Source organism: Centruroides vittatus, unplaced genomic scaffold, assembly GCF_030686945.1.
Source record: "Centruroides vittatus isolate TY-2023 unplaced genomic scaffold, ASM3068694v2 contig_345, whole genome shotgun sequence".
Classification (NCBI taxonomy): Eukaryota; Metazoa; Arthropoda; class Arachnida; order Scorpiones; family Buthidae; genus Centruroides; species Centruroides vittatus.
The window spans coordinates 1,703,459-1,840,885 of record NW_027122170.1 but is presented as its reverse complement, the minus strand read 5'-3'; the positions used below and the strand labels follow the sequence as shown (position 1 = coordinate 1,840,885).

At 30.0% G+C, this 137,427-nt stretch overlaps 1 protein-coding gene across 1 annotated transcript; it reads right to left on the bottom strand.

Annotated features, from left to right (window-relative positions):
• Positions 1–15,909: 15,909 nt before the first annotated feature.
• Positions 15,910–117,411, bottom strand: Smr (Smrter). Its single transcript, XM_067269039.1, is given in 22 exon segments — positions 15,910–20,779; positions 20,781–22,717; positions 24,987–25,134; positions 25,213–25,403; positions 29,375–29,458; positions 29,552–29,667; positions 34,016–34,187; positions 35,664–35,755; positions 37,479–37,771; positions 38,934–39,068; positions 41,765–41,998; positions 43,008–43,161; positions 43,380–43,465; positions 48,142–48,208; positions 50,821–50,873; positions 50,966–51,022; positions 51,111–51,227; positions 51,438–51,614; positions 56,582–56,825; positions 67,822–67,958; positions 92,153–92,336; positions 116,456–117,411. Coding segments are annotated over 22 exon segments (8,613 nt in total). The 5' UTR covers positions 116,521–117,411; the 3' UTR covers positions 15,910–16,909.
• Positions 117,412–137,427: the final 20,016 nt, after the last annotated feature.

Sequence of the window (137,427 nt, the reverse complement as noted above, 5' to 3'; positions counted from 1 at the left end):
GAAGGGAAGCCGATTTCTGACCCGAAAAATGACCAGGACTTATCGATTTTAAAGACCCAAATTGGATTCTCACTTTGGTCCTAACGATCTTTCGTGGATTCAGTTTTCTTCTCTTTCAAAGAGATTCTCTAATGATTTGGAACAGCATCCGCTCGTCGTTAGAATATTCCCTTATAAGTCAGAACGATCATCCAATTCTCTATAGTTAACGGTACGTGAAATAATTAGTATGCGTTTCCTCACAGGTATCGTCACCAATAACATAAGCACTATTTTTATGACGTCAACGTTTATTACTATTGGTATTATTATATAATTACTATAAGACAGCGGCGTCAAATTAATAACACTGTGAGTACCGTATTCTTTATTTCGCTTTTAAAAATGCAATTATACTAATTAATTTATGCTATACGAGTATAAGGACGTATAAATGTAATATAATATTCACAATTTATTCGTCCAAAGCATAAAAATGTTTTAAAATTCGAAAGAAATCAACGTATAAAAATTCAAATCATCTTTTAGTATACGAAAAAAGATTTTTATATACAAATTTAGGGTCTGTCGACGGTCGAGAGGTCTAACGTAGAGATTGACGGGCGCTCGGAGCCTCTCGAATTGTTTTATTATATTACTAGCAAGTAGGCCCGGCGTTGCTCGGGCGAAAGTAACGATAGCGAAGATTTAGAATATTACGTTATAGCCAACCTTACCCGTTTTCGCAGAATGCGACAATTGGGTCTCCCCGTTTCCAGACTAATCACAGAATTTTTAGGTGGGTCTAAAAATATTTCGATTAAAAATTAAATTTGTATCTTAATACAACAGAATAAATCAATTATAACAAATGTTTTTGAGGTCTTAGTAAATGGAAGACAAGACGAATGGCTCGTTGACCCTCCCGTGATAGGACCTACGTAAATCTTATAATTAAGGACTTATATATATATATATATATATATATAAGGATTTATAAGGATATATAAGAATATATAAATCCTTAAGTCCACCAATGGGGTCGAGTGGATAAAACCACCGAACACCGGTAATTATTCGTGGGTTTACTCTCGAACAACGGGCAGGCCACGTGTAGTTTTCTGGGATTTTCTTTAGGTGTAGGAGCCGTTTTCCAACAGAAAGACCTTTCGAGGGGCGTCCCCTCGGTAGATCGTCCGTGCGTTATCGTGTCGCCGCATTCCAAAAACCACAAACCCTTAAAAATCGTTTACAAATCCGTATACGTAGTATAATTATAAGGATCTTTTTACTTTTTTCGCCTCGTGGGCGCTAAAAGGGCCTTTTTAATCGTACCCGTTACGGTTAAGCCAGGCCCGCAACGAGGCGGCCGAACGGCGAGGGAAGGAGCCCTATTTATCGAGAAAGAATGCCGGTGGAAGAATTTTGAGTGGTCGCTCACCCAGCTTCGAGCCCGGGCCGTGTTCGTTAACGCAGAATTCTTGCTAATTCTGCGATGTCGAACGCGTTTCTAACCGCCGCTCGACTCTTTGTCTATCGTTAGCTGCGCCCACTAAGCCACTCGGAATCGTAACCGAGCCGTTAAAAGAAGTGTCTTACCGGGGAAGACCGTCTTATCCGTCACGCTTTCTTTTTAAATAAAATATTTTATTTACACTTTTTAAATTAAAAATAATTTTGATATTTTAATAGGTACGGGCTTAAAATAATAATTTCTTCATACATTATTAAATTTACGTAAATTAACTCGACCGTAAAATAAGCGATTTAATTAAAAAAGCATTTGTACAAATAGTGAAAAGGAACAGGGTTACGCCATATCCCGTTTGGTTTTTCCGTTTTAATCGTTTACTCGGAAAATAATTTAAGAAGATTAACGTTTATATTCTTTAGGCGAAAATGTAAACAACCGGCATCCTTTAACGCTTCCGGGCACTCATTTTCTTCATTTTTCACAGATTAGATTAAAAAGATACCTCGAAAACAGGTAATACGACATTTTTCATTATTTACTTTGGGCATTCCTCCCGATAAGTGTATAAGTGTAACTTATACGATCCGCACAACATTACGGGGCACAATACGGGCCGATAAAACTAGGGTTTCGAAAATATTTATTACAAGTTACGGAGACGTCGGGGTCCGAAAGAAGTAAGTGTCTTTCTTGGTACGCGACCTCTTTTAACGTCCCGGCTCGTTCCGATCTAATCGCTGCTCCGGCCCGTTTCTAACACGAAGAAAGCCCGTTTTATCCACTCGGCCACGGGTGGACCTTATTCGGTGGATTCGTCGTTACGTAAGGCGAGGAAAAAAAATAACGTTCGTTGCGAACTTTGACCCCGACGACGTCGGGAATCTACAAAATAAAATCATTCGCTGGTGCGGGGTCGAATCCGCGGCCTCGGCGTTATTAGCGCGACGCTCTAACCCGGGGACGGGCAATCTTTTTCTACGTAAGGGCCGCGTGTCGAAACTTTCGAATCGACGCGGGCCGCGTGCGAGAGGAAAGAGGAAAAAATGTCGGTAAATCACAATTCTTCGTTCGTATATAATTACAAATTAGCGTAGGTATACTTAATTTAGCTTCCGGAACCGATGTAAACGTAATATATCGGAAATATTCGGTTAAATATTAGTCGCTGCTAGTTTTAAATTAGTGTGTCGACGCGTCTGTTAGCCGGTTTCCCGTTTTAATTTTTACTAAATTCGTGGCGGAAAAACTATTGGCATACGTAAGTTGCAAAAAATAACGTTTGAATTTTTGCCGCACACTTTTTTAAGCTGGGAAATCGATATATGTATTGACATTTTACGCGAGGCGGGCCGCGGCTCGCCCATCCCCGCTCCAACCGCCAACGTAGAGAATCTTCGAGAATATATTAGAGATCGGACGGACGCAAGATGCATCCAACCATCCAGTCGCACTTTGCGTCCTCCGGTAAACCCTTACGCGGTCAATCGTCAAAATAAGTTCGTCTCGAAGAATATTCAAATATTTGTCGGTCGAAAATCGCTTCGACGCGAAAGTTCTTCCGGATTTGCAAAACACCCCGACCCGTTCTTTGCGCGGCCTCACAACAAAAAGCAAAATTGGCGAGATTTGCAAATACCGCCGAATTTTACGTACGGTGAATGGCACGTGGCGTGTAGTCCAGAAGTCGGGATACCCGGCTCCGATCCGGCTCTAACCCGAGTAGCACGGGTTCGTTTTTCCCCACCGATCGCTGCCGGTTGGCGTTGCCCATTATTATTTTACTCGCATTCGAATATGCAAATCCGTCCGCAAACGTCGTCCACAAAAATTTCGACGACGCTAACGCGATGGTGTGAAAAATCGCTTCGACCGGATGGGATAAAACGCCGGTAACGTGGACGAAAGAAAAAACCGAGGGAACGAAACCCGTGGGGTTTTTTTTTCTCGCCCAGTGGGCACTAAGAGGGCCTCTTATAGCAAGCCCATTATGGGTTCGGCCAGGCCCACAACGGGGCGGCCGGGTGGGGAGGGACGGGGACCGACATATCCGGACGGACCATCCCCCGGAAAAATTCCTGGAGATTTTTCGACCCGTCCGGATTCGATCCCGGGTCCCCCGGGGCGGCAGGCTGCTAACCTCGACCGCTCGGCCATCCGGCCGCTAAACCCGGGGGGTGAAAGCCGGGTATTCTAGCCACTAGACTAGGCGGGGGTCGTCGTTATATCCACCAATTCCGCCGTAATTGCCCCTCGAGCGTGAATTAAGCCGGAAGACGAAAGCGGAATGAATTGGAACCGAGTTGAAAATTAAGCGATAACTGTGCGATGATTTAGAAATCGAGTGCCGATCATTTTTTTACCATAATTTAGGCGAATTTATGGTAATTCGGCCAAGTTCGTTTACGGCATTTAGAAAAACAAAACAGCTAATTGACTCGCTATGCGATTTCATTCGATAATTGCTCTCCAAAGAAGTTATTTCTTTTATTAAAATGCAAAAAATTGCAGCGATATTTTATAATTAATATATTATAATACATTTAAAATAGATTTTTCGATTAAATTCGAGACTTTTAGCTATTTAGTCGGTATTTACGGTAGGTTTTTCGATAAAACGAGCAATTATTTATTGTGACGCGGTGACGATGCCGGGCTGCGACTTTTAATCGTATTTTTTAAATTTATTTAATTTAAAAGATACGCTCTCCGCCTCCAACTACTTTCTCCCGTTAGCGAGCCCGGCAAGCGCTGCGGGCCTAGCCGTTTGCTAAAAAGCCCGTCTTAGTGCCCAGACGAGAGAAAGTTTTTAAAAAAAGAGAGCTACTTAAAGGGATTTCGCGTAGTTTTCAATCCGGAACACAATATACTTTTATTTATAAAAATCATAATTTTGATTTATAACAAAACATTTAACAGTTTTCTTTTTGATACAGATGGACCCGGCCGACTTCCATCACCACAGTTTTTATCGGAGAAGAAGCGAAAACTCGCGGTACCCTCTCGGATACCGATCGCTGTTTGGCACCTCTTTACTTCTAACTGTTATCGCATCCTTCTTTCTGTTATCGAGATTATACTCGGATAGACCTATATTTTTATTACCGGGCTCGATTATTCTCGGATTTGCAGTTATTATAACGCTGATGGCGATAATATGGTATTGCTCGGAGAAACTTAATCGTTACGTCTATAAGAGGAGACGAGTCCGGAGGAATTTTGTTCGGTCTCTTCCACCGCATTCGAGTAATTTTCGACCCGCTCTACCCTCGTCTAATTTCGACTATATTCCGTCTGTGCCTAGACTCGTCGATCGATCGCATTCCGACATTAACGACGACCTACCACCCTCTTACGATAGTATTATGCCAAGCCACGCGCCTCCGGTTGTACATTACGCTAAAGAGGAACAATCTGTCACATTTCCTCCCCCCTCTAATATATAATCTACCAATAGCGCGGAAGTTAATTCCGCTTCTAGCATACCCTTATAAATCATACTAAATCGGTTAATAAATTAACATTTCTTTTATTAACAATCGGATTGTGTTTGTTAATATAAAATTTTAACCCCGATGGGAAATTGTCGGTATTTATCGGGTACGAAGAAGTTCTTCGAGTCTATTTTTACGAGGCAGCCTTAATGGCGTCCGGACGGCCGACGAGGTCGAGGGTCGACCTATCGCTCTCGGGGATCCGGGACGGAATCCGAAAGAGAACCAAATTAGTTTTCGTAGGTGGCTTCTCTCGGGCCCCGTTCCCGTATCGGCACGAATCCAAAACGGACACGAAAAAAGCCTTTACTTTTAGTGCCGCAGAGCGAAGAGTCGAGAAGAGCACCTAAACGCATTATATTTTTGAGATCGTTGTAATTACTGTATCGCTTCGTCGGCGTATCGAATCCGGATTCGATACGTTGGCAGAATAACTTTACCCGGGCGAAAGAGTATTTTCGCCTTTCGTGCCGACTATAGAGCGGCGAAAGCGTAGACACGAATCGGCCCGAGCCGAAGGGCCTATGTCGGCGGCGTACCCAGGATTTGAACTAGTTTCGAGGAAGCGGAGGGGGAGAGTGACGGACGGCTCTAGTCTAGTCACAACGTACATTATTCAGACCGACACTAAATCGATGCGCCTATGCCGCGTGTCAATCGCTATACTTTACTTTTTCTTCTAAGGAGGGGCGGCCGCCTCTCCCCGAGTCTACGTCGAATGAAAAAGACGGAACGAGATCGAAATCGGGTTCTTCCCGAGCCCGACAGCGTTTTCTCACTTTAAACAGCCTTAAAAATCTGTAAAGAGAGAGAGAGAATTCGGTCATTTAGTAGTTCACAAAATAACAATTGATTATAGTTAAAATATAAAATCTTTTAACCTTTCTATTTTAAGTAATTAAAGAATAAAGGAGTCGACTATTCGTCACGCGACGTCTGTAAAGCACGAAATATTTCTAATTTTTAATTTAAATGAAGTTTTCTTACTCTGAACTGTGAATTTCTAAAATCTATTGTAGAAAGAAGTAATGACGTAAAAAGGAATAATGAAAATTAAATGGTCGAATCGATCGTTTCCTTTGTTTTCGCCGTTAACACGAAGCTCGTAGCGCCGAGGAAGTGTTAATATATTTTTAATTTTGTGCCAGAAAAAGTTCTCGCCTTTTCCAGCGCAAAACGTTCTCGAACTCCCGATCTGGACTAAACGGGTGCGCCGGTTAATAGCCGTCGCTGCCATTCGTGGGCATTTACCGGGTCCGTATAGATAAGTCGAGACGCGATCCCGCGATTCCTCGCGGCAACGGCCATTTCCGGGCTTATCGACGGAGTTCGCTCCACACGTGGTTCCCGCTCGAGACGACTATATTATAATAAATAAATACAGTCAAACCTGTTTTTATGCGCTCTTTTTATGTGCGATTTTTTTAATGCGAATTTTTAATTCGTGCGGTTTTTTTTGTGCGATTTTTTATTTGTGCGGTATAGTTGGCGACTAGTCTCGTGCGATTCGTCATGTCTCACGTTGACTTATTATAGCTAAATAAACTTATTATAGCATAAATGCACTTATTATAGTAATATTATTGCATGAATATGCGAAAAATGAAATAATTTACTTTTTAAGTCAACAAAACACCACCTGGACAAAAATATGTAAAACAGAGGATAGACCAGACGATGCAGTCAAGTGCTGACATCTGTTGTCAATAAATTCTATTTCGTACGGTTTTGAGTTATTTTCTATGTGAGACTTTTTTTTTATGCGGTCCCTGTTGACCGCATTAAAAAATTATTTTTTAAATTGTGTTGCGAAAACTATTATTTACAACCATTCGTGAAGTTTCGTGAGATTTTTTTTAATGCGTTTTTTTTAATGCGGTCCCTATCCCCCGCATAAAAACAGGTTTGACTGTAATTTATTATATTAATTCCTTTTAAAAAAAATTTTTTTTAAAGGAAAATTTCTTAGAATTGAGTAATTTTAACGACTATATTATATATAAGTTCTCGGAACGTTAAAGAATGGGTTATCGTGTGGCACCAAATCGTAAGAGGAAATCTACAAATGTTCGATCGTTTAGATTTCCCGCTTATCCGCAGGAAATCTAAATAATCGAACATCCGCAACGAAAGCAAAATGGGCGCGGAATGGCCGACGGGATAAGTGGCAGTCGACCGAACATCGTAAACCGCGCGAGGTTAGTGTATATCGCGTATTTTTCTATAGGTCTATGTTTGGGATGTATACTGGAGCCGGGCGAGCTTACATTAAATTGCCGGTCGTTCGGTTTCGTTTCGAAGAATCTCGATTTGAACCGAGAAGAACCGCGGAAGCTGCTAAAGTGGAACGCGCCCGATCCTCCTAAATCTATTACCGGCAGAAGGAAATATTAGGGAAAAGAAAACTTCCCGAAGAAACAAAAGCCGACGGCGAGATTGTTGCCGAACTTGTTATTTTTCATCCGAAACAAAGATTTCTGTTTCGTTTAAGTTTTCTCGGTGTTTTATGAATTGGCTGTTATCGAAAATCTTGCGTGTTCGATGCCGTCCGTTTTTGCCGGGAACGTTTTACGGCCCGAAAAAATAATTATTTTAACGTGTTTTGACTTATAATGTACTTTTTTTTATGTAGTTCTAGTAGAGTCTTCCGCGACAGAAGAAACGATCGAAGAAAACGACGATAATACTTTAGATAAATAAAAAACTTCCGAACAAGATACCACAATTGCGGGTAAATATTTTATTTACATTTAAAACAATTTTAGACCCACTTTTATTTCGCGACGTCTTACGTCACGAATCCGAATTCTGACGTTCAAGTGCAAAACCGACTCTACTTTTAAGCAATAAAAACAACGTTGCCGTTATCTTATATACGTTCGACATTAGCCGTATACGATTTCGAACATACTGCATATATAATTTTTTTTTTTTTTTTAAAGTTTAGACACAAAAGCGGGAAGCGACGGAAAACGAATCGAATTTATTTCGGAAGGCGGGTCAAATCCAGTGCCGGCAGCGAGCATCCGTAACCGAGCCGTATACTCGGACGAATCGATCCGATAAGCTCTGATAAAAATACCTTTAAATGGCGTTTAATATTACGCTTTTTGACGAATTTCGCGTAATTTGGAAAATATGACATTTAAGCCTTTGTAAAGCCAAAATGTTTATTAATTAAGCGCTAGTCCGGTATTTTTCTTTTTAATGCGTTAATATTGTAATCGTATCGGTAAATGCTTTAAAATACAATTTCGGATAACTTCGTCGTCTGTTCTTTTATTATACTCGAAATTTTCTTCGACGATATACGTAATTGCGCCAGTTTTAGTTTCGATCGCCGCGGCAAACGATACGGGTGATTGTTTCTCGTAACTTTTTGATCAAAAAGTTACGTAAAATTGGGTCGCGTAATCGTCCGAAGTTATTATTATATTTTTCGACTGGAAATCACCGCTTTTACGCAATTTTAGTTTAACGTGGCGTAAAACTGACTGCCGGAAAAGTTAAAAGAAGGATCCCGACTGTAAAATTTAACCGCAAAATGGATTGTCTTCCCGACAGAGCGTTCGAAGTACCGCGAAATAACTCGAATGCCGGCGGCTGCCGTTCCAAAAAGCTTCCAGACGATACTCACGCGGCCGCGTGACCTAACGTGCGCCTTCGCAACTTATAAATTTTCATTGGAAAATCGTAAAAACTACGTAACGAGGACCGAAACGAAACCGTCCGAGCCCGCGTCGCTTTCCGTCGTAAACTACCGCTACGAGCGGCCGAAATATAGGAATTTTTTAACGGAGTTCCTCGGAGGAACGAAAGGACTCACCCGGTGAGATCGTGCCTATATTTTGTTTTTCGTGTTCCACGTGTCATCCGGTTCAGGGGCTCGATGGCGGGTCGACCGCGCTTTCGCTTTCCCACGAGCTTTGTCGGCAAGTATCGCGAAACTCGCTTTATTAAGAATTTGTGTGGCGTTAGTATCGTTTCGTTAAATTTTCACCGAAATTAAATATATTTTTAAAACAATCGTCCGACTCATTTTGCGACGTAACGATTTTGAATTAATGCCGTGTACGGTAACGCGCGAGGAAGGGGTATTTCTAATCGTTCCGAGCAACTTTTATCGTGGATTCGTACGGCCGAACTGGTAACGGGCTGGCTACGAGAGGCCCTCTCGGTGCCCGCGGGCCGGAAAGAGTTTAAAAAACCGCGCGATACAATAAAAAATTTGGAGTCGACTGCCGATATCTTAAACACACTAAATACGTTTTACCTAAATATTCCGCACTAAAACGGAAATGTCTTGTATACGGTACTTATTTCTTACGAAGAAGTTAAATTAATTTCTTCCCTTTATTAATCGTCGGAAGGAAATATTTTAATGCATTTAAAACTCGTGTCTTAACGAAATTTCTTGGCGGAAAGATTTCGCAAAATATTTTGCATTTCGTCCGAGTTAATTAAAAAGAACGAGACGGGCGTTGGCGCGATCCGATCCGAGAGTGGAACCGAGAGCGAATTCGGGAGGACCACTCGACCGCGAAGCTTTATAAATTTTGAAATTACTCTACAGGAAAATAAAAATAGAAATAGTCGCATTCAAATTCTTATAAATAATCCTCTTCGGAATACCGCGATTAAAGCGTAAAACGTCTAACGAGGGCCGTGCGCGAGATTACAACCGATGGCCACGTCGAAAATTAAGTTTTAGTTTCGGTTTTCGATGTCGAAACGATCCACTCGAATGCGGCGGTGGCTAATTTCGCTTAATAGCGGGCCTTTGCGAACAGCAAATACCAATAGAGCGACGATAATGTCAAAGAAAAGTATTGTAAATCTATTACGAAAACCAGACAAAAGTTCCATTCATTGCGTAAGTAGTAATTTAAAATTATGGATATAAATTCGAAAGTACGAATTCCAACGTTAACCAGCTACAATTCTAAATGAAACGTATTTGAGCTATTACCGCCATTTTTCGTTTTTTAAATTTAGTTATTAAGCTGTAAATTTTTCTTAAGTAATTTTTAAAAGTAAGCGTAAAATATATCACAAACGTAACTACGTAGTGTGGGTTTGGTAAAGTGGACCTTAAATCGAATCTCGCCGCGTCCCTAAAATCGGAGTCGGAACGTTTGTCGTATTCCTTTCGGAAGTATTGCTTAACGCGGGCATTTTGCCTTTGACCTACACTCGAGTAGATTTAGAACACCGACGTCGTCCTTTGCCATTTCCTTTCCTTAAAGTTTTGTTTGAAACCTCGACGACAAGCAGGCGCGCGAGTAAATTCCTACTCGTTGGACTTTACGAACGTACCCTAAATAAAACATTCTTAGTTGAATTTGACTCGCTCGTCAATCATTTCTTAATCGCTATGGAGTAACGTCCAATTTTTATGTATTACCCATTACGTACTGTACACGCGGGGACCGAGACGAGGTGGTTATTTTATACAGATTTCGAGATCCGGAATCTTTATCGTTGGTAGATTTTCTTGCCTTTTCTGATTGAAATGTGTAGTTTTCGTATTGGCCTACCTGTGATAAACAAACGTAAGTGGTATATAAATGTAGTACTGCCGTCGGTCGGTCGCTTGACACCACTAAAAACATATATATTTGAAACAGTTACATAAAAGTTGAAAATTTCCCACGAGACGAGAGGAAGGAGTTGAACGTAACCGCTGACATTTCCTTTAAATCGGTACAGGCCCGGGCAAGCAGTTACAGCAGAGGCTAGAGTACTCTGATATCTAGGTACTGTACTCTAGCAGAGGCGATCGAAGAACTAGGTAACGTGGCGCCATCTAGTGGGCACGAGGGACATAAATCTTGTGCCTTTTTATTTGAACTCGGATAAATTTTCCGCAGTTCAACCGAAATTAACCAAATTCTGCAAAAATACGAAGCAACCGTCTGGCTTTATAATCCAAAAAACATCACCCGAAATGTCGAAGTACTTTTTTGTTATTAAGCGAAAGTCGGCACTCTCGTTTTTTAAATATATCTTTCCCGCGTTAATTATGTTTAACAGGAAATAATTTATGCGCATGCCATGGTTCTACTGAGTATTTCGACATCACAATCGTCAAAATCTAACGTGGGAACTTTTTTTAAAAAATCGGACAGCGAGTGCAAAAGTTACCCCAGAAGTCGGAGCTTGGCCCAGACAAACATGACGGAATATTCAACAAATTACGTAATGTTTTAAAATTAATTTTAAGGTCTTAAAAGTAGAGACTCGAAAGGAAATCAAAAACCGGATAAAGTGGATTTACAATTTCATTATTATTTTAAAATAATGAATAATTTTCATTTTCGCTAGGCAGGTATTTATTCGAAGTTAAGATTTATGCAATATGTTTACTAAAATTAATAAGCAAATAAGGAAAAAAAAAACAGAATTTTCTGTTCGTGGCTAAATGGGCAACGATTTCATAAGTTCATAGTTCTTTGCAGCTTATGTCGGCATTTAATAAATCACAGAGGTTAACAAAAGCATCGGGAAGGATGGAAAATTTCGGTAAAAATGTTATTAATTTACAAATGTTTTTTGAATTTCATGTCAATGAACGTAAGGATCGAATTTCGTTTTTTCATTCGCGTATGTATTGTTTTATGTTGTCAAAAATATTTAATTATATACAAATTTTGTATAAATAATTTAAAATTAAATACATTTTGTATGAAGAAATTATTTTTATAGAAATTTTGGATAATATATCTCTCTTAAGACCAAGAAGAAATGGAATTCAACGAAATAAGACAAAGAAAAAAAATCCAGCAGCAAATTATGTAATTTTTTCGGGTGTTAGGAGATTTTATTTAAAAAATAACTTTTATATTATTAATCATAAATAAGATTTCCGGGTTTTCTCCACGTCTGTGACGCCTGAATAGGGGCCCGTTACCCTTAAAATGACCTCCGGAAGGCATTTCCCAGGCAGATCACGCCAAGTATCGCGATGCCATAACTCGACAATCATAAACAAACAAATTTGTCTGTGGCGCCATCTATTATTAGATTTCGTTATAAAAACTTTATATATTATTATTATAAAATAACAAAACTTTTAATTTTGAGGGTAGATACGAGTTTTATAAAAAGATTTTAAATACGATACGTGACCCACCTCCATCAATCCAACCCTCGATGTTTAACCGCCAAAATTTAAAGGTCCACGGAGTGAGAAGATAAAAGGGTGTCATATCTCGAGTGGGGACAGACTTAATGAAGATTACTTGTTAGCATTTATTTTATTATAAAAGGCATCTCTACCTTCAAAATTATGCGTTTTGTCATTTTATAATAATTAAAAATATAGAGATTTTATAATAAAATATAAAAACAGATGGCGCCACAGACAATATTACTGATTATTAATAACGTTGCAACGAATAGTATATTCGGCCTCAGCCGAATACCGAATATTCGGCTCGATTAACGCACGTACGAAAACTTCCCACAAATGCGGAAAAGTTGATTTTTCTGCACCGTAACCTACCACTTATTAATAACTTCAGTTATGATAACTTTTTGTTTCGTTGTACAAAATTATTTAATTTAATTTTCAAGTTTATAATAAGGGACGGTTTCGTAAAAACGCTTTACGGATCGTTAATTATTATTTTTTCACATTTTACGACCCAAGTTTCCATCTAATGCGCCCAGGCAGTAAAAGTTTTCTTACAAATTTTTTACCCTTCCCCCCCTTTAGGGTCGAATTTCGTAAAATCTTTTCTTAGCGCGCCTAAACTTTACAAAAGGAACACACCCTCAAATTTTTAAGTTTCTAGCACCGGTAGTTTCGGCTCGGCGTTAATTATCCTCTCGGGACTCGTTCTTTTATATACGAGTATATACTGTAGACGACTAAACTACATAATAAGTAGGCAGTTTTCATTTGATTCGTTACCTTTCTTTGACCTCCTAAAAAATAACTTAGTTATATTACGTTTCCTTTGATCTTTTAGATAAATAAGCAAAAAATCGCGCTTTCTCCAACTCGAAATGTACAGTACGTTCGGCATTAATAAAAGTTACCGCGTTTTTGTTATTTCTTACTCCTGTTTTTAGGTACTCGGCCGAATACCGAATATTCGTTGCATAACTAATTATTATTAATAAAATTTTTAAATAAAATCTCGTAACAGACGGGAAAGTGGATTGTTTTTAGCTTTTATGCCAGCTGTTTTTTCGAAATTGCAAGTTGAGAGCTCCAATATTCATCAAGTTATTATTTTTTGAATATAGCTATTTTATTTTCTATTGTCTTTGGTTCAATTGTTCAATAAAAATTCTAATGTAAATTTATAGATGACTGTCCGTATTTTCTTTTAACCTAACATCAGAATGATGCTCCTTAAGGTAGTGACGTCGTGACAATAAATAATTGTTCGTTTACGAATTAATTCACACTACTAATTGTGTTACACATTTAAAAAATCTAAAATCACGAAGGATCAGAACTCATATCGTGCAGCACCAGTATCTAGGCAGAACCGGCACCAGTATCAATCCAGAGGCCCTGGGCACAAATTCGGTGGGCCCCCCCTTTAAGAGTAGGCAAATTTGATGATTTAGAAAATTTACACAAAATACTGTACTTTCAATTAGATTTCAACTAGGAAGTTGTAAATTTCATTTTAAAATAAGATTATTGTAAACATAGATATATTTTATTGTGTAAAAGTAATTATTTTAATTTAATTGAAAAATACCTATGTAAAATTTTTTCCTGAAATTTTCCGATGTTTCGTAGGTTTATTCCCGCATTTGGTTTTCTTTGCCTGTGGCCCTCGTAATTAGGCCACACTAGACTGTCGTAGTAATAGGAAAAAAAAATGTTTAAACAGTTTTGCGGGGGCCCTGGGCACCGGCCCCAAATGTCCTTATGTAAATCCGGCCCTGTATCTAGGAATTTCATAGCCCAGTGTATCTACTGGGCTACTGAAATTTCTAGGATAGACGAACTTCCAGAGTTACAACACTCAATTTTCAGAGGCCCGTTTTTCGGAAACGCTTGAGACGTGGGTCCTATTATTCGGGCAATGAACTGTTTGCGTCTAGGGCCATGTGCTCGCCAAGTTTCATTCGAATCGAAAACCCGAACGTCTGGCCTTCGCCGGAATCAATTTTCGATCGGAAAATCGACCGATGCAATTATCCGATCTTCACCGCTTCTATTGTCTCGCGATATCTAATAATCGATTTCCGTGTGTATCTCGAAACAACTAAAATTGATTCTTTTAATTTCGATTGTGATCGATATCGTTCCTTAACTTCGCACTTGGATAACGAATAAGAAACTTCTCGATATGATAACACAATTCAAGTAGAATTTGGCATTTCTTTATGGTAATTCGAAACCGATGTTTTTTTGGGAATTTACAATAGATTATTCTTCACAAAACAGAAATTGAGAGATCGGCAACGCCATTATTTCTGTTATCGCTTATTACAGCTAAATTTCACTTCAATGAATGAAATGTGGAGGTTCTACAGAAGTAAAAGAAAAAAAAAAAAAAAAAAAATCTCAATTTTAGAACGTGTCCAAAAGTATAATGAAGGCGTATACGTGATTTTTTTCTATTTTGTTACATGTTATGCTACATCAATAGCTTGTAGGGTCGCCTTTCTTTTCCAGGCACTCGGCTAAGTTTCGGTGTGCTTCCAACTGGTTTTGAAAGGTACTGTGACGTAACCACCGCATCTTGGAGATCATTAAAGAATGAAAACCGCCTGCCTTTATTATATACTGCCCGAACCATTTCGGGCAGTACATAATAAAGTCATACTAGAATCATTGTCTCTAGTCGTTTTCTATGATGTTATGATCTAATCTTACAGACCACTTCGATCATTGAATGTTTCTTTCTGCCATCCATTCTTTGGTCAACCGAGTTATGTGACAGGCTGCGTTAACCTGTTGAAAAATAGTTACCTCCACCTAGAAGCCATTTGTAAGCACATAAATGTGCTTACAAATGGCTTCTAGGTGGAGGTAACTATCGACACTACAAATGAAGCACATCAGTGAATTCGTTGCAGAAACTACTAAATCGGCCTTTCCTCTTGACACTGTACCTTGCACCTTAATGTTCGGTTCTTTCCTTAAATTATCCCGGTGGTAATGCGTGTCGAGTCATCCAAATTGACTCTGTTAGAGAATAATACATTATCCCATCGAATAGTACATTCAAACCACTCGAGAATGGCGTCGTTTTTAATGCAATGAAGTTAGGGCAGGTTTACTCTTCAATTTTGCGTATGCAGATTGATGGAGAACACGGGAAACGGGTGTTGGCATTTCAGCAGAAAGGCTAATCTAAATAGCTGTATAAAGCAATTACCAGTTAACTTCCTCTAACAAGTACATTTTCAATTGTTGATTTCTTCAGCAATAGTGAAAATTGTTTCCACATATTTCGAACTTTCCTTTTGCCAACCATTTGCTGAGGCATTTTTCTCGTTCTAGCTCCACACGACTATCTTCAATACATGTAAATTAGTTAGGAGAAGTATGTAAATATTGTCCCCAGCTGAGAAAATCTCGTTGTATGTGCCATCCCTAAACTTTCGATCGTCTTAAAATTAATTTGTTATTTTTTATGTTCTGTTGCATTCATACTTTTGTAGAAACCTCACATTCACACGAGTGCAGTTTAGCTGTAATCAGAAACACAAAAATGACGTTGTCGTTATAATTACGGGCAGGAATGTTTACAAAGTAGAGCTTAATAAATTTAAACACGCGATCACTTGTTACATTAAGATGCTCCCGAGTTGTGTTCATCAAAATCATTTACACATTTCTAGGTTTTTTTTCGGATTTTTCTATATTTTATTTACACGTTATTTAATAGTAACTTAGTCATGTAAACTAATTGTTAAACAATTAATAACACGAATTTTTCTATTATATTCTAATAATATATATATATAAAACTAAACTTTACTAAAATCTTACTCGCATGTAGGCACTTTTATTAATAAAAAATTTTAAAATGATATCGGCAGAATCCAAGGAAACACAATCATTACACCAGATTGTTTGTGACAACGTTTAATTTGCCAACAAAAGTAACAAGTTTTGAACACTACAGTCTGTTTTAGTCACAAACAGCCAGCACAGATATGATATACAATCTGTGAAGAACAGCCCTAAGATGTTCAGCAGGTAAAGTAAGGAGGTCCATAAAAATATGTACACCAGTAATTTATACCTCCATATTATTTCGAATCTTTACATCCTGCTGTCAAAGCTGTACCAAAAAAAAACAAAAAAAAAAAAAGGAAGGGCAATCATAAGAATTAAAATGTGGAAATATTTTCTTTGCAAGAAACAGTGTACTTTTGCCACATGTACAAAATGAAAGAAGTTCAAACAACCAGGAACCTTTTTTTTGTTATCTTAACATTTACAAATACTAATGTATATTCATGAACCCTTCAACTTTGCAAACACACAAAGAAGTAATGCATGTCTGCTGGCTTTACATTTTACAGTGGTGCAACATACTGGAGTCTGTAGGATTCCTATAGTACCCTGCACATGAAACCAAGGCACAAAGCACCTGCTAATAAGGAAATCACTCTGAGTCCCGCTCGCACGAGATAATTCCCTGTGAGATGGCAGTGTCAGCAGACGGACATTATGAGGAAACACTTTCTCCTTTATTTCTGAGATGTAGCTATCTTGTGCACACGTTTTCCTTAGTTGTATTTTATCGAACGAAATCACAGTCGAACACAGTTTCTGAAGGTGGGTTGTGAGCAGAATCTGATGGTTTTTTTTGTCCTTCTTAATGCTCCACAGGCCTTTAAAAACAAGAAACCATGAATGTGACCACTTTCAGGCACCGTGAAGCATAATTAGCTGCACTAATTTGTAATATGGAATGCACAATATTGTACAACAGATTAGTCTCTTTAATCACACAAAATTTCCCTTTGGGAATGAATTTCAGTCTTCGTCCGACAGAGGTTCGTACTGAGAAGAAAGAATTGGTGCCGGTTGATTTTCTCTAGATAAAGAAGAGGGAGAATTACTGGAGGAACTACTTCCGCTTACTGCAGATGACTGGATGTGTGATGATGCACAAGAAAGGCTAGAATTTGGATTTTGTGTCGAAGACGGACTTCCACACTGATGAGCCGAAGCGGCTAACGACCTGACCGAAAGCGCAGAATAAGCGTAAGGATACGGGGTATTTCTAGAAAAATTTGAATATGGAATGTGCTGGCTGGAAGATACAGATGGCGTCATTGAACTAGAGGAATATATTGGACTACTGCTGCTTATGCTAGTGCTAGAAACTGATGAACTATATGGAGAATAGCATCCTGGACCAACTACTCCACTCGACAGAGGGGTATTGGCCCTGCTATTCTGTCCCTGGGTGGATGTAACAGGACCACTCTGACTAGGATCAGAGATAGAGAGACTTCCATTTGTACTGCCAACCTGTGCATTTCCGGTACTACTACTACTACCAACTTGATCTCGAGTTTCTATATTTCCAGAAGTGGAAATTGTTTCTTGTGTAGGAGGAGAAACGGGTTCAATTTGAGATGAAGATGCACTATTAATATTTGATGATTCATCAATTACCATTTCGCCAGATGCAGGACTGTCTACTATATGCGAGATACAATCAGTTGTAGTTCTATCATCTCCAACACCAGAAGTAACTTCCCATTGGTTTTCTCCTTTTGCTTCACAGTATGTAGAGCTTTCTACTGTTGACCTCTCCCCTTCTCTTCGACTGGACTGAGAAGAATGTAATTCAGATGGAGAGGCACTTCTAGATAAATCATTGCCGTTAGAACTAATAGGGGGTGAAGGATGACTTTCAGAAATATAATTGTTATTTTCATTCTGTTCTCCAAAACTGGTTAATTGTGGAGGTTCCAAATGTCCCGACGTAGTACTACTATGTGCATTTTCTGAACTTTCCGGAAGGGGTAAATTATTTTTTTCTGTAGAACTTTCAGGTATATAGTGACTTTCTAAACGAGATTTCTTCCTTGATGTTTCTTCTAATTCTTTTGTTGTTATTTCCGTACTACTAGGAGAAGCTGACCTGGGTCTAATTCTAGATGTTCGAACATCTTTCCAATCAGAATTGTGTGGAACACATTCTAAATTATGTTTATAGAGATGTGAACTGTCTGCCATTACACTAATTCTACCAGGATTAGAATCGACAGCAGATGATGGGCGAGGAGGAGTAGGAATAAAAGAAACTGGAGTAACTGCAGGACTATACCTTTGAGAAGATTGAGGGGTCATGGTTTCTCTAATATTTTCTGAAGGACATTCATTATCATAGTTATTTAATGAATTATATCTAATATTTTGTGATTGATCTTTCTCTTCTTTTTGCACACTTTGAGAAGAAGAAGGAATACCTTTCCTCACAGATTCATGAATTTCATTATTTTCATCAGTAGCAGTTCTCATAACCTCGACAATTCTATTTTTTACATAATCTAATGGAGAAAGTCCAATTTGTTGTTGATGAGGTGGTCTGTTTGAAATCGAGGGACCCAAGTTTCCTATACAAGTGGGAATGTTAGAACTATGAACAACGGAACTAGATACAGAAACAGAAGATTCTGAGGACTCGTGCTGATACAAGCGGCGAGTTGTCAGCAAGCCAGTTATACCCGGATTTGTTACCCAAGCAGATGTCCTATTTGAAGGATGTTGCCCTGGAAATGAATTGTTGTCCCCAGATGTTGTTGACGATGCTGAAATTACACGAGAGTTATTACTAATAATGTTATCTGATGAAGGTTGATTTGGAGGTGAAATAGGTTCGACAGCATATGGTGTAACCGGAGATGTACGTGATGATCTTGAAGAATGTGATGATTGAATGCACGGAGAACCCGATTGAGCAACTCTAATAATTTGACGTTCGTCTTGATTCATAACATTACCAGCAACTTGAGTTGGCTGATGAGAAATACTGGAAGTATCGGCACAACCCGGAGACTGATGTTCTCTATCACGATCCTGTTGTAAAGCTCTTCGTAATTTCCAACTATGAGAACTACAAGCCGAACCAGAACAATTCTGAAGACTGTGATCTGGTTCGCTCATCGGAGAACTTTGAGTACCAGAGAGACCTTCAGCAGGAAGAGATGCAGCTATACCTTCTAATGGCCTATTATGATGATGAGAATCAAGTACATGACACACATCAGATTGATAACTTGCTCTATTTGAGGATGCAGGTGACATAGAACTTCCGACAGCAATACGATTATGACTATAAGAGGGCTGGGCAGAATGTATATCATTAGAGGAGCTAAAGTCTTTAGATATAATAGCAGCAATCCTCTCACCTAATGTAATGTTTTTCTCTGTCATACAAGCAAAAGAATCTTGTGCTATAGGAGAGTTATGATTATGACTACTAGGTCGTTCCCTGTTATATCGTTCTCTGTTTATAGGAGGTTCGTCGTCTATCGTTACAACTTCTTGCCTACCATTATTATGATTTACTCTTAAACTTTCATGTTGTCTAGCATCACTTTCAGATTGTTGTCTCTGAAACAAATTATCTATCGCAGCATTTTTGTTGTTGCCAGGATTTTCGGCAGTCTGATTAATCTGGTGAGTGATAATAGCATCAATAAGATTAGCAGCTGTAAAACCATGTTGAGTAGAAGTTGGTTTTTGATGGTCCTTTTGAAATGATTGAGAAAATATTCTAGAAGCTTCATTATCTAATTCATTTTGATGAGTATAAGGAGTTGAAGTTGTAGGTCTTTCTACCATATCCATTCTAATATATTTTGGACGATTTTCGTCGTCTTTTCTGTTCTGAGATAAACCTCTTTCACGACTTGATCTTGACATGCCATAATTAGGTTGTCTCATTTGTTTTTCAAATTGCTCTCTGGTGAATGGTTCTCTTGCATTGGACAACCGTAAACTAGAAGTTGATTCTGTAATTCCTATTTTAGGTCTTTCCAAATCTACAGTTAAACGTTCTAAATTATTATGATCATAATCGGTATTTGGGCCTGTTTCAACGAGATAGTGTTGTTCTTCTCGGATATTAGAGTGACCAATAATAATCCTTTCTCTTTCTCCATCTACAGGTAAGCCTTCCACGCTAGCTCTACCATGCTCTCTCTCATTTCGATATTTCTCACGAGAATTATTTGCAATTATTGATTGTCCTGACTCGGAATAAGATCTCGGTCTCTTATGCATATCTAGAAGTGATTTTTCCAATCCTTCCACAGTTGATCTTTCCCTTGGGGAGCGAGTGATCTCTGAATGCATATGCATATTTGGACTTGAGACAATTGGAGAGCGTTTTTCTTCTTTTGGTACAACTAAGCTTGGTTGAGCTGCAGCTGCATTAACTAAAGTATTAAATGCATCGTGAGAAGAAGGATTTATAGAATACGTCCCTGGTGGAGGATGTCGAGGAGAAGGCGCTCCTTTCCTTATTGGTGGCACGGGACTTATTGGTTCTGTCCTCATGTCTAGCGAACGAGGCGAAGCTGACGTCGGAGTCTGAATTACCGATGGTTTAGCAGTTCCCCATGTAATACTACGCTGAATAACATTCTGACGAGGTGTGACATGACCTTGCTGAAGTCCTGGGCTATGAACAGAAGATTGTTTAGACACAGGTGATGGCCATGAGGTATTTGGAGAAATTTGAGCTTCATTTCCAGGACTGTGTGTCCTATCTATTTGCACAATTGGTGAACTACTATGATGATGAAATCTAGAATCACCAACTGGAAAGTAAACAGATCCTTGACCTGGAAAAGGAACACCACTTGTATTTGAAGGATAAGGAACATTTGTATAAACTGAAAAATATACGAGGATCTGGAGTAGAAGAACCACTTAACGGTGGATGTGGATTGTTTTCATGTGCTCTAGGAGATATTCTAGCTTCTTTTTCAGAATTGCTTCCCCTTCTCATTTGCATTTGTTTTGATGTGTTGAAATCTATCATAATTTGTTTTGAACTAAGCTGAGATTCACTATGATAAGCCGATCTTGAAGTTTGTTGTGATGAAGAATAAGCAGTAAATGATGGCGAATATGAGTATGGTCCAGTAGGTGACATGCGCCTATAGTAATTTTCTATAGCATTTGGATCATACATGACTCTCAATCCTGGCCTAGGAAGACCTTCTGATGCTGTTACTGGATTTCTGCTGTTGCCATCAAAAGTGGGAGTAGGTGCAACAGAGCCTTCTAAACGTCCACCGCCCGACATTCCTCTTTTTGAAGCAGAATCGTGAGATAATGGGGTTCCTAATGTAATTGATCCAGATTCTTTAGGCATATGTGCTGTAGGATGCCCCAAAAAATTGTCATGTCTTGACACTGATTGTGAATGATTAATATTATTAGAAGCAGAAGAGAGATGCTGATTGACTGGAGTGCCTTGTGTTATTGAACCAGGAGGAGGATGTGACATTAATTTCTCCTTATATGATAGTTTTGGTGATAAAGGCGTAGATTTAACTGATGATGTTATAAGTGGGGGAGGAGGTGGTACATTACATTTAGCAGATTTTGGTAAAATTCGTGAAGGCGGTGGTGTAGCAGGAGTAACTGGCGTTGGTGGTTGGGCAATTAATTGTGGAGGTTGCGAATGCAACTGCTCGGGAACATTATATGATGTCTTTCCATGACTCTCATTAGAACGGGGATAGTATACTTCTCGAGGTTCTGTAGTATATTGAGGAGACAAGTCAGGTGGAGGAAGAAGTCTATTTGTTCTACTATAATTAGAATGAGCTGGTGGCGGAGGAATACCGCCGTACGGTGAAAATTGACTATGTGAGGTGGAATAACCCAGTTCGGAAGGTGGCCGAACATTAGTTACAATTCTCTCTCTTTTTAGAGATCCATATTCTCTTGGAGGACTGTAATTTTTATCTCTAGGTTTGTCTTTCCTACTCAGATCTTGCACTTCATAATCTAATATCTCCATATCTGGTTCCCTATTCATGTGATGTGCATACTGAGCCATCAGTCCTTCGGGTCTTGTTACTGAATAATGAGGACGCGAAGCTTTATGAGCTGCTGGAGGTGTATTACTTAAATTTGCATGTTCACCAATTTCATCCTTTATTTCCTGAGAAGCTTCTCGAGAAAACATGTCCTTTTCTCTCTCTCTGTTAACAATTGACTGTAATGTTGATGATGAAGTGATGGGTGTTGTACTCTTTCCTGGTTTTACAGGTGATTGTAAGCTCATTTCTATAGCTTGATAAATGAGGTCTCTAACACAAGTTGGCTCATCTTTTTGAGATTTACCATCCTGAGGTGACGGATGATAAGCCTGAGTCCGAGAATGATGAGAAGCTATGATTTCATGTGGTATTGTCCCAATAACGGGATCTTGTAATAATGTTTTTACTAGTGGAATGTTATATGACGATTCATGTATTCCAGATCCATCTAGTCTATCCTTAGGTTGCACTGAAAATGAAATACAAGAATTTCCACTACCAGGAATCTGGTTGGCATTTTCATTTCCATTTCCACTTTGTGGTCTACTAGTTTCTGAACTCGCTAGCTGTGTTGAAGTTGTACTTCCATCGTTTTCATTTAAGCCCTGACCTTCGTCGGCACTAACTGTTGCACTGCTGTCGTAATCAGGAACATTTCTTGGACTGTGACAAGTTTCAAGTCTTGGACCATCATTAGTGTCACATACTTGTTCTTTATGAATTAAAGTTGGAATAAGATTTGGTCTAGAACAGTCTTTTTCAGAAACTGAAAAGAGTTAAATGATTAAAATTAAATATCATATCTAATCATATCACATGCAATATATTTACAACAACAACTTTTTAAATATAAATAATTCATGGTTCCATACTCAATATAAATTTCACATTTTTGTATTTGATTTGTATGCCAAGCTTCATGGCTGACTATTTCACTTGATCTTTAACTGAGTTCAAAGAATTCCATGTTGCTATCAAATTAAACTTATCAAATTTATATTGAATAAACATTTAGAGGAATTAATAAAAATTTTTTGTTGCTTGTTTATTAGACATATCACTTATTAAATATCATCAGAATTAGCCCGTCCCAAAATATATAAGTTAAAAAAAATAATAAATTTTCAAGTAATATAGTTACTATTATTATCAATGTTGTTATTAATTATATTTTTTATAATTGTTTAACATGATCTTTTAATATCAGAGTCAACAGAAGCAGAATTTACACTAATTGTAAGTTTATTTATGTAACTTGCTTAATGTTCGGTCAGTTATCATCAACAATACAAGCAAATTACAACATTCACATTCCACTGTATCGCTTTCTCTTTATTTATTAAAAATAATAATCTTTATGCTTGCAACACTGCAATATTTTCACAGAATTTATTGATAATTCAAACTTATAAATAAAATTTATTTATGTAGTAGTATGTCAATGAATAGGATTAAATATGCTCAGTAACATCAGTTATTTGGTTTTTTTTAATCACACTGATCTACTGAATTACCAGATTATTTAAGCCATAACAAAGCTGATCATTAATTATTTAGCATAATTTAAAGATGATTAAAATTAATGATCAGCCTTGTTATGGCTTAAATAATCTGGTAATTCAGTAGATCAGTGTGATAAAAAAAGCCAAATAACTGATGTTATTGAGCGTAGTTAATCCTATTCATTGACATACTAATACATAAATAAATTTTATTTATAAGTTTGATTAAATTATTTAATTACTAGTATTTATATGTGATGGGAGCCTAACTGCCTACCTACAGGCTAAATTACACTACATTAAAAATAATTAGCAGCTTCATTACAGCTCAAAGCATGTTATAATTTGATAGACCATCATAGTATTGTTTTAGACAGTGGAACCTCGATATACGACCTTAATCAGTTCTTGATATTTGGACTTATACCGAATAGGACTTATACCAAACCAACCTTTCCCATAAGAAGTAATGTAAAAATGATTAATCCGTTCTCATGTAAAAAAAAACCTCATCTTGATATGGTATATTAATGGGGTTGTAAAATAATTGAAACAGTATTTGAGCACATTAATAAAAAAAATAAATTTTATTATAGATTTTTAAAGTTATTACAGTAATGATCGCAAATAATTGCTTCTGCCAGCACACTGTTTTTCAGTTATCCAAAGCAAAAGCAATTTCTCAACATGATCTAATGTCTTCGATCTCTGTTTAGAAATTGATTTAACCCCTTTTGCAATGTTAGCAGATTTAATAATTTTATTTTTCACAACTGTCGATATCGTCCTTCTCGGAATACAGTATGCAACAGTTAAATCTCGAACACGCATGCCACCTTCATATTTCTCAACAATCTCTTTTTTCAGTTCCATTGTGATTCTAGTCATTTTTTTTTAGTTTTCTGTTGCTTTTCACTTGCCTTTTTGCAATTTATGATTAATAAAAAGTTTTACTTACAAATTAAAATCAGAAGAAATTTAACAAAGTTATAGATCGTGGCACCACGAATGTCTAGTCTGGTCTAGTACACTGATAGTGCTACTTGTTCGTAGATGGTGCACATAATTGAATTAAGTCGTATATCGAGCAAAATTTGTTTCGTCCAAACAGGACATATTCCGAATTGGACATATTCTAAAGCAGACGTATACCGAGGTACCACTATATTGTGTTTTGATTTTTATGTATTTCTTTTATATAATACTGAAAATAAAACTGATACATACCAAGTAACTTAATGACAGCTTAATATTTTAAACAAACCATTACATTTTTTATTTTACTTTATTTAAATTATAAAAATTCTTAAAACAATTTATTTCTTAAAATATATTAAGTTTATAAATTTTTCAAACTGCATTCTGAAAGCTTTAAGCATTAATACAACAATAATTTAATTATATTAATCACAACAAGCTTATAAAAAATTATTTCTACTTGCTGAACACTGATAAATGTCAATTGAACTTAATTAATGGTTTGTTTAATAAATGATGTTTTTTTGAGAGTAAAGTTTTTATACTTCTACTTACTTTCATCCAACATTTTGTTATCTGGACTGGGGGCACTGGCAGTGTCGCTAGTACAGTTATCTACACAATTCTCTTCTTCACAACTAGAGGTAGTTTCACCACTTTCTTCATCAGTTACTGTTGAAAGTGAATTATCTTTCCCATGCACCTAATTAAAATATACAAACTTAAAAATAATTCCCAACAAACAAAAAATCTCATTAAAACTTAATAAAGGAAAACTTACTTCTCTGTATTCTCTAATGATATCTTCTAAACCAAGTTTACGCTTATAATTAAAATAAAAATTTTTACATTGCTCTTTTGTTTTAGATTGAACCATATCAGATATACTTTTCCAATCTGTACCGTATTCTCGCAATCCCCGCTTTGCTATTTCCATTTCTTCTTCCGTCCATCGAGACGTCTCGGTACTTTCTGCAAGGTGGAAAAATTATTATTAAAACCAAATGAAACTTCTAAAATAGCCACTCAAAAATCTATTTTGCTTTCAAAATACAACCAATTTAACGAAAATAATTATTTAACTTTCAACAATATCATAACTCAGATTATTCATTTTCATTTTTCTCATTAACTTTAAACATTTCTGGTGGAACCACTACCAATAAATATGAATGCAAATTATATTCAATGAATAAATGTAAAATACAGAGCATTCACAAAGGATAAAACCTTTGTCGTTGCCTTTTCCTTTCCATCGTTGCACACCATCAGTAATCCATCGAAATTTAGAAAAAAATTCATTGACTTTTTGTCAAAAATTCTGTGTTTAAATATTTGTTTCAATGCTATTATGCTCAGTACATCAATGATGATATATTGAAATATCTTTGGATATTTATCATAGCAACAACAACATTAGAACTAAATATTCTGTTTCTTAGGTTCATTAATAATATGAATCTATAAAAACTGAATTTGCAATATAACAACAAATCTACTGTATAATCAGCAGTAATGTTTAGAAAAAATTCTTCAAACAGGTTATTTCTTAGTAAATTAAAGTTGGTTCAATTTCTGGGCCAATGTCAAAATATGAAAATGTTCCTCTGCAAAATTGCTTGCTATATCACTAACACATTAAACCACAAAGCCCCCAAGAACATTACTGCTAAATTACACTTTTATATGAATTTAATTAAATCTCTATAATAATGATAAAAACTCTCCTCATTCAAAATATACAGGGTGTTCATTTTAATATTAATCTATGCACTAAAGGTCTTTCCAGCACTGCTTGAAAATATGCATAGCCTATGATGCATTAATTTCACTACAATGTTTATGGTGAAATACATTAATTAATTCAAAAAGAAACATATAAATTGTGCAAATGTTCTGCAGTAAAATGCATATTAAAAATGTAATTTCACAAATCACATGGCAACAACAGTTGCCAGATTTCTATAACTGGATTAAAGAACACTTAAGATTGATTATAATGCTATCACTCAACTTTTACTCCATTCTGTCCCAACCAAAAGAAGTAAAACTAAATGATATTTTAGTTAATAACTAAATGTTTTGCTTATAACAATGCATCAACCATCAACTTTCTCAGTACAGTCCATGCTGTGACATGGGATACATCTAACTGTTGTAGCACTGCACGTGCACTACTGGAATCTGCAACATTATTCAAAAACCATCCAACAACCACCACAGTAGTGTCTTCAGCAATTCATAAAGTGACAGATTTATGTCCTTGACCAGGATGATCTCCCAGACCTTCAGTTTCTTTAACACTTACCGCGCTAGTAACGTAATATTACATTTTCCACATTCCTTCGCAAAAAACGAAAAATGTAATATTACGTTTCTTGATATATCCTGTAGTTTCTAGCTTCAAAACATAACAATACGTTTTCAGCAATGAAAATATGATTTCTTTGTGTATTTTAGTGTGTCTGTTAATAAATAGTGTGCACTATTTATTCAGAAATTTGAAATCTAAGCGATTTTGTTCAATCACGATCATCGTCTGATTTGGAGTTTGGTCACCAAATTTTGGAACAGAATATTGAGGAGTTTTATTTTTTTTAATATATAAGTTAAGTTTAGATATGGTGCATTAACGTACTAACTAATAATTGTTCGAATTCATTAATAAAAAAAATCAACAAATATAGTTGCCGATTATATTGATTTATCTGATAAAAATGTCGCAATTATGATTTAGGCCTAACTGTGATAAAAAAAAAATACAAATAAGTCACGTAACTTCGTTATTATTTTAAACCTGTATAGTTTATATTATATTACATAATTTGTATACTTTTTACATATTATCAATACAAAAGTCGAATTCCTATATTTCTGATAGTGCTAATGCCATCTTATGTACATTTGCCGAATAGACTCAATTACAAAAAACAGCCAGTCATAAAAATGTCTACTAATAATATTGATACAGTACATCGTTATTATGAATAAATTCATCAATGTACTATATATTCATACGTAAAAATACAAATTTTAAAGCTATATTGTAGTTTTTAATTTTTTTCATTGTATCTTTATCTCTAAAACAAGTCCAAATAACATTAAAGCCTAATATGTAAAAATAAAGCTCACACACATAAAAATTGAATATTGTACAGATAAATATTTCCAATATCAGAAACTGTTTTTACTTTTTACCTAGCTTTAGTCAATCGTTTTTATTTTCAGTAGAAATTACTGTAAAATTGCTTTAATCAGTCAGCACACAGGTAAGGAACTACTGTCAACTGAACCAGTATGGTAAGTGTTACATCAAGCAGTCACTCTCCCAAGAACTCTTGAAATCAATGGTCTTTGGTGTAAATTCTTATAATGGCAAAATTCCCATTATTTTCATAAAACAACTGCATAAAAAATGCACATCCTGACAAGGCAATGACCATTGCGGCTAGCAAGAATGATATTTAACAACTGCGGCCATTTTCATATGCAAATACTTGGCTGAAAATTAGGTGCAAACGTTTTCGTCGCCCCTTCCGGGCAACGAAAACGTTTGCACCTAAGAAAAAACAATTTACTCCAGTTATTTGGTTCAAGTAAGAAGTTTTTATATATACAACCCGACGTATTCGGTAGTTGAATACTATCATTTGGTATTAGTCTGTTTATTATAAATTTATTTTAAAATTATATTTTGATTAGTTAGCTAGAATTTCAAAGACCTGTAAGTGCTTGTAAATATTTTAAGTCATTAAAATTTTATCTAGTGTTTGGACAATATATTTTTAAAAATTCTACATCTAATATTCAAGTAAGATTTAATTTTGTAGTTTTTAGTTGCATTTTACAATTAAAATAGAAAACTGCAAAGTTATATTTTAATATAACTTCATCAAAATATTTTACTTTAATATTAGAAATATACATAAGATAATAAATAGGTTACTAAGGCAACGGCATATGTTCACATTTATAACTGCAAAAAGAAAGCAAACAAGTTCATTTGATAATGAATTTTTAGACATTAAATTAAAGACCCAAACATTTCCAGATTTTCTTCTGGGTTACTTTTAAGCTGGAATTTAATTACTTTGGTGTTTAATAATGTTTACAAGATGGGCTATCTGCAAGAATCAAGTTGAATACTAAATTAATTTCCAGCATAGAAATAAACTGGAAAAAAATCTGAAAATATTTAATTCCTTAATTTTGTTATAAATTCCAGATTTATTTTTTACTCTTTCTGCCCTGTGGGCACAGAGATCTTTTTAATCAAACCCACTGTGGGTTCACCTAGGCTCACAATGGAGCATCCAGATGGCAAAGGATGGGGTCAGAAGAGTCAGACCACACTCAAAAAATTCATTTTTTTTTTTACCTGCTCAGATTCGTTCCAAGGTTCCCAGAATAGCTGAGTGACATCTTCACAGCTTGGCCATCCGGCCATCAGATTTATTTTTAAAAATAATTTACTATCAGTTACAGAATATAAATCTTCCAATGACAAAAAATGTAAAAAAGTTTTTAATAACTTTTTTACATTTTAATAAAATTTAGTGCTTTTATCTTGATTAACCTGAATACACAGTGTTAGTATGAAGTTTATCTCAAATTTCAAAAATTTTTACTTTTTAAAATTTTTTTGGGGGGATGAAATTTTTCTATTCAGTTTTCTGAATTTTACATTGAAGTTATGGGATTTATTAATTTTATACTAACGTGTAGTATTACTATGCATCTTACATTTCGCAAGATAATTTATCTTTTATATTCATTCACAAATAGCTAGTTATAATCATTTTATTAATGATGCATTTATGTTTAAAGCAGGTTTGTCTTCCAAAGTGAATTACGTTCCGAAGACCCCGATATGCACAAAATGCATCATCACATTAAGTGAAAAATTCTTAACTATCTTTAAACAAATTGCAATTACTTCGTACCGTCAGGAATAGAATGCGTTCCCAATTTTCTAGCGATTCGATTAAAGCAAGCCGAACAGCATTTGTTTACTTCTGCGGGGATTTCTGAAATTTAGAAATTTAAAGTAAGTACATATTTTAAAATTATATAATTTAATTTATAAGATAAAAAAAATAAAATAAAATAATAATACTAACGAAGTTCAGCAATAATTGGTTCCCTGACTTCTGCAGATACTTCCAACCACTTACTCGGCAGAGGTCGTAATCTTTTCACTTTCCTTTTAGGCGTCTTACATGTTGGAATAGGGCATCTAAAGAACAAATTTACATAAATTTAAAATCAAATTCTTTGAATAAAATAGGAATACATCAATTAATAGAATCAAAATCCAATTATTAAAGCAAAAGTCACAAATTCAGAGAAACATTAAATTAGTGTAAAAGTGCTTTCAGGGATGAAAGACAATTTTACTCTAGATTAGTGTTTTTTCTGAACATACAGAATTTTAATTATTGTCATCCAAGTGTTTTACTAAGTATCAGGCATACACCAGAGAAGACATTTTTGGGTCATTCGTTGTGGTGGAGGGCTATTCCTTTCTGCATTTTTGCCATGTACATTTGTGCGTGTCGCTTTAATTATGGACACGAATATAGTATATATATACACAGTTTCTTATCTGCTATCAAAATATGGTGGTAACTCAATACTTTAACTTAATTTGTTTGAATACCAAACAAATTATTCCCATAAAGAATAACTTAAATTAATTGTTTCAGAACCCCAAAAATACACTTATAAAGCACTTTAAGTAGAATTTAACACAAGTTTAACAAGAAGTTTGTAAGCCTAGCATGCATAAATCATAAAAACCAAAAATATCCATGCAGAGTGAAAAAATATGCCTATTAATTTTATTAAGTCCAGAGAAAAATCTTTTTTAGTAGCAGTCCTTAGGTAAGATGAATGTATGATGTAATTATAAAAGTTGAGAAATTTAACACACTATTGCTAATTCACAATTGTATTCTTTGTTTACAAGCTTATTTTAATCTCCCATTTCCCATTTTGTTTGAGTAAAATCAAGTCAAAATGTCTGCAGATAAGATGCATATCAGACATATTTATGTTTAGAGTTTGGAAAAAACATAACACCATACAAACCATAAAAAATATTTGTAATGTGTACAGGAAAAATGCTCCTAAACTTCAAATGTGATTTAAAAACTTCCATTCTGGAAACTTTGAACTAAAGGATGTATAGCAGAAGGAGATTCAAAATCTGTGGATGAAAAAAAATTGCAGGAAGAAACTGCTAAAAATCAACAAATAAGAACTTGTGAACTCAAAAGAAATATTAATGTGTCACAGACACACATTTCTAAACACTTCATCAACTTGTAATGATTGCAAAACATGATTATTGGTTCTGCACACATTATAAGTGGGGGAGAAAAATTGGATTGGGATATAGATTGTTCTAGTTACAACATTAAAAATGTTGATGAAGTTATAAATAGAATACAGAAAAGTGTTTTCTTTCTGTATTAAGAAAACACCGATAAATTAAGTCTTGATCCAAAAAATATGTATCCAAATATAAAATGGAAATTAATAGAAGAAAGTCTAATTAAACTAAATGTAGATAAAACTTTAACTAACCCAATACAATTTACATATAATAATAACTATTTTGAAGTTAACGAAGATTTCCATAGACAGGTTGACGACATCAGTATGGGATCAAAATTAGCAGAATTAGTTATGAGAAACATAGATGAAAAAATAAATAATATCCCTGGTATAAAACTAGTAATGAGGTATGCCGATGATTATTTACTAATATACAATAATAATATAACAAATGTAATATTATTCTTAACAGTGTAAACAACATTAATAAAGATATTCAATTTGATATAGGAAAAAAAAAAATGAAAAATTTAATTACTTAGATATAACAATAATGAATAACCTTAATAAATTTACTTTTATGACATACAAAAAACCCTGTCATGTTAATAAAACTATCAACTACTGTTCATATATCCTGGAAAATATGAAAAAGAATACTTATATAATGGATTTAAAAAACATATACACAAGAATATCAGATAATAAATACCAAGAAATTAAACTAAAGAAGTTACAAACTTAATTTATACGTAATGACTATCTTAAATTGAAATTAAATACATGGCATAAACGATACTGGAAAAACAGATATAATACAAAATACAAACTAGGCAAAAAATATAAAACCTTCCCGTATATAAAAAAACATTTTTCGAGAGCTGTAATAAGATCCTTAAAAAAGATAATATCAGTTTGGCACCATGTTTGACCAACAAAATATCACATAACATTTATAACAACATTAATAAACAACATAACAATAAAAACAATCGTAAAAATGTAGGAACAGTTTATAGCATGGAATGTAACTGTTATAATTCAAAAACTTATATTAACGAAATAGGTCATTTATTAGAAACAAGAATAAAAGAACACGAGGCTGCTATTCGACTTAGACATAACACTTCCCTGTGGTATAATCACATAATAAATAATAATTGTCAAATCAATAGAAACAATATAAAATTTTACATTTAGAAAAAGACCCTTAAAAAGAAAATTTAAAGAGCATATAGAAATAAAAAAAAACCCAAAAGAAAATTTAGTTAATATTTCAGAAAGTGTGTTAATTTATCCTCAACGGTATAAATTAATAGAGGGCGCCTCCACGCATTGAATATTGTAATAAAAACGAAGTCTAATTGTTGTACGAGATTGTTTATATTAAACACTTACACGGTATTCTGTTTGAATACACTGATACCATCCACTCGAAATGTAAAAAATCAAATATAATATATAATTACTGGATAAATGTAAGTTTTTTGGAATATCTCAAATGAATGTGTTTTATACTGTTAAAATGTATAAAGTTATTATGAAATGTTTTAAACCACAATAATTTATATTTTTATAATATAGTGGATTGTTATATATACCTATAGAAGATAAAGATAAAAATATAGAAATAGAATTTTTAATGTGCGCTCTTATGTAAGTGTTCGTAATGTAGAAATCTTTTTACATGAAATTTAAATAATGTTGTGTCCTTAATTACAATTTGTATATAAAATTTTTTTGAACAGCACTGAAGAGGGGTTGGAAACTTAAATCAATCTGAAATGCATTTGTAGTTCAATTTCTGAAATAAAGCCATAGTTTTCTGACCAGAAAGCTGTGAGATTGTCTATCAAGAAAATTTTTTTCATGCGTAGAAATTGAATAAACAGCTACCATACTGTATTAAAGATTGGGTATAATTTTGTCTGACAAAGATAAGCAACTGTAGTGTTTTGCTTTATTCTTAAATCAGTTATTCATTTTTATCACAGAAAATTTTTTTATGGATGATAAAATTAAAGTTAAACTAAAAATATTTGTTATTAATCAAAAACTTATTCTAAAGTCATGTTTGCTCAGTTGAGTACCAAGCAATTTTTTCCCAGACACATGTTGAAGTTCTGAGCAGTTACAGTATCAAGGTACCACCATATCACACTTTACTTGCTTTTTTAGCTTGATTATATATTTTACAGTATATCAAAAATTTGTATGGATAAATTCTGGAGTCTTTTGAAAATAACTGTTTGATTTCTAAAACTGTACTCAAAGTAATGAGATAAATTATATATCTTTAGAGACAGTATCATGTGCAAACACATTTCCTACCAAACTGTAATGATCCATTGTACATAAGTGCTAAACAATTTAAAATAAGACTGACTGATATAATTTGAATTTCTTTTTAGTATTAAGATTAACCAAATCTGATTTTCCTTTCAGATATTCAATATTTTTTCTCTATTCTCAATCCTTGTATTTCTAATTTCTGATCTAGTTTTCTTAATATGTTGTATAGCAGATTTGTTGGCACAAACTATAACTAATCTTGACTGTTCCTAACAATCATTATAACACCCTCAGCTTTAAAAGTTATAATTTCTCTCTTTATGAAATTTTCTTAGAAAAACATTTTATATGTTCACTTAGTATATCAAAAATGTAATCACTTTAAAATGACTGAATTAGCATACAAATAACTTTAGACAAATTTAAAACGTTTGATATTTGTAATGTCTGATACACTAAACTCTGATGTCTGTTTGATACATTAATGCAAGAAATAATTCCTGTATCTCTCTGAATGAGAAAATATTTAAAATAAACATGTATAATATATGTATGTATGATTCTGTAACTATTAATCTCATATATCAAATGTAACATCAATATTTATATTATAATATTGTATAGATGCCAACAACCTTGAACAAAGATTGTTGGCATCTACACAATACACTACTACTACTACTTTTATTGCCCTGTTCAGTTCCAGTGAGACAATAACTTTGAAATATTGTGAATGTAAATTTATGGAAGTTCATTAATCATTAAAAACTATTTAAAAGTAATGAAAAATTAAAAAATGTGATCGACATAATATAAAAATATTAATGCAGTTTAATAAAAATGAAACTACTTTAAACGAAAACTTATCGTGAAAGGCGGCATTTCTAAAATATAAAATCTCGACAATCATCCGTCACTTAAAACAATTTTGGTATTATACATACTGTTTATACCTTCTGCGAACCGATTTAAATCGGCAAGAAGAACAAACGCGAGTCTCCATCGTCAACTCATTTTCTTTTATTCCATACTGATCGCAGTTGGACTTCGTCAATGGCCGAGACTGTCCAAAGTTTTCGAGTTCGATCTTGCAGACCGCACAAGGATGTACACCGCCAGTTTCGGCTAAAAATAAACTTTAATTTATAAAGCAAACTTTTTGGTTTAAAAAAATTTACATTAACTCACTCAACATGCAAATTTATTCAAAAAAAATTGTATTCTTCTTCTATACACCATCTATATCATTATAATCAACAAATACATGACTAGTTCATCAAATAATTAGTATTTTATCATATTTCAATGTTAGGACACTTTCAATATATATTTTAAAACATAACATAATAGTTTTGTCCAATAAATTTATTTATAATATAGGAATTGGTTGTGTTGACATATAACCAATTCCTACATTATAAATAAATTTTGTAAATTAATATAATCAGTTATAAAAAAACTATTTTAACAGCTGAATTAAAAACTGAAAATTAATATTGAAAATTTAATTTTAGGCTCAACTCTTGCAATATGTATTATACAATAAAACTATGATCACATCTCCAGATATAGTTCAAAGTGAAATTTCTACTTATCTAAAACCACTCTCTTTTTTCTATTTCTATATATTTATATATATATATATATATTTTTATTACTACAGGTATCATTCATACAATGCAGTTTTGTTCTAACACAGTTCAAGAATTTAGGAAATCCTACATACAAAATTTTGTAATTTTAAGTGCAAATTCCTTTATTCAATATTTTTTTTTATTTAATGTGCATTATATCAAATTTGCCCATGGATTTTAGAATACTGAAATTTTCGATATATTTTGTGCTTTTCATCAGGTTTAATGAAAACTGATAGTGCAATTTTTTCTTCCTTGACTTAGCTCTCCTGTCAATCAGGTATTGCTGTCTTTGCTTTCAGACTTTAGCCTTTAAGACTGTCACTGTGTTTTGTTTTTATAGATTTAATCTTTGTATTTAGTAAAGTTTAAATAAACATTTTTAGGTAAGTGTTATTAACACTTTTTAACAAATTAAAAAAATTCCTATTATCATATCAAAATACCTATTTTTTAGTAGTGAAATGCACTATTTTTTCATAACTTCAAACAGAAATAATAAATACTTTATTGAGTGACAAGCAGTAGATAATAAAATAAGACAAAAGATTCAGTTAAAAGGTAGTTGCTATGCATGCCAAAACTCTGTAAAGAAGGAAAAACATCAGTTATTTGTTACTGATAACTAAATAAATATCACAAGTATGAAATATTAGTTAACATAACTCTGTTGTTGATGTATGAATTAACTTTTCAACTAAGATCATCTAAGATATAAAAATATGAAATAAGCTATTTACCTAAAAATATTGCATATCTATTACAAAATTCAAAGAACCACAATAAACTTAAGGAAATTTCTTTGGCTTTTACTAGAAATCATCTGTTCTTGCCTTCATCTAATGATATTTTTTTTCTAGTACAATGTAGTGGTTGTCAAATAATGAAATTTTAACAATTCAAACATGGGTAATTTGAGACTGTGCAAACTCGATGTTTTGCAAATGTAAAAATAAGGAATACGTACCACCGATTTCATTTGGAAGTTCATTATCGTCACTTAATTCATCACCGCCTTCATCTCCTTTGTCTTTTTCTTGTTCAAGAGTTTTCTTTTTACTAATAACGGAATGAAATTAAAACAATTACAAAAAAAATTTAATTTTTCACTCAAAATTTTAGTTCTCTTATAAAAAATTAGAAAATTTTCTAATTTTCTGTAAGATTTTGATGAAAATTCCAACATAAATGTATCAATTCACTATCTATAATGAATATATTAAAATCATAGAACAACATACAATTTTTAATATTTTACAGAAAAAAATTCTTTTAAAAATTTCATATTCAGTAAGACCCCACTTAATGCTGCCCCGATTAACGCCGATTTGATAAAACGCAATCTGCTCGAAGCCTTAAAAAAGCTCAAGATTTACACTGATTCAAATTATTGTGGCATTTCATTGATTCATATGTAATACGATTATTCCCGAACACAAACCAATCGGCAAAAGGAAGCAATTCGTCATAGCACTGCACTTTCCTGAAATCTATGTTTGTTTTGTGCAATTTTGGAAAATACAAGTAATATCATGGATGCCATAGGCAATATCGACTTTGCTTGGCAAGAATTAACTGATAAATGCATGAATGGAATGTGAAAGAAGTTATGGCTGAAGGTATCCAAGAATTCTCAATGAGAAGAGCCTATCGATATATCGTTAAGTTGACCAAATTGTCAACCTAATTGATACAGCAGGACTAGAAGATAGACGAGCAGGATATTGAGGAGTTACTGCAGGTTTCTGGTGACAATATTCAAGAACTGGCAGAACATATAGGAATGGAAAATAGAGGTTCTGAAAATGAAGAACCCAAAAAATCTTGCTACAGATTTCCTTAATAAAAGTTTGGTAATGATAACTGAAATTGTTGATCAAATCGTAGCGAATGATCCAGATTTTGAAAAAAGTGCAAAAGCAAGACGAGGCATTTTGGATGTGATCTTCCGCTACCGACATTTGCTTAAGGAAAGAAAAAAAAGCCACAAATGAAACTATGCAACTTTATCGCAAAAAACAAGAATTTCAGAAGCTTCATCACAAAAATGAACTTTACATTTCTGTGTGTGTATGTTTGTGTTATTTAACATATTTCATTATGCAAATTAATATAACAACAACTTAAAATTAAAGAAAAATCTGTTTATTTTTGGTCCCGTGTTCCCCTTTCCCTATGTACTCTATGTTAAAATGACCTCGTTTAACACTTTCGTTTAGCACTTTGTCGTCTATGAACATATCCCACGTTAAGTGGGGTCTTACTGTATAATGCAATATTAACATTTTTCTAAACATATGAGGTTTTGGCAAATTGCTATTTCTCTTATGATGATAAATAATAAATATGATATCAATCTAAAACAATTCAATTTCATGTTCAAATCAGAAATAAATAAAAATGGGATGGTGGGGTGGCAAGAGACAGAGTTCCAACGTGCCCGAAGCAGACCATCCTAAAAAAATTCCGGAATTCTTCTACCTGCCCAAAACAAACATCCCTAAAAAATTCCCAGAATCCTTTAACCAGTCCAAAATCAACTGCATGTTCCCTAAAGCAATAGGCCGACATCATAACCATCTCGGTTATCTAGCCAGCTACATTCAAACATTAGAACAGTTTGTATTTATAACAGCATTAGTCTTAGTGCTTTCAGTTAAAAAATAAATATATTTAACTATATAAATTTGGATGTCGTAAGTTAAATTTATTTTCATAACTCAATATTTTGCATTTTATTGTTAATTTAATTTTTATTGTAAATTATCAACTTTTATTTTACCTTGTGTCTGCTCCAGTTTCACCATTTTCAATATTGTTTCTTACTTCAGATTTGGAATTAGCATTGTCGTCATTCTGGTTTTTTGTACTGTCAGAATTTATATTTCCATTTGTAGTTATACAGGTAATCGACGATGACAAATTAGTAACATTGACGTTGCTAGTAGTGGTACTGACAGATTCGACAGTTGACATCGTCGACGCAGATGTGGTGGTTACTGTAACACTAGTTGTTGTAGTTATAATAGTAGATATAGGTTTTGCTTCTTCTTGTTGTCTAGTTGTTATACCAGTCTATTATTTTCATAAAAAAAGAGGAAAAAATAAATAAGAGGTTATGCATACTTATAGAAAATATGTTTATGTACAGCAGTAATACACTACTAAACATGTAAACAACTCAGATAAGTAGACCATCTTTAACACTTACCGTGCTATAAACATAATATTACGTTTTCCGCATTCCTTTGCAAAAAACGAAAAATGTATTATTACATTTCTTGACATATCCTGTAATTTCTAGCTTTAAAACGTAACAAAATGTTTTCAGCAATGAAAATACGATTTTTTTTGTGTATTTTAGTGTGTCTGTTAATAAATAGTGTGCACTATTTATTCAGAAATTTGAAATATAAATGATTTTGTTCAACCACAATCATCGTCTGATTTGGAGTTTCCTTTCCATATTTTGCAAGTGAATATTGAGTCATTTTATGTTTTATATATGAGTTAAGTTTAGATATGGTGCATTAACGTACTAACTAATAATTATTCGAATTCATTAATAAAAAATCAACAAATATAGTGCCGATTATATTGATTTATCTGACAAAAATGTCGCAATTATGATTTAGGCCTAACTGTGATAAAAAAAATACAAAAAAGCCACGTAACTTCATTATTATTTTAAACCTGTATAGTTTATATGATATTACATAATTTGTATACTTTTTACATATTATCAATACAAAAGTCGAATTCCTATATTTCTGATAGTGCTAATGCCATCTTATGTACATTTGCCGAATAGACTCAATTACAAAAAACAGCCAGTCATAAAAATGTCTACTAATAATATTGATACAGTACATCGTTATTATGAATAAATTCATCGATTCATACATAAAAATATGAATTTTAAAGCTATATTGCAGTTTTAAATTTTTTTCATTGTATCTTTATCTCTAAAACAGGTCCAAATAACATTAAAGCCTAATATGTAAAAATAAAGCTCACACACATAAAAATTGAGTATTGTACAGATAAATATTTCCATTATCAGAAACTGTTTTTACTTTTTACCTAGCTTTAGTCAATCAATTTTATTTTCAGTAGAAATTACTGTAAAATCGTTTAAATCAGTCAGCATATAGGTAAAGTCAACTGGACCAGCACAGTAAGTGTTAAAACTGAGTTTTTATATATATTTTATTGTTCACTTAAAAAATTTAAATACCTGATTATGATGTGCTTGAGACTGTGGTTTTACTAATGTTCTGGTCCTTTTCCTTACATTATGCTTCCTTAGCATCTGTTTGTAATTTTCACTCTTTTTTGTTAAATAGTAGTACTGAACACAATCAGCCACACTCTGAAAATAATATTTCTGTATCAAAATCCATAAATACTAACTTTAGTTTTTAAATAAATTTAAATAAAAATATCAAAAAATTATATCATATAGAAATGTGTAATAAAGAAATAAAAATGTAAAGATGATTAAATAAATGTATAAAATTTTAAATACTAAATTATCTAAAGTTACATATTTGGTTGTACTTTAATTCTATATGAAACTGAAATGTTGTCATTATCTAGAAATGATTTTATATTTACAATAAATTCAAAAAATTATTCATTATTACATTTTCTATCCAAAATTTAAACATTTGTCATCAGAAACATAATTTGACTTTCAAAAATATTCAGTTTCTCGAAAGTAAATTTATTGAAACTAACGATTCAATACATAACAACTGTGAAGATTGGGATCTTTATATTGTGGACTTTAACATCTTTATATAATTTTAATCAAAATATTTAACTACATTTATACAAAAACGGAACGAAGGAGACCGAAAAGGGATAGTTTAACGGGAAATCAACTGGTAAAACTTTCTGATAAGATCGGTTTAAACTCGATTCCCATGAGTTCAGTTCTTTGTTAAGACGAGTAAAATTTCTGTGTCACGACTACGTCACCCATCACTTAATTGGTCCAAGGAGATCGTCTCTTCTGACGAAATCAAGGAAGGGCTTGCAAAACCCCTCTCCATATAAAAAGGACATACGATGAGTAAGGATGTAGAAGTTGTCGCTTGATGTGTGTATGTGTGTTCCCGTGCAGATCTACCTATCGTTGTTGAGCTCCTCATCCGTTCCCTCCTCCTATTGTCAAAATCTACAATTGGACCGATCCATCTATAACGATTCGAGATACTATATCATCTATTAGTTCATTGACGTTCGCCAATAGGATCATCATATATCTTAAGGTATTTATCCTACCTGCAATAATCTGTAAGCTCTCTCTCTCTAATCTGTGTAGAATTGACGATCGCGACTCTTCGAAATAGAAATAGTTATCATTCTAATGAATGAGTCATGTATCCTATAAATCTCTAAGTAAAGTAATTGTACTGTACCTAACCAGAACATGGCTAAATAAACGGGTATTATTTATTTATAAAAATTTCTCCGAGTGCATTTCTTCCGCCATTCTCTCCGTTCACTCCATTCTGGGTCTAACCCATACGTAACCGCTTGCGCGAATTTACGATCTCTGTATCGGTCTAAGGATACGGTGGTGTCATCCCGACACGGTATCGAAGAGATACCGGCCCTACGGTCACACAACTATTTACTATTTGCATAGGCAATACGAAAATAAATGATTTAAGAATAATAATTTTAAAATTATTTCAAAAAGATATCAATAATAAATCATTGCTGTTATAACCAAAGTTACACTCCATAATAGCAATGCAATTATACTAATGTATGTTTCTAATGAAGTAGACATCGTAAAAATACAGACCAGTGCTTTCGAACAAGTTAAAGCAATTTTAAGTATTCAAGAGAATGAAAACATTTCAGAAGTAGAACAACTCAGATTATTATTAATCACTGAGATACAGATATTTTGTTATATGCTTGGAAATGGTTAACAAGAAAAAAGAATAAAAATTTTTGATTCCTTATATTTAATATTTTGTTGTCTAGATTTAATATAAAATTTAAGAGATACATAGAAAGCACTACTGCAGATCTTGACTGCCTATTATCAAATTTTATAGCATATTTTCCATTTTATTTCTACGATTTTTTAAAAAGATTGTATGTTTGCTTGTTGATTTGAAAACTGAAGATGGATGAAAAAGATCCAAAAGTTCATAGTCTGTATTTCTACAATGTTTACTCCATTAAAAGCAGATATTAGTGTAACTGTTTGCTATTATTTTCAAATATATTAAAATTTATTCTATAAGCCACATAATAGAATAATTCAAATAATTTATCAAGTAAATCAGCAGCAGTTTAAGATTAATTTTTTTTTTTTGTAAGTTTATAGAATATGATTCAAGTTAATTACTACTTCATTCTGTCTATGAATGCATTCTAAATACTAAATTTAAATTCATCATTTGTATGTTTTATGACAGTTTTTCAGAATATACTTATTAAGCTGACTATTACACCAAATTCCAAAATAAATTAAAAATTGTGTGAACTTTTTAAGGTACAGTAACTCACTTAGATAATCTATTGTAAAATCTTAGCCAAATATTTCTCTGCACTGCAAGAAAACTGAATAATTTGCAATTAATTAAATAAATTAATAAATATTTTTTTACTTAGAAATTTTATATACCAAATTTTGTAATAAATTAAGACATAAGACTAGAGAAAGAACTACAATAGTAATAAAAATTTAACTATATTCATTGTAACTTTCTTATTAGTGCAAGGTCTACTAAGCTGCTACCTACTTTTAATAACTTATAATTACTGGTATGCAAAACTGCATATGTTCCTTTTTTTAAATGTATAAAATGTGTATGTAGCTTAAAATAATGTTAAATTTAATAAAATAATAACATTCAACATAGAATCCCTAAAAGTACTTTTAAAACATTTGCTTATACATAATATAGATCAATATTTAATATGTACAAGACTGTATAAGTGGAGAGCACTTTGAACTAAAAGGTATATTGCCTGCCATTTTAATATAAAATAATGTATGCTTTTAATAATGTTCAAAAATATATTAATAAATTTCATTACTTTTCTCTCAAGGTAAGTTGCTATCAGACCGAAATTCTTCGAATGTTGTAAATATTTTTCACGGAAAATTTCTTTTTCCTGATCGGTCCATATATTTAGCATCTGTCTTTCTTTATATTCTGCCATTGGATCTTCCACTAGACCATTTCTATTTATAAACTGAAGTCTTTGCTGTTTTGAGTCTAACAGAATAGGTGGAATAACGGCATAACTCCTCATCTTTTTATCTTCCATCTAAAAATTAAAATTTTAAAATACTAAATTAATCATTTTTATACATTATTCTAAACTAATGTCTAGTGTTTGTATATTATGAATTATTTTAGTTTCACTTAATTACAAATTTCTAAAAGTATCACTATTTAAAATTTATCCAAACTTGTATTTTGGATAAATTGTATTTTTATGCAAATGCAATCACCTATATATCAGTATATGAGCAAATAATAACAAAATTAGCTTAAATGCTTAGTATTTTTGATCATCTTTGGGGCAGCGGAAAAAATAATTTTCTTTTCGTCTACCGAAGATGATCCATTAAAGAAACTGGAAATGTTAGGCATTTAAACTACTTTTATATTATTATTATTATTATTTATAAAACACAGGGCCGGATTATCGAATAGGCAAAGTAGACAAATATCTAGGGCCCGGAATTCGGAGGGGCCCGGCTTCATTGCAGAAGATTTCTCTGTTTCAAAACGAGTTAAAAATTATTTAAGAAATTAGATAGGACAGAAAAGGCTGTCTTTAACAATTCCTACTAAGCTCCGCTCGACTAGTCATTATCTAAAAAAAAGAAAAAAAGGTCAACAGCCACCCGTGCGTCAGAAGTAATGTGCGCCACGAGAGCCCATTGTTTAGGAGCAACTTATTTAAATGGGGCCCCAATTTAAATTTTGTCTAGGGCCCGCTAGAGGCTTAATCCGGCGCTGATAAAACATATATATTAATTAAGAAGAAACAATTAAGTAACAGCCTCAAGCCAAGAAAAAGTGAATATAACTTTTTAATATTCTCAAACTAAACTAAATAAAATAATCAGATTATTTACAGTAACATTTCATAAAAATTTAATTAAATACAGCCTATACATAAATATTTTTTAAACATATAACCTTAAACTAAAAAATTAACTAATTAATTCATCTAACGTACACCTTAAGTTTTGTTAAAAGTTAAACCAATAAAAGTTCCATTCTTGTTCGCATCACTAAAAATTTAAATGGACATAAATTCTTACTTCTTGTTCTTGTAATCCATCCATAATTTCTTCTAATTCAGCATCGCTTCTTATTCTTTGACCGACACGAGAAAATCTCTCTTTATCTTCCCTTTGCTTTTTAAGTTCTGGAAATTGTTTTTCAAAAAATTCTCTGACTTTAGCTTCTTTTGCCCTAGAAGAAAATATATTTACATAAAGGTAAAATACAATATTAAGAATTTCATCCTGGAAAAATTATATATATATAATTTAATTTTTTCCCCAGAATATATATATATATATATATAACATATTGTTTATACATGTATATATATTAACAAAAATTATTAATAAAATTAATCAAAACACTATTTTGAAACAAAAATTTCTGAATTTCATTTTCTACAATACCTTCTATTGGCATTATTTTCCTTCTTTTCAATTTTCTTAAGCCATACTTGCATAAATTGACTGTAGGTGTCAGTTAAGTAATTTTCCTAAAAAAAAGTTATATAAATAAATAAATATTCTGTAAGTCTCAAATGTAAAAAAATCAATTATGGTGCAGTTACTTGTAAGCGTAAGAATCTACAATCGAACAAAGTATTGGGAATGCATTTCATAATTCTAGATAAAATCTTTCATTTATATTACGAGGCAGGGGAAAAAAATACAAATAAAAATGTAAAAAATTTATTGAAATATTACTAGTGTTTTAAACATAAATGAATTTAAATGTTTTGAAAACTTAAAAATCACTATTTGATAATAAGTTATTGAACCTCCGTTTACAAAGAATTATCTTAGATTTTTCTTATCTTATTTATAAAATTTTATCTTCATTACCGTAATGGCATCTAAGTTTATAGTAATAATCCAAACAAAAATCTTTTAATAATCTGCTTAGTGAATATTATGAAACAAAATTTTAGAATATTTTCAGATAATTCAGATATTTACATATTTGTACAATTCTCCAAAGATCACATACAAATCTTATTATACAGAAGTTATACAAAACATTAAACATCTGTAAATATAATTAAAGAAATACATAAAGTGGAAACATAATTTGTTAAAATAGCATTAAACATGGTTTAATTTATTGACTTATAAAAGAACAAATTGATAAAAAAGTAAAGTGAAAACACAAATGAAAAAACAATATAAATTATTTTTATTAATTCCTTATTTGTGATAATGGATTAATAATTAATTGAAAAAAGTAATTTAAATAATTAATATAACTGAGAAAGTGTAACAATATTTCTTTCAAACAATACAAATAAAAATTAATAGATATTTACTACAACAGAGTGAACGAAACGATATTAAAACAATTTCAGATAAAAATACCTTGATATAACTCAAGACTATCATGAATAAATCTTTCAATCAACCAGATATAATAAAACCTCAATTTAATAAATTAATATGAAAAAGATCAATTGACCGACGTGACGCGCCAATACCTTACGGGCTACACGGCCAATAGTCGTACGTCCATTATATACGAGTCTGGCCCGTAATTAGTGCCGAACGTCGATTACCCGGATACTCGGATATCCGGGTATCGACTATAAAGCTATTATTAGGAAATCGGGTATGCATACCCACGGATATCTTTTAAAATGTCGTATAGGGAAAAAAAATGAAACAGGCAAAATAATTTTAAAAAATAATTAAATTATAGAAAATGTTTATTAATCTATTTAACTGTTTTTTTTTTATTTTTTTAAATTGAATGTTCCTTCTAAGGAATTGTCATTTTCATATTTTGAAAGATTAAGTTTTGCAAACTAAAATTTTTAGTTGGTACTAAGCGAAACGATCACCGTAATTGTGGTGATTAATTCGCTTAGTATCAATATGTATCAATATTTCGGAATGTTGATACATATACATTTTTAATTGGTTAAAATTATTAATTAGAAAAAGATACCTGTTTAGAAATTCTAAATTATTAAAATTTATTAGAACAGGATAAATTATATCAAAATAATTTATCCTGTTATTAAACACTATCATATAAAACTAAAAATAAATGTTTCTTTTTAATTTATTACTCAAATAAATCCTGTAATCTATTACAAAAGTATAAATTTATAACATTGTCCTTAATAAACTTCATAAATTTTATAAAATATTAATTGAAAATTAACTTTTGTTACACAATCAAAATTATTAAATGAAAATTGAAAATTAATAAATGGCATAGTCTAAATTACAATTATTTATAATTTTATGCAATCTGTTTTAATTTTTTTTACACTAGTTAATTAACACCTGTCCTCAAACTGAGGGCATGAAGAGTAACTGCAAAGTTTGGAGAGAATTAAAAAGTTTAGAATTTTTTTTTATCCATATTAGATTATCGGGACCCTGCTCAAATTGATAATTTTCGACACTAATGCAGCATTTTAAAAATAACAAAATATTTTAAAATTTAAATATGCCAACTGGTATTATACTAGAGACTTGGCTGGATCTTTGAAGCATTTTACAACATGCCTGTTTGTAATAATTCTTTGCATAAGCAATTAATATTGGTTTTAAAATTCTTATTTAGAATATTTTTTAAAAATAAAAATAGAAAATAATACTGAGTAAAAATTTTAGCATTAGTAATAGAATTTTAAAAATTATTTGTCACCATCAATAATAAAGTTAACATATGCAGTAATTGTAACAACATGAAAAAAACAAAATACACAATATAATCACAATTTATCTGGTCTAATTTGGAGCAATTTTGAAATATCATCTTTTAATGAAAAAAAAAACTATCAATAACTCTTATTAAACGTGTGAAAATCAAAAGTAATTATGTATAAGTTTGTGCATGGTTTAAAAAAGCACATTCAAAGTTAAATATTTAGCTGTAGTAAAGAAAAAGAAAAGAGTAAACAGCACAAATTAAAAAAAAAAATTTTTCATGTACTATATATATATGTTATGGACAAAGTGATTAATCGGGCATTATTCATAATGACCAAAAAGGGTGCGTAGTCTGATAAATATTGATTCATTTATCAAATTGACCGGTCATTATGAATACTGCTATCACCTAGTTGGGCAAAGTGATGATAATAAGTTGAGGAGTAATCATCCGACATACGCTAGCCAATCCGCACTCGGTCGCTTGTGTGTATAGTGTTTAGTACCAAATTTTAAATCTGCTTAAAAAAAACTCCACTTATTTCATTTAGAAATATTTATTTTTTGTGAATTATTTCAAAGTACTATTAACTGATATTCTTCTGGTAACTTAGAAGTAACTTCTATTTTAGACTCTCACTTTTTCTATCATTAACAAATATGCTGATTTTGTAAAATTTAATTGTTTTCACCTTTTTCTGCTATTAACTCATTTAACGGTTGTTTGTGTCACTTAATGATACTTCCATAATCGTTACTTATGTCAAAGAAAAAAGATTAACTACTGGTCACGTAAATTTAAAATTTGGTACTAAATGCAATACACATGCGCAACTAAGATGTAAATTCTGATTGGCTAGCGTATGTCGGACGATCACTCCTAGACATATTATCATCACTTTGCCCGACTAGGTGGTAGCAGTATTCATAATGACCGGTCAATTTGATAAATTATTGAAATTTACTACAATGTCCGATTTTGTTGGTCATTATTCATAATGCCCGTATTAATCATTTTGTCCATAACATATATACTACATGAGAATAGTATGTATATGTATATATATATGTCTTTGTTACAAATTTTTTTCACAACGATAAATTAGTTCTTTATACTTGACATAACAAAAAAAAAAAAAAAATTGAGTTGGTTAATATACATTTAAAGACGAATCTTCTGAAATTTTAATATATTTATTCCCAAATGTAACTTCTGGCAAATCATACTCACATATTAAGTCAACATTCAACTAATTTTTATGTACTGTCTATGGTTAACTGACCGATGGGTAATTAATTTTAATATTCTTATCGTCAACTCTTCAGACTTAAAGAATAATATCTGCCTTTGTTTCAATTGGAAAAGAAAACCATTAACTAATAGAAATTTTTGAAAAGTCAAGAAACTGATATGCCTTTGAGTACAAAATGCACCAAGATATGCCTTATCCCAGTTTATCTTCCTGCAAACCTCCTACAGTATAATTCAATTGTTATTACATATATATTTATTTAAAAAATTTTTTTGTTTCAGAAATTCTCATTTATTTTAAATAAACTTGCATTTTTTAATTTAAATTTTGGTGAATGTTTTTAGTAAAGGTCAATATTATGAGAAGAGTTTTGTATTCCACAATATAATACCCTTTCTTCTTCTGTAAACTCAAGGCCCTTCACAAAGACTCCTTGAGTATGCAAACTAGAGGTCAAGAAACACGGCATCATCCGAATTATCTTGGATTCCCAAGCATAAAACAATGGTAATAAATACAACAATTTCTAGCATTCAGCACAACCCACAATGCAGTTGACCAGCATGTGTGAGAAATGGGGAATAACACCCCAATCTGTACTACCAACAATAAATTGCTAGTATCTTTGTACCAGAGTAAAAACGAATCCTCAACACAGTAGGCTAACACCTTATCAAACTAGACAACGTGCAGCAGAAGAGAAAATATTAAAGCTTAATAATTCAAAAGTTTAGAAAAATAGACCAATGTGTATTATTTTTCATTCCATTTGCTAGATAAATAATTATTCATTTCACTTCATATTTGGCAAAAGAAATGCATAAAAAATAAAGCCCATCATACAAAATATATAGGATACATTTTTGCATTAAAAGATGATATCAAAAAGTTAAAATGGGAAATGAAAAATGTTATTTCACCACTTTTCATTCATAATAAATATGATACATAAATATAAAATTAAAATACATTTCATTTTAAAAACAAATTTCTTCATATTGTAATATTTTATTAATTTCATGCATATATATTATTTTTAAATTTCAGTACATTAACTAACTATAATTCCAAAGATTTTGAAAAGTACGGCATTTCTTCCATCAACAATTAACAAAGATACCGAGGAGACTCCAGACAGATTTGCATTTAAAAATACCGTGACATCCATACATGGAAAGTAAACTTTTCTCAAAACTATTTAATTTATTAAAATATATATATATTAAATGTTTGTTAACAAAGATACATAAGAAAACACTTACTCGGATTTGTCTTTCTTGATGTTTTCTTTTAAAATACTGTATTAAGCTCTTTTTGAATGTTGCAAATCTGAAGACAATAAAAAATCTTGTAAATAATAAGTTCATTCATAACTTTATTCTGAGATATTTTTGAAAATATGAGCATTTAACAAATAAAAGCAGTTCTTCGACACTGCTTGTTAAAATCACCAACAGCTTCATTTATGAGAAAAATTTTTGCCTTTATTTATGCCATTTTCAGTTTTACAACCCTTCTTCCGACAAACATTTGAATTTATAAAATTTCAATTAATTTTAAAAAACTTTTAAAAATCAAATTATTTGACGACCCAATGTGACATTGCAAAGATTTTTTACAATATACAATTAACTGTTGTCCTTAATTATTTAGTTAGTGATATTTTTAAAATTGGTGTTATTCATTATTGATTTCTAGTTGTTACTCAGTTCCCTAGCATTGTTAATGTTTTTAATGACACTAGGGAATGCATAAATGTAGATCTGTTCCAACAGCCTTATGAAAATTCCTTTCCTACGCTTCCAATTTTTCTCATTTGACATCAATGTCATGCTGTTGTTCACGTTTTGTTAGCACAGCAAATGCATTCTGCCTACCATTAGCCACAGATTTGTAATGCTCCCTAACTCTTCTCGATACCGACAATATAACAGACATCACATAAAAGCATTCTTCTGGACCTTTAATTAATTTTATAGTATGGATGCCCGATTCTGAGACATTTCCACCTTATCCTTATAGTTACATTGTATATTTATAACTATTAGGTTGCATTTAGCTCCTAGCCTAAGATCCATTTTATTAACATAACGGGATGCCAATACTGCTACACTTTTCTTTTAATGATAGAAGTTACTTTCTTTTTTGCTTTTATTCTTTGTACTCTTGTTCTGTTGATTCATGTGAAAGTCATGATTAAAACTTTTGTGTATAATTTGTTCAATGATTTTGTGTAATTATTATTTATATCTAGATTAAATTACTATAAACCTACTATAAACCAATCATATACAGTAACATTTATAATGCATAATTTGTGTATTTTTGCACTGAAGTTTTATCAAACAACACTTGATAAATTTTTTAGTTGCACCCCTTTGCTAAATTTCTGGCTACACTACTAACATCAGCATTCAATTTAGTACTTTAAAGCAGTCTATATCATATATTTACTTGATGGTACTAAACTGGTGATACAACTATTGTAAAATTAATTCTAATAAGAGATTACTCAAACTTTCTTCAGAAAAATACATAACATTTGTGAAGTAAAGTTAATGTATGAGGCAAAGTCCAAAAGTTTCCATTCTTGGTTGTATACGAGTAAACTTAATGTATTAATTCACATTCTCATATCCCACAGCTATTATTTTGTGACCACTAACTTTTCAGAATGCAATCAGAAATTATTTGATAGCAGTTAAAGAAGTCTGCATTAAACGAAAATATTCAAAACCGACACAGCAAACTGCGATACTTTACAACCAGTCGTTACTGGAAATGAAACTAGGGTCTTATATTAATCTTTGGTCTAAAATTACCTACAAAAGACTTTTTATAAGGGGATTCAGCTGGAAAAGGAATGGTTTTGTTGTCAACTAGTTGATAGCTGTCATTTTGTAACTGTAAGAATGTCCTGATGATTGACTTTAAAGACAGAAATAGTCTTAAACAGCAAATATTGTGTTTCTTTATTAATACACTACAAGATTTCATCACAAAGGGAGAAATGAATTAAAAAATGGCAATGCCCCCAGTTTGTACTACCCACTTTGCAAAGATTTCTTGAATTCTGCTTCATAAAATTAGCCACCTTCCCTAAGCTCAGACTCAACCCCAAATGACTAGCATCTGTTTTCAAAATTGTAATTTTTAACTTCAGAGGGAAGCATTTCCCAGAAACATTATTTTCGGATGCTTTTGGACCTAAGACTACTACTATACCGGTTAGAAGATGCATTTTCAGAAGTGTGAAAAGTGAACCTAGACCATTGCAAAATAATGAAGATTAAGTCATGTATTTTTTTTTATTAACCTATTTCGACTGAAAACTTTTGGCTTTTTCTATATATTTGATTATAAATCTTGTCCAACTTAACTCCACCGAATAACTGAAAAAATTCTTTGAATCCTACTATATTTAAGACAGGAGATGAGTAAATATATTAAAATTTATTACTGCCTATTCTTCAGAACAGACAGTAATAAATTCTCTCTAAAGAAAAAGCTGTCAAAATGAAACAGTCAAATAAAAATCTATAGATGATGTGTATATACAAAGTTTAAAATTTATCCATCTTTGGGTTTTTATAACAAAAGAATATTTCAGTTACAAGTTTTAAAAATTAATAGACTGATTAATATTAAAAAAAAAAACAAATTAAACAGAGAGAGAAGCTTAAGAATTTGAAAATTGAAACTTAGCTGATGATAAATTGTTACATGAAAAATGAAAAACCCAAGAAGAATAAGTAGATGATGATAAATGTTGAATTTTTATCAACTTAAGTAAACTCTAAGTTTACTGTACTTTCATTTTTGTGAAAATTCATTTTTTCAAAATTTTTCAAATGCAACAACTATTAATTTATCAAATAAAGTTTTTGTAGTCAATATATTATATAAATATTTTTAAACTGATTAAATTGTTTACTACTTACTTTTTTTTATTTTCATGGTGTATCTGAGTATCCATTGGTTGATTATACATGGGCTGTTTGAAAAAATATTTTATTTATATGAAACTTTGCAAAAGGTTTTTGTGTTTTTATAAATTTTACAATTATTTAAATACGGCTAACTTACCAAATCAACTTTTGGTCCTAGTTTTTCTAATAAGGCATGTGCTTGCTGAGCTTTTTTCTGAAATAAGTTGTACACATTAGTAACTTCTTTCAATTTTGTACATTATACGGACTGACCTATCTTTAAATAAAGAAAAAGCACTAACTCTATTTTCAGAATATATAATTTGGGCTATGCTCATTTGCTTCGGCTCGCTCGTAGATATTTCTTGTATGACCTGTTTGGTGTCGGGAGGTTTATTTGCTTCGGCTTCTAATTCTTGCTGCAACGAAATTTGGTAACGGCCGGTTTACAACGTTACGATACAATTACAAAAATTCATACAAAATTAGAAAAATACAATTGCAATAAATTTTATTTATAAAACGACAATGATCGAGAGGATTGCCGTAGAAGAGATTCTACGGAAAACAATTTTATTATCTAAGATTAACAGAAAATACTGTCAATTATTTAAACTTTAAGCATTTACCTTCCGCTTTTTCAATTTTGACGTCTGAGTTTCGACTTGATTTATTTCTCGATCTATCCTATTTATAGCCTGTAATAACTCGTCTTTCGAAGATCTATGAGGAGAAAGATCCTGTTGCAATTCATCTGTTGGTAATGTAGGAGAAATTGCCTCAACTTGAGGTGTATATGCTGGTTCCTGAAATTTGTCATTTTTTAATTGAGTATTCATTAAGGAAATAAAAAAATATTTAAAAAAAAATAATTTTTTTACAGAATTGAATTTTGATTTAATTATAAATACTTTTAATAGCATTAATTCAAATTATTTAAAATTCATTTATTCATCTTATGACCAGAAATTTGTATTATATATTTATTACACTGAATAAAATTATATATAATTAGTTAGAACAGAAATGAGATGGTCCAATTTATTGGAATTTATTTATATATTGTACAAATCATTCTTTATAAACTTAACTGAACAGTGGAATATTGGAATGAAAATATTATGTAGTTCAATTCAATAAGACTGACATGGAAATTATAAGTTTATATATAGAAAGGTTGTATAAAAAATAATGCAACATATTTTTTCCCACTCTCAATTTATTTTCTTAACAATTCATGCATTTCATATTATTATGGATTGTTTTTTGATGTAAACTACAAGCCAACCAATGCCGTATGTTATCAGGCTAGATATCGGCTATAATACTAATAAATTATGAAACAATTTGGTATATATATACCAAATTGTTTGCATATATGTATGTGTCCCCCAAGCTGATATGACTTGGTCAAGTCCGATGTCATGCGCAGGTGGGAAAAAAGACAAATCGTTAGAGTTAGAAAAAGAAGTAACGACTCAGCACGAACGATGTGTCTGCAATATAATAATATCCGTTTAATAATTAGTATCAAGATGATTTGTTTAGTGTTCTTCGTTTTGTAATGTTCTCTGTATCATATTAAAATATATGTCATTATATGTCATAAGAAGCTCTTCACATTCTTTCTTAAACTGTGTTCTGCATACACTTCTTAATGCCCAGCCATCTATAGACACCACACACACACACACACACACACACACACACAACATTGTTTGCATCATAATTAAATACCAAAGCATCATTATATATATGCCTTGCTGGGGTTTGCAATGGACAGTTGAGTGCCTTAGGAGAAGTTTCCAGGATGTGAGTGCTGGATGTGTCCCCAGCTGGCACCGTAATAATCATACTGGAAGAGGAGATTGGACCAGAGGTCCAAGTGGCGTAATTAGCAACACATCTGCACAGTAAGCAGGAGTTGCAGGTTTGAGTCCTGCTCTGGGCTGATTCTTTTCTTCCAGTAGTCTAAATTATTTAATTAAAAATTGTAATTATTAAATTTATTGAGAAATGGCACCTAACATCTCCCTCTAGTACTAAATCGTTTCATAATTTATTCGTATTACAGCCAATATCTAGCCCAATAACATATGGCATTGGTTGGCCTAAGGTTCATAATGTATCAGGTTATAATGTTGTTGTTTGTTTGTTTATGTTTTTTGATGTAATCTCCTTTTAAATATGGCCTTATGCCACCAAGATATAAAGTCTGTATGTCTTCAAAGCATTGCAGATCTCTGTCATGACCACTTCTTTACTATGGGAATAATTACCTTATTGTTTTCAAAATTCTTACTATAAATTGCACCTTTCAAAGATGATTGGAAAGCTGATGATTGGCAAAAGAGCCAGAGGTAATAAAGCAGATCAATCCATCCAAGTTTCCTTGAAGAATGCACTACGTCTGTTTCCAAGTTTCATTAAAAACAGACTTAGTTCATCTTCATAACACTGTGATAATTATAATGTGGTTTTTTCACATCTTTGTGCAAACAAATTGTACTGTATATGTAGAATATTGCACAGTTACATGCATAGTACTTTCAGTTTAATTTATTTTAACCAAAATTTCAGCTGATGCAAGGTTGCATATCCTTTATAATCTGCATGCACACTCAAAGCGTTTTGTGTGCACGGCATGCACACAAAACGCTTTTTTCCAATGGCAAGTTTATAAAAATGACGACTGAAGTGTACTCTTTAAACAGGTATTTTTGGCCTGGGCTCATAGTGGAGGTGTACGCAATAGGGAAGTCATTTCCTATCTGAATCAATAGAACTTTTTGGAAATCTCTCATAAAAGAAGTACATTTGTTAGGGAGGTGCATTAACAGATTTTATTGTATATACAGTCAAACCCCATTTTTCTGTTTCTCAGTTGTACATTTTTTACAATTATACATTAAATATTTTCTGTAAGGTTCTTTCTCCACTATAAAACACTACAGTTATACAATTTTGCACATATACACCATGGTTTTTCAGTATCTATAGAACATTTTCTCACTTATGTTTATTCACTTTGAAATAAAAAAAATTTAAAACAATTATTAAAAAAGTTTAAAAACAAATTATATATTCACTTCAAATGTTAGTCCCCACATAAATTGCCAACAAATGCAAGGGGTATATGTAACATGTGACACCATTTCTGGAGAATTTTTCCATTTAGCAAAGTGTTCCAAAGGTCCAACATGTTGAAATTTTCAATTTCATATTGAACCAGTAGTATAAACCAATTTCAGTAAGCAAATAAAAATCACTTTCTGGTTTCTCATTCATTTTCACTGTTTGCTATCACTGTGAGTTAACCTTTAGAATGGCTCTTCATTCTTTCGTTAGTGAAGTTTCTCATGTAATCCTTTCAACTGATGTGACACATTGAACCAATATGTAATAAGCCCATCCAAAGAATAACAAACAAACAAAACTGAATCAATTTTAAGTACATGATGTAATTTCACACTGTTTTACTTTTCTTTTTGTACATTGTTCAAATGTATTGTACATATAGAAAACTGAAAATTCTTTGTTAAGAATTACATGCATAAATTAAGTCATACAATGTTAAGTTGTACTATTGCATTGACTGTATTCACCCTGAAAGAAATTCAAGAATAGTTTCATTTGTACGGTTTTTCTCACTTACACAATATTTACCTGTTCTTTTGAAAAACATATAAACAGGGCTCAGCTCTTTTATACTTTCCCTAATGAGTGTATTTCTTTATATATATAAAAAAAAAATCTAACAACAAGTCGTGTAACTTTCTCGGCTGTTATGAGATTTTATTTAACAGTGTATTCTTAATTATAATAAATAAAATTGTGCGTGGTGCCATATGTTATGAGATTTCATTATTAAAAACTTTTTATATTTTTAATTATAATAAAATGGCAAATAGCTTAATTTTGAGGGTAGTGATGAGTTTCATAAAAAATTGTAAATGCTATTAATAAATGTCATCATCAAGTCCAACCCTGTTGAGATATGACACATGACATCATTCTATTGTCTCACCCTCTCAACCTTTAACCACTAAAATGTAATAACATCAATGCTCTTGTACACAAGCCACTATGACAAATTTCATTTCTTCACCATTACCCCATCTTGAGACAGTAAATGAAATAGATGCCAACACACATACAGAATTTTTTCCTGTTTTCATTTTCTTGACTTTTTTGGTTCAGATGGTCTCAAAAACGTGTAGTTTTGCAAAACACTCAGAGGGTGAAATTTGACACAATTCCAATACTTTCCCTTGTAATGTATATGTTATGGACAAAGTGATTAATATGGGCATTATGAATAATGACCAACAAAATCGGCATTGTAATAAATTTCAATAATTTATCAAATTAACCGGTCATTATGAATACTGCCGTCTTCTAGTCGGGCAAAATGATGATAATACGTTGAGGAGTAATCACCCAAAATACGCTAGCCAATCGGCACTCGTATCTGAGTTGCGCATGTATATTGCATTTAGTACCAAATTTGGCAGCAGTTGTGACTGTTTGTGCTCTCGACGGATTCCTCTCGGAGGGGAGCCGCTGGCAGGCCGCCGATTGTTTAATGTCACCAGTAATTTATTCACAGTAGTTCTTGAACACACGTATCAATAACTAGTATGTATCAATATCTAGTGACATTAAACAATCGGCGGCTCCCCTCCGGGAGGAGTCCGTCGGGAGCACAAACAGTTGCCACCACCGCCATGATGCTGCATGTAGGTAAAATTTTACCATTTATTTAATATAGTTAATAGTACTTAGTTTTAAAAGATTACATGTTCTTTTTAAAATACTTTGAAATAATTCACAAAAAATAAATATTTCTAAATGAAATAAGTGGAGATTTTTAATCAAATTAATTAATGTTGCACAATTTAAAATTCGGTACTAAACGCGATACAATTGGCAACTCGGAGTGCCAATTGGCTAGCGTATGTTAGATGATCACTCTTCAACATATTATCATCACTTTGCCCAACTAGGTGATAGCAGGATTCATAATGACCAGTCCATTTGATAAATTAATCAATATTTATCACACTGTGTGCCCTTTTTGGTCATTATTCATAATGCCTAATTAATCACTTTGTCCATAACATATACATAACCAGGAAAGTAAACGATGCTTTTTTCCAATGGCAAAGCCTTTTTTGGTTTTTAGTTTATAACTATCAGCTCAAACACATATATTAAACAGGAAAATCTTTTTGTTGGTTTTAAAAAATGTTTGATCATAAGCTTAGCATAATGTGTCAATACAGGTTATTTTATTAATTGAATATAGAGTACAACGAAAAATAACATTGTGAGAGAAAGATAAGTCTGTGTAGAAACTAATAATGGTAACAATAGTAGTAATTTTTTTCAATCAAAATAAAATTGTTTTTATTTACAGAAAAAAAATTTACTTCAAAACAATTTTCTATAATTAATTTTCATGAAAACTGCACTTAATGTTGAAGAAATGACCTTTTCAATACATCAACCTGTATATTATTTATAAAATAAAGTAAAAATAGAGTTACATTCAAACGAAAGAATCATAGAAACGTAATGATAAAAGTTACTGTTCATAGTAATATTAGATAATTGCTTAATTCAAATCACTCATATAATGTTTTGAAAAAATGCATGTTGTGAAAATACTTTATTGTTCATAAATAATTTAACATTATAAAATTAATAACAAAGTATTTGTAACAACAAAGTAGTAGTATATATTGGAATTCCTTGAAAAATTAGACTTTACCTTTTTCACTTCTACCATATCTCTGGTATCGATAACTAAAGGTTGATGAAGAGGAGCTTTAGGTTCTACGCATAATCGTGGTCGTTTACTATGATGAAGATGATCCAATTCCATTTGTGTATGAATGGTACCGACATTTGTAGTCCCACTACGGGAAGCCGGATGAATTAAACCCGATGATGAAAGTGCTGTGGCAGGTAGACCCATTTCTCTTTCGTAAGGAAACCTATATGTCTCGATATATCTAAAAAATAAATATTAAACCATTATGTTAATTCTGTAATTATTGCATTAGTGGTAGATTAAATTTTTATTATAGATATAAATAAATTGTTAAATGATATATGCCTTTTCTTTAATATAACTTGCAGGATCAATATTGTAACAAATCACAAACACCTAACGTATGTTGTGGACAACATTAAATCAAGAAAACAACAACATAATGACTGATTATATACTGAGTGATCAAACAAAAAGAGAATTTGCAAGAAGTAGTGCAAGAAGTTTGGATCATATAAGTTCACAATACTGCATGAGATTCATTGTACAATTCTGAGTCTATTAATGGGTATATGGAAAAATTCTCCACCAAAATATCTCCCTCTCTAGTTAACAGCTAATATTTTTTAATTATACTGCATGTGCTATAATTTGAAAAAGTGTGAAATACTGTAGGACATTCTACAATCTTTTTAATGAATTCAAAATGGAAACAAAATAAGATCCTTTATGCCTAAAAATATAAAACTTTTACACATTATACAAAAAATTAGAAAAAAGTTTACTACAAACCATTTTGCAAATGAAGGGATTTCAAAACAGACTATAATATTACCTTCTCCAACATTTTAATAGTGGGTTATCACCACAGAGAAGAATGGGGTCTGACAGAAAAGCAAAAATTTAACAAATGCTAAGTTAGAAGGATTGAAGAAGATGTTTGAAGATAGTAACAAGGTTTCAATTCAATCTGTAGCTTTAAAACTGAAAATTATGCATTTATGGCTTCATAAGACTTTGATAACAAAACAAACACATTGAATATTGATGATAGTAATTCTGGACAGAATACACATGTAAAGGTCACTGGCAAAGATGAAGTGTAAAAGTTCTCTGAAAAGTTCTTCATTTTGGCTGATGAATCTAATTTCACCCTAATACACTAGATCAATAATAACAGTGGATTTTATACTGGTGATATCCCTTATATATCTGTCAACATAAACTTTTCTGGGAAAATAATCTGAGACAAAGTTTTGTTTGGGACTGCAATGGAACCGAAAGGATTGAGCCCTAATCAAAAAATCAAATTTTGCTATCAATGCCCAGTGACATTTAAATGAATGTATAAATGTCACTTGATTCTTTACATTTCAAAACAACTATTCTCAAACAGAATAGGTCTTTGGACCAGATCAATGAAGTTCCCACCATGCCAACACTGTACTGGATTACCTGTAATAAGAAAATACAATGTTTGGCAAAAAAAGAAGAAAACCCAGCAAATGAGGATTTTTAGCAATTCTCAAAGCAGCTGCTTACAAAAAGGAGTGGAAGACAAAAAACACAAATCAACCGATCAATTGCATTTTTTGCCCGAAAAATGCAAACCAAAGTCCCGTACAAAAACTTAACTGAACACTCTAAGTTGAGTTGACTGTGTTTGTTGTTAGACACTTGTAGAATTACAAAAATAAAAAAAATGTATAACTTTCCATCATCTATGACTATTCAAATGACTAGTTCATATAATCTTTTTCAAGGTAAAAACAGCATAAGATTTTTCTGGACACCCATCATTAGCTTGCTATTGTTAACTTAAAAGTGTTGTGAAAATTGTACATTCCTTATACTACAAACAGAGGATTTCCATAGTCAAAAGTTACACACACACACCAAAAAAAAAAAAAAAAAACAAAACAAAACAAAAGTTACTGAAAATTAAGACAATGATTTATGAAAAAATATTCCAAATCATTTGTGCCCACTGGGGGTTTATGTTTCCGAACTTTTTAATAAATGATAGTCCACAAGATAACAGAGTTATCATGAAACAAAAAATTATCTGAGCAAAACCTGGAACGTGCTTAAATGCAAATCCCACCAAATCTTTAAGGTAGTTATTTCAAGAGAGTGTATACAGTTAAGAATCAAATTTCATCCTTATAAAACAGAGGTCATCAATAAACTTTATTTACCCAGTATTATCTACATTCGATTAGAAAGTCAACATAATTCTATCATAAACCTTATATAAGGTTTATGATAGAATTATGTTTACAACCCAGTGTTTATAGGAGTTATTTAGAAAGTCAAGTTTAACCCTGGTCCTTGTAAGGGCTAGGACAAGTTTCCTATATATTTTAGCCAGTTTAGCCATTCCAATAAAATCCATCTTAAAAAACAAAGTGTTGATAAATATATCACACAAACCTTACGAAGCTTTGCAAGGACTGTCGAAGGGTCAATCTACGTAAACCAAGTACAGCCTCCATTTACATCCCTGTTGGGTAATGTGATCCATTTCAGTACAAAACCGCTTCATTTAACACCTTAATCAAGGGAGCATTTTTGCATTCCTCCACTCCGCAAGCTCTAGCCACCGAATTGGCATATATTAAATGCATAGTAACCAATCACAGGTACCCTAATCTGACCCGTAGGTTGATCGATTGTTACCACTGCTCCATGCAGGTGTCCACCATCCACACCTGCAGTGACAACCGACTGTACGATGAAACACGTGTCCCTATCACATTTAATCCATACATTAAATCGTTACATATAGAGATCGCCAACAAACACCGCTTCCGGATCACGTACAGGAGATGTCCGACCATCTTGACATCCTCCACGACGAGAAGGGCGCGTTCCCAATCAGAGCACACTCCTGGGTGTTTACTCCATCCCTCTTAAGGACCACAGGTGTGATAAGCACCTTATTTACATTGGTTCCACCAAATGTTCCTTGGGAGATAGAATACATGAGCACTCAGCAGATGTTCGGCATGGGAGGAACAATATGGCTCTTGCAGTTTATGCGACTGACCCTGACATCGAGGCCACCTTCAACCAAGCGAGGATCATCATCACTTTGCTTCTCCCAAAGCACCTGAGATGGTTGGAGGCTATTTCCATTTATAAAGCTAGCCGCACCACCACCTGCATAAATTACAAAGATGGGCTGAATTTGTCCATTGCCTAGCAGGCCCTCATGGACACCAATCTTTAATCACCAACTACCCAAATGAATGCGCATGTCCAACACAACGTTCTTACACAAGACATGGATTCAGTTCTAATTTTAAATATTCATGTTCTATTTTGTTCTACGTTCTGTCACTTGTTTTTGTATCACCGAAGAACTATTTTTGTTCAAAAATGGTAGTATTATATTTATTTGTCGTATCACCCACACTGGTAACAAGTTCCAGATATGTGATTGATTTCATCCTGGTGTTATTTGAGTGTAGAAGTTAAACTTTATTTATTTACAATTTCAAATTTTATCCTTCAAATCCATAGCAAATAAATCTTTAAGATTTTAATGTTTCTTGCGACATGTAGCAGTAGTGCAACCAGCTTTCAGAATCACAAAACTCCTCGAAAGTCCTCTTTTTGTTCGATCATGCGAGATTAACAGTGCAAAATGCTAAGTAAAAATGTTAAACCGGCTAGGAGGGTGAGACAAAGAATAATTTTGAGCACCTTTGAACAATGACCCAAGTTGGCAAATCATTTAAAATGTTGGAAGGGGTAAAACAATTTTATCATTGGTATAAAAATATATTTGTTTTTATACCAATACACACACACACATGCCTATCTTTCAAATGAGTAGCACTGATGATAACAAAGCATTGAAAAAGATAACATCACTAGTTTTAGCATACAAAAAAGTATATTGACTGAGTTGCTTAAAATTCTATAAGTGGGTGAAGTCGGGAATTTGTCAGAAACGAGTCCGGATCGCAGCATAACTAGATTTAGCAAGAATTCTGCATTACCAAACTCAAAGGTTATTCAAAAAAGTAGATGCATATAGAACAAAACCATTCCTTTATAGTTAAATAAACTTATATTTTGGCCAAAATCTACATATAAATCATAGAACAATGATAATTTAGTAGTTTGAGAAATCAGTGTTCTCATCTTCAGAATCCATGTCTAAATAGGTAGGGGAGAAACTTCAGAAAAGTTATTGAGCAAAAAAATAAAACTAAATGTTCAAAAGAAATTATTCTTCAAGTGATTTACATTTAATGGCTACAATTGATAATTTAATAAGCTTTGCTGATAAAATATTTTATTAGTAACTTTTTTGATTTTTATGACATCTATTTAAAATGACAAGGAAAAATTTATTAAATGTACTTTAAGTATCAATATTTTCTGTCTTAATACAAGCTGAAATGTACAGTTTATTTTACGTATGTAAGGTTTAATCAGAACGTCTAAAGAAATCCCTGACAGAAGAGGATTCCTAAGTACTTCATGGTTGTCTGAGGCTAAGGACTTCCATTTTAAGAAGTAACAAAGTAAGAAATTTAAATACAGTGTAAAGTTAAACTTATCTTATTTGAGATCTATAATAATCATCTATAGCCCAAGTCAATACACCTGTCTGTGTTCATACAATTTCTGTGGTTCAAAACCAACTGTTTCTGCAAATATCATTGCTAGTCTTTTTACTCATGATAGGACTAAATCAAGGGAGTGAATGGTTTTTGCATTATTTTAATTTTTCCATCTCCAAAAACACAACTTTGAGTATTATTATTACAGTAGAGCGCCGAAAAGTGGAACCAATTGGGGACTGGGGTCGTTCCAAGTAGTGATTTTTTCCAATTTCTGATTATGTACGAAAAAATATATTAACCTGTCCGATGTTCAAATTTTTCTTCGTTGCGTGTCGCTTCCTGTTGAATTTTTCTCCGTTGCGTGTCGCTTCGTGTCGAATTTTCGTCGATTTTAAGCCTAACGAAAATTTTTATAATAAAAATCGAGGCTATCGTATCGTTAAAAATTATTTCTTTATTTTGTACAAACAAAATAAATATATTGAAGAATATAAAAAACATGAAAATTATACTTTAGAAGTAAATTTAGTATCAAAAACGTTCGATTCGGCACGACACAGTCCGACTGAAAATCGTTCCAGTTTCCGGCCATTTCAATTACCGACGTTCCACTTTTCGACGCTCTACTGTATTTACAATATCACAAACCTTCATTAAGAAGCTCTAATTTAATTTAATCCAAAAAGTCTGTTATCTTTTATTCCAAGCAAATTCATTCTATCCATTCAGAACTTTCTGAAGCCATAAAACAAAGAAATTTGTAAATTAAATTTAAAAAATACATTTACAATTTCACAATCAAATAAAATTTTACAATATCCAATATCATTTCTGTATATTAAAGTCCTTTTACACTCGGGTATTATTATAAATTCCTCCCCGTTTTTTTTTTATCTTGACATCGACTACTTTTATCCGTATCATTCGCTATAATTTAATAAATCTTCGTTAAATAACATTTGAAATAGGTTATACCTTAAAACCTAACTATATTCCTTCAAATAAGGTTAATTATTGTTTGTGGGATTTCTATATTCTGTTCTTTTTATTCGTAATAAGACTAGGTCAAGGGAGTGGATGACTTTTGCAATAAGTACTTATAATCATTTTTCCTGTATGTTATAGTCCAAATAATTAGTAGTAGTTCTAGAAATACAGAAACTATAGTATATAAGTTAGACCAACTAAAAATGTCCAATTTGTATCTTGATTCAGAAGTTAAAAAATTTAAGTACTTTACTTTCTCTGAATTTCCAGTTGATTAAAAGGGAGATAATCTGCTTATGTGGTGTAAACATATTAAAATGCAAAAAAACACATTTTTTCTACCTTAACTAAGAGTTTGACTTTTGTTACACAAAGAAATACAATATGGATATTTCTAAGGCCATTTCTACATTTACGATGCAATTTTCTTAAATAGTATAATAATAATAATAAAAAATTCATATTAATTTTTATTAATTATTTTTTTTTACCATTATGGACAATGAGTAAATAAATAAATAAAAAAACTTTCTATTACTACTTTTAGATATTGGTAGGCCTTAGCAATAACGTAATGGCAGTTTATTTATTTTGTGGAATTTATTTCGACGATACTGCCATTACATCAAATTCTATTACAGAAAATCCGTGTTTCATAAATATTAAGTGTAAGTGTAATTTAGTAATGACATATTTTGAAAATTAAGTGAAGTTCAGAACTTTAGTCTACATTCTCTGTTTAAATTTCTAAAGTAGATCTGTTGAAATTCTATTACAATAATAAAGACAGTGAGGTCTCTTGCATGATTTTCCTGAGACTCGAATGGAAGTTTAAGAGGACCGGAAAGGAAATCTGATAATTTTCAATTATACTACGATATAAAAATTTAAATAATCAAAGCCCAAAAAGAGTAATTATGTTGAATATGAGAAATTTCTCTATTTAAAAAATAAATATGTTTAAAACTGAATTATAATAGAGAAGGAACAATAAGAGTTTGGCTCAAAGTTAAAATTGTGTATGGTACCATCTGATACAAGATTTTATTTAAAAAGTAATCTTTTTATAATATTAATTATTATAAAAGGTAAAAGCCCTATTTTTGAAAGCAGAAGCAAGTTTTTAAAAAATTGTAAATGCCAATAATGAGTAAATTTTTTATTAAGTCTAGCTCCACTCAGATATGACCCATTCCCCTCCTCATCTTATAATTTCCAAAATGTAATAGCCCCCATAAAAATATAATACTCCTGCTAAATTTCAAAATTTTTGGTTCACCCAATCCAGAGATATAATGCAAAATATATGTGAACAAAAGTTTTGTAAGATTTTTTTTTCTTTTACATTTTTGGATTCCTTGAGAGTCAAAATGTCAAGAAATGCAAAATTATTACCATTTTATCTAGCTTTATTTCTGAATTTATTTTTTCATGATAACTTCAAAATCAAGAAAATATTCAATAATTAATTTATATAAAAAGGGAGCAACTCACAATAACCAATTAACCAGAGTGCAAAAGATCGATATTTGCAAATGTTTTTGAAGCCACTTCTGGGCTCTTCCTCGGGCTTCTTATTTATTTATTCATTCAAACAAGCCGGTCATTAACCTTTGAATATCTATCAAATGGTATTTGATTTGAGATATGATATGCGCACGAGTTCCAATATGTTTAAATAATATTGAACAATACTTTTGATTACACTCCAGTTAATTGGTTATTGTGAGTTGCTCCCTTTTTATATATTCCTCCCGGTATGGTGAGGTTAAACTAATTTATAGTTCGTGTAATAAGTGATATTTTTTAAAGCCAAAATAATGACAAAGTTACAATGCAAACATGGGATATTGCAATACGGTTAGAATCAAATTGTAGTGTTTTGGAATCTGATGCATAAAAGCATTAACTGTAGATAAAAGTTTGAGAATGCAGATCAAAATCACTTATTAATGATTATGATTGATCAATAGTTTTGTAGATAGTCTGACTTGATTAACTAAAATACTGTTTCTCGATATACATGAACTGTAATCTTTTCTCTTCATACAAAACTATTGATAAAGGATGTAAGTTATCATGCACGCAACTTTACCAGCTGTTAATATTTTTATGCATCTGAATATCAGTGAGCAAGTTACAATTTCCAGAAATAAATACTCAGCGAAGTCTTTAAACAAACAATAAAAGCAGCTTGAGAAAGTTTGTATTGTCGTGGAGAAATGCGATTTAACATCCCGAAAATGTAAACAAGCGTAAACATTGTTTATGCCTATCCCAATTTGAATGCATTGTTTATATTCTTTTGATTACATTCCAATTACAAGTTTGTATATCCTTGAACAATAACATTTCATTTGTGGAATTTAAAACATAATATTTATATCAAGAAGACAGTAATAATATAATTTAAAGATTTTTGACATCATTTAGTCATTTTAAATATCTCATTTAGCATACTTTACGAACTGTTAAAAATAAATTAATAAATAAGTAAGTAAAATAAAAAGAGAGTTCAGCTTAATAAAAAATTTATGCTTTTCAATGACTAAATTTCTTTTTTTTTAAATAATTTATATTCTATCAGATAAATTTAAAAATAAAAATTCTTGTTTTAATATTAAAACAGATGATGTTTCTGGCAACTTAACTGCCTACCTCCAGCCAAATTGCTTTGCATGCAATTATTAATTAGCCTTAATATAACCTGTTAATAATTCCAGCAGATCTTTTATAAGTTTTAAAAATTATTTAGGAAATTCCAAACATTAAAACTTTTATTTTCAATCACACTACAATTTAAATATTGAGTTTGAAATTAAAAAACAGAAGTTCAATGCTAAAAAAAAAGAGAAACTGTGTTATTGACACTGGCAACTTTACAGATTAGATTAAGTATAAAAGTATTAATGTATTCTGAAAGAGCTTGACATTAAAAGGAAAAATGCATTTCATAAAAAAAAGCTAAATAAAAACAATTCCTCCTGTTTATTAATAATATAACTGAAGTAATTCAATTTCAGAAGTTAACAAAGCTATATATCGAACATACAATAAAAGTAAACAAATCATTTTGTTATAATTTAGCTATTAAAAGGAATTATTCGCTACTCAGGAACGCCAAGGACAAGCCGGATTTTCTAAGAGCACCGGGGGTGTACAGTATCCCGATAAGAGATCACAGGTCCCAAACGGATTTAATATACATCGGATCTACTAAGAGATCCGTGAAAAAGAGGATCGCGGAACACAGGTATGACGTCAACAAGAAAAGACACACCACCGCCCTCTCGACCTACGCCACCGACCCCGATATAAAGGCAGATTTTGATAAAACCAGCCTAATTAAAACATCATTCGACACGGACCGCATCGGGGCCTTGGAGACCCTTGAGATTTACAAGGCGTCTAAATCAGGGAAATGCATTAATTTCAAAGATGGAAACGTTTTATCATATGCGTGGAGATATGTCTCCGAAGTACACCCGCAATGGTAGCATATCAGAGTAGTGTACTATTCGTGTACGGATGTACGCAGTCATTTTTATGATTATATTATAGGCATTAAAAACAAGTTGGATCATTCGCAATTATGGCACGCGGTGAGAGGTTCGATCGTTTGAACTTTGAAAGAATTCTATTGCATTCTATCTCGAAAACCGTCGAATAAAACCCGACGAAGATCGCGGAGAGGATCGAAAACGTTAGTTAAGTGGTCGTTAATGTTAGTACTTAGTACCGGAAATTCGAAAAAAGGCTTAAGAAGGTATAATGGATATCATATGTACCGGTATGAGGATTGTTTGCTATTAAAAGCATCAGTATTTTCGAATAATGAGGATTATTTGAAAATTCATCTTTAAGAGAATAACTTCATAAATTTCAAAATGCTCCAGAAAAAATAAAATTTTGTTAGTATTGTAACTATTAATAACAAATACAATATTGTAGTCTCCATCCGACACTTTTGGGATCCGGCTAGTGGCGGACCACAGAAGTAACTGACATTTTATAACGAATTACTATGCTTCAAGTGAATGGCTTCATTCAAATATTAATCATCATAAAATGAAATCAAAAATGCTTTCTGGAGAACAAAATTTATAGAAGATAAAATATTTGAATATATTTTTAAAAATTTATCTTTAAGTTTGCAGTGAGGTTTTAATTTTAAAAATATTAGAAGTATTTATTGTATAAATCATAACTTAATAAGAAAAAACCAAGAGAATTACAGCTTTTAAGAGTTAAAAAAAATTTCATATAACATCAGAAACACTTCACTGCACACAAATGAACCAGTGCCTCAGTGCTGCCAAAGAACCACTCTGGCAACTGATCCACAAACAAATAACTGCAGACTGTAAACACACTGAAGTGTAGAAGTTTCAACTGTAGTTAATAAATTTTTTCCTCAAAAACTATTATTTGTGGAATTTTTATGCATCATGTAAAAAGCAGGAATAATAAACTGAATTAATATATCAAAATCATACAAGTGAAGTGTTTACTACATAATTTGTTATATTTGTCTCGTAATACCTTAAAGACAATATTTCAATATTGATCATAAATTATGGAAGTACTGATTTTCAAAATACCATCCTTATAGAAATCCTTTCAAAGAAGTTCTTACATAATTAAAGATTTTTCTGTCATTCTATTATCCTTTGGATCAATCTGTAAATTTTACTATTTTTTGTTTTATACAAATTATTCTATTGTTAATTTATTAATCCATCCACCCACCACTATGCTCGACTAAATGCTAATAGAAAAGTGTAACAAAACAGCTATTTATAATAATTAATTGAAGTAATTTTGACTTTGTTTCAAAAATATATTTAATTCTGAATTCAGTTCTCTAATGAATGTTTGAAGGAAGCTAAAAAAATACTCTGCCATGCTCCTGTTACAAGTTATTAATGCCAAACAAACTGTCAGATTGAGCCACCCGGATCCCGAGCGAGTCTTTGCTTCCAGAGGTATATTAATTTAGATATAACCTTACTTGGTTAAATACAGCACTGGTTGGAAATGACCACGGCCTAAGAACTGCAAGCGCACCGCACGGCAAGAGAAGGTTGCAAACTGTCAGATTATTTATCAGGTCACAATGATGCTAATTTAATTATTAGAGCCTAATTACTTTATGTCAAATCATTAAATTAGCCTTATTATGGCCTGATAAATAACTTTGGCAGTTTGTTTGAAATTAGTAAATGGAGTCGGGTTGACGTATGTGCTGTTACGAATTGTTTGATCTATTAATAAAGTAACTAAGTCAGAATGTAACTTACAGTTAACTTACTTTATGTAACACACACATTTTCGCACATTTCTGTGATGAGTTTAGACCAACAAACAACTTGACTTCCTTGATTTCTAGTTGATAAGGATAACAGTAACTACAGATGACCACAGATATTTACATATAGTATTGAATGTTTCAAATTCCATTCCATACCAATTAATTACTTATAGGTTGCTTATGATGCTATATAATGTCAAACAACATGCAAACTCTTTGAAATTATTAACAGTTTTGTTTTTTAATTCCAGTTCACAGAAAATTCAAACAGAAACAGACTTTAAATATTTCATAATGCAATGAGTATCTGTAACACACATTTTTTCTTTTTATAAAAATATTTAAAAAAACGAAATTACCTTTCCCTATCACTACAATCAGCCGACGTCCCATAATCAGCAACTACCGGTAATAATGACGGTCTTCTCCTCACATGTTGAACTATTTGCTCATTTTCACGAAAACGGTCTAAAGGATAATCAGCTTGTCTCTCGACCTAAAAGAAAGAAAATTACGAAAACAGTATCAGTGGCACATATTTGTTGTTAAATATACCATAGATTATAATATTTTCAATTAAATATCGCTATATTTAACACTTATAAATATAAGTTTGTATTTGTGCAAATCATACATTCTTTATGTACTACATAAAAAATTTTCTTGTAGTATATCATTTCATTGTGAAATCATTTGTAATAACATCTTATTGTTTTCAAACAAAATTATTAATTATGTATCAAATACAACACTTACTGTTTTAGATGAATTTACATTTCTGCTAAACTTTTTTGGTAGCCACACATTAAAATTAGTTTGAACACTGTTTTAGTGCAAATAATAAAATTATTAATTTTATGCACACTACGATAAAAAAAAGTACTTTCAGGCTGTCCTTTGAATATCTAATAATATATCATTCAGAATAGTATAATAAACATTTACTGCTGTAGAGAGAGAGAGAGAAAATGTATTTATTATATTTTAGTATTGCATGAAGTGATGTTACACTGAGCCTTAAAACCAAATAATTTTTCATATTTTCTCAAAAGTTTATAATTTGCTCAAAAAAAAGATCGAATGCCTTATAAACCAAAATCTTACAAACAAAAACAATGTACTATCTTAAAGAATGACACCGAATGACAGTTAATGCATCATTAACTTGTCTTTTTACTTCTGTAAAAACAAAGAAGTATAAATGATTACATTAAAAAACATTGACAACCTTCAAGTCTTTAAATAACCTTCTACAGCATATTGTTCGTTGTAAATCGAATAAACTAATACTGAATTTCCAATTTTCAAAATACTGTAAATAAATATTTAACCATTTATAAACTTTTTATTCATTTCTTTCATGAAAAACAAATTTTTTAAAGTAAACTCATACAAATTATGGTAACTTTACCATACTCTATTATTTATTACATATTCCATTTAAGGAATACACTGATCTTAAATAAAAGTATTATGTAAAAATTATTTACATAAAAATTAAAGTACAACTCTCTTATCACAATTCTTAAATTCACCAAAAGAATTTAATGCTAATTCATTTTTATTATGATATTACATTATTCACCAAATCAAACTTTTATCAGTATAAGGTGTTTACTTTTTTTTTTACTGCCTGTCAAGGAAAACAAGCCGCAAGATTTATTGCTACAGGAAAAATTTAAATAAGTTCGGTAACTGATAAGAACCAGAAATTAGTCACTCGAAAAAAATTAATGATAGCGACAGAGCCAAACTTAGGGTGGGGCAATCACGGATGCAGAAAATAGTGTCTCTCAATCCCGTCTACAAATTACGATATTTTAATTGGTACAAATTGTGCATTTTTCAAAATGCATACAAAGGACAAACCGTCGAGTAAGTCTAAATTATATATACTGTATGTTAGTTAAAGCTAAGAGATTACTACAAAAACTAAAATCATCATCAATAATTTATACATACAAGAAATACTAATCTAGAAATATGAAAGTATTTTCCTTAAAAATAATAAATAAATAAATAATTTTTATTTTCTTAACAATTGAACATTACATTTTCTGGAGGAAACATGCATGTGGAGAATCTTGAAAATAAAACAACATATATACAAAATATCTCACATTACCCTATCTGCACATTCCAAATAGCATATAATTTATATTTCATATCATTTTTCTTCATAAAAGCTTAAAATTTTGAAAAACAATATTTAATTTGTAAATAATATAAAATAATTTTCAATTTCAATCCATCCTACTATCTTTAAAATGTAGTTCTCATTTCTTTATTGTTATTTCTTGATTGTACAGAAAAGCTGTGTGATATTTTATCGCACAACTTTTATGTCTTTGTAAATTTGGATTCAACGTGCATATTTTCATAACTATTTTGAATACTTTATTAAACTTTTTAAATTTGATAAAATATTTAATAATAAATGTTATTAAAAACTAAAAACTATAGCAATAATACTGAATAAATACTTGATTTTTAGTAACAGTTCATAAACACATTCTAAATGTGACACAAAAGTGATAAACATCATAATAATAGATTAAATTTCTACATTGTATTTTGTATTTATTTAAATATAATAATAAATGTAGCAAAAAGCAGTCATAAAATATGTTATTTGAAAATCTGATTATAACTCCTAATATTTCTTTCATTTGTTTTTTTTAAACTCAAAATGGTAAAATGTTTCTACCTTCTGATTTAGATAATTGTAATTTCTTTTAAATTATATCTTGATAAAATAATAATTATTTTAAATTATTCTAAATTTAAGAACAATCATATGAAATAAAATCATTCATGCAATACAAATTACAAGATAATCAATAAGTTAATCTGAAATACTGATAAAATGTGTTTTATTACAAATCTTTAAACAATGAAAAATAGCATTATGAATCATGCTATTGAATTTAATTAATATTAATTTAAGATCAGGACAACACACCTAAATTGTATTCACTAATTAACAACACAGAAAAAAAGCACAGAGCTGGTGCATTAAAAAAATTTATGTTTGCTGGCTCAAAACCAAGAATTTGATACTTTTTGGTGCTCTGGCTTAGTTAGCTGTCAATTTTTTTCGTTACACATCAGTTTGGCCGAATCCGAAGTTAACATTCATTAACTAACAGGTCAAACCAACTATAGCACTATATCAAATGAACGTTTATGACATTAATTTGAAGAAAAAAATGTTTTAACTTCAATAACATAATGCACTGACTATTACATTGTATCTTAGTTCAAATAGATTCTTTTTGGTTACATTTTTTTAAACTAGTAACATTATAGAATTTAATCACTTTTTTACAATTTATATATTATGGATTTGGTCAAATAAAAATTTGATTTTAAGTGGTTGATCACAGTCCAATTTTTTTAAAATTTCATTTTATTAAGATTTTTATTATTAATCATCAGTAAACAAATGTTTACTTTTTTGAATAAAATACAGAATCATAAACCAACATCTATAAATTCAACGTACATATGTAACAAGACAACGACCACCGGATTATATTGGGCTATTATATCACAATTATTTTAATTTAATTACTACATAATTTGTCACTAGAGGAAAAAGTTAGGTGCCAACTCTTATTAGATTTAATAATTATAATAAAATTAAATAATTTAGAAAATTCTGGAAGAAAAGAATTGGCTTAGAGTGGAACCCACAACTGCTACATATCATGTGGATGTGTTGCCAGTTACACTACCTGAACCTCCAGTCTGATCTTCTCTTTCAGATATATTATAATTATTAAATCTAATAACAGTTGGCACCTAACACCTCCCTCTAGTGAAAAATTATTTAGTAATTCATTTAAAGTAATCATGATATAATAGCTTGGTATAATCTGGTTGTTGTTGGCTTGATACCGAATCGTAATCAATAAGAGCTTTTCGGATAAGAAAATTTTATATACTGTACGTACTTCAGACACATCTCAGAACTGCCTTTTCTTCCTTTCATATTTAAAGAATGTTATATCTATAAATGATTGTGTCTTGTTAGTGTCTGTTGTTCTCCAATATTAATAGAAATATTCTACAATTTTCAACAACTTGAAAGGAAAAACTATTTTTATCTACATTAAAGAAATTTTTACCTTCAAACACTTCATCAAACAATAAAAATCAAGAATAATTTTGACACAATATAAATACTAAAAATTCTAGTAAACCCTTTTTCCTTGAAAAATTCTATTACTTAAAATCAATATATAATAAAACACAAACAAGCTTCAAACATAAAATTAAGTAAAGAATTTCTTGATGATTTATCCCTGTATGTTAAGTTTTTTAATTAGTTCATTTAGTTTGCTTCTAGTATGGTTACAAGTAGAATGATCAAATGATCCCAAAAATATTTTATCTATAAAATATAAAATGTAGTGAGTGACCTAATGACTGATGCAGTAATTATATCAATAATAGAATAGTTTATTAAAAAAATAAAAGGCTTCTCTCCATTTAATTGGTTTTTATTAGAAAAGTAAATATTAGCATATATTCAAAACTCTTATCTAAAACTTTTCATTAAAAACAGTTTCAAGTAAGTATAAACCTTTCACAGAAAAAGCTTATCCAAAGTTGATAATTAAAATCGTATCTTTTCACATATTATATTAATGAGAATATTTTTCGACTTAGTTTATCAATAGATTTGTTGTTACTACTTTCAAATCAGATGTAATCACAACAACTGAAAAGAGTCAGAAAACAAACTGTTTATTGATTTGCTGGAATTGTCCATTGTCGTCTGGGACCGTAGATGATGACGAGTAGTTCTAATACCACACACATTTAAATATTTTAACTTTCTAATAGACATGCTTTGTGTGTTTTAATTTTTAATATTCAGTTAAAATCTTATTATAAAGTTAATGTAAAAATAAAAGTGAGTATAATGTGCCTGAATGTGAAACTTGAATATCTAAACATCTTGCTGTTGAGGTCTAACATGCACTTTAAATGTGGATGTCAAAATGATAGATATTTTTGATTTTATTCTTTTGATCCTTCTTCGGGAGTTAGGACAAAGATCCACTTGCAGAACAAAATTTACATCATATACTTCTATAATATGAATTTAAAAGGGTCTGAGCATTGGTTTAAAGTTAAACCAATATAGAAAAAAATTATTGTCAGACGATTTAACCGTGTGTCATTTTCTCAATTTGTTAATTTACAGTAAAGCAGTTCTTTCTACAGCCTTGGAAATAGAATTTGGATTATTTCCTTTACAGTTAATGAAAAGCATGACACTTACTGCTAAAATTATGGAGGAACTAAATTTACTGAGAAAAAATAAATTATTTTTCAAAATAATATAGAAGAAAATAATAAGTTAACTATAATAATAAATAATGAAGGAGAAAAATCATTTTTTCCTGTATTTCACTAATTATAAACCTTTAATTCTGTTTCAATTATTTTAACAGATTTAATAAAATATTTTCAGCTAAAAATGGATGATGATAGTAAAGCATTATTGCTGTTTAAAAAAATTACACTCAGATAACTAAAGTGATATATTACTCAGTCATAAATTATTATTAATTCTTCTAATAAATCTACATTTGATCCTGAATTTGATATAAATATCTCTCTGTACAGATGTTGCAAATTATGTCCAGATGTCAAGTGGCCATAAAACAGTTTTGCATTTGTTTACATAACAGATAAGGCATATACAAATAGAACAAAAAAGAAATTTGCCAAATGTTTTACAGTGTAGTCAACATACTCAAAAATAATCACTATTTTATAAATTATTCTTTATTGCATAATAAGAAACTGATCTTTTGGTAATACAACCATAAAAATTTAATTATAAAATATTTAAAAAAATGATTTGTCACTTCTGTCACAAAACATTAATGATATCAAATATTAAATTTTTGACACTTATAATAAACAACTAAACAAACTGGATGTAAGTGTCAATTCAATGTTAAGTTTGATACTCGCAATTTCTCCGTTTCTTCCGATTAAACTAATTTTTAACGTTGCGTATATTGAAGAATAATTTACATGATACTATGAAGAATATAAATATTGCTTTTCTTCCAAAAGAATTTTTATTTTGTTTTTATTTCATACGTAAAGAACGGGTTTGATGAGATTATATATAATTAAAAAATATATATATTAACATAATAAATTTAATACTGTGTATAAGTATATACTGTATATAGTAATATAATACTATAAAAATATAAATGATCAACAAAAAAAATATAAAAATTTAAGAGCACTGGTAAAAAATATATCATCATTTAGCAGAAGCTTATCTTACTTTAATAAATTCATATTTACTGTATTTTACGGACTATAAGACGCATCCGAATTTTGGAGGCAATTTTTCGAAGAAACAAGTGCATCTTATAGTCCGTAAAATACGGTAATTTTCTATAAAACTTTTTCTGTATAATTCTGTACTTTGTTTCTCTATATAGCAGAATGAGTGGGGGGAAAAAGCACAGTTCACAGTTAAGTGGCAACTCCACAAGCAAAAAACATTAAAACTGAAAACAAAAACCAAAAGCTGAAAAATTTTCCAATTTATGTCCCCCAAAATATGGCTGAAAAGATTAACATGTCAGTGCCACATGATGTTTCTATTTTACAGAAATATTAATTACAGAACCAACAAGTAGACGAAAACCTAATATGTCATTAGGGCCATGCAAAATTATATCAGTTCCAACATTCAGTGGAAATTTAAACTTACAGAAGGTAGTAGAAAGCATGGCAGCAATTTATAGGCATTTGTCAAAGAAGAACAGAAATATTGCTTATACAATACAATGGATCCAAATTTTAAGAATGTTACATTTAAAAACTATCTGGATGACAATTGCAGAAAAATTTTCATTGAAAACTGATAAGTAATAAATTATTTTTGATTCAACTAGCTGAAATAATATTACTACTATTTTAAATAAAAGGATTATTACTATAGCTATTAATACTACAGAGAGATAAGAGGAAGAAAAAAAAAACAAAAAATGGAAAGGAAAAAAGAGATACGAGAGAAGAAAAAAATACATGAAATGTAGCTAGTGGTAGCAGTTAGTTTGGATAACAATTTTCAAACCTATTTTGTTAGAAAAGTTTTGAAAACATTTTTTGGGGATGTGTATTTGTTCTTGAGGTAGGAAACCAAATTTCTAACTATATTCCCTCTGTTTTTTTATACTCTTGACTTTAACCTCCACTTCCATTACCCATTGACATATTGCTTTATCTTTGATTTTGCAATGGATAAGTGAGACAGATGTCTACAAAAAAATTTGAAGCTGTCTTAGATATGAAAGGACAAGAAAAATATTTACAATGATCAAGTCTAGTCAATGTGTATAAAAATTTATTAGAGAATGTTTTTACAATATTTTAAATTTTTCAAATATTTGGTCAAAAGCTCTGAAGTCATTCTCATATGTTAAAAATGAAATTAGTGATGACACAAAAGCAATTTGTAAATCAAATGTTTATTGCATTCTAATCTTTCACATTCGTGGAAATTCTACACAGTACCCAAAGATGACATCTGTTTTTAAGTCATTTTCAACATGATTAAATGCAAAGATGTTTAAATAAAGTTAAGCAATTGCATACATGTCATCCATATTGAATTTTTAATTATTTTTCGGCGCAGTAATTTTTACTTTTGTGTGGTCACATCTGACGGTAGAATACAGAACAGTGAAACTAGATAAAATGCAAAATTGCTGACATTTTGTTCTGTTTTTATGTCTGTGGAATTGCTGTTTATACAAAAAACAACTTTTCATATAGTTTTTTTAAGATCATGTAATATTTCTCCAATTATTTTATCATCATCATTTAATAAAATATAATTCAAAAAAATTATTTTAAAATTTTCAACTTTAATAAGTAATAAAAATTTCATTTTGTAGCTGACAGCAGTCTAATATTCCTGTGTGAATCTTTTTAAAATTTCTTCTATTAAAAAAATCTGTATAAGCTGAAAATTTCAAACAAAATGGAATCACAAAAAATATAAAAGACTAATAATGAAATCAACCAGAAAGTATAGGCTATTTTTATTTTATAAAATAATACATTTATTAAATAAGTAAACTGAATTATAATGGAATTATACAAATATAAACATCTACCAAAACCCGACGCTTAGCAAATAGACACCCACAATTGCCGTAAATAATTGGGCTATATTTTGGAATAAAAATTCTGAATGACAAATAAATTTGGCACTAGAGGGAGGTGTTAGGTGCCATCTCATATTAAATTTAATAATTATAATATTTAATTAATTAATTAAAAATAAACTGGAAGAAAAGAATCGGCCCGAAGTGGGACTCGGACCCGCAACTCCCGTTTACCGTGCGGAGGCACCGCCGGTTACGGTACCCGGACCGAGAGGAGATCGAACCAAAGGTCTGGGTAGTGTAACTGGCAATTGTTTCAAAACATATGCATAGTACTGACAGTTGACTGCTTGACCTTGAGGCAAAAATTCAAAATGCACAACTCCAATTTTCTAAATGTGCATGTCATCAGTTAAGGTCAAAGGTTTTCCTGGTCAAGGGTCATCTTTAACTAACTGACGACCACTTTTAAATCGGGTAAACCATTCGTAACATTGCGTATGACCTAGAGCAGGGGTGGCAAACCTGTGGCACGTAAGAGAAATCATCTGGGACGTAATGTATCATATAATTTCTGTCCTTTTCAATCATCCTTTTTTCAATCAGATTTTTTACATTTATTCGAATTAAAGCATATTCGTTTAATTTCTTTAAATATCATTATTCGAAGTCTAAGACTTTGGCACGCATTATCATCTTTAAAGCTAAGTGTGCTTACAATATGGCACACGGACTCAGAAAGGTTCGCCATCCCCGACCTAGAGCATTGCCTCCATAAGCTTGATTCAAAAGTTGAAATGTTTCTGTAAAAGTTTTCCCCAGTTTCACACAAAACTTTACGTTGCATCAGCGCTCCCATAAACTGACACTGCAAAAATTGCCACAAACACTAAAACACCTTTCACTCAATCTATCTGAATATAATGGAATTATTTTATCGAACAGTTTACTAAAAAATGAAATAAGCTTTATGTTAAAATGTTTGAATGCTTTGAACTTATTATATACTCTTTGTACAATTATTTCAAAAATATTTGGTTTTTTTAAAGTAGCCTGCTTTATTTATGTTCTTATTCCATGATTTAAAGATCAAAAACACATGTTGTAATGACATCAAAAAAGATATATCAAAAAATCAAACTCAACAAAATACCAATCAATATAAATTACAGAAATTAATGTAATTTATGCATGATTACTTCAAAGTTAAAACCAGATTTATTATTTACAATAATCAAATATTTTACTGAATTACAGGACAGATTTATTTTGTCATTAGTAGTTAAAAGCATTTATCATATTAGACTATTAAAAACAGTACCATGCTATCACTGCTCATTATAAAATAAATATATAAATTTTATCTATAAATTATATTTTGTTAACCTTAGTAGAGAATTGCTTTGCATTTGTCAGTAATAATATATACATTTCCAGCTGTGTACACACATGCACAACTACTATTTTCCATATTCAGCAAATAATTCATAGTGTATAAATAATAAAACATGAAAAAATGAAGTAGGCAATTTAAAGCAATTTGAATATCTATGAGTAATTACTCATGGATATTAAATTGCTTTTGGTTTTGTTTCCTTTCTTTTGAAGCATGAAACTTGGTTTTCTATTGGTAGAAAGCAATAAATTATCACTGAAATACAACAAAAAAATTTGTGAGAGCAATACAATAATTAAAAAAAAATAGAAAACCTATTTTCTTGTTTTTGTTGATAATGTCAATAAACAGAAAACTTCATATTTCACTTCACATAAGCAAACTATTAAATATGAATTCATCAAATAATAATAATGTTTTTGCCATTATTTCTTCAAACATTCATACAATAAAAAAGGAATGTGATAATTTGTTATTCATTCAGATATAATTTTTCAACTTGTTTTCTCTATTACATAACAAAATAAATTGTTGTTATGTAAATAGTTAATTTATCAAAACTATTAGTCTACTGTATGTACTACCTATTAACGAATATATATGTACTGTACATAAATGTTTCTGCAAATAATTTCCCTATTTTGCATTGTATTTTACTTAAAATAAATTATGATGATTAACCTACAGATGTGTAATTAAAATAATACATCCGATAATTCTTAGTTTATTACAAATAACTAAATAATAATTTTGTTTATGTTACTTGGTCATTGTTGATGCCAAAAAAAAATGCATTTTCTTTGATGATAGAATTATAAAAATGGTTCAAAAATTAGTGTATCTACTGTTACAGAATTTGTGAATTTTGGAACCCTTATATTTGTCTTTGAAACTGTTGTTATGCAGTCTGATAAATGCCATTATTATTCTGTTAAGTGATTGTTCCTGCTGTTCCTGATTTTCTATGCTTATTTATATATTTATAACTATAGTGATTTGTCATAGTTTATCATCTGTAAGGTATTCATTAATAGATTTAATATGTAAACTTAATAAAATACTTTTTAAAAATATATATATTGACAATACTGTACAAATACAAATAGAAAAATAAATTTAGAAGTATTTTCTGGTATTTACTTAAGTGTCTACTAACTTCTTATGAATCTTTTAAAATATTGGAGAAAGGTGAAAGTATTTATAAATATTCATTTTTATATTTATATAAGCAAATGTTATTGTCAACAAATACGTTTTCAAAGAACTATATATTTTCTGTAAATATCAGCACACAGTTTATCGTGTTGCTTCAATTCTATTAACAATTTATAATACCATTGATAGTTTTAATACTGACTAGTTAGGCTTGAAAGATTGAGCTTGATTAGATCAGTTGATTACTCAGATTTACAAATACAAAAACAGTTTATATTTTTATAAACAATCATTAAAAAGTTTTTTAAAATTATTTTCTGTCAGGCAATACTAAACTAAAGCAAGTGTTGATATCACAAACTGTGTATGAACTGGCAACACCCGTATAAGACTGCTCAAAACAAGAAGAGACCTGTTTTCAGTTGCCCGCCAAGTTATGGATGTGTGAACAAGTTCATGTATAGTCTTAGATTAGAATAAAGTTTAATTCTAAGGACTGCCTCATCATTGTTCTAACAATGGTTATGGACCCAGAAACAGAAAATTAAGTATTGAAGACTAGAATTACAAAAATTAAAAGGAAATAGAATTACGAGGCCTACAAAAGAAAAATGGCCAGACAACTAGCTATACGAATAGAACCACTGTGTAAAGAAAATTTCGATACATGGAAAATACAGACAAAGGCACTTCTGATCAAAAATGATTCCTGGGAATACATCAGTGGAAAAAGAAACCAGAAATTATACTTGGAGATGAAAGTACAACAACGGCAGCAGAAAAATGGGACACAGCAGACTTGAAGGCAATGTGTGATATAATTCTCGCCATAAGCCCAGCAGAATTAAAACAGATAAAAGGTTGTGAAACCTCACATGAAATATGGAATAAACTACATGAAATTTTTGAATCAAAAGGTCCTGCAAGAAAGGCTATGCTACTAAAGAAATTAATTCTCAAGAAAATGAGGGAAGGAGAAAACATGGCAGATCACATAAGAGACTTTTTTGATATAGTATATAAGTTAAAAAAAAATGGAAATCTCCATAAATGAAGGACTATTAACAGTACTACTGCTATATAGCATATTGAACTCATTTGAACAGTTTCAAATTGCTATTGCGAAACACAAGAGAAACTTCTTTCACCAGACACACTCAAAATAAAGCTAATAGAAGAGTATGATGCGCAAAAATGAAATGACGATACCGATGACTCAAAGAATTCGGGTGCGCTGTATATAAGCAAACAACAGACGAAACAATAGAAAAATAAGGGACCATTCAAATTCAAATGCCATAACTGTAACAAAGTAAGCCATAGGGCAAAAGAATGCTGGAACAGAAACAAACAAAAACCACCAAGAGCTACTATAAGCCTAACAACTCAAAAACAGGAGTCATATAATGCTAATATTACAGCAAATGAAGGGAGAGAAAAAAATCATAAATGGTGTCTAGACTCAGGTGCTTCATCACACATATGTAATGATAAAGCAAGATTTGTAATGTTGAAACATCCCACATTAGTGAATTAAACTTGGCCAATTCATCTACAATGGAAATCAAAGGAAGTGGTGATGTAATAATTGAAACAAAAGGAGGATTTCAAGCCAAATTGGAGAACACACTCTTCATACCAAAACTAAGGACCAACCTACTGTCAGCAGGGATGATAACTGATCATGGATTCAGTGTACTATTCCAAAAGAATCAGGCAAATAATTATGGATCCAAAAACTAAAAGCATACACATGCAAGCATTTAAAGAAGGAGGATTATACTATATGAAAGAAAGATGGGAGGAATCTACTCTCTCTCAAACAAATGTTAACAAAATGAAAATGTGGCACAAACATTTAGGTCACTTAAATGAAAGTAACATATGGCACATGGCTAAAGATCAAAGAACTAAATATAGGATGAAAAGAAAAACTTCACTCCTGTGGATCTGCATAAGAGGGAAACAAACCAGATCACCATTTCTGAAACAAAATGAAAAGAGATGCAGAGAAATATTAGAACTGATTCATACAGACATTTGTGGATCAATGAGAACCTCATCATTGAGTGGATCAAAATATTTCATCACATTTATTGATGATCATTCTAGATGGTGTGAAATATATTTCATGAAAAACAAAAGTGAAGCCCCCGAGAAATTCAAAACATACTTAGCCTTTGTAGAAAATAAAACAAGAAGATAAACCAAATAAGAAGTGACAACAGAAGAGAGTAGACTAATAGAGAGAACTTCCTGAAACAAAGGGATTAGGCATGAAAAAACAGCCTGCTACACACCACAACAAAACGGCACTGCAGAGAGAAGAAATAGAACATTAGTGGAAATGGAAAGATGCATGCTTCTCCAAGCAGGATTGAGAGAATGCTTTTGGGCAGAGGCTGTATATACCACATCATATATTAGAAATAGATGTCCATCAGAGAGTCTGGAAGGCAACATAACCTTCAAATTACAGACCAGTAGAATGCCAACAATCAAATATTTTAAAAGATTCAATAAAATGGCATTTGCACTAGAAAAGAAACCAGGAAAAGGAAAATTCCATGAAAAATCCACCAAATGCATATTTATAGGCTACTCTAGCAAAACAAAAGCATATCATCTATAGAACATAAAGACAAAAAGAGTTATAACAAGTAGAGGTGTCAAATTTATCAACAAATTCCCAAACAACTCAAGGGACAATATTGAAATGACTGAAGATGACAGACTCCACAGAAAAGAAAGACTCGATAATAAAGACATGGAATTACATATCCTCAAACCTACTAAGGAACAATTACAACCGAAAGAAAATACCTCATACGAAAATGAAAAAGAAACAAACGAAAGTGAAAATAAGCAAAATAATGAACTGGTAAAAGTGAGTCGGAGGCCACAAATCATTTAAACAGGGCAGGGGAAGGAAACCTAGAAAGAAATACACTCAAACCTGTTTTTGTGCGGTCGATTTTTGTGCGATTTTTTATTTGTGCGGTTTGTTTTGTGTGATTTTTTGTGTGCGGTATATGAATTTCAATCAAATTGGTATACTGCACAAAAATAATTGCACAAAACACATTGCACGTATAAAAAATCGCACAAAAAAAGACCGCACAAAAACAGGTTTGAGTGTATAAAATGAAACCGACAGAAGAATCTGCCACAACTGGTGAAAAGGTAGTCAAAGACAATGTAGAGCCATGCAAATTTACTTGCCTTAACATCCTTAACTTGTATTTTACTCTAAAATTGTCAAAATGGACTTATTGGATTAATAGGACTATTACACTGATGTTTGGCTATTAACATTAGGAGGAGTTCTTAATCAGAAAATAAAAAAATCTTTATTTTTTCACCTGTACTACAACAATACGAACAGAGCACACGATCCTTGGATACTAAGAGCAACACTCCTAATTCACTGTGGATGTATAACTAGTGCAGAGATTACTAAGTGAAGATAGAGTCTCTTCGAGAAGGGGGATTGTTAAGAAATACTAAACTAAAGCAAGTGTCGATATCACAAATTGTGTATGAACTGGAACACCCATGTAAGACCGCTCGAAACAAGAAGAGACCTGTTCAGTTGCCCATCAAGTTATGAATGTGTGAAATGTGAATGTGTAAGTCATGTATAGTCTTAGATTAGAATAAAGTTTAATTCTAAGTTAAAGGATTGTCTCATCATTGATCTAATATTTTCTGAAGAAAAAAGTGTTTTTGTTTAACTGGTATCACATTTAGACTGATGAAAATCTTCACCTGTCTAATAAATATTCAATTACCATACCTTTTATAATTCAAGTAGTCATGTGCCATCTAATACTATGCAAAAACAAAAACAATTTAAAAGTAAACTGTTTTAATATTTGTCAGTAAAAGATTTCCTAAATACTTCAATAAAAAAATTACTGAATGAAATTACTATAAATTTAAATCTGTTTTCAGAATTATTAATATGAAAGAACCAAACCCTTAAAGTTAATAATACAAAACATAATTAAATAAAAAAGTACAATTATTAAACATATTTTTCAATCCTTTTCATTTTTTCAATATAATAAATATTCTAGATATAAATAATAATTACATACATTCATCTAGACCAGGGATGTCCAACCCGCAACCCACGGGCCGCACTGCGGCCTACTGCAGCCTAAAATTTTAAGGTATATTTTCATTTCTCTTGGAAAAGAATATTGTAAAAATTATTCTCATTTCACTGGATACATTTTGATGTCCTAATGACATTATTGGTGCTAAAAAACTGTACTACCCCACATGCATAACACACTGTTGTGACCAATTCTTTTTGCACATGAAAACATCAAAACTGCTGAAAAAAATAGGTTGAGTGATTTCCATTTAACTAACATTCTTAGAATTAAGACAAGTACTATGAAAGCAGATATTGACATTATTATAAAAGGAAGGCAATGTCAAAACTCTCATTGAATTTATTTTCATTTTGTGTGAGTATAACTGTTTTTTGCTGTCAATAATACAGTGTTTTATGTTATTATATATATTCGTTAATAAAATTTGATATTCACGTTTTGAACTTGTTAATTTGTTAAAAGCATATATTTATATAAAGTACTTTTGTGGCCCACTGAATATACGTAAATTTCTAATTTGGCCAATTAGGAAAAAAGGTTGGATAACCCTGATCTAGACTTATTCATATGACATTTACACATTCACAGCTAAATTATTCAAGTGTGATAGTACTTTCTTATACTTCCACTATTTCTAACCAATAGTTAGAAATATATTGTATAATTTTGTTTCTGATATGATAAAATTTTATGATAAAAAAACGTAGCAGGTGTCGTTGGGGAAAAAAAGACTAATAAGAGCATTCCTGAGGCATCTGGTAAAATCTCATTAAGTTAAATAAAAAAAAAAAAAACTGAGTGCACTTTGTTAATATGATTCAGATTAATATTAATTTGATATATCAGAAATATTTGTCATTGTAAGAAGATACTAAAATGGAGAATGGCTTGAAGTTACATAATTTAAAATTACATATCGAATTAGAGGTCATTGCTTCTGTCCTAACTCCATATGGTTAGCAATTAAACATTATATGGCTATGTAATATAACCTATCAGTCAATAAAGTATAAAATAATATTTAACATCAACATTTATTGCAAAAAGTTGAGAGAAAAGTTCATTGCTTTTTCTTATTAAAAAAATTATCAAAATTTATATATTTTATTACCTATGAAACAGTTAAATTATCAGATACTCCGGATTTTCCAACTGCTACGTACTATCCTCAAAATCTTTCTTTATCATAAATTTTTTTAAAAATATTTATAAAAAATAAATAGTTTTACAATTATAACAACAACCTATAATATAGTTGTTTTTTATTTTGTAATATGAAACTTGTTGTTACACATCCAAATTAAAATGATTACTTTCTATTAAAAAGAATAATGTATAAAATTAATATAACATACTCATCTGCATTTACTAAATCAAAATAGGTCTGATAAAATGTATTTGGGTAGCCCCAGATATGTAGGAAATAACAAATTCATTACAAAATTAGATGAATTATTGACCAAATTTAATCCTGAATTTACTATTATTTGATAAATATCTTAACAAGTCAAAATATTTATTTTACTTTGTTCCTAAAATTAAATTATTGTAGCTTTTCTAATGTCTTCTTGATCTGTCTGTAAATTATTAAGTCCTTTAACCTATTTGTAATCTTGCCATATATGTTTTTGTACAGAACAAGATAAAAACTAATTTTTTTAATAACTAGAAAAAGGGAAATTAAACATATCCATTTTATAAAATTTTGTTAAATCTTTCTTCTGATTTGATCAAAATTGAAGAAACTTAATATATATCAAATATAAAATAATTCAATAATTCTAAAGTTCCAATATCTATGAAACCCTTCTCATTACATGTGATTTTTATGAAATCACAAAGTAATTTACATTAAAAAAAATTAAATATATATATTTTAAGATCAATATCAGTCTTTTAACTTCCCCTAAATATATAGTATTATTATGATAACATGAAAACTTATTCCTTCTAGCTGGAACTGCTGTACAAATTGATATTATACTGACCTTGCGCACATTTCCAGCAATGTCAATATATACGTAAGCAAACGTTTTTGGTCTCTTTCAGAAAATGTTTGCTTTACATATATATAAGCAACACATGAAAAGTCAGTATAATACCAATTTGTATGATGAATTAAATTTGTTAAAAAAAATTTCTTAAAAAAATCATAACTTTTTTATATCATCAAAATAACAATTCTATCATCAATTAAATATGCTTATTTATGCACTTAAAATTGTTATATAGGAAACATACTTAATATAATTGAAATATTTGATTACAAAATTTTTATAAGAATCTTTATCAAGATTACTTAATATATCAGCTACTGAAGTCACTTCATTTTTTGAGACCATAAACATTTCACATTATATAACCGGCAACGTCAAAAGTGTGCGTGCATGCATACGTATGTATGTATACACACTACACGCGTTCTATTAGCAATATTTGTGACAATGAAAGCATAAAAGTTAAAAAAAATGATTTCATAAGGAGAATATTTATGATATTTTGATATTTGTAAACATTTGGAACCATCTGTTTAAAAAGTATTATTTAATTCTATAATTATTTTAAGTATCAAACAAAAATGAAATAATTAGAAATATAGTATTAATCAGTAGTTTAATTTTGTTTATACAACTGGAATATTTAACTACAAATGTATAATTCACTTCAATAGCATTTAATTACATTTTAAGACTAGAGAATAATGTTTAATAATGTTAAGAACAAATTTTATTATAAAAGCAATCATTTGGAATTATTCTTAAAATCATGAAATAAAATATATTTATGAATTAAGGACCAATTAATCAGACTAAGCATGAGAGAATTTAACAGTAGACATCACTGTATTATATTATTAATAGTAATGGAAAGCAGACCACTGTTATATGAAAAATCTTTTTAAAATGATGCATATCTAATATGAAATTAATCAGAATAATTAAATTAACTTTTGAAAATAATTTTATACTGTCAATTTTATAATTACTAAAATAATGAAAATTTTGATTTTGTCCTCAAAATTCATTTTCTAATACAAATAAAACAATAAAGTTGTCCAACTTACTTTGAAGAAGTCAATTATTGATCGCCGATCGATGCTTTCAAAGATTCCTTGCTTCTCATTAGATCACTATTTCAAATATTGATTAAAACTTTTGAAAATTCAAAACTGAAAAAATTTTAAAGGAGGAGAAATTTCCATCTACTTTGAAAAAGTTCATGTAGCAGTTTGTCCTAACCATGATTCATTTTGAATTGATGCAGGTAAAAACAGAATGTCTACAATTTGACTCAACTATTTGATGAAAATAAAAAGCCAACAAGCTTTGAAAATTCTTATCAGTAATCAATAATTGATCTCTTCAAAGTAATTATTTTATGAACATAAACTATCAAAGAAATATATCTGTCAGCTTACATAATACAAAGATACATATATCCTTTAAAAACCTACTATATTCACATGCTTTACTTAAAATTATTAAATTTATACATGATAAAATTTAAATCAGATTTACTTAGCTAAAAATAAAATTATATTCTTCTTAAATACAAGCAATACTTCAATTCCAGGATGTCAATAAACCAAAAGTCTCTAGTATAAAGTTGCCCCATTTAGTTAAAAATTCTTTATTACCTTTCCAAACAACTTGGCAAAAATTCAACATTGTCGACATATAATCCATTTTCAGAGTTGGAGAGGACTGAGAAAACATTGAATTAAGTACAGTGAACCATCAGATTATATTCAAATTATTGAAAGATAAGAACATTGTACAAACAAAATTATAACTAGTTTTTATCAGCTTTAAGTGATGGTCTATAGCAAAACACACAATAAAAGTTGTTAGTCTAACTATAAAAACAGCTAAATCTGCTACCAAATTTTCTTTCAGAAAAATATCAATAATCAAATGATGATAAAATAAATTTAAAATAAGAAAATTCCAAAATTAAGTCACAATATGTAATAGGAATATACTATTTGTATACATAGTGAGCAATAAGATTCTGATGTCAAACAAAATTTAATCAATAAACTTAACAGAAAATTTTCCTTTAATTTTAAAACTATTAATATTTTCAGATACAAATGTTTGCTATGATATAAATTAAAAATAAAAAGATATCAAAATAATAGATAAATGAATATTTATTATTTTGATATTCTAATCTAATTATCTAAACTCTGCGTTGACTGCATTGCATTAAAAATATACTCATAAAACCTTTTTTAAACTGCAGCCGTTTTTATTACTATTCAAATGTTTTCGGTCATCTTTAATGACCTTTTTCAAGAAAAACTAAAGCGAATGCTGACAGATTTGTTTTAGAATGCTTTTTAAAAATTTTTCAGTGCACACTCATAAAAATATAGTACAATATAAGTGATAATAAAGTGAATAAAAACATAATAAAATGATTAGATAAACACATACATAAAATACGTGTAGATTAACACAAACTTGAACCCGTAACTGGCTGCCGTATCGCCTTTCCGTAAGTCGTCTCGTTATTTACTGCCACATCGTTTCTTTTGTATATGCTAAATTCTTTCCTAATACAACTTTACATAAGCACTGGCTCTCCATGCTGCCGGTATCTTACTTGCTCTCTAAAGTTGATCGCCTGTCCTAGCAGACCCTCCGGAAGTTAAAGTGGAATGGGAAAAGGCAAATATGATACAAAAAATTCATGACAGAAAGCACCTCAAACATGCAGAGGCTTGACATATATACAAAACCAGCCACGAAGGACAGGCGATCAACTTTAGACAGGCAAGTAAGATACCGGCAGCATGGAGAGCCGTGTTTATATAAAGTTGTATTGGGAAAGAATTTAGCATTATACAAAAGAAACGATGTGGCAGTAAATAACGAGACGACTTACGGAAAGGCGATACGGCAGCCGGTTACGGGTTCAAGTTTGTGTTAATCTACACACGTATTTTATGTATGTGTTTATCTAATCATTTTATTATGTTTTATTCACTTTATTATCACTTATATTGTAATATATTTTTATGAGAATGCGCACCGAAAAATTTTTAAAAAGCATTCTAAAACAAATTTATTGTTGGTACAAATCTGTGAGCATTCGATTTATTTTCTTCTTGAAAAAGGTCATTAAAGATGACCAAAAACGTTTGAATAGTAATAAAAACGGCTGCAGTTTAAAAAAGGTTTTATGAGTAGTTTATTTTTATCTGATTATCTTTTATTTAAAATAAGTAAAGCAACAAACATTTTTCTATTGCTTTGTTGTAGAAAAATGGTATATGTTGTTTCTGATTATGGTTCAATTTCCATTATTATTAGTGTGTATTATACATCCTTAGCAAGTTAATTTAATAAGTTTTGTTTGTTATTCTATTTCATTTAAAATAAGAAGAAATAAGAGTTGTAAATATCTTAATCAAATATATGCAAGTCTATACTAGATAATCTACTTTGTGATCTCAAATTGAAAGCTTTTTTAAGCAATAAACCATTCTCTTTAATTATGTTCCATTAAATAATTTATGTTGTCATCTATTAATTAACACCACTTATATCATTGACAATGAGTTTATAAAATTATTTAGACAACTTTATATCCACAAAAGAATATTTTTAGCTTGTTAAAAAAATTTTTAAATTTTATTTTAAATTCCTTTCAAGATGACCCATACCCAACTATTCTTAGTTGAGATCTCAGTTACACAGTATATATTTTGTTAAGAATCCTTTAAAACTGAAACTGTTAGTTTGAAAATTGACATTTTACAGATTCACTTTTCATTCTTCAACATCATGTAGGTCAAACTAGTCAGAGACATCTTGACTATAAGTCTGACCTAGATATACTGTGTCTTTTAGTTATATAAGTTTGAAATAAAGTAAGTTGGGTAAATGTTGACAGCTTTTCCTAGTACCACATATTCATAGAAATGCAGAAGTGATTTTATTCATTCTGAATAATAAATGTTTAGAATCTGTTACTGATGTAATAAACTCAGTATTTTATCACAAATATTCTGCTAATATTAATAACAATTTTTATAAACATTTGTTTTATCCAAATTCGACAATTTTGTTACTAAGTAAACAAACATTCGTCTAAGCATTAAAAAAACTCACAATGGTCTGTCTTATCGAACATTCTAATTTTTGTTTAAGAATATTTTCATTTCCAACAAAAACTATCTGAAAAATAAATAATCAAGATTCAAGGATACAGATGATCTGGTTTCCTAATCTTTAAATAAATCTCTAATAGAAACTTACAGTGATTATTTAAATGACAATTATTTGCAAGAAAGTGTTTTGGGTTTAAATCATCTTAAACAAAATAATTTTATAAAAATGTAGAATTGAATTTTAAAAATTTTAAATAAATCATACTTTCCTTATATGTAGCATGTTCCAATTTTAACCTTCTACTAAGTACCATAATGTTTTCAAAATTTTCCATATTTAAAACATGATAAAATATAAAAAAATGCAACACTACAATATTAATCTTTTATAACTTCTAAATTTGTTTAAGCAACTTATTATTATTATTCCTAAATATAAATTTATCATTATCTATTTAATATTAACATGGAAACAATTTAATTAATTATTACATTGTAACAGAGTTACACACACAATCATAGTACACACTATGGTATATGAATTTCCTTCAAATTTATTTTACAAGCAAGTAAGTACTCTCCCTATTGCAGTAATTTGAGAATACTGACAAAGTGAATGGTGAAATTGAGAAATCAATCAGGTAAAGCAACATATAAATGATGCTCACATATTATTTTATCATTTAAAAACAAACTAAGTTTTTAATAAAGAATGATTTTGTTGGTAAGATGGATTTTTTTACTAAAAATAAACAAATTCCTTATGGTTATAGAGTATATCATAATTGTTATATAAATAATTGTTTTAAATTAAAATTGGCAATAGAAGTGTATAAATTGTGGATGAAACAAATCAATAAAGTAACTTATATTTATAAAATGGTATTATACCTATGTTAAATTCTGTGTGCATATTAATGCATATGGTAGGAATGAAGTAATTCCACCATCTCAGGACCTTAACTCAAAAAATATGACCAATAAAAGTTTTTAAAAAATATACTAAAATGATTGATCTTTCAAATGTATAGATCAATTTTCAAATACCCACCAAAACCTGTATCAATAGGAATTTTGTAATCGAAAAATCAGTATTAGTGTATTTTGATAGATCTAAACCAAAACAAAGTACAGTTTATATATAAGAAGATGGAAAACATCTGGAAAGGTCAGTGTTTAATTTCATTATTATTATTTAAACACATTTTATTTTCTTCAAATTCAAATTTTTCCAGAGAGAAAACTATATTATTTCATAAAGTACTGTTAATATGAATTTATAAGAATACATGAAAAAATTCATAAAAAAATAATTAAATCTATTCAAGATAATTTATGTCAAATAAATGATGTGAAACTGTGCTCTCCACTCCAGAATTCAATAAATATAACCAAGCATAGAATTTAATTATGTGTGTGTACAGGTACTCCTCACTTTCCGACCGAATTCCGACTACGTCGTTAAGCGAATTGGTCGATAAGCGAGGAGCTTGCGTTGGGAAGACAGGATCGTTGTAAAATTATACAAATTATGCAACAAACTTCAAATTTATTCATAAAAATACTATTATAGTATGCTATTAGCCTATTATAGTACACTTAGTAAGCATGTCACCATTCGCCACTGACCGACACTCAAGTCGAGAAAGGGGATTCCCCGAATTGCAGGTCGAAACTCGATTGGTCGTTAAGCAGATAGGTCGTAAAGTGAGGAGTACCTGTATGTATGTATATATATATATAAATATAAATGGATTGTAGTAATGTATAAAGGTGATGGTGGCGGCAGCCCCAATTCACATATTACCATCCCCCACTCTCAAATATCATGAATAATAAAAGCAGTTTTAAAAATATATTGAAATTATTTTTACATTTTACACACTGAAATTCTAAAGATGAAACAAGACACTCCTGAGCATTATCACTGCCAAATAAATATAAATAAAACTCACAAATCTTATTGTGCTTTGCATTTAGTTGTGAAAACTATTGTCATTAACATTTTCGGTCCACACATAGGACCTTCCTCAGATAGAACTGCCTAAAATATCAAATCTTTCCAATGTTAGTGTTCTATTTTAAAATGTATATAAGACTCCGGTGTATTTGAATTTTGAACATTATATTTTTTGAAAAATTTTTCTTTCATTATCCAATCAGTTTTCATAACTAGATGCAAAGTACAATAAAGTTTGTGAATTTTATTTATAGTGATTAATGCTTTGTTATTTGAAGATTAAAAATGTTTATATTTATTTAGCAGTTTCTATGAGATAAAAATTGTCAGTACTCCCAACACAAACCAATTTGACCTACTAGAGGGACCTTCCCAATAACCATAAAATATTTTATGACCCTTTGTCTTCCAACTAATTCTTTGTTCTGACTGCGATCTGTCGACACATACAAACATTTGTCCCACAGTTATGTAAAGACTTATTTGTACATTAATTCCTTGATTAAATGAAGATACTTTAACCACTACAATGTGTTTCGTCTGTGTCTCTCTCCACTGTTTCTGGATTAACAACAAAAATGAATATTGATTTCTTGCAATAAAGAAGTTAAAACAACAACATAATAATGCAAACATATAAGAGTATTTTAGCATTACTAATAAAAGCAAATAATAATTAATGATAAATAAATGTACTTAATAGATGATGAGATAATTTCTCAAACAATCAGCAATCTACGTGACACACAGCACTGAGTAATGATGTTTTTGCTTTTCTAATGCCATTAGTGCTAATTTTTTATGAAATTGTCTCCATTTTCATACTAAATGTACAAAACAGCTTCTCATTTGTAAAAGTAATTTCATCATGCAAATTTAAAACTAGAAATCAGACTTGGTAATGATTACATTTAACCTAATTTTTTTGCTAACAAACTCTAAATTTACAGTTCTCAAATCTTATAATATAATCAAGATTGGTTGATAATTATAATAATAATAATAAGTGCAGAGCCCAAACGATTAGGAGATGAAAGTTGAAATTTGGTATACAGTTAGGGTACATCACAAGAACGTACTCTAAGAAGGGATTTTTCGAAATCCCCCGCAGGGGAGAGGGACAAGACTAAGGCTTACTGTGAAGAACTCAGCTTCTATTATACCATTTTTTGCATTTATGCGGAAAATCGAACATGTTTTTAGACCCTTCTAAAAATTCTCAATGATATTTAGTGTTCCATCGTATGTAAAGTTGACATGGAGAGTGCATGTGCATAAGTTTGCTTTATCCAAACTCTTCGTCTTAATGTTTGATTTTATGTTCGAATTTATATTTATGAATGATTCTGGAAGATCCAGCTTATTTTTCGAATTTAGTCAACCCGAAGAAGAACCCAGATAGAGTTACGAAAACGTTTATTATTCATCACTTAGTGGTACTATGCATCAGTTAGTGGTTGCAGTGAGTCTTATTTATCGTTATCACAGTGCGGTCAGCAGATATCTAAAAATTTTCTAATTAGTCTTGGAAGAGGGGGACCTAATTCTTGCACTCGGTGAAAACGGGTAAGATCGGCTATAATCTAATAATCTTAATCTCTAATCTTTACTATCGTTACTTTTTGTCCGAGCAACGCCGGGCTCATCTGCTAGTGACGAATAATGTTTAAAAATTTCTCGAGTATAAAATTATATTTAAAAAAATCATAAAAATAATAACACACAGATATATTATATATGTATTTAAGTACTGATTATTTAAATTCAAAACAACTTACTGGATAGTGACTATCACTAAATATTTGTGTATGAGCACCATAAACAGGTATATGGATGGTTGTTGTGTGAGGATAAGCACTTCGAGTTGGGTCCTGAGGATATGGATAGCCACGTGTACCAGCTAACGGTGGACTAAGTGAGCCTGTATGCCTCTTATATGGAGTGTTTCCTTCATGTGAAGGCCTAAAAAAAAAAATATTAAAAAATATGTAGAAAATCACTCTGAAATAATTTTATCATAATCTGTAAATACTCAAGATCATTTAAATTAGCATCAATATTTTGTAAACGTATTAATACAAATCGAATTAAATTTATTACACTTTTAAATTAAAAATTATGTTTATAAAATATATTTATAATTAATCAATCATAAAATTTACTTTAAAAAGTACCTTTTCAAGATATGACTTCATTAATATGATCATAAGAAAAATATGGAAATTTATAATAAGTAGTAACATGTATAAGAATTCAAGACGAAAACATAATAATATAACAAAATATAATCATCATATTAATCTTTGTAGGGTTAAAGCAGCCTTTTAATGTAATAAAACACTCTAATTTTGTACATATTTTGGAAGCAGCACTTTACCTTCAAAATTCTGCAAGTTTATGATGTTCTAAAATTTAAAAAGCAATTTCAAGTTAAGTTAGTTTTTAAATAAATTTTAAAAATTCTGTTTTTTATTCTCTCTAGATTAAGCAATAAAGTTTTAATTCATTTTTTACAGTAACATAAATATAATGTAACATGAAACCAGAGTCCAATTAACTAATAAACTCATTTTATTAATGAAGTAATTTATTAAAAATATATATCAAATCTACTGTAATGTGCAAACTCATTAAAAAATAAATAGAAAGAAAATAATTTGAATCTCTTTTGTTTTTCAAGAGAACAGAAAAATTGTAAGATAAATATATATGATCGAAGCAATTTACCTAGTTTTTTTTTAGTTTTCTTGTTAGAAATTACTGCTTTAACGTAACAAATTGTGAATGTCACATTACATAATCAAACTTGTTTAAAGTTAATGAAAATGGCCTTCAAATGCTCTTAGTTGTCAAGAGTTAAAGAAATCATTTATTTCATGAATGGTAAGCCTTACAGCAACTTGATGTTGACACAAAATTATAATGATACTTCATTAAAAAAAATAATAATAATAAAAGATACATAAAAATAACAGACTATATTTTGACTATACGATTTGTAGTCTGATATAAATACAGTACAAAAAAAAATATATTTTAGTCACATAAGTCACTGCTTCTGTTAAATACTGCAACCCAGAAAGTTTGGTAATTAAAAAGAAAAGAAGTTCATATTAAAATTTCTATGCTTTAATACTAAATTGTTTCTATTTAGATTAATATAATAAATTTAAATGCCAAACAAAGCACAAGATTCTTTATCGGGCTATAAGGCTATAGCCCGTTAAAGACCAGCTCTTTGGTATTTTAAATGACTATTAGGTTATTCGTATTTCCTATACGAAGCCCTCGGGGAGGTGTAGTGCTAACCCTCGGAATCACATTTCCGAGGTGGTCGAATACGAAAATTTTTAAAAATCCTAAAAATTTTATGAATGGATGCATGTTAATATTTTGCTCTCCTAACATTTCCTGTAGATGTGGACGTCATCTCGTCGTTTTGGATTTTTTTGAAACATTCAAACTGAATTACATCATAAAGACCAACAACTGCCGAATTATCGGGCTAGCAAATGGCTAAAGTAATATTAATAATTTAAGTTAATTTGGTACTAGAGTTAGGCGTTAGGCGCCATCTCTTGCTAAATTTAATAATTAGAATTTTAATTAAATAATTTAATTGCTAGCCCGATAATTCGGCAGTTATTGGTCTTTATGTATAACAAGTTAGTTGTTGTTTATTTATATCTGAATTACATCAGAAACGTGATTCTGAGGATTAGCACTATTTGTTCCCGAGGGCTTCATATAAGAAATTTATTTCATTAAAAACAAAATTTGACAGTGTCTTACTTAACTCTAAATTAAAGTATTCATCATTTATTTTAATTAAAGATATTTTCATAATTATTTAAAATTACTAATTTATCACACAAAAATTGAATTTTCTTGTATACTATGATTTTTATGTAAAATCACTACAATTACAAACAACAGTGGAGTAAGATTTATCTATTTCACTAAATGTAATAAAATTTCATATTATTCTGTTTTAATACTGTGATATAAATTTTAAAATCATCACTGTATTTATTTAATGAGCTTTTAAACATTAACATGATATTCTAAATTTAAATGCAATTTATTATGATAGGATGTATCTTGACAATAGCTATAAGTAGAGCTGAAAAAATTTAAAAATAAAATATTGCTGGTTTCTTAAAGGCATTATTGGTTTATGGTATAATTGTCTTGTTAGTAATAAACATTAACTTTCAAACATTCTATTACTTCAATTCTGCTATGTATTTTTTTATATTTTGTCTTTTATATAACAGACATTTTATAAAATGCTTTTGAGCAAAAACTTGTCAAGTTTAGAGCTGCATCAAACTAATGTAGTTACTTTCTAAACATCTTATTCCAGAGACTTAGTTCTGTGAAAATCACTTGTTTACAAGGTTAAAAGTGAATAACTAATGGTTTTTACTTTATTACTGTATTTACCTAATAATTTATTTCAAAATATGAGTCATACATAACATGGTTCTGTATTATCTGTTTTTTTTTTTTTTTAAACATTTTAAACATCTGGCTGTTCCTGCTTAGGCCAGACATTCAAGACTACTGTACAGTGAAATCAGATTTAAAGAAAATTATGTCATTTTTATTTTTATTGCATATTTAATACTAAATGATTTTCGTTTTCTTCCAACTGCACACTTAAATTTATTATTATTATATAATTTCTTCATTTATTCATCAATATAAAATAATAATTAAAATTAACATAACAAATTCTACTCCAATTTCTTTTTGTAAAGATGTAATTAAATCAAATACTGTATTAAACAAAAAATATTTCTGATTACGATAAAATGTTCAATACATTAGTGTAGTTAATCTAGAAACACAGCCAATGTTATTTTGGAGATTTTCAAGACATTTACACACACTATTCTTTATCTTTCTATAATCTTAATTTATACAGGTAATATTAAATATTTTCACATACACAAATTATTATAATAAAAACAGAACTTTATTTCTCCCTAAAAGCTAATTTAGTATATAAAAATTCAAGGAAATGAGGCTTTCTTATATATAATATATATAAAATTATTCCTCTGCAAAAATATGATATTTTTCCTGTAATATTTTCATTATGATTTGATATTAATTAAAATAGATATTAAAAAAATAACTGATTATTGAAGAACAAGTCTCTCGATAGAAAAGTCTCGCTAAAATTGCTATTATTTGCTGAATCAAAAAACCTAATTGTATTCTTTAGTAAATGAAGAAGATTCTTTAGCCCTAGGATGCAGTCATTATTGAATACATGAATTCAAAAGCTGGTTTCATAAGCCCAAACTAGTTTACACTTTTTATTAATAATATATTAGATTTAACAATATTGTTAAATGAGACATTGAAAGTTTTTTTATAAACTTTTGTTCATAAAACTAATTTGTTAACCACAATTATTTAAAAATTTATTACTTATTATAACATAATGGATATACATTTTTTGTCTCATTTTAGTTGGTTTTCTTTGTTCTTGAACCACAAATGATGCTCTAATAAACTCTTTAAAATGTTTTGTGCTTTCTACAATTCCACATCACAATGTAAAATTGCACATCTTTGCATTTGTAGTATTATTATTTGTTTTAGCTAAAACTTTCAAAGTAATTTGCATTGATGAAAAGGCAAACAAAACCAATTTCCAGCACAAAAATTATGGGAAAGCAAGTGTTTTCAATTGTGTTAAACAAACATCTTTAGGTGTCTGTCTATTTAAATTAGTCAAAAGTGGGCATCACTTTTTCATAATTTTTGGGCTGGAAATTGATTTTTGTTTGCCTGTTTTATTAAGTATACCCAGTTTCGTGTTGTTGATTGTAATTTGCATTTGTGTATTACATCTTAATTATAATTTAGGTATTCTTTGGCAAATACAATAAATGCATTCAATGCAACTATATTGATCACATTCATAAACAATGCCAGTGATTAATGCTTGATTTGCTATTTGCTGTGTATGCAGTTACTTTCTGATCTGTTAAACTGATGCTGCTTCATTTTGTTTATAGTGTAGGATTGCCCATGGTGTCCCTTGTTATTGTCATCAATGGCACTGTTATGATGTTTGATAAACAATAAAATAAGCTTCTTTTAGATGAGTAACTATCCAAGATCACATATAAAAAACAAAATATTAAATAATAAACTGAACAATTTTTGGATGGCTTTATTTTTCTGGAATACCTCACTTATTTTGCCTCAGTGTATAGGCTTCAGAAGTCCAGAATATGTAAAAAGAGATTAAAAATAAAAAGCAAAAAAACATGTACAAAATTGTTTTCACTTATATAGAACAAAAAGGAAGTCCATTGACACTTCAAGTACAGGAAAAAATTAAAGTTTTATGCAAATAATGTATGACTTTATAAAAAAATTGAAGTTACAGACTTCTTTCAGCCATTAAATGAAGAAGCAGTTACAGATTTTTAGAGGGCACTTTAGAGCAGTGTTTCTCAAACTTTTTGGTCCGAGACCCCCTTTTGCACTTAAAAATTTCAAAGGACCCCTAAAGAATGAGTATGTGTAGAAAAACATCCCGGAGATAGGGAGGTCAATTTAAATTCAGGAGGAGTTAATTCCTTTTGTTTAATTAATCTATCCCATGTTGAAATTCCTCTCCGTCGCGTGTTGCTTTGCGTTGAATTTTTGTCAATGTTAAAACTAACAAAATTTTTTTTTAATTATTTCTTTATTTTTCATAAACAAAATAAATATATTGAAAAATATAAAAACAAAAAAAAAGTTATATTTCGGAAGTTAATCTAGTTTCAAAACGTTCCGATCTGCACAACACAGTCCTCGGAAAAACAAGCAAAACTTACCACTCACGATGGGAAAAAATTCTCGTTCAAATACTGGCACGTCCTTAAGTACCCTCTCATGGGCCCGCCAGTGCTGCCAGCTAAAAACGCATATTAACTAAAATAATATCGAAGTATCCCAAGACATAGCCAAATATCGCAGTGCCACAGCACTAACGAAAATTCAAATTTGCCGACCGAAATGCTTTCGGATAAACTACGCTCTGTATTTTTTCTATTATTTCTTATGTACTGTATATTTTCTATTATTTCTAAACATGAATCCATAGTAAATTTATAAAATATTTGAAAAAAAGTGATCTGGAATCAATTTTTCATGACCCCCACTTTGAGAATCACTGCTTTAGAGGATTACATAATCAACTAATAAACTTGAGAACAGAAATTACAGACATAAAACAAGAATTTCAAGAATTTAAAAGTAACATGTCTCATAGTAAACTGGAATAGGATGAAATTCTGAGAAATCAGAAGTTAGAACTTCTGCAGTTTCAAATTCATAGAAATGCAAATTATCTTAAAAGAGTGGAAATATTACAGCACAGGAATGTAATTTTATCAACTATTGTGTTATAAGGTGAATTAGTTTAAAAGATTTTAGAAGATTTAAATTTAAAAATTGATAAACATGATTATATGTCAAAAATATAAATATTTTCTTGGCATAACATACCATGCTGGGAAAAAAAACAAAGTCAGCTGAAAGCCATGGAGATTGTGGGTGCTGAAAATTGTTCCCAGCTGGCACTATGAATGACTAGTATGGTTATAGCTAAATTAATTAATTAATAGCTCTAAAAGCAAAGACTGGAAGAAGGTCTGAGAAGTGTAACTGGCAATATATTTGCATAGTAAGCAGCAGTTATGTGTCCCACTTTGGGCCAATCTTTTCTTCCAGAATATTCTAAATTAAAAATTATTTATTTCTAATTATTAAATTTATCATGACATTATGACTTAACCATCAACCTTTAGCCAAATTACTTTGTATCTGATTATTAATTAACCTTACTATAGTCAAATACTAAATCTGGCATATTGTTTAGTACTACCAGTACATTGGATTGTTGTGTGTGTTATGTTTTGAAGATTCTATCTTATATCTAATATTTAAGAAATTAAAGAGTAAAAATAGATGGCAATGAAGTATAAATAAACTTCTTAATAGTATGGTCTTCTCTTATGAAAGATTAATTAGCAGGAAAGAGTTAACAATAAATAATTATGATGTAATAGCAAATTCTGATTTAAATAAACTTTTAAGTTTGGATTACAATAAATTGCAAATAAATAATTTTAATAATTAGTAAAAACAATTAATAATTTTAAATGATAAACCTTTTTCATTAATTAAATTTCGATTATTGAAATTTAATAATCCTGCTCCAATTAAGGCTAAATATTTGCTTCTTATATAATCACATAGTAAACTAAACCCAAATTATATGCTAATAATCAAATTCTAACATTATCAGGCTATAACCTAGCTAATTAAGCAGCTATATATTTAAACTATTGCAGTCTGATTCTCAATTAGTTATTGTACCACATACTGCTCTACTCTGATACACTTCAAAATATATTGTATCCTACATACTGAGCAATATATAGGAAACAATATACTTTGGAGTCGCTAAGCAAAACAGTGTGTGATATGATCACTGTATATCTAATTAATCTATATATCTTATATATAAATATTTAATTTGGCAAAACTGCCACAGAAACCCTCCAGCTATTGAGTAAAAAACTACAGAGATGAGTGCCTGTTGTGCACAGGTCTTTGAATGGTTTTGATGATTCCACAAAACTCATAAAACTCAACTGAAAAAATTAATTGTGAAAGCCTTACTGTCCTTAAATTCTAATATTATTGTTAATTGTCTACTTGGATTTTACTTATTGGCACAGTAATGATAGTTAGTTCAGGAAAGAACAAAATTTCTTTATTATATCACCTGTAGTAATAATTTACTGTGCCAATCTTTAAACACCAGTATAGAGTCCTATTAATAAGTAAAGTCCAAGTAGACAATTAGACAAGTAAAGTCCAAGTAGACAAGTAGATATTAACAATAATATCAACTGAAAAAACATTGACATTGTCAAAACCACATCAACTGTCTTTTTTGATGTTCATGACTTAATTTACAATGACTTTGTACCCTCTGCTATAGGAGTAGCAACACAGTACTAAATTGAATATCTACATTGACTATTAAACCAAATTCTCAAATTAGCCCAAGTTGTACCAAAAGAGAAACTTTCCTGTTACATGACAATGCTTCTGCACATTTGGCTGGAATTGTCAATCAATTTTTGGCTCATAGATATGTTTCAATACTTTTGCCTGTTTCTGAAACCAAAGTTTCCATGAAAGAACATCAATACAATGATTTAAAATGTATTCAAACAAAGGAACTAAAAGTAATTTGTTTAAAAGCTTTGATTGGTTGTATGAACATTGTAAGAAGTGCCCTGCCAATACAAGAGGACTATGTAGGACACCATAACAGATAAAGATTTATAGCTCAATCTGTAAAATTTTTGTGGAACCAGTCCAGTTACTTTTTAGATGTATATGTATTTGTTTGCAGTTGTATAATTAAGAACGCAATAACCAGACATATAAAGATGTTTTTTCAACATTAGTCACCAGCTAACAAGAATTAAATTTTATGAAACAACTGCAAACTAATATGAAGTCAATCCTAGATAGACATTTACTTCAAGAAGCAATCAAAATATGAGAAATATTTGCAATTAAGCTCCCATTTCTCATTGTGAATTATTATTTATGACATTACCTAATATTTATTGTTTCTATAAATAAAACTACATTGTTGAACAACACTCTTTCAATTAGTGCTCTATTTGCAGAAATATATCTTGGGCACTAATCAAAGTAGTATTATAATTTACTTAAGAACTAATGTAAATCTTTATAGAGCAATTTTATTTTCTACTGTGTAATATCTATTAGTGAAAGATAATATTATATAACAATAAAAGAAAAAACAAGACAGTCTTTCTCTACTTGCTAAAAACAATTAAATGAACTATTACAAAAAATAGTTACATTTATAAATTAGATAATTTGATAACTTAATTAATAAAATAATCTTATCAGAGATTAAATTTGTACCATTTAAATAACACACATTTAAAAAGTTCAGAAAGATAAAAAAAATAGTAAAATCAATATAGATTAGATACCGAATCAACTTTAAAATTTTACCAAAAATTGTATTAATTTTCACACTAAACATTTCATTGAAAAATAGACACATTTAAATATTTTACATATGACAAAAACTTCATTACAATATAAAAGATACCTATAACGTTTCCAGCCAAACATTCCTTCCTTTCTTGTGAATAAATGCAAGTTTTATGATTTTATTTTTAGTACAGGTTCCTATTTTAAACATTTGTTTATAAAAAAATTTGCCTAAAAATTCTTATAAGAATATTTGCTAAAATTTAACTAAATATGTAAATAAAACTGTCTGGTGATTACAATATGCTTTATACTTTTTTAAAATTAAAGAAAATCTGTCTACTCTTCAACAATGTAGACAATATGAAAAGAACACAAATTATAAGCAGTTCTTCTTTTTTATACTAACAATACTTATACTGAGTGAATTATAATATACATTAAAGTATATTTATAGTTCTTTATTTCATCATCATTTTCAATACTCAATCTCGCAACATTAGTGACTCATACAACTGGTAATAAAGAAAAAAAAGTTAATAAAAGATACTAAGAATTGAAACACATGATTTAATATAAATATAAAAGGATTTTACTACTACAAAACCATTTTATTTGCAATTAATAAGAAAAATTAATTATAGTTTAGAAAAACTGACAGGTGCACCAATCAATTCACAGATAACAGAAATAAAGTAAAATCTGTTATTGTTTTTGCAAATATTTTAAATGTTTAAACGAATAATTCGTGAGGTAAATCAAATAAAAATTGAAATTCAAGAAGGAAAGAGGTGGCACTTTAATTTTTCTAAATTTTAATCTGATTAACTTGTAGGGCCTATAAAAAGCATTTTATAAGTAAATTGCTAATTTTCTCTCTGGTTTTCTGTCAAATATAATTTTATTGTGACCATAGATTTGTATAAATGACACTATGGGGTCTGATAAAATACAATTTTTCTTCTAATATAGTCATTTAGCTCTTTATATATACTTAGTCGTGCCATTTTATTTTCTTAGAATTAAGCTAAACATTTAACTATTCTGTAGCAAGATTACTTAAGTTGTCTGAATAAATTTCATATATTTATATATAAATATATTTAAGGTTATTTAGAATTATATTTTAATATAATAATTCAACATCAAAAAGAAAAATGTTCTAACCAAACTATCTGCTGGATTTTTATCAGTTGGTTATTCTAATAAATCAGGTTATGGGTGTTACCATATACTGTATATGTTAGGTTCAAAGACCAAAATTGCTCATTGAGCAAAAAAAAATGCGACAATGCAAATTTCGTTTTGTGGTCGTTTCAAATGTTTTTTCACTCAATGAGCGATTTTGGTCCTTGAGCCTAACATATATACAATAAACACCAACTGTACGTGAAGATAAGAATCACACTCAATTCAATATTTCCAGCAGATAAATTCAATCTTCTGACATTTTTGGCCACTACTTTATCAGCACTCGTCAGGAACTGTAAAATGGAAAAACCGTTCTATAAATAGGATGCCATCACGTTCTAAGTTTAAAAGTTTTAAATACGCTTGAATACAGGCAGTGACGTATCTTATATGATGTATAGTTTATGAGTCTAGATAGTATTTCCATGCCTTTGGTACACGAATGGCATCCATGTTGATGCAGGCTCCACTCCTGTTTGTCCTGTAGATCTCTACAGCTTCCAACGTTCTAATGTTTTGCTGGTCGAAGACGCCGTGCATTAGGGTAGCTTGGTCTCAACGGGGGAAAATCCCCAGATCGCTGACGTAATGTGCCAGAACTGTATTAATATTTCCTTTTTGTACATCATATTTGTGATCTTTTAGCCTGGCTTGCAGTGATCTGTATGTGGATCCTACATACGTTACTGTTCTGTGGAACCTATAGTCCTGTAATGGGATGCAGTAAACTCCTGGTGCTTTTGCATCCTCAGTGTTGTCATTTGAGAAGGCAAAAGATTTAAACATACATGTAACATACAAAAGGAAACCCAACGTTTTCTGCCTCATCTACTAGGTATGCTTTTTTACATTTTCTCTATATTAATTTCATCTCAAACTTTGGGGTTCTAAACTGTTTGCTACATTATACACGAAAGAAATTTATCAGCTTTTATGTTAAAGTTATAAATACTTTTATAGAATATTATGGATATTTTAGTTAAATGATTTGGATTAGAATGATTCACAAACATAGCTGTTTCTTGAAGAATCTTTTCCTATTATATAACTTTTAATAAAAATTTTAAAGTACAGATTACTGATCTTCAATCTAACATTATCATTCCAATTTTAATTTTTCTGAAATGTTCAAAATATTCTAATTTCAATAACTACATAACTCTAAAAACTCAAATGTCCTCAAACTCAAACTCCTTGTCATCATGTTTTAATATGAAAATTAATATTCTAGTTTTTTAACAGTAACTATTTAAACTTTACAATAATATAGTCATAAACTTTATAAAGGCACACATGTGTAAAATTTTGCTACACAAAGTGTAGTTATTGCTAAAAGTATGATTATAACAACCTCAAACTGTTTTATTGGAGTATAGCTATGCATACAAAATACGAACAGTTACAAATTACAGTAAAAAAACATTTCTCTAGCACTTTGGAATTCTAGTGCCCATCTTCAGTAGTTCTCTATAAATTCTATCATCATTAAAGAACCCCTCTCTAATTTTGAACACTTCCAGTTTTTAAAAAACTTAAAAACATTTGAAATTATGACTACATTAGGTATTTGTTTTTCAAAAAATGCTGCTGTTAGAACTTACAGAGAATTTCTTGAAAATGGATGTTCATCCAAAATGCTAGGAAAAATCATTTTTTAATGTAATTTGTGATAATTAAACTTGGACTTCAATAAAACAGTTAGAAGTTGTAAACTTACAGTTGAATTAGTATCAGGACTTTGTAAGTTTCAATAAAATTTCTAGAGTGAGGTTATGGGAATGCAGATTCTATGTCAAACATTTATAGGTTATTCCAAACTTCAAATCTGCTAGATGTTCAATACAGAATCTACATAACCTGACAGACCAACTGAAGGTAGCCAAAAACATTCATTTTTAATCAGTGAATGCTGAAAAGTGAAAGGAAGGTGTGAATTTTAGTATTTAGAAGAGAGTTCCAGCTTCAAAATGAACAAACTTTTTTTTTAAATAATTTTGTTTAATTTTCTGATTAAAATTAAAGCAGTAAATTTTAGTTCCATTTGAAAAATTGTGAGAAAATTGACATTAACTTCGTGAATAGATATTTTATGCACAATTTTAATCATAAAGATTAAAACAGCATATAAAATTTTTAGTTTAAGTCATAATGAAGTAATTTAACAAATAAAAATAATTTTATAAATAGCTAAACATCTAAAAGCCAGATTTTAGGGCTGTAATTAAGACAATTATGAATTAAATTATAGAATGTGGCCTGAAAGTTGATAAATTAGCATTCAACTTGTACTAAGATAAATTTAATAATTATTAAATTAATAAATTTAATTCAAAATTAATAAATCAATTTTGAATTTTAAATAAATAATTTAGAAAATTCTGAAAGAAAAGATAAACCTGAAGAGGGACTTCCAATTACATCAAAAATACTTTTTCCAATTATGCTACCTAGACTTACATTAAGTCAGATCATGTAACTAAATAGGTTAATTGCTTCTAAGCCAATTGAGGACATCGGCATCCACATTTTTCCATAACCTTACTCTAGAAATTTCAAATGTTTCTAAGATTTTTAAAAACTAGAAGTGTTCAATATTAGAGTTGGGTTTTTTAATGATGATGATGATGATAGAATTTAGAGAGAACTTCCACTGAAGATGGATACTAGAATTCAAAAGTTGTAAAAAAATGTTTTTTACTGTAATTTGTAATTGGTTGTATTTTATATGCATATCTATACTCCGATAAAGCAATTTGAAGTTTTTATACTCAAAGTTTTAATTAAAATTTCATATTTTCTTGAATTTTTTTTATTTCACAAATATAGAATTCTGCTCATTAGATCAAATTTGCCTATAAAACCAGTCTAACATCTCACAAGACATTTGCTAGGCCACTGTAGGAAATCCAAGTTGACTCTGAAAATGGATGTGCGAGTCTGAAAGTATTTAACATTTTGTATAGCTTCTTTCTAACAAAGTAGTATTTCATGTTTGTTAAATTTGAAATAAATAAGTAAATAAAAAACTGCTTATTTATTGGTGTTATTTTTAGATTCACAGATCAGCAGCTAAGTTTTAAGTTTCTTCTTATTAAAATAAATGCTTTAAAAATTTTTAAAAATTTCACTTTTTCCATTTTTGAAGTCCCTTTCACTTAATTATGAAATTATTTTTATTAGAAAAAAAATCCTGAAGATGAAGCTGAAGACAGTTTATTCAATTTAAATGTTAAAACACTTCGTTTCTTGAAGTAGAATTTTATTCGTAGTAAAGTTATTCGAGTCTACGTTAAAAATGTTATTCAATTTTATGTGTAAATTTTATTTCATGTTATTAGTTTTAGCTAGTGTATACAATTAATAATATTTTATTAATTTCAATCTTTAAATAAAATATGCATTTCAAATATATTAAACTCTATAGAAACATACCAGGATCTGGAACCTTATATAATAACTACTGTAGTTTATGCTTACCACACAACTTCCCACACAACGAGTATTCAACTTTAGGCCTACAGAAATTGAACTAACACAGATTTTGAGAACTAATGTAATTCCTGATGCAGTAAATATTATTCAAAAAACACAATTGGTATTATCCAATATTCAAACAAAATGATGAAGAGAATTGAGTAAAATCCTCTACTACTGGATACTTCATACACTAGCAACATTATGAAATTAAAATATTTGAAATGATTTGTATGCGAATTATTATTAAGGAATAAAATAAAAATTGAATGTATTTATTTTTAAAAAATTATGCTATTTCAGAAAAAATGCAAATTAGAAAAATGGCATTACTGACTAAACAAGGTTTCATCTGGAATTATGTCTTCAATCATTAGTGAGTGTGAATAATCAAATTTAAAACAAATTCTTATTTTAAAATTATTTAAAAATATCATGCAATTTTCATGACATTTGAAAAATATGAGTAAAAATTATGAGAGCCAAACAGTTATAGATCCTGTTATTTTATCTTCAGCTTAAAAAAAACTACTCAATTCTTTAAAAATGCCATTAACAAAAAATTGATCAATCTTAACTTCTAAAAATACTTCAAAAAAGCTGATTTAGTCATTCTTTAAAAAGGTTTATGAACTCAAATAACGTTTATTAAATCAAGCATCATCAAACATTGATAATCGATATCTGAAACTATTGATTATAATCCAATTGACATTGCATGTTAATAATGGTCTATGGAATCCAAAGCACTGAATATATTATTATTACATATAATGCCAATTGATATGGCAACTAATATTCTAACTGTTTGGCAACTGCACTAGTTAGTTAAAATATCTGGTCAGTACCAGATTTAAATTTCATCAATCAAGTTTATAATTTGTTATTAATTGTCAAACTATTAGATTTGGTTAACTTGGTAGCAAAATAAGTTTTTTTTCAAGTATTATTTATTGATTCGTTTTTAAAAGTTACACTTTATATGTTTTGAATGCCTGAAATCCAAGATCTTTCAATAAAATTAATATGCTCTAAAATTTCTATTATTCTTCTGATTTTATTGGGTTTTTTTATTCATAAAACTCACACACCAACAATCAAATAATTGAAATTCTAAAATTAACATTATCTGAAATTCAGACAAGTTTATCTGATTTACTTAGAAGAATAAAGCAACGCTTTTCTAATCATTGCTGTAATGATAGAAATTACTTTTATCATTAAACATTTACATATATGAAATATTTGTTTTCATGATTTTATTACACAATTTGAAAGAATTATACAAGTAAGAACATATAAAAGTTTATCATCAAATTTGGCTTCTAACTACATTTGAGTAAGTTTAAAAATCACAAATATTTCAAATTAAAAAAGTCATTTGAGATAATGTAAGTAGGAGTTCTTAAGTATTTTTTTTTTTACATAAGATCATGCAGTTTTCTATTTCTAATGGTACTAATTATACTCATGCATTTTAAAATGATGTAAAATATTAAGAAAATTCTAAAGACATATTTAAGACAGTTAATAACATTTTGGAAACAAAATATCTTTTTAAAGAAGCAACTGTTTTATTGTTTTAAGAATTTATATGTATTGAAATTTTAACTAACTGATTGTTTATTTTGTCAGTTTTTGTGACTCTTAAAACCACTCTCCCATTTAAACAATTTTTCTGGTTTTGTTGAATAATTTGTTTAACTAGAAAAATGGCTAACGTTCTCATCTTTGCACGTACTAACTACAGGTAGCCCTCGGTTTATGCCGCAGTTCCGTTCCTTACAAAAGTGAAAAATAAGCAAATAATTTTGTTTATTAATATAATATAATACAAAATACATATATTATAAATTTAATTTTTAAAATGTATTTTATGATAAAATAAAGTGAAATGTTTTTATTAAAAACTCTCAAGAAAAACAAAATGATGTTTCAAAGTTTTGGATCTCTTACATTTTTCAAAAAAGTATCCATCTTTAATTGTTTAGATTTTTGTTTTCTTTCATTAAGAATTTTGAAATAGGGTCGATTGGATGCAGTGATGCTCCTTTTTACATTTGCTCTTTGATTTCAATCGTTGTCCAACTCACAAAGTTCATCCGTCGAACTTTCCATAGTTGAAAGGATACGCTTTAGATCGACCATTTCCATGACTCTTGGTGTTTCTTCTTCTTTCTCTGACTGCTTACGATCTAATTCTTTGTATAATTCTTCTAAGTCTTCATTCGAGAGTGGCTGATCATGAGCTTCTAAAAGTTCTGTCACATCTTCAGTTGTAACATCTTCCGATCTCACATCACAAGCAAGTCTGGTAATGTCTTCAATTAAATTCTCCCGATGTGCTACTTCTTCAAAATCGTGCATGAATGTTGGCAGAAGTTTACACCAAACTCCACTTAAGCATTCCCTGGAACTTCATCCCAAGCCTACTTGATGTTTTTAATGCCTTTCAAAATATTGAAAGACTGCCAATAAACTTTAACTGTTTTGTTCGAAGTGTCTAAAATTCTCATCATTTCCACGAATGTATTACAGAGATAATAAGCTTTGAAGGTTGCATTCAACGGTATTCTTGACATCCAACAGTATTCTTATTTCATCAAGGTTTTGAGGATGTCCTGGAGCATTGTCTGGAGATGGTCCTTGGGTGGTAAGTTATTTTCTTCACAAAAGCAAAGCACAGTAGGGAAAAAATAACTTGTGTAGCAATCTGTGAAAACATCTTGTGTGACCCAAGCTTTCTTGTTCCATTTCCAATAAACTGGCAACATGTCTTTATTTAAACCCTTTAAATCACATGGTGTCTGTGAATGATACACTAACATTGATTTAAAAGTTTCAAAGTTCCTGAAAATTGGCTCCCAACGAAATCTATCTTTCTTTCTGTTAATCTATCTTTCTTCTGTTAATCTATCTTTCGCAACTTTAAAACTGAATGGAACATTCTTCACAAGAAATAAAAGTTCATGCTGGTAACTTTTCCCAATAAAGCCCAGTCTCATCAACATCGAAGATTAGGTCTGGAGAATAGCTGCCTTGTTCTACATAACTCTGAAATTCCTTAGGTAAACCAGCCACCGCAACATCTGCACTTACTGCTTCACCACATAATTTTACACTACGACAGTTACTTTGGAATTTAAATCTCATAAACCAACCTTGCTTCCCAAAAAAGTTTCTTTGCCTCCGTCTGTCTCCTTAAGATTATCAAAATTGATTTTGCTTTTTTAGTTATAACAGCTTGAGTCATAGGAATGTTTTTTTAATTTGCATCATCCACTCATGATAACAATTTTTCCATTTTTTTCAAACTTTTCCATTTTACCTCTACTGTAACTCACATGTTTTACATTTACTACTGTAAACTGTTGAGCAGAGTGTTTAACTTTATCTGCATTTTTCATAATGGTAGTAACAGTGGACGGAGGTAAATTCAAAGATCTGCAGACATTAGGGCGTGTTCGTCCATTTTCCATTTGTCGAATAACTTCCATTTTTGTTTCTGGAAAGATTGATTGCCGTGCCTTCTTAACATGTTTAGATAACTCAGGTGTACTTCTTTTATCTGACATAATAACCCTCCTTTATTCTTGTATATGTGGGTACCTAAACATTTTTAGTATTTTAATATTTTTATTTATTTTAGTATTAATTTAATGTAAATGTATACATATGCAATAATATTAAACAGAAAAAATAAATATATTCAATAAAAATCTTTGTTTTAACAAATGTACAACGTCGCAGCTCAGTAATACGTCAACACTGAAATGAAAATCAGTCTAGCATAGGGAAAAATTGGGGAATTACACTGTGAAACGGCAAATTGCACAGCGGCATTATTGTGAATCGGTGTCGGTGTAAACCGAAAGCTACCTGTATAAAATTAAGTATTCACAGGCTGATTCATACTCGTACCCAGCAGAATTAAATAAAAAACTTAAATCAACACCTTAATGTTTGCTGAGAAATTTTTTAATTTAACGAACGTTTTCGGCCTCATCTATAGGCCATCATCAGGTCGAAATACAAAAATTGGAACGCTTACGTTCCATACATAGAATACAAAATTCAAACTAAACTTTTTTTTAAAAAATGGAACTAATTAACGGATAAATAAATAAACATATAGTGAGAAACTAGAAAAACAAAAATAATAATAACAAACGAACATAATATCAATATTACCTATCCTAACTATAAATAATTCAATTTAAAATATAACTAAGTTCATGCGCCTCCTATAAGTTTTTAAGGGCATATTTCAACAGAAGTAAGCTAAAAGATAAATGTATTAATGCAAGGGACGCGGAGGGTCTTCCTTCAGCTTGGAAATATGCCCTTAAAAACTTATAGGAGGCGCATGAACTTAGTTATATTTTAAATTGAATTATTTATAGTTAGGATAGGTAATATTGATATTATGTTCGTTTGTTATTATTATTTTTGTTTTTCTAGTTTCTCACTATATGTTTATTTATTTATCCGTTAATTAGTTCCATTTTTTAAAAAAATGTTTAGTTTGAATTTTGTATTCTATGTATGGAACGTAAGCGTTCCAATTTTTGTATTTCGACCTGATGATGGCCTATAGATGAGGCCGAAAACGTTCGTTAAATTAAAAAATTTCTCAGCAAACATTAAGGTGTTGATTTAAGTTTTTTATTCACAGGCTATAAATTATAAACTTTAAATTACTGTAACCAAACTTAAAATTTTCTATTTCATATTTTAAAAAATAAGAAATTAAAGCTGCAGATAGATGACTATCTTTAATAAGAGCATACATTTAAAAACTAATTGAAAATATTTCTTGTATAGTGGAATCTGGATTATCTGAACTTGATGGGACTGGTATCTTTTGGATAAATGAAATTTTGAATAATCTAGAAACTCATTTGTTTTTGTGTTTTGGGTAATATGCATTTAAAGGTCCATGAATAATAAATAATGCAATGTAATTATTGTAATTAAAGATAAATTAAGTTACTCAAAATCTAAAGTAATGTTACATATATATACACACACACACACACACGTACTGTACAGTACATGTATATATTATATTTTAATTTCATAGCACTACCAATCAACAGATGATGTAGTGATTTCCAGTTACTTTCTTAGAAAGTTCATTTTCTGTGTATTAGGTACTGTGTGTTATACACAGTACAATGCTATACATTCTTTTTTTTTTCTGTTTTCAAAACCATTATGGATAATCCAGTATTTCCACTGTATATTTATTATTTATTTCAATTTTGATTGCCTTGACTGAATAAATACAAAGCATATATTAAGATTTAAAGAATTAGTTTAAAACAAATTGTTTTTATTTGATAAAAATGATATATATATTTATTTATATGAATTTCATATAATCAATAATTAATATATAGTAAATAGGAATGATGGCCTATAAAAATGCATTATGCATGATAACAGATTTAAATTTATACAGTACTTTTATTTATACATAATAGAAAATACCAGTAATTCATTTAAAACTTAAATTTTATATCAAGGATAATGCATATTTTGTAGCTTTTTTAAAAGCATTTTTACATTTTTAGTTCATATTTCAAAATCAAATGCTATTGTACACATTGAAATAATTTATCAACATTGTCGCTTTCCAATAATTTCAAATATAAAACTTAAATCTCTTGCATATATGATAAATTGTTTTTGAAGCATCAACTGTAAAGGTTATGAAGTTTTAATGTTTGAAGTTCAATATCTTAAGGCATAATTCATTGTCCAGTATTTATGTAATTTATTTTTATATATGAAATTGTTAATTAAAAACTAAAATCAAAGCTGACATTTTCCAAAATTAAAATTACACTTCTAAAGAGTTACTATAGCAAAACAATTAAAAGAGCTTGATAAATATGCCAAAACTTATAACATTAAAATGAGGACTTCAGAGTATTTTTAAACTATGAAATTAAAATGTTTGTTTCTAGAATTATATTTTTTTAAATAATACCGTATATATAACATATGTAAACAAGTACCAAGCCGAGATAAAAAAAATATCCAATTGTCGTAGTAAAAAAAAACGGTGATAGATATTTTTCGTTTTATACAACTGGATTTACTATTTAAATAATAGAAACAAAAATGTATGTATTAGAAAATTAAATTAACCACCTACAAAATTCATTACAAATCCTTAAAATCTTTCAGAATATCAAATTTTCAGTCTAGAAATGCAGTAAATCACACAATAAAAATTTAAAGAAAACTTACAACATTAAAGATTATGTATGGATAAACAATTTTAAAAAATCAATATGCACATGAAACAAAGCTAACAGCACTCATGTGAAAATTTTCAACCTGTTCAAATCTATATTTAAGGAATAATTATTAACTTGAGAATTTCAAAAGACTGAAATTCAAAACATGTCTGGTATAACATTACTTTCATATAATAGCTATAGTTTAAGATTTATGAATGTGCTACATGAAAAGTTCTGAAGAACTAAAAATATTAAGGAAAGCTGATCTTTCTAAAAAGTATTAGAAGACATGTAGCAATATTACTTTTTTCAAAGTTTAACACCTAACACCGAAACATTTAATTACCCTCTTTTTAAATCTTCATAATTTATACACAAAAGTATGACGACAAACTTTATTTTAAAAAATTTTATAGGCTACGGTAGTTTTCCTCTATTCAAAACTTTTATTGTAAATATTTACCTTTTACTAACCACAAACACTTAAAACTGAAACAACTAAGTAATACTCGGTTTTAAATTAGATTTAATAAATTACAAATCAAATTATAAAATTCTTTGAACAATTAATTTCTACGACATAAAATTTTCTACAGCAGACATTCTATTTATTATTCTAAATGTTGAAGATGAAAGGAAATAATTACTAACTGCACACATTATATATATATAGCGTATATGTGACAAAAATCTAAATGCTGTCTTCAGCCTTTGAAAAGGAACAAACAGAACATAAAAGCCCAAAACTGTTCAATTTGTTTTTGATTTTAATAATTCCAACTGTAAGTAATTTTTATGTTTTTGAATGGTCACAATTACTCATTCAGTTGATGACATATGTATATATTTACATAAAAAAATAGAAAATTATAAGCATATATACATATCATTTAAGATAAATGAACATTATTGCACTCTTAGAACCTGTAACCGGTGTAATATAAAAATAATAAAGGATGCAGATCACCACAAACGTTTTCGAACCGTTGGCAGTTCTTCCTCGGGTGCGAGACCGAATTACCGACGGGACGGAGCGAACTCTTAAAGGAAATTCGAGAAACAACCGTAAGGTGTTACACATTATTCTTAATTGTAGAGTTATCAATAACTATTTCTATAAATTTTATTTTTTAGAACAGATTCATTGAATTATTTTACACAAGTAACAAATTTGAATACTACATTACTTATTATAACTCTTTCATTGCAATTATCTAGTGTCTTTTTTAATTACATAGTATACAGTAAACTAAATGAAAAAATCCACTTATATTTTACGGAAGTCGAGGTTTATTTCAGAATTAGACATTTTTCAGAGTTGTTCTACTCGTCTTCATACTCGAACACCAAACTAGAATACAAAATTAGAAAAAGTAACGAAGAACCTTCATTTATTCTTTTTACTAAAAATATTTTGTATTTTAATTTAGTGTTTGGATTCAATAATGAAAGAGAACAATTTTGAAGAAAATTTAACTCCAAAATAAAACAATTTTTAGAACTTTAATCCTGTAGTGTTTAAAGTTTTTGCAGAGATAAATTTCAGTTATTTTTCATTATTAATACTTTACATAATTTTTTTAAAATTATATAATCAGAGTGAATTTATAAAAAAACATCAACTTAAAGTAATAAAACTGTAATTTATAACTAATTATAATCCACACACAAAGAACATGTGCAGTAATTACATTAATAGTGTTATTTTTGGATGTGTGTGGGAGTTTGTGGTAAAAAATTAAAAGGACACCACTCAAGTTGGACTTAAAAACCATTTTTCACATAATAGTGCTGCATGATACCAAAAACGTAAACATGATATTCAAGGGCAAAAGAAAAGTTGACAGGATGGAGAAATTTTTTTAAAGACAAAATCTATTATTGATTTTCAAGCTAAACATAAATAATAAAAGATCATTTCTAGTTTTTTTATAAGTTGTTTTTTGAAAATATCATGCAGTATGTTATATTGATCCCACACAATAAAATAAAATTCTCCCATAACTATTATTATTTTTTCTTCTTAAAATTTCATAAATTAGAATCATTTTACAATAATGTTTAATGTTATATCAAATGTTTATTTACTTTAAAAATGATTTTGTACATAAAACCAATGCATTTCTATTTTCTTAATATAAATAATAATTGAATTTATAACATATATCATATCATATATCCCTCAGAGAAAATAACTATATATCCTTTCCGAATAGCACCTTAGGCAAGGAGGGTCGAAACCAGTTTTTCTACCATCTATAGTCAACTTGGACAAGTTATTTTTGGTTGATTTAAAGATGATCCAAGATCAAAAAAAGTCACTTAGAACCATGTAAACTTTAATATATTTTGAATTTTAACTCTTGCAAAAAAGATAATTAGTAACATAATATACAGATATACAGAGAAAAAAATAATTATTAAACTTTATATATTTTAAATAATTTTGTATGGGAGCTATATATTATGATTACTGTTATATCAAACATTCACAAAAAAGAATTCATCATTTTTAATCTCTTGAGCTTACAGCAAACAACTAATACAAAATTCTTATCAGTCAACTACTGTGTTATTATCAAAAATTTAATTTAATGAAAGCATGAAAAATTGTAATAAAAATAGCTTTATTAACATATGGAAGATAATACACAAAACATCCTTTAAATATTAATTTTATTGAAAAACAATCTACTCGAACTTCTAACGTAGGCTAATTTAATTTTACACGAAAAAATCTAACTTAAAGTAAGTCATTCGTTAGACCTAATGACAAAATATTAGATTTAAAACAAAAAATTAAGTTAATATGTACTGTTTTTATAATGTAACCTGGAAATTTCTTCAATGTTGAATGACTAGAAAAATTAACTATTGTGTAAATCGGAACAATAGAAATCATTATAAAATATATACGAAACCTTCAGTTCTGTTCGGTATGCAAATGCTGCCATCAGATACCAGTTGTATAAGAATGCTATAATCATTATTTATGCAGCAGCGACGACACGAACGTCCGGATTTGAATATTCATCATAAATAATTAAAAACGAAGCCTTAGTATTACGTACATTATGATTTACGAACAATTTTACTCCCCCACTTTAAATAATTCATTAAGTTAAAATAAGTCTAACTTTCAAATCATATTTTTACAAATAAATAAAGAAGTGGAACAAAAAACTTTTTCCATCTATAAAGTATATTAGTTAACTTACATAATTAAAGTAATGAGAAATTTAATATGGTACAGAATACCACTGACTTTATTAAAATATATTTAATTTCATTTTTAATAAAAACTTCCTATCCTAATCTCCTTTAATTATGTTCACAAGGAAGATTTATTTTATATTAAAAACACACATCGCTACTAGTTTTAACGAAATGTAATTTTGAATAATCTATATTTAATAAGTTTAGATTTGTCATAATAAAAAAAAATACTAGAAGTCCTAATTACATTGTACTTTCACGACTAACAGTCTGAGAACTAATTATTCGCTATTTGTAAATATTTATAAACTTCTATTCATTCTCTAACCGATATAATCCGTTTTAGGTTTCGCAACAGTATATAATTATTCTACGGCGATGTTTATAAATTTAATAGAGATAAGACTCGTTAATTTTTAAAATAAATTTCCACCGGATCTAATAACGTTACTTTTCAAAAATTTGTCGTCACTTACATTTCTTCGACTCAAAATTTTATTTATTTTTGCATACCGAATAACTAGCATAAACGTTCAATTCCGGAGTCATTTTCTTCCTCCATTATATAAACAGAAATACATCAGAAATTAAATCTTAATTAAAAATTAAAGAATTGTCTTGGTGTTAATTTACAAAATACGTAAAATATATAAAATCATAAATTATACTTGCAAGTATTTTTTCCCGTTTATTCTCCGAAGGAAACGAAGTCAGTAATTTTCATCAAAAGTACTTAAAAATAGAATTTTTAATCTTATATAGGCCTACCCGTTCTTGTATATTTTTCTCTATTTTTCATTATTAAAAACAGATTGCTTTCAAGTTTTTAATTGCTTATAAAAAAGTAATATCGTCTTCAGCTTTATGTATAAAGTATGCCATTTGATTTAAGAGCACTTATTTAAAGAAGCAGACTCATAATTTAACACAAAAACCTTTCCAAAAGTTGCATGCATTTCAAGTAATGCAAAAAGAAAAAAATTAATAATTTTACATTATGCAAATTAACAGGAACAACTCTAGCATGATTAGTCAAGTCAATCAAAGTTATTTTAAGAAAGACTAATGTGCATAGAAAATTGCAGTATATATCCCAGACATTCCGTATTAAAGCAATGAAACTTAATATCCCATTCCACATTTTCTACACTTAAAAAATTTATTGCAAGACAGCTTATCTTACCGATTTCAAACATTAATTTCAGATAAAATTACGTGTAAATTACGAATTAAAAACGCAACTGTACTGTATATGTAATTTTCTTCGCTCTTTTGTATTTTTATATCCTACATTATCAAATTTTCTCTCTCTAAAAGAAATTAATCCGTTAATTAGGCAATGTATTAATTGTAATACGGGAATTTTTTAATTGTTCAATAAGTTGCGTAATCGGAAATGACAAGTGAGAGGCATTTTTAATATCGCAACCTTTCTGCACCATTTGATTAAAAGTAAAGAAAAATCGATTAACGCAATCGACTGGGATAAGGTCATTTAAATTTATCCAACAATCAAAATGCAATACGGAAGAAAGTATCCAACTTGTTATTTTGACAAGCAGCGTCAATTTCCTCGTAAATCTACATCATCACGTGATGCGCTACCACGTGACGCGGCTATCATACTATGGCGAAGGTTAAAATAGATGCCTAATCATCCGGGTACTGGATGACGTAATTAACAATCACCATCACTATCACGGTCGTGTTTCATTCGACGGCGAAAGAAAAAAAAATAATGGTAAAATATGTTTAAACGGTGGACGTAAGGCTCGAACGACAACGTAACAATTACGTGGGCCCGGGGGCCACGGCATAAGAACTAAAAGACATTTAAACCGCGCCTCGAATTCGAGTTTGTACTGTACACCTCGAACTTACCGTTCTACGACGACGTATGTCGGACTATTTAGATGTCCTACAGATAGCGTTTTCACGTTACTCATTTCAGACAAGATGGCCGTTGTTGTTGTTGTACACGTATAGGGCCTAGATTATAAGATAGGCGACGGCTTTCGACACTTATTACGAGTTGGCATCTAATCTACAAACACGGGCAGTCAACATATTCCACTATTCTTCGAATGCGTTGAAACTACGTAGGTAAACACATATCCGAGACATTTTCATATTTAAATACCTCAGGTACGGATGCGAAATATTTCCTTAAATCGAGATCATACCACGCAGACGGGCTGGCAGAAAAACCGCACAGAGATGTCACAAACATATCAGCGAAGGTACACATAACACCAGCACTTCCTTGAAAACGATCGACGGAGTAATCCAGGCTTTGCCCGAAGTATCATCGACGGCGACCATGTTGGAACAATGGCAACATAGCTTACGGTGGCAAAGGGAATCATTCATGTGCCCCGCAGCGACGGAACGGCCATCGGAAAACACCCGAATATCCCCACGAAACCGATCGAATAAGCTAGATAAAAGCGACTAGGACGACGAGTATACTTCCACAGGTGCGAAAAAACACGCCCTGCTGCAAGCGAGCTCAACATCTATCCAGTCATCTGGCGAGTCAATGAACTAGCCCCAGATTACTTGTGAGAGACTGCGGCCGCAGACATGACAGGCAAGTTTGGAACCTACCACTCGCCACCAGTCAAATGGGGAGGTAGGGTCGAGCCGAGTCGAGGACACGAGGACGGTAATTCCTGAAGGTCATCAACAGCCAGAGTTTGTCGGTTGGCCAATACTCACATACACACACTTCGCCAGCTGGCAACATTGATATCCAGCCAAGCATTCGGTTGAAGCTAGAGAAAAGTGATCTCAAAATAGAACGGGAAATCACCGAGGATGGTCGACTGCAACGCGGAGGGGTGGACGGCAAGAGCGAGTAAAGCTTGGTAGAGTGACTGTGTATATACGATCTCGCCTTGTGCAACCTTACGACAGGGATTCCGTCAAATATATATATATCTACCATTACTACTTTGCGCCCATAACTCTATATACGCTCGGCTTTACTTCGGGTTCCACTTACTTTGTAAAAATCCATTTATGGAAATATTACAAAAAATTCGAAAGCTTAGTTTACTCGACTTTTAATTCCCACACAGACAAAATTTTTACGTATTTTAGTGAATTAAATACACGCAAGTATACCGCACACGGCACTAGTGTCAGATTCTATGTAATAACTACACATACGAGCCTTAGAAATTAATTAATTAACGAACGAAACTTGGCCGAATCGATTGTGTTACGTTATTTTAGATCATTTAGAATTTGTTTAATAAATGACTTAAGGAGTGGGCATAATTTGGCATACGAAGGTAGGCACGCTGCCATCTTTAACATATGCCGAAGTACACGTACAGTACCAAACGAATTATATTATATATAAATAATAAAACTAAAATTTACGAAATTTTCCCTACTGCAATGCGTACACGGAGCATAAACTTGATTTTTTCTCCTCTTCTTTTATATACATATATTTAAATAAACTAACATTTTTCTTAACCTGTTCACGTACACATCGTTTGCCGTAAGAACAGGTTATGGCACACTGCCAACGTACTCAACAAGAAAGTAACACCTAAGGCCGATAACGTTAATAAAGTATTAATTTTTAACTACGCATGCGAAGAAAATTTAATAAGTTGGATTAAAGAGATGGCTGCTAACAGTCCGATAAATAATGCCATCATCAATGTTTATCAATAAGGAAAAAAAAGGTATGGAGGGAGAGAGAGGAAAGGCAGATTTTAATAATTAAACTTTAATCGGAGGAAATGTAAACATAAAAATGTATTTTCCCACTTCTTACGCCATTAAAATATACATTAACGAGAATTATATAAAAAAATTATTAACGATTTAAAGTTCGGCCATTAACATAATTTATGTTTAGTAGTTCATAATGGGGCATAAAATCGAAAGTGAGACGTTTAAAAAAACTTCGATAGAGGAAAAAAGGTAAGTTAATAGTATTTGCACGCATCTAAAAAACAATTAATGCGTACGCTGATAAATTATAAAAAAACTAATTATTTGTGATAACATCTGCGTAAATTTGCATGCGGTTTGCTAACGAACCACATCCGAATTTACGCTTCGGGAGTGGTGGTAATTCAAATTTTAACTTTCACACACAAAGACTCGCTTGTTGTTACCGACAATACGAGCAGGAAAGGCAAACTTAACGAGAAAGGGTGGGAACAAAAAAAGAAACACATTTCATTCTTTTTTTGAGGAAACACATTTATTCAGGGGAGGAAGATTTAAATCGATAAATTCTCCCTCTAAAATGGTTCGAGACTAGCCTAATTTTATCTGACATAACTCAGATTTGTTTTGTCGTTTCTTTCTTTCTCCAACCGAGAGCCTATTTATAGGATAATTTATCGCATCCGAGATTTGGCAGCGTACTATATACATTCACATTACCTTCTACACGCAGGTACAAAGTTCTTTGTACGACCAGACGAAGAAAAATACTTCACGCGAATCGTCCTTTCTTACGGAACTAGTTTTGAAATTTTAAATAATTACCGGTAACGAACAGGATTTAAAACTTATTTATGACTCGTAATAAAAACAAAACAAAAAAAGCTGAAAAATATTCGCCCTTCTCATAAACGAGTCGGCAGAACTAACCTTGCAAACAGAACCAGATCTATAATAGTATCTCATCAGTACATTCTAAAAACCCTGAAGGTTAACTGCGCAGTTATCCTCTAAAATATACTTGGTTTATTTTGAAACCAAAAAGTCTACGAGTTTCTATTAATTCCCTTGTAAAATAAATATTTCGCGTATTACAAGAGAGGAATTTAAGGCAAGTGTAAAGCACGGAAACACCGAAGAAAATATAAGAACCCAATAAAATTTCTTCGTTATCGAATTACATTTAATCGTATTTAATATTAAATTACTAGTTTCTCGCTAGTCGTAACTCAACTTAATTACCTAACTAACAATAAACGTCGTGGTATAAGGGACGGAGGAGTATATTTTATTTCTATTTTAAACAAAGACGGTACAAGCAAACTAAGCAATATGTCTTTTAAAATGCATTAATTTATTAAAAGTTATATTTTAAAAAATATATAATTCGTATTGCTTCAGAGCAGAGTGATCAAATAACCGATTAAGTAAACTTAGATTGCAATATAAATCAATTAAACGCGTTAGAAAATAATTCAGAGCTGCAAAAGGAGTATTTTGAATATGAAAAGACGGCGGAAACTAAAATTTCGACAGCATTATTTCGCTGGGATACATATACATATACTTAAAAAAATAATAATAATAATCTTCAATGATGCCTAGTACCAGGAAAACTCTCGCTTACAATATAAATGCCGGTGATCCAACCGACGTTCCACATCTATACCTATTGTATATAGTACCAACACATCATCCGCCGCAATCATATGCTGCACGCAGCCAACTGTAAAGAATCACAGGCGGAGAGGTCAACCACCTCGACTGTCCTGTACTATATCGCCGATTTCTTTACCGTGAATGAAAAAATAATGTTCTTTCCGAGCATACAAAAATATTTCCATCTTTACAGCAATGGCGGAATATCTTTTACGACTATTTACTTTGATAGAATCGAACGTTTTTACTTAAGGAAATAATATTCTGTGATTGTAGTACAGAAACGTCTTTACCCTAGTGAAACAAAATTCTATTTTTATCTAAAGGAAAATATTTATATATATATATTACGAAATTGTCTGATAAATCCGAACCTCTTTTTCGGTAACGGGAATACACACACACACGAATTTAATGGGCGAATTTCGTGTTTTTATGTATATTTATAGAAGCCACCAACGGCCTGTAGGTGATCGTAAAAAACATCAAAAAATGTACAGGAAAAAATAGCGTTGCATTTTCGTGTTTTCGTCGATAAAAAATTTTGTAATCCAATTTTTATGCTAATTCTAAACTATGTTATTGGCAACATATAAATGTTGTCTTTATGAGTTTATAAGAAGCTTTGGCTCCAGTTCCGCTCCTTTTTTTAATGAAATTTATCCGAGAGTAACGTAACGGAAAAGAAAAAAACCGAAAATTTCTTCGGTAACATTTAATTTACATTATTTTATAAAACTAATTCGGGTCTTTCACTTATCACGGGTCATCAGAGTGCGTATGAATGATTCTGCCGTTTTAAATGTCAATAAAAATATTTATAGTTTAAAAGTAGATCGGTATATTAAGAAAAACAACATTATATCGTATCCAAATGGCCTTATTTTCGTTACCAATGGCTAAACAGTCTAGGTCAGATTGCATACTGCGTTACTTAACCTTGACCTATCTCAGTTTGGTAAAGCAGGAAAGAATAGGACCTACTATATAAGATATCAACCTATATACAGTAAGTGGCGGCATGCTTTGCGAAATACTCTACACGCTTACGTCAATTCCACTCGTAACGTAACCATCACGCAATTTATTTCGAATGGCAAACAGAATTTTCACGATATTCATTTCTACAGAAGCGAATTCTTCCAGAAAAAACTTCAAAGGTGTTTTCGGAATTTATAATCGTGATTAACAATAAAATATCTATTTATCAATCGGCGTTGTACGGAAAATATCTCGGTTATATATTTACAAGTGCCAATATTTTAAATGTTATAACAATAATTTCATATTTAAAAATGCGATTATAAATAAACGCATTGATAATAAAGTTTTACAGTATGACAAAACTTTACAGAAATCTGGCATGAATACAAAATGAAGAGAGAAACATTAAGTAAGCACGTGTTGTATTTAGAAATGTTATTTGTGAAAGTAGTACATTATACAGAATGAGTTGCCAACTGCTCACTCGCTCGTGCGCAGTCTACAGGACGTTACCCGAAATTTTGCTATAGCGGAAAACAAATTACAGTAATTACTATCAAAGTCCGTGACCTATAAAATAGCATTTATTCAAAGTAACAAAATTCCAAGGTCTACGTTATACTTAGTTAGCATAATTAATCAACTCTAAGTACTGTCTCACAAATATTTCATTTAGACAATAAGAAATTAATAGTCATTTTTTCTTAATTATTTTATAAATACAACAAGCAAATAAATTTAAATTATGAAATTTAATAGAAAGCACAAGCACATACAGGTACTAAAATATGCATAATTATTACACATTTTCTCGGTCCTTTTTGGAAATTCTGTAATTAGCTAGACAAGTTTTCCTTTAAATTATTTTTTTATATTAAAAATTATTCCAAATTATCAATTTTTGAAAACTTACGTAAGAATCGAATACGAGAAAGAAAGGAAAAAGTTTTTTTAGAGCCGTAAAACTCGGAATTTTAAATGATGCAATAATGTAGCCTTGATACAGAATAAACAGTCTTTGTAAAGATAAAAATGCAATAATATATGAATCCTGATAAAAGATATAAACAAACTTTTTCATGCTATGTGAATATTTGATGGCAAGTTATCAACTTGATATGAAAAAGCAGGACAAGATTAATAACAAAGTTTTAATATATTGGCAAACAATACCAATGAAAACAATTTTAAAGTTGTATTTTATGAAATAAATATACTTTGTTTTTTTTTAATTATTTGTTAATAGAGATATCGAATGAAATTATTACTGCTTGCTTTATCAAATTCGACTTCGGATTTGATCGCACATTTTCAGTTTTTATCGCTAAATCTTTGGATTTATTAGATATAAAACAATATAAAAACTAAAAATAAAACTGGCGAAAAATACACTCGATAACATCATTCGTTACGTTACTTGTTTCTTACGGCTGCCGTGATAAAACGAGCGATAAATAAATGATGCAGGGTCGGATTAGAATTTCTTTAGGATCGAGATACATGAAAAATTGATAGGATAGACCTTGGCTAAGCTTATAAATTTCTTATTCTCCTTAACTACAAAAAAAGCAATCTTTGATACTATTTTTTCCCATTGATAACTTTCTCATACAGATTAAATATATTACTCAACAATTTTATATATAATAACTTAAGACAAATATCAAACTGAAAGAATATTAAATTAATACCCATTCAATTTGATAATCAGATTCCAGAAGATCTAGAATTATCAAATATAAAAATATAGTTATATAAAATTCTCTTAAATTTGTCAAAAAGTAAGTATTAATTACCCTGTGTTTAATTCATCTTTTGGGATAGAAATAGCAATCTTACTAGTAAGAAAATTTTACACCATGTTAGCTAGGCAAGTTTTCCTTTAAATTTTAAATAAAATATTTAAATTATAATTTGAAATCGTAAAATTTCAAATTATAATTATCAGAAAACGTGTTTTCTGCATCATTTTCCAATTTTGTATTTAGAAATATAATCGAAAAAACTGAATTACTCTGGTTGAAAAAGATTTTACAATATATAGACTTAAAATAAGTTATTGCTCATTTCTGAAAAATGTTTAAACAAAAAAAGTTTAAAAATTTTTCAATATACACTTTTTCTTATTGCATCAAAGACAAATATTTTAAAAAATTTCTTCATGTTCAAATTCAATCCAAATGGATAAATGAAATTCTAAAAAATATATGCTTAAAGTGAAATAAATATACAGGGTATAAACACAAATACTGCACCAGGCTGTATCTCACATGAATTACTTATCAATAACTAGATGTAATTGTACTGGAGTTGCAGACAATCAGTATTAGTTGGTTTGGATGCCGTGTACTGGATGCCGTGTACTCTCGACCCCTTTCAAAAGGAGACAAATCTTATCTCGGCTCCTACGAAAAAAATCCGGCAACGAGTTGCTTAACTTTCCCGACAACATTTGGTGACACCATCTGTTGTCATATTTTATTTTAAAACTTTTTTATATTTTTACTATTATAAAATAGAAAAAAGTTTAATTTTGAGAGCAGGGATGGGTTTTATAAAGAACTAAGCGCTAATAATGAGTAAAATCATCATTAAGTCTGATGCTAGTGGATATACATACAACCCCCTTTATTTCCAACTAAATTAAAGTTGTAAAGTATCTCAAGATCACTGCAAAATGTTAATTGTTGGATTAAAATACTCAAAAGGAAATACTCTGCATAACCTTGAATGCACAGCCTTGAGCATTCAAGGTTATGCAGAGAAGCTTCACACCTGGCATAGTTTTTAAAAGTTTTGAAACAATTTTTTATTTCATGCAACAGCATTAATGTTTACTTCTTAACAAACATTCTCAGAAATCCTAAAATTCAATTTGATTTGCATTTCTTTCAAATATATCCTTATTCAATATTAATATTTATATAAAACAAAAATAATAATGGCTATTACCAATGAAAACAGAAAATTAAAAAAAATCACGATTACCCCAAATTCAAGGAAAAGCTACCACAAAATAATAATAATTATTTTTGAAACAGGATCTGAATAATTATTATTCAAAGAATATGTTTTAACAGCTTGCTGTAAAAATAATTTATTATAAAAACTAAAGATTTTACATTGGTAATCAGTACTTTAAAATCACTTCTAGAGCTTATAAATAAACACTATAAGGCATATTTAAGTAATAATAAAATTCTAGTCCCTCTAGCGTCTAGGATTGAAATTCTTAAATTGCATTGTCATTTTTAGCACTCTAGATCTTAAAGACGATATTTACCATGCAGACCATCGAGCATCTGTTTGATATGTCACTTAAGATAATACTTTAATTTCACATCACTAATGTTACCACAGAAAAAAATGTTAGCATTAATTAGCATATTTCATTTGCAATAATAATGGAAAGCTTCGTCTTTGCTTTCACAGTACATAATTGACAACTAACTCCAACATTAAAATGTTACTTAGTTGCCTAAGAGGCAATTTGTCAAAGACAGCTAAAATGATCTGAATGGCAAGTGTCAAAGATACGGCAATAATGCAGACTGTGGACGTATAACTCTGTTATAATATATTTTTTTAAATGAGTTGTTTCTACTTGTAGACAAATGATAGAAAAAAAAGACTTTCTAATTGGAAAAAAGAAATATGATTAGAAAAATTATAAATCCAAACATCATAACCATAGAATAAATGGCTAAATGTTTGTTTTTGTCATCATAAGCTATATCTACAGTTTAGAGCTGTAGATGTAAATGATAAAAAAAATTGTAAGTAAAAAATTAAGGTAACCATGAAAACTCCTGATTAAATTATTCCTTAGCAACACCTTGCCTATATACACACATATATAAGCTTATATTAGGCAAAACTGATTTAATTAAGCATTAATTAAATAAAATCATCACAAATGTGTCAAAGTAATAATTCTTGTAAACAGAATAACTTTATTAAAACCTAAATTATGTAAATTAGTTCCAATATATTACTTAAATATGAAAATAAGATATTTATAATAAGAAAATTTGTAACTTTTAACTATGTAAATTTCCATTAAAATTTGATATTCGATTCTTAAATGGTCCTAAGAACCAGAAAATAAATCTGTCAAAGATTTGTGACTGATGAACAGAGGCCTAGGCTTGAGGGAACTAAAATTTTAATAAATTATACTGTCATTACAGATCAAAGATATGCCAAGTTTCATTAATATAAATTTCAAAAATTCAGAATATGATATAAAATATACAACTTGGTATATGTAATTAGATACTTTCCCAAACATATCTATAAAATACAGCTAAATAAATTTTACTATCTGCAAATAAACAAAACTACAAAACTTTGTTCTTTACATCATTTCTTTCCTGTTTAATCCTAAACACAAAGAAATGAAAATAAGCTGTTTCACGATTTGATGACGTTTTCTAATTATTATTATTATTATTCTTTTTTGAAAACAAAGGTGAAATTAAAACATATCTGACATATCCATTAAAAAGATTTGCTATTTATAAAAACCTATTAGGGAAAAACACATTGATTTAAAACAAATAAATACAGAAATGGCAAAACTGCATTATAATGTAAATAAAATACCACAGATTAACAACTCATACAAAACTATAATTTCAAATAAATTACTGTATCAATAAAAAAAAAATATCAATTAAAATTTGTGATTTCCAATGTATTCATTTATCGAAAAGGCATATTAGGATGTAAACAATCACTTCTAAATTATATAAAATAAGCAAAACCAAAACAATTTGAATAAAATGTCAATAAATTATGTACATTGGAAATCACAAAATATCTTATGATATGTAACTTAACAGTTTTGAATATTTTTAAAGTATCTATCAAATAAAATTCTTAAGAATTTAATAAATAATAGGACAACAGAAAATTCTTTAAATTATTTTAATTGGAAATCAGCACACAAATTACAAGCTTCTCTAAACAGTAAATTAATTTAATTCAACTTATAATTATTAAAATTAATACAAAATGCTGGCCCAATTGCCTGCCTTTATGCCTATTTTGTTATTTAATCATTTATTAACTGCCTTATTATAGTCCAAATGTAATCTGCCTTAAGTTTGATCAATAGTAAATACTCTTCCCTCGAGCATACTAAGTTTATAATATATAAATAAATTTTTATAACACACCAAATATTGTTCAAAACAATTATACACTTTTTTAGCACTTGTATAAACCCTATTGTGATCATTTGTTTGTCGCAACCATTGTTTCACATAAAATATCATCATCTTGCATTAGACTTGTTATCATTGCTATTTTTTTAAAATGTTTATAGCAAACAACGAATAAATAACTCTTTTAACATAAAAATGTTAAGAAAAATTTAAAAAATAAGTGATCAAATTAGGTTTTTTGTAGTACGTAAACACTTCAAATTTCTCAACTAATTGATCAAAAAAACTTAACGGATTAAATTTCGCCTAATTTTTCATCTTCAGATATTTATGTAAAGTTTAAAATATTTTTTTTTAACAGAAAAAACATTATCGTTATTTTCAAAAAACTTGATTTGAAAGATGACACTTATTGCAAAATTGTTTCTAAATTATTTAAAAAAAACAACTACAACTTCTACAACAAAATCATCAATCTTAATTAATAAATAAAAAATGTCTTGAATCAGAGAACCAAATGTCAGCTACATTTTCTGGAAATTATGAAAAATATCCCATGAAATTCTGATAATTATGTACAGTATATCTTTCTTATAATAAATTTTAAATATAGATTAAATTTTCCATATCATAACTGAGCTGACATTTTGATTGTGACAACATTAGACCCTGCTACTGTAGAAACAGTAATTTTTATCACTACTCCATTTAAAAACCCAAAATATGTTGTCCTTGAGATAAATATTATCATCAAGTTTTTTAAATTCTTCAATCATTGATTTTCTATCAAAGAATGAATAAAGATAAATGATTGATGACACCATTTCGTCATTTTTATTATAGTAATACAGCATAATTTTAATATTACACCAGTTGAAATTAATTAAAAATTTAGAAAATTCTGAAAAGACTGTTCTTTAAAGAATCACCAAAAAAATCTTTAAAAAATGATTTTACACCCTTATTTTATATAAGAACTTAATAATTATATAATAAACTAACATTAATTCTTGTAAGTCTTAGTCTTACAATAATCTTAAAATATTATTTCTTAAACAGGAAAATTTTATTTTATATAGAGAATGAATGAAGCATGTCAATAAAACTCTGAACAATACACAATCGACTTTACTGTTTCAAAATGTTTTTAATTAGTCATCATCTCCACTAGAAAATACGATAAATTAATCAAATAAAAGTATCTAATCTATATGTATCACAGCATGTGTTCAATTTACTTCAAATATTGCAATTTAGCATTTATTTCAAAGTAAGTTAGCTTTTTTATCTTTAAGAATTTAGAATTTTTTCTAGAATTTTCAAACTCTTAGTCAATCATCAGGTCACAAAAACGTTACAATGATTTTCAATTAAGTGGATTAAGTGTCATAATCATCTATTTTCTAAAATCATTAGTTCATTGACCTTAATGACATCAGTTTGTAACTTATTTTTAAAACTTACGTTAATTTAATCAGTTAATTTAGTGTAAAATCAATTTAAAACATATATTTGATTTGATTAAATTTAAGGAAAATGTCACTCTTATAATCTTTCTAAAAATAGCCAAAAACTTTTTTCTCCCTTACAAATAACATTCTGCTGTTGCATCCCCTTTCTTTAAGGAACACATCTTTTTGTGTGTTCACTAAATAACTTTTATCGCCGGCCTTTTGTTTTAATATAATCATTCTAAAGTCCAGTCTGTGCAATTAAATCACTTAAAAATATCCTGATTTAGATTATTGTCAATTTAATTTTTTTTATTACTACTTTGAAAAAAAATTGTAAATTGTTCATCTTTTTTAAACCATTTTAAATCATTAATTATCAAATACTTCAATTTAAGTAGGACAGTTAGTTAATTCAAGGTTGCGACAGAAAAAGAGTAGGAGTAAAAAAGCATTACAAAAAAAAATGTTTGAAAGCGAATTAAATTTACTAAAGAAAAAAAGATTCATTTAAAATGTTAGATATTTTTGATGAAACAGAGAAACTTTCAAATTCTTTTCCTTCTAAAAATTAGTCATCTGAGTGAAAAAAAGACAAAAGAATTGTTATAAAACTATTGTCATTTTTGATAAGATATAATAATTTTTGTCTTACATTCTAACATTTAAAAAGTTTCCTGTACAAAACAAAGTTTGACTAATTGATAACAAATACTTGATAGAATTAAACCTGAAACAAAATAGTCTCAAATACACTCTGCATTATCTAATTTTACTTCCAAAAAATACTTGATGTAAGCCAATTATAAGGATAACAAATAATAAGTTTGTGTTTGGAATTTTATTAAGTCACATAAATTTATATAAATTCAACTGAAATTGTTCTGAATATAGATCTTGATTTTGTCTTAAGTTTACATGACAAATACTACTTATTTATGTTTTAGACATTCAATACTTTTTATCTTATCCGTGAACTTAATTGATGATAAAGTTATCAGTCAATAAATTTTACTAAACAACTAATCTACAATTTTAAAAAATATTTCTTATCTATATACTTAGATCTTTCTGTATGAAAATACATCAAATTATCTTCAAGAATTTGCAATAATAAGTAGAAAAATGCTAATAAAATATTGGAAATTAGTTTAAAAGTCAGTTTTTCACTGGAAAATTAGATTACTCTTATGTAATTTTGATTTTACGCAATATAAATTAAATAAAATAAACAACAGCATACTGATTGCAATTCTGTAATATAAAGCAATGTAAATGAGATGCATATTTTTCACAACATTCCAAAAAATAAGATTTTCATGAAACTTTGAAATTTCAAAATGTAAAATCTTATTTTTACAAATAAATAGAATCTTTGATTTTTAAATATGTTGTAAATACAGTCGAGTCCACCTAAGTCGTCATTGTTGGTTAAGTAGACAGTTTTCTGTGGTCCTGGCCAATTACATAGGCATTAGTGTTAAAAAAAAAAAAAAAACTGGTTTACTCAACACCATTTAACTCGTCACCACTGGCTAAATCGACACGCTTTTTTTGTCCCACACTTGTTTACACATCTGATAAGTCGACTCTCTTTCTGGAAAAAATGAGTTCACACCATACAGCTTAACATCACAGCATAATTCGATTTTCCATTTTCTCACCTTTCGTTCATGAATTATTTGCAGCAAGTGTTTCACATTTCTGTTAGAAATGAGTATCCAAAACCTAACAATGCTTATGTTGAAGGAAAAATACGAACTTTTATCTGAATTTGAATGCAATAAAACTTCACAAGCCAAATTTGCAAAACAAAAAGTTGTCCAAGAAAAACATTGGTGAAAATACTGGGGAAAAAGAAAACTTTTTCTCAGGCCTTTGTCACAGCTGTTTCGAAAATGCCAGAGAATGTTTCCATACAAAGATGTTGAAGATACTCTGGTATGTTGGCTAAAGCAAATTTGTTCGTCGAATCTTCCTGTTTTGGGGCCTATACTGAAACAAAAAGCAATGGAAATTGCCGAGGTACTTGGAGTAGAAACCTACTTTAGTACCAGTGATAAATGGTCAGAGAGATACATTGCATGTACTGTATAAAGCACTACTGTATTTACCTAATTGTAGTTTTGTGGATTTTTTTTCAACTTTGTTTTTAGTTGTCATATCAGATAACTCTATACATTTCCACTTCCCCTTGGGGTGTCGACGTGCAGACTCGACTGTAAATAATTGAAGAGAAGACTTTGCTTCAATATAACAAATTACGTAACTAAGTGATTTAGGAATAATATAAAATACATAAACAACTGAAAAATGATGTCTGAATTATTTTTAATATGACTTGAGTGAATTAATGATCTACTAAAGTTAACTATTAAAAAAAATAAGATCTAAAAAAAAGAACTTTGACTGAAATATTAGTAAAATGCCCTAAATATAATTTATTTTTGAAATGATAATATTTATGTATCTTATTGTGTCTGATAAATTTAATGAACATACAATAATCACAATATGAATATAAATATATATTATTTTGATACCTAAAACTTTTATTTGCACCCAACACAACAGATTTTAATTAAAGGCGTATTTAAATTATGTGAAAACCCAATAAATTGTGTTGTGTTGATTAATAATTATACATATATATAACTCCCAAAGACCGATATTTTATCAATAAGTCAAATGATTGTCAGAATAAATTGGGCTACTTTACAACTATTAACTACGCTTTTCTCATTATTAATACATCATTCTGGCCTTTACTCAAAATGCTTCTAAAACTATTTGTTAAAATCAAATATCCTAATTAAACCTGTTTTGATTGAACTAAATTGTTAAAATACCCACAAGATGTAAATTTTGCTTATCTCTAAGCCAAATTCAATAGATATCAAAAACATTAACTTACAAAAATATCAAGGAGTTTTGTCTTATAATCTGGCTCAAGATTCCCAGATATGAAATACTTAACATATTTCCCAAGTTAAAAATACAATTTACTCTTAAAATTAGAACAAGTTTAGAAAAATCTATTGACTGATAACTTTATCTTCACGTTGCTGAGCCCATTAAAGTCGAAGGCATCTGTGAATCAGCAAGAGGGGAATTTTGCGTAGAGTTCATGCAGTTCATGCTGCAGCAGACGGCGACAAACTATGGAGCTAGACAACAAAACACCTGTAGCCATGCTCCAACGTTGTGCTAACACACGAGAGGACGCTGTATGGTCTGTCACAGCCGTGCAGATGAGGTGTCTGTCGTTTCATGCCGTCGTGCTATTGCTTGCCCCATTGCCAGGTTTTTGCCTAATTTGGTTCTCCTCTGTCCATTTCTTCCAAACACGCATCACTGTTGTGGCATTATACTGCATGCGGGCTGCGATTTCTCGATACGAAAATCCACCCTCTAGCATACTGACGATGCGGCTTCGTACGAACTCCGTTAGTTGTTGGTTTGGCTTCCTCTGCTTTTGACGAGACATATTGACCACCAACGAAACGTTTACCCCAGACAGAGGACGATAAACGGATTTCAATGCATCTTTACAGTCCTTTATATACCTGGAACAAGCAACTGATAAGGAGCCGTTTCTCGTTCCACGCATGCACAATCGCTTTGTAATTCTAATCATTTGCATGTCTTACCTCACTTTACATTTCCTATAAGTTTAGTTCAATTTTCACAATTCCTTCATGGTGTTGCAATTTTCACAAACATGAGTGTACAATGTATCTTAACAGAACAGTTTTATATGCTGACAGTTAAATTTAGTCTGCATTCAAATTACTGAAAAGCTTTGATAATTATGCTTATCTGTAAATTTTTCCAGCAGAACAATCTAATCAAATTTCTTCTAGAATTGAAGAATTTACTGTTTTTTTACTTTTTGCTTAGTTATGGTAAATAAACCTCCTATAAGAATGCTTTAAAAATTTTTGACACACTTAATTCTCAAATAATGAAAGTAACAAAAATATGAAATGGACTTCATAATTTATGAACATGAACAGCATATTAATCAATTAAGGACAGTTTATTTTTGTTTGTTTTATTCTTTTTTCCTTTAAATTTCATTGCATCATCATACTATTTCATAGAATTATTTTTATATATGTATTTAATTTATTTTTATTTTAACCTACTGTTTTTATACTTGCAATTTTAAACAAAAATAAACAAAAATACTCATGATATCAACCTGAAGAAAGTGTTTCAATTGAGTGGTGTTTAAATAGGATCCAATTATCAATTTGAAATGGTAGATAAATAGAAGGATAGAAGTATTAGTCATATGACTGTTACACTCATAAAAATAGGATTTTAAAGAATATATTTAAACTACATTCATACCTGATGATAACAACTATTCAATGTTCTGTTTGACAAATAATCTATAATAAATACTATGATATTATAGTGTATAATAGAGCAAAGCTTTCAGGAGATATAAAATGTTTCTGAAATTATTTGTGTCGAGATATCTAGGAGAAATAATTTGAGTAATTTTTTGAGATATAATATAACAACAATATATTCTGATATTAAGGGTTTTGTGCTTGTGTCTTTATTCTTATATATATCTATGCTATAAGATTATATGAATAGAAGACAACTTATAATATTGTTTAAAAACTTTCTCAATTTCCTGTCAGACGAAAGCTGGGATTGGTGAAATTAATACAACCTCCGTACATAGGTTAGGATAAGCTTATGTAATAATTTTCTGTATAGTTATAAATTGTATTTATTAATGATTTCTGTAATCTGTCTAAAAGATTTTTGTAGTTGAGTACTATGATAGACAATGTTATATATTTAAGTTTCTAGCACTCAAAGATGTATGTCAATTATTTTGACAAGTTGTAGATTATATTGGAATTAATGTATTATATTACAAACCAACTAAGGTTAAGTACTCTTTTGTAACAGGTTTACACCTCGTACAATAAACTTTACTTACTTACTTGCAATTTTAAATTTGTTTGTAATAAACAATTTAAACATTCTAAATAAGCAGCTTTAATTTTTTAATACTGATGATTACGTCAGTCCAACATTCAAATAATTTTGAAAAACAGTCTTAGCACCTTAATTATATGAGGTAACTATTTGTCATTTTTTACAACATGATTTTTAAAAGTGTATAAATTTCATTTCTGTGACTTCCAATCTATAATTATAAAAAATTATAAATTGGAAGTCACAGAAATGAAATTTATACACTATTTTTTATAGTAAGAAAATGACTATTACATTCAAGCTTACATCATTTAGAAGATAGTATGACACCATTTATGAAATAAATTCATAAATAATAAAGCTTTTCTTATAAAATTCATATTTCAGGTTCTTTTGTTCATTAATTTCTTAGAATGCTTGCAATATCTGACATATCCGAACATAAAATGTGTTCTGACAGTGAAATTGTTTTTTCTGATTTATCTCTCTTGAATTTACATTACAAATATGAAGTTGAAACAACAGTTCTTCAATTTTCCACTTTAACATGAAATGGTATGCTTTATGGTGAAACAGTTGTTGATAAATAGTTTACTAAAGAATTGGAAATATTGAATTAGAAAGGAATATCGAATAGATGGTTTGAATCATTTAAGACACAAACTACAACTGAATCTCTACAGGATGAAAAAAAAAATATTGTTCAGATTACTGAGAGTTACTATTTTAAACAGCAATCATATGCTAATGTGATACAAAAAATTGATGAGTTTGCACTTTTTTGTAGAGTTACAGCTAAAAAAAGTATTCAAAGTTCAGAATGAAAATGCAGTTAAAAGAAGAATGACTTAAACAATGAGTTACTCTTTACTTTTTGACAAATGACTTGATAAAAAATAGCCACTACTTGTCAAATAAAAATTCAAAATCCCTAAATTCTACATAAAATATAATAGATGCACATTATAAATTTGATTGACAATTCTAATGGTTAAGTTAAACATTAGGTTTTCTTTTTTACATGTAAATTAGTTCATTTATAAATAAATTTTGTATATATGAATCATAATATCAAGTTAACTTATTATATAAATACCATTAACAATATTTTAATCATATAAGAAATCAAATCCAAATCATTACTAATCAAATAATCAAACTGCATTTAGTATTGGGCTACATTTTGGATAATTAAATATGCAGATGCTGCATAATTTAGACTGAAGGTATGCGACTAAGTTGCCACCATGCATTAAACTTAATAATCAGAGTTAAATTAATTTGGAATATTGTTGAAGAAAGCATCAATTTGGAACAGGACTCAAGCTTGCAATTCTTGCTTACCCTGCAGTTGCATTTCCAATTACACTACTAGACCTCCATCCGATCTTCAGCTCCAGACCAAATAATTTGGAAGATATAAACATACTAGTCATTCACTGTGTAACTAAAAGTTACAAGTTTTAGTGCTGCTCCAGACTGATTTTTTCTTCCAAACCATTCTAAATTAATTAATTTAATCCCAATTATTAAATTTAAGACATGGTAGCAACTTATTGACTACCTTTAGTCAAATATAATAAAATTTGTATATTTAATTAACCAAAATCTAGCCCATAAATAATCTGGTTTACTAATCAAATAATTATTAAATTCAAATCAAAAACATTTAAAATAAATTCCAAATTATTATCCATTTTTAAACAATATTTTATGGAGTTTATAGGCCTATACATAAAGATTAATGTAGAAAATGTTACGAAGAAATTTATACTAAATTAATTAATTTACCTGTCAATCAATTTTAAAGAAGAAAAACAACTATCAAGAGCATGGCAGGCTATTTATGACGAAACACTGTAACAACTGGCACAGGCGCACATCGTTTGGAGATTCGAATTTTGAAATTTTAAAAAATTCCGAAGATAGAAGCATTGAAGACCCGAATGGTTAAAAATCAAAGTCGCACCAGAAAAACTTATAAAACACCCGAAGAAGACTCTAGAAGTGGGTCAAAAACATTTGTGTTACATTTTTAAGTGGTAACTGCAAAGCTATATGGTTAGCGCGACATATCTGTAATTAATGTACGGGAAATGTGACCAGAGGAATACAAATCAGCAAAGCCATTGGCATTCATTTGTATTATATAAATTTTTTCTAGCCATTTTAATGCAATTCATTCTTAAAAAAATTTTTAAACATTAAATTTTAAAATCTGAAGAAATCAACAGCATTATCAGACAAAAACCCTATTACAATGATTACTCAATGTTTCATAAACACAGCTGTGAATTATACAGATGTTAGCTTACAACATTAAATTTATAATGAATTATTATATAAATTAACATAGAAATATACTTATTTCTATAAATTAAAGTAATAAAGATATATATACAGTTAACAATCAGTTAACAGGCACAGATGGCATTCAGAAGATACCAGATTAATTAATTGTACTTTCTGATTGCCTGAGAGTTACTATTGAAAATAGGCCTAACTAATACTATACCCCCCATACCATACATAAACTGACTTGATATTAATTAATATCAAAACACAGTAATTAAAAGCAAATAAAGACAAATTTGGGTTGGGTGAAATCACAAAATTTGAACAACAGATTTGTATTGACCAATATGTTTGAACACGGTGAATTAGTCAAATGGAAGACAAACTTGGTGCACGAAGTGTTGGCTTACTTCCAGTATGCCAAGTTTAAACTTAATTTCTAATAGAAATATAAGTTTGATTTTATTTTAACTTTTACTTAAAGTATTATTTCTCCAATTTTTTTGCCTGTTGCTTCAGTTCTGGTTAACAGAGTCCACTGTATTTCGTTTCATTTTTTAATTTATTTTGTGTATTGTTAATTTATATATGTACACACACTTTTAACTAAGCACTTTTGCTTTTGATTACAATGTAATTGATAGCAATCCCCAAGAGGTCAACCAGTTAATTTACATACAAATAAATTACTAGGGATCATCTCTATGTTGATTAAATATAATAAAATTAAATTTGTTTAAGATATAAAAATAATAATAATAGTATAAAAATTAATAATATATCTTTAAATTTTATTAAAATAAATCAACATTTAATATTTTGTGTTTTGCATTTAATGAAAAGTTGATATTAATTTATATTTGATTACTTATTTTATCAGACTTGTAATTTACTCTTATTTTGTATTAGTCAGTATATAAAAAGAATCAACCAAAATCAGAATTTAAAAATACATGATCTAGCATCCAAATTGCCAGGAATACAGAACTTATATTATAAATAACTTTAAAAGTTTGATTTACGACAGAATTCAAACAGAGTATAATTTTAAAACAACAACAACAGTAACAATTTTGACTATAAATGAAATTTTAATTGTATGTTAACATGTTTTATTGACTGTAAATATTAAATTCTATTTATAATCAATATTATTATTATGTTGGGTTAAGTGAGATATACTCGGTTAACACCGGTGGCTGTGTACTATGCCGGACCAGAGTCAAGGCATAGTAACCAAAACAGAAATTAAAGAAGTGTATGAGTGTGTGTGTCTATATTCAGGAATTTTCTCACAATATGACATGTATTCAATATAGTGGCTTTCTGCAGTGTGATGTATGTGTTTCTATTCAATTCCAATGTGCCCAGGCTTTTGTGTAGTATGTGTGGTATGACACCTGTAGAGGAGAGAACAACAGGTACAATAAGCACCCTATCCATCCTCCACAGATGCCTTATTTCCTGGGCGAGTTCTGTGTACTTGCTAATTTTTTCAGTGCATGCGTTTTGTATATTGTGAGTGTTTGGAATAAATATGTCTATAATGTATGTGATTTTATTGTGTTTGTCAATGAGTGTGATGTCTGGTCTGTTGTGGTAAATTGTTTTGTGTGTGATTATGGCTCTGTCGTAGTACATTTTGTGCGTGTTGTTTTCCAATACTGTCTGTGGAATGTACTTGTAGTATGGCTCGTGAAAGTCTAATAATTTGTGTTTTTTTGCAAGCTCTTGGTGTATTATATTTGCTACTTGATTATGTCTGTGTAGATAATCTGTCTGTGCCAAGAGCTTGCAACCAGAAGTGATGTGTTATATAGTTTCTGGCATGATGTGACATTTTCTGCATGTGTCATTTGTGAGTGTTGTATCTTTGAGTATGTGTTTTCTGTAGTTTTTAGTATTTATGACCTGATCCTGTATGGCGATCGTGAATCCTTCCGTCTCCCCAAAGAGGCATCCCCGAGCTAACCAGCTGTTTGACGCAGTTTTGTCAACAAAATCCCGGGCCAGATCATAAGGATGCCTGCCATGGAGTGGCTTTCGAGCCCACGATTGCTTAATGGTGTCTATGCTTTTTATGTGTTGCGTTGTGTCCATATGATGTGAGTGTAAGTTTAATGGTGTGTTATTTGAGTCTGCTAGAGTTACTGCTTTATGTAATTGTGATGTTTCTTGTTTTTTGTAGAAAAATTCTCGCAGTGACTGTATTTGTTTGTAGTGAAGGTTAACTATGTCAATTGGGCCACGTCCGCCATCTTTACGTGGAAGGGTTAAGATTTCTGTGGCGGATTTAGGATGATGATGTTTATGCTTAGTAAGCATTGTTCTTGTTTTCCTTTGGAGTTGCTCAAGATCTGTGTGAATCCAATGTATAACTCCAAAAGAATATGTGAGTACTGGGATGACATGTGTGTTTATTGCTTTAACTGTGTGTTTTGCATTTAACTGTGTTCTGAGAATAGCATTTAACCTACTTTGGTATTCTTTAATTAATCTTTGCTTTATTTGTGTATGTTCTGTTAGTTTGGCCTGTTGGAATCCTAAATACTTGTAGAACTCGCCCTCTTCAATGGATTCAATAATGTCTCCATTTCCAAGTGCAAAATCTTCTTTCTTCAGGATTCCTTTTTCTATG